At 37.3% G+C, this 144,179-nt stretch overlaps 7 protein-coding genes and 1 non-coding gene across 16 annotated transcripts in view; 5 read left to right on the top strand and 3 right to left on the bottom strand.

The window, feature by feature from the left end:
- The first annotated feature begins 23,386 nt into the window (after positions 1–23,386).
- Positions 23,387–29,692, top strand: LOC149839913 (NADPH-dependent aldo-keto reductase, chloroplastic-like). 2 transcript variants are annotated; one of them, XM_090002901.1, is made up of 8 exons: positions 23,387–23,626; positions 23,796–23,925; positions 26,112–26,162; positions 26,893–26,969; positions 27,058–27,145; positions 28,039–28,314; positions 28,415–28,663; positions 29,418–29,692. In XM_090002901.1, the coding sequence occupies exons 2-8, from the start codon at positions 23,806–23,808 to the stop codon at positions 29,499–29,501; spliced, it is 945 nt and encodes a 314-aa protein (XP_089859027.1). In that variant the 5' UTR covers positions 23,387–23,626; positions 23,796–23,805; the 3' UTR covers positions 29,502–29,692. The 2 variants fall into 2 exon arrangements, with proteins under 2 accessions (XP_089859027.1, XP_089859028.1); XM_090002902.1 differs by having other exon boundaries at positions 23,553–23,626; positions 23,806–23,925.
- Positions 29,693–31,655: 1,963 nt separating this feature from the next.
- On the top strand, positions 31,656–34,203 carry LOC149839912 (uncharacterized protein At2g39795, mitochondrial-like). The gene is made up of 3 exons (XM_090004274.1): positions 31,656–32,035; positions 33,364–33,713; positions 33,803–34,203. Exons 1-3 carry the CDS (start codon positions 31,772–31,774, stop codon positions 33,960–33,962), a joined length of 774 nt encoding a protein of 257 aa, XP_089860400.1. The 5' UTR covers positions 31,656–31,771; the 3' UTR covers positions 33,963–34,203.
- A 6,240-nt stretch (positions 34,204–40,443) lies between these two features.
- Positions 40,444–49,389, bottom strand: LOC149839911 (uncharacterized). 2 transcript variants are annotated; one of them, XM_090002897.1, is made up of 6 exons: positions 49,198–49,389; positions 45,178–45,217; positions 44,845–44,967; positions 42,479–42,641; positions 41,015–41,288; positions 40,444–40,925 (listed from the first exon to the last, which is right to left on the bottom strand). In XM_090002897.1, exons 1-6 carry the CDS (start codon positions 49,258–49,260, stop codon positions 40,734–40,736), a joined length of 855 nt encoding a protein of 284 aa, XP_089859023.1. In that variant the 5' UTR covers positions 49,261–49,389; the 3' UTR covers positions 40,444–40,733. The 2 variants fall into 2 exon arrangements, with proteins under 2 accessions (XP_089859023.1, XP_089859024.1); XM_090002898.1 differs by having other exon boundaries at positions 44,845–44,919.
- A 13,437-nt stretch (positions 49,390–62,826) lies between these two features.
- On the bottom strand, positions 62,827–68,891 carry LOC149839910 (PRA1 family protein A1-like). Its single transcript, XM_090002896.1, has 8 exons — positions 68,665–68,891; positions 65,516–65,556; positions 65,330–65,408; positions 64,714–64,800; positions 64,518–64,606; positions 64,342–64,413; positions 64,120–64,258; positions 62,827–63,114 (listed from the first exon to the last, which is right to left on the bottom strand). Exons 1-7 carry the CDS (start codon positions 68,820–68,822, stop codon positions 64,155–64,157), a joined length of 630 nt encoding a protein of 209 aa, XP_089859022.1. The 5' UTR covers positions 68,823–68,891; the 3' UTR covers positions 62,827–63,114; positions 64,120–64,154.
- A 2,724-nt stretch (positions 68,892–71,615) lies between these two features.
- Positions 71,616–71,689, bottom strand: TRNAV-CAC (transfer RNA valine (anticodon CAC)). The gene has a single exon. It is a non-coding gene; the product is annotated as a tRNA-Val (tRNA).
- A 3,876-nt stretch (positions 71,690–75,565) lies between these two features.
- LOC149839908 (subtilisin-like protease SBT4.3) lies at positions 75,566–84,070 on the top strand. Its single transcript, XM_090004950.1, has 8 exons — positions 75,566–75,627; positions 75,752–75,855; positions 75,952–76,198; positions 76,527–77,040; positions 78,071–78,168; positions 80,583–80,694; positions 81,979–82,192; positions 83,532–84,070. Exons 1-8 carry the CDS (start codon positions 75,566–75,568, stop codon positions 84,068–84,070), a joined length of 1,890 nt encoding a protein of 629 aa, XP_089861076.1.
- A 2,611-nt stretch (positions 84,071–86,681) lies between these two features.
- On the top strand, positions 86,682–127,454 carry DFB (DHFS-FPGS homolog B). 3 transcript variants are annotated; one of them, XM_090002895.1, is made up of 15 exons: positions 86,682–86,951; positions 87,039–87,104; positions 96,100–96,209; positions 96,552–96,612; positions 105,293–105,376; positions 108,657–108,713; positions 109,036–109,096; positions 110,345–110,391; positions 110,504–110,581; positions 110,712–110,876; positions 110,970–111,305; positions 111,442–111,520; positions 112,474–112,620; positions 112,835–112,989; positions 127,253–127,454. In XM_090002895.1, exons 1-15 carry the CDS (start codon positions 86,829–86,831, stop codon positions 127,256–127,258), a joined length of 1,575 nt encoding a protein of 524 aa, XP_089859021.1. In that variant the 5' UTR covers positions 86,682–86,828; the 3' UTR covers positions 127,259–127,454. The 3 variants fall into 3 exon arrangements, with proteins under 3 accessions (XP_089859021.1, XP_089859020.1, XP_089859019.1); XM_090002894.1 differs by lacking the exon at positions 127,253–127,454 and adding an exon at positions 126,917–127,110; XM_090002893.1 differs by lacking the exon at positions 127,253–127,454 and having other exon boundaries at positions 112,835–113,230.
- Positions 127,455–135,667: 8,213 nt separating this feature from the next.
- LOC149839906 (serine/threonine-protein kinase ATG1c-like) overlaps positions 135,668–144,179 on the top strand; it is a 12,616-nt gene continuing 4,104 nt past the window's right edge. For all 5 annotated transcript variants that reach the window (XM_090002891.1, XM_090002889.1, XM_090002890.1 and 2 more), the window contains exons 1-6: positions 135,668–136,104; positions 142,978–143,095; positions 143,213–143,271; positions 143,405–143,469; positions 143,974–144,067; positions 144,150–144,179. The exon at positions 144,150–144,179 is cut by the window's right edge and continues 51 nt beyond it. In XM_090002891.1, coding sequence (XP_089859017.1) covers positions 135,868–136,104; positions 142,978–143,095; positions 143,213–143,271; positions 143,405–143,469; positions 143,974–144,067; positions 144,150–144,179 — 603 coding nt within the window. In that variant the 5' untranslated portion in view covers positions 135,668–135,867. The remainder of the gene's footprint in view (positions 136,105–142,977; positions 143,096–143,212; positions 143,272–143,404; positions 143,470–143,973; positions 144,068–144,149) is intronic.

Below are 144,179 nucleotides of genomic sequence, written 5' to 3'. Positions count from 1 at the left end.
AGCTTTCGTGTATGGAGATCCCTTTGGATCTTGGATCGTGGATCAGCTCCAGTGCCAACTCCACCATCATTTTGGTATTAAAGCCTTCATTGTCGCTACACCATTTTGGTATCAGAGCGAGGTTTGCTAAATTTCTTAATCCGACACGGTTTAGGTTTTGGATTTATGTTGTTCACTGTCCTTAAATTTTTTTTTAGGAATTAGTCACCATGACTGGGCAAATGAGTTGGTGGGATCGTCATGAGAAGGAAATTGGGGATCTACAGTATCAACTTCTCGAAGCGCAGAACCAACTCCTTTGTTATAATATAAAACTTTGTGAAATAGAGTTAGAGGTAGAATGTCGGTCTAAGCCAGGTGTGCAGGGAAATCGAGGTCATGTAGGTGGTATGACTCAGATCTTAGGTCTGATCCGCATTGATTTTCATATTCGGGTAGAAAGATAAATCCACCCAAGAGATCCAATTGGGAGTCTCAAGCTCTAAAGATGAAGTCGAATTATGTGAATCCTTCGCATAGGGGTCCGAGGCAGAATACTTGTGCACCTGTCTCATTGTTTAGTCCCCGACCCAACCCCACCTCAGTTAAATATATAAATGCTAGGGTTAGGTGTGAGGATGCTTCGTATGTAAGTTGAGAGGTCGAACAAAATCTTATTTCTTATGACTTAGAACCTCAGAAAATCAAAGAAGTCATATTGGAGAATGAGGATTTAAAACTTGATTTGGATTGCGAAAAAGAGTCTCAATGCGAAGAAATTAGTCGCATTCATGTTACCTTCATAAAGGATCCTCTAGATGAGCCTTTTCGTGAATATTTTGGTGACCCCATATTCGATGAGAGTGATGAGGAAAATGAAGAGGAACTCATCCTTGATAGAGAGTCTGATGAGTTGATCGACATTTCTTTCATTTCTGACATAGAATATCGTGAAGAACTATCTCATCTCATTTTTGGCAACCCTTTGTTTGTTGAAAATCTCGAAGGTTGTCTATCATTGTTGGAGGACAAATTCATCTTTGATAATCTGATTTATAAAGATGTTGATGAAAACATTAAAAATAAAGAATCAGTTATTTGTGAGGATGTCGACAATGACCTCACACGTGTTTTTAATAATCCCATCTTCGAGAAAAATGTCTCCTCTCAAAGTATTAAAAATTCTATTGAAATGTGTGTCAATGAGCGCTTAGACATTGAACATTCTTCTGTTGAATCGTTTAAGAGTTTAGAGACTCATTCTAGTTTAAAAAATGAGTCAACCACATTAGGTTTAGTTAGCATTAAAGTCCCAAATCTTGTTTGTATCCATTAGGGGTTAACTGATAATCTTACCCATACTTCTTTGAATATTCATCATAGTAAGTTTGATTTGTTCCTACATTGTATTGCTTATGAGTTACCTTATGATTGTCAACATTGTAGTGCAAAATTCAAAATTTTGAGGTATATGATACACAATCAATTGTTATATGTTTCTGATCTATATTTGTTTACAATCAGTACAGCTCTAATGCAAGGTAAAGTTGTTAAATACAATGTTTTAGATGCTTTTGAGCTTCAATCATATTATTCTGCATTGCATTTTCCAAATAATGTTGAATTGCATTACTTAAATTATTATTCTCATTTTTATACAAAATTGACTGCCTTGCGTAATTTATTTCTTATTTCTGTGGGCAGATATTGCATTGATTTTATTCTAAATTTTTGCAGGGATTATGGAGTTGTGCATGAGAAGAATGATGCTCTAAGGAAAAAGCCTTTCGACTCAGGGGAGAATGATGCAGGGCATTTTGAAGATCCGAACATTGAAGACGAATTGGATCCCAAATCCAATTCACCAGACCCGATCTAGGATGCGACTAGTGGTAGATCCAATTGTGTAGGATCATGTGGGTCCAATTGGATCTCTGACACTATAAAATGCATTTGCTTATCATATTTCAAGTGTCCATATATAGTCCCATTTTGATGTTTTGTTTCAGTTTTGCATGTTTAGAACCATATTAGACTTTATCTAGTATTTTTTTATTTTTATTTTTTTAGGTGTCAGATTCTACAGATTCAAATAGTTTTAGTGCCCTGTAGGATTATTTTGTGGTACTAGAGGGTGTACAGGGTTCCATGATAGTTTTAATTTTTATCGCATTTTATTTTTATGCAATTTTGTTTGCGGGTCCAATTCATAGCATTCTTTGGATCTGAGCCAAGATCCAAACTCAAATAGGACCCCTAGTTAGTGCCATGTGGTCAAGTTTAGCCCTTGTTTGAATTTCCTTTTAACTTTGAAAGTCAAAAGAGTTGTTGAAAAGGCAATTCAAGGCTATATGCAAAAATAGTAAAAATTCAAAATAGCCTTGAAAATAGGATGCCTTGGAAGAGCCATTGCTTAGAGAAAGGGATTTCTCTCTTTAATAAGACCCCTTTTCCATATGTGTTAAAGAGAGGGGGTCAACCATGGTGGAGGAGGCTTTCTTTTGATTCTAGAAAAATCATCATTTTAAAAAAGGTGGTTCTTGTTGTGTGTTTTCGTCATTTTCGGTATTTTGGAATGTTAGACGCAGTCTCAGTATTTAGGTTGTATCTCTCAAGATACAAAGCCGATTGATGCAAGCTTTGGCTCATTGCAAAGCCAAGACACCAAGCTATAATATTAGTGTTGGAAGTTTGATCGGAATCCATGTCTGAGAGTGGTCAAAATTCCTTGTGTGCCAGTTTGAGGTTCTTGTTGTGTGAGGAAGAGAGACACTTATTTCTGAGGTGTGAGGATACATTTAGGGAAGAAAGGCTTGTGTGTCGGTTTGAGGTTCTCTCCAGTGAACATTCGTTGCTTGATTTTTCATTGGTGCTTTTGTTTGCCTTGGTGAAGGTTGCTTGACATCATCTTCATCGAGCTTGTTGTTGCAAACTAGATAACAACTTTCAACTTGTTACCTTTGGTTATTTCGTATATTGCATAGTTGTTGGTCTTCGTATGATAGATTGCTTGTTAAAGTTTATGAGAATATTAGTAAAATTGTTCTTGTGATTTTGTTACTCTAAATCTCATTTTTGGCTGATGCATGTTTGTATTTTGATTAAATCTTATTTCTATAAAAGAAACTCGTTTTTGCAAGAGAAACTCATTTCTACACTCGGGTCTGTCTGACACAGTCCCAGTGTTTGGGTTGTATCTCCCTAGATATTGGGCCAAATCGTGTGATATTTGGCTTGTTTAAGATAATACCCTACAACTTTGCAGTTTATGGTTTCTTGTGAATCGTCATTATATGCCTATGAAAATTACTGGCAAATCCCTGTCAGTTGGACAAGACTCGAGTATTGTCTTGTGCAACATATCTCTGTTATTGTTCCGTATTTTTAGCATATCATTTTGATTACTAGTTAAAAAAATTCAAATCATATCTTATTGGAAAGATAACACTTTGATCTACATCTTTCATGTTTATGATTTTTCCTAAAACGAATCTGCCGATAGCCTAAAATAGCCAACAATCTCTGCTATAATCATGTTTATTTGAATCTAGAATTGTGTTTTGTTTGCAACAAGTGTCTGATCTTTATGACATATTTTATCCAATATTGTGTATTTTGGTGATCCGATTTAGTTTCTAAAAAATAGACATCCTGCTTATGATTATTTCTGTTAAGAATTTTTCCTGAATCGATTTGTTGGTTGCTCAAGAAATCGCCTTTGTTAGTTGCATGTTTATTTTCCTGTTCTACAATTCAAAACTATTAGAATAGAAAATACACCAACTTCAAATAGATGTAGAAATCAATTTTCTGAATAAAAATTCATAAATTTTAGTTCTCTTGAAAATAGACAGGCTAAGCTACAGATTTTCTATTTGGAGTTTTCCCAAACTCCTTCATTTAAGGGCTTGAAAACCCTCTCAAAGATGACTGACTGTTTTCCAGTTAGCCTATCGATGACCAGTCCAACTGGTCCAGAGATTCGTTCATAAATTGAATACTCCATATCCAATTTATGTGATTTTACCTTTGTTGGAAACATGTGTCTGTCATGCATATTTTCTGTATTTGTCATTTTTGATAAAATAAAGGTCTTCTATCTCAAATCCCTTTTTGACTGAGTCCTATCCAGACTCAACTGTCATCTTTTTAGCTTTTGCGCGTGGAGATCTCTTTGGATCTCAGATTGTGGATCGGCTCCAGTGCTAACTCCGCCATCATTTTGGTATCAGAGCTTTCACATCGCTACACCACAAATGCTCATCTTTAATGTCGTTAGAGAAGACAATGATGGCCTCTCTCTCTCTAAAGTGCCCCTATTCACTAGTGTCTCTCCTGCTCACATTGATGTCGTTCAGTTCTTCTGATCGCCTGATTCATGTGGGCGATATGTTTGACTATCCATTAATTAATTCTTAAGCAACTTTGACAGCATTTTCAATATTTTATACTTTGCAAAACTTGTAGTGCTAAAGGACCTTTGAGCTATATGTTTAAATCTTTTTGCTTGATTGTCACACTGTTGGATCCTGAATTTAGATCCAGTATGGCCATAGGATTTTACATCAGAACCCCAAGAGCCATAAAGAATGGTGGACTCATTAAGATAATTCAATATGTTTTATAGATTGCATGTAACCTATAATATATGAGTTATGGAGAGGGATATAAAGTTCAATGGGGCATTCTCTATGTTAACGATGGAGTTAAGCCCAATCCTTCATGGATTTCTATATATAGATTCGTGTCCATAACAATAGGCATAGTAGATACATAAGCTCAATAGAGGATTCAGGATAAAACTCGTCATGTGGAGAGGGTTGAAATAACTTAACCAGTAAATAAAGGTTTAAGTTCTCTTTCTAGCGACATGCTCCATCAAATTTAGTGACCCATTCAAACTAGATTAAGGAACTCTAGAGTTTCAACATTGGTATCAGAGCGAGGTACTAGTGTACGAGGATGAAGAGTCTGTGGTGCAAGGCAGGGCCATGCATTATGCAATAGCAATGCAGGGGTTCGGCCACCACCAATAGAAAATAAAGGGGGAAAAAACAAAAGAAGAAAAACAAGGAGAGTGTGAAAGAAATAGAGGCAGAGGAAATCCCTCTGTCGGTTTGCAGTGCCCTGCGGTTTGTCGAATGGTTGTGTTAGGCAGCCCCTACTACCAAAAACAACAGCGGCAAAAGAAAAAAAAAACTTTCAGTACCTCACAGTCTCGTACCATATGGGGGAGCTCTTCAACAGCTACAATGAGCCCATGAACACCTCTATTTTCTTTCGAGACCACTCATCCCTCAAACTAAGTATCATGCTGAGTGGTAGTTTGACCCAGTTTTCGACTGATACTTGTGTCTAGGCTTTATCTGATTCTCCAGAATGAAGGAGAAGTACTGACAGAACCGCCTCACAGCATTTCGATGGGGGAATCCAATACATAAGAGGAACTCAAGCCAAGTGATGAGTTTCTCCTCAGCATCGCAAGAGAGGAGCACTGGGTGCTTTCTAATGTTGGTGATCCCCAAAGACTCCAGGAAGTAGTGTGTGGGGTGGTTGCACCAGTGCCAGCGACGATGACTGTGGTTGAACCTACGTAGAAGAGAGAGAGAGATCAGTGGGTGTCTTCTCCTCTTCAATAGAAAATCCTTTATTTTCTGCTAAAGATTGTAGTTGTGAGGTTGCGATATGCTCTTCCTTTGTGATGGGGCTCCTCAACCCCATATCTTTTTGCCGAAAAACCATGACCAAAATAAGGAGGAGAGGTGGTTGTGACTGCCGGCTATGTGCCTATTTGGTGTTGAGCAAGCCCAACCGAAGTGACGAGCTGATCTCACTCGAGGACTAAGTGAAGACAGAGACGGCGATCATAGCCTCCATCATCAGGGTTGGTGGCGGCGCTCATCGTGAGAGGTGGTGGAGCTACTAGAGATGGTGGAGACCCCTCCATTGGCTAGGCATAACTTGTGACTCGTCGGACGGTGGTGTCAGAATAACGTCAGTTGGCCGGACGTTGGTGCCAGAAGAGCAGCAACCGTGTAACTCAACCCTTTGTTTTAATATTCTGGCGATGTATTCACTGGCCATCGCCGACCATTGTTGTAACGCCCCAAATTTATAAGTCCCGAAAAGCATGATTTTTTTTATATAAAATTACAACGGGGTAAAATCAATCGGGAGTAAAACTTAGCACACAACTTTTCTTTCACATTTACATTTGGACATGCATTAAATCTTAGAATTTTAAACATCCATAATAGAAATAATGATTTCACATGTTCTTTATTAATAATAAAAATCAAGAATTTAATCAGAGTCCTAAACAAATAATATGCTCTTATTTATCAACTTTGGCAAGTTTGGGAAAGGTTTCACTTGACCCATGTTGCAACCTCTCGCTATCGCATGTAAATTCATTCACCTCCTGAAAAACATTGAATATCCATAGGGTTAGACAAATATGTCTCAGTAGAGTAAAGTTATACTAAGCAAGTAATCTAGAATTCACATGTACATATCTCTTCAAACTTTCATACACTTATATTTTAATTTTGGCAATATTTAATAAGTATTGCAAGTATATCGAATAAGCATCAAATCAGAACAGATAACCATTATTCATCATTCACTTGAGTAAAATGCATGAACAGTTAAATATGTATGAACTTACCAATACAGAGACTCTTTTTATGTATGAATAAATTCTTATCTTTGATTATTTTTTTTTCTTATATGATGCATATCATGCCCACATGATGCACATACAATTTAGGTTCCATTTGTTAGCCCTGTTGGTACCACACAGACAATAACCTGATGAAGGACCATGGCTCGGGCATAATTTCATGCAAGTGTAGCTTTAGCCTGGCCGAGTACACTTCACCAGTCTATGTGCTAGACGCCAAGAGCGAGAGAGACTCTAAACACAATAATAATATACCTGATGCATCAAATTTTTCTTATGACTTCTGTATTCTCTGTGTTGCAGACTATGCAGAGGCTTCTCCTCTCTTCGTGGGTGGGAAAAGGAGCAACCTTTCATGCTTAAACAATATTCACAAAGTCAATATGTACTGCTTACCCTCTCTTAATAAGCCAATGCTTTAGTGTTATGGTTTTATTTATTTGCATTAGAATTTTTCATGCAATACCATAACCAAATTTATGAAAGCTAATTTGTCCACTTTAGAACCCCAATTTGCAAGTTTGAATAGGCATTAAATTCTACATTCATACATCTTGCTTAGTAAGTATGTGAACATATCAATAAGTATCATGATAAGCTTTCATATTTTTGCATGCATAGCTACAATTTTAATACATATCAAAATTCATAGTTTTGGGATTCTGTTAGCCAGTTTTTAAAAAATTCACCAAAATTTATATATTATAAATTACATTTTCTTAATTTTTTTGTAAATACACGTGTTTCAAAAAAACAACCCAAGAAACATAACTAAAAAATTCTTCATAGATATATCAAGAAAATTCTGGGACTAAACCCTATTATGGACAAATATAAGACAGTCCCTGTTTCTGTAGAAGTAATTTTTCAGTTTGAGAAATTTTTGTAGACTTCCAGATAAATCTTTTCATAAAACCTTTTTTACAGGACCATCTTATATATGTTCAAATTCACCTAATTTTTTCTTGATTTATTTTGATCAGCCTTGAGTAGGTCTTTAAGGTTCTCAAAACTGTGGGTCAGAACTGTGTTGCAGACATATTAGAAAATTTATACTCTGTTGCAAGAAACGTTTCAGCCCCAATACACACACAAACAAAATAAATTAAAATTTTAAGTTCAAGCCATGGATGTGTAGAACATTTCAGTATTTTTATTTGAATTTATTCGACTTGTTATTGAATTAATATCAATTTATTTTTAAAATAGGTCAAGATTAAAAATGAGGATAAGAACAACAAGATTCCACGTCGTGCAAGATTCATCAAGAAAGAACAACCTCAAGGTAAATGTTTATATAAATCATGATTTTTTTTATAGTATAAACATGTTTTCATCATCATCAAATAAAGATTTGCTCATGTCCAAACTAAGCTTGCTAAAACATTAACAAACATCATCGAAGAATCGTAAAACTACCAAGAAATAACTTGAATAAGATTTTTGTTAAGCAAGAATCATAACAAACCATAAACAATCATGAAACATAAATTATTTACACAATAATGTAATGTTTAATCATGTTAAACATAAAATACTCTACCCTAGATGTTCAAATTATCTTTCTTTATCAAGAACAAGCATAAACCTGATATCAAGAGTCATTCTTGAATAAACTTTTAGTTTCTAAGAAAACCCCAACTCTGACTGACTGTTACAGATGTTGTAAAAAAATTTCTATACAGTAGACATACCTAAAATTTTCCCAAAACGTAGAAAACTTTTTCAGCTTTCTGATACCCTAAATCGTTCATAAAAACTTCTCTGTATGAGAAAAATATGAACATTTTGGTGCAAACTAGAACCCTCCTATTCCGAGTATCACAGATTCATGCTCATTTCGTGAACAAAGCCTAAAATTTCACAGTAGATTAAAAATTTTGTTATCTTTCCAACACAACAAACCTTTCATTAAAACTCTTCCAGACGAGTGAGATACAAATGATTTATCGGTCAGGTGTCAGGCCAGAAAATGAAAAATAAAACATTTTCTTAAGAACCCGAATTGAAAACCCCATATTTTCTCAAAAAAATGACCATAAAAATTCATAAAATTTTTACATAATATTAATATTATTATAATCTACCAACCCAAAATAAAATATTCAAAAAAACAATCAACTACCATGGATCTTTTACCATTTTTATAATTTTAGTTTTTGATGAAAAATGATTTTTCTTGTGGTTTTTTTTTTCGAAAACCCCTTCTAAATGCATGATCTGACAATCCTATATCAAACCCACACGTGGGAGACATGATTTAGGGTGCGTATTCATGAAAAATTGAAAGTATTCATTCCCAAAAATCATGGTTTACGTGTAGAGTATAGAAGTCCCTACCTTAATGACAAAAATTGATTATGAGAGAATAGATGGCTCTCCTCGCCAAATTGGCTGTTCTACACCAATGAAGGCCTCACTCAAGACCTTTTCAAGCTTTTTCAATGTGTGTGGAAGCCTCCTATGTTGAACTACGTTGAGAAGACTCAACGTTGAAGTGTAGGAAAGAAGAATAAGGTAGATAGGTTTTTCGGAAAGAAAGAAATAGAGATAAAAAAAATATGGCAATAATGGGGGCCGGGGGGGTGCAGCCGTCCTCTATATATAGGCATTTTCCTTTAGATTAAGGGTTGAAAATAATTTCAACCCCTTAATCTAAGGGTTAGAATAGAGTGATAATTTATTTCTTCCTTCCTTGCTTGCCAAATAAGCAAGTTGACTAGTCAAAAATAGAGTTTTATTTTTTGTTAAATAGCTTGTTGTCTTCTTAATTCAGCCCTCAACTCCATTTAGGACTCTCTAGAGGTTTGAATAATGTTGTAGAACTATAGGCGATTTGATCATACTTTCTCCAATCTCGCTCCAACAAATAGGGGATCTGCAGGGTAGTAAGTATAATGCCTCATAAGAGGTCATACCAATACTTGAATGATAGCTATTATTATATACAAGCTCAACTAACTTCAAGTGTTTACTCTAATCGCCTTTTCACTCTAGGGCACACGCTCAAAGCATATCTTCTAAGGTTTGAATAGTCCTTTCTGATTATCTGTCCGTCTGTGGGTGAAAGGCAGTGCTAAACTTAAGCTTTGTTTCCAAAGCTTTCTGAAGTTGTCCTCAAAATTTAGAAATAAAACTCAGATTTCTATCGAAGATGATCGAAACAGGTACTCCATATAACCTGATGATCACTTCAACGTATAAATCTGCTAGGCTCTCTAGTGTTTGATTCACCTTGATCAATAAAAAGTGTGTTGATTTAGTAAGTCGGTCCACAATCACCCATATTATATTGTATTGCTGGTGGGTCCTGAGTAAACCTACCACGAAGTCCACGGTGATATCTTCTCACTTCTACTATGGAATCTCAATTGTCTATAGCATTCTGCCAGGTCTCAAATACTCTATTTTGACATATTGGCAAATTAAGCATCTCGATACATATTCAGCAATGTCTCTTTTCATGTCGTGTCACCAATAAGATCTCTTAAGGTCCTTATACATTTTTGTGCTTCCTGCGTGTATGGTGAACTTAGATCTATGTGATTCATTGAGAAGTTCTTTTCTCAACTGAAGATCCTCTGATACTTAAAGTCTATGGCCATACCATATGCTTTCATCTTCCTCCAGATAAAGATTTGACTCATCCTACTTGCAGGCTACAACCGTCTTCGTAAATTCTGGGTCATTCTTCTGCAGAGAAATGATTTGATTTGTAAGTTTTGTCCAAACTGCCAAACTGGTCATCTGTATGTGGCCTGAGTCAGGGATGAAAGGCTTCTAATCAATCAAATCTTTTAGTAATCGCCACTCTCTACTAATAAGGCTTGCAAGGCTCTCCCCTTTTCTACTCAAAGCATCTGCTACTACGTTGGCCTTTCCTGGGTGGTAAGATATAGAAAAATCATAATCTTTTAAAAACTCCAACCACCGCCTCTGCCTTATGTTGATATCCTTTTGCGAAAAGATATATTTGAGGCTCTTATGATCAGAGAAAACCTCAAATTATTTCCTATAAAGGTAATATTGTCACACTTTAAGTGCAAAGACCACTGTTGTAAGTTCTAGGTCATAAGTGGAATAATTTGGCTCATGCACTTTTACTTGACATGACACATATGCTATCACTTTGTCATATTGCATCAACATGCATCACAATTTTGTGCCTGATGCATCACTGTACACCACAAAACCTCTATATCCAATCAACAAAGTGAGAATTGGAGCAGAAGTAGGCCTCTTCTTCAACTTCTGAAAGCTCTCTTCACACTACTGAGTTCATACAAATTTAATGCTCTTACGAAGTAGCTTTGTCATCGATGTAGCTATCTTCGAGAAATCTTGTATCAACCTTCGATAATACCCTGCCAGACCAAGGAAGCTACGAATATCTGATACGCTCTTAGGTTGTTTTCAGTCTAAGACTGCTTTCACCTAGTTCTATAATAAGATTTACAAATCAAAACATAATTTCAAACAATATTGGATGCCACACAATTGGCGAGATAAGTTACCTTAACAGGGTCTACTAACACCCCATCTTTGGAGATCATGTGATCCAAGAACATAACTTGATTTAGCCAAAACTTGCACTTCGAGAACTTAGCATACAACTGATGTTGTCAAACTATCTCGAGGACAATTCTCAAATGCTCTTTGTGAGCTTCCTCACTCTCTGAGTAAATCAAGATATCATCAATAAACATGATCACAAAAAGATCCACGTATGGCCAAAAGATCTGATTCATCAGATCCATAAATGTTGCAGGAGCATTTGTTAGCCCGAAAAGCATCACCAGAAACTCATAGTGGTTGTACAGTGTTTTGAAAGTCATCTTATGCACATTTGTCTCTTTGATCCTCAATTGATGGTAGTTTGATCATAGGTCTATCTTCGAGAAGACCTTGGCCTCATGAAGTTGTTTGAACAAATCATTAATCCTCAGGAGCGGGTACTTGTTCTTGATCGTCACCTGATTCAACATGTGATAGTCAATGAATAGGCGCATTGACCCATCCTTCTTCTTAACGAACAAGACTGGAGCTCTCCAAGGTGAAATGCTGGTCCGAATAAAGCCCTTTTTCATCAATTCTTGAAGCTACTTCTTCAGTTCCTCCAACTCTGTTGGGGGTCATACGATAGGGTGCTTTGGATATTAGGGTTGTTTCAAGCACTAACTCGATTGTGAAGTTTACCTTCTTAGCAGGTGGTATGTCTGGCAGGTCATCTGGGAAGATGTCTACATAATCACGAACCATGTCTAAATCCTCTATTCGAGTCGTACCAGAGTCTATCAAAGACACACAAGCCAAAAATGCCTCACAACCCTTATTTATACAACGTTGCACCTTCAATACCGAAATCATCCGTCCCTTTCCTTTTTACTCATTTTATACTCACATACATGTTGGTCTAGGCGAGTAAACCGGATATGTCGCTTATGACATATCATATAAGCATAGTGCTTATACATCCAATCCATGCCAAGGATAGCATCATAACCCACCATATCCAGCAATATAAGATTGACAGAGAGATTCTACCCTGATATTAATACTTCTATATTAGAAAAAAAGGTACACGCAATAGAACTATTGTTCGATGATGTGATCACCTCTAATACATATCCCAGTAAAACTGGTGTGATGTCAAGTAACTTAGCAAAGTGCATAGACACAAACGAATGCGTAGCATCGATATCAAATAAAACCTTAGCATCAAACTTTGTAGTAGAAATAGTACCTTCAATGACGTTCGCGTCCTCTTGCAACTCTTCCACAGAGGTCGCATATACGCATCCAATGGCCCCTTTTGTCCTAAGGTCTGAGGCTGTTGCGGCTGCTGAGAAGGCCCTCTAGGTGTAGAGGTCGCTCCCTTCTGAATTGGCTCCTTAAGGCGGTCTTTGGTAAAATACCTAATATCTTTGCATCTTATGCATGCTCTCGTTAACCTGCGACAAACTTCTGAGTGATTCTTGCCATAATGCTGACAAATTATGGCTAATTGTTGTGGTCGACCACTCCCTTGTGACCCTTTGGCTTTCTTTGCAGGCGGCACCTTCCTGAACTCGGTAGTAGGTCTAGGGTTTTTGTTTATGTTGCCCTTCAACCTGTCTAATCCCTTGGGCTGAGCCTTTCTAGAAGACTCCCAGTCATCCTGTGACACGATAATTATTGTTACTATTTCTTTAGAAGCGAGCTAAGAACTTAAGGAGTTCAAGGATTTTAATTATTTTCCCCACCCAAAGCATTGTGGCCATCTCAATGGCCTGGTTAAGGTTCTAGGGACGACTCATGAGCACTCAGGTCCTTAATTCATCGCGTAGTGCATGGATGTGTTTTCTTGCATGTGCCTCATCAGTAGTGTACATGTGCCGAAATTGTGTGGTATACATTGTCACTCCCCTGGAACCCTGTTTGAGATCCAAGAATTCTTACATCTTTTGGTCTCGAGCAAACTAGGAAAAGTAGATGTCCATAAATACTGTTGTGAACTCCCCCTATGTGAGGGCTTGTCTCTCATCTGACATGTAGCGTACCTCACGCGTCGTTTCCCACCAGCTCTTTGTGTCACCCTCAAGCTGGTAAGTGGCAAATGACACTTGCCTCTTAGTGAAAACCTCAAGAATCTTGAAGATCTCGCCAATCGCGCGGACCCACTCTTCTATCACATCAGGATCCGCCTTATCGGTGAAAGCAAGAGGGCTCAATTCTATGAAGCATTTATAAGATGCTCCATGAATTGCGACAGCAGGTGGTGCTGCAGGTGCATCAGGATGGTGGCCAGTGCCATTACCATTACTCACATTGCCAGCAAGGTTTTGGCAAGTGGCTGTCAGAGTCGCGAGGGTCTAAAAAATGAAGTCCTTTTAGGCAGTCCAACCTACAGGTTGTCGGCTGGCTATCTACAAACACATATATGGATTTTAATTACTTTTAGGTTCAACATAAATAAAAAATTCTTGTTCATATGACCCTATAACATCTATATTCTCATTTTGCAATAATTAACAAAGGAAAACAGTTTTTAAGCATAACATATCATCAAACTAAACTAAAATAGAGCATACTTACAACAATGGTGGTCGGCTGGACAGGTTTGAGTCATACTTTCCCTTGGCTCTGATACCAACTTTCTAATGCCCCAAATTTTTAAGACCCAAAAAGTGTTGTTCTAATGGTGGTATCAAAATAATGTTAGTTGGTCGGACGTTGGTGCCGGAAGAGCAGTAGCCGTGTGACTCAACCTTTTGTTTCAACATTCTGGCGACGTGTTCACTGGCCATCGTCGACCATTGTTGTAATGTCCCAAATTTTTAAGTCCCAAAAAGCGTGATTTTTTTATTTTATAAAATTACAGTGGGGTAAAATCAATCGGGAGTAAAACTTGGCACACTACTTTTCCTTCGTATTCATATTTAGACAGACATTAAATCTTAAAATTTTGAACATTCATAATAGAAATAATGATTTCACATGTTCTTTATTAATAATAAAAATCAAGAATTTAATCGGAGTCCTGAGCAAATAATATGCCCTTATTCATCAACTTTGGTGAGTTTGGAAAATGTTTTACTTGACCCATGTCGCAACCTCCTGTTATCGCATGTAAATTCAATCACCTCCTAAAAAATATTGAATATTCATAGCGTCAGAAAAACATGTCTCAGTAGAGTAGAGTTACACTAAGCAAGTAATCTAGAATTCACAAGTAGGAATCTCTTCAAACTTTTACGCACTTATATTTCAATTTTGACAATATTCAACAAGTATTGCAAGTATATTGAATAAGCATCAAATCATAATAGATAATCAATATTCATCGATCACTTGAGTAAAATGCATGAACAGTTAAATATGTATGAACTTACCAATATAGAGACCATTTTTATGCACGAATAAATTCTTATCTTTGATTATATTTCTTTCTTATATGATGCATGTCATGCCCACATGATGCACATACAATTAGGTTCCACTTGTTAGCCCTGTTGGTGCCACACAAGCAATAACCTGATGAAGGACCATGACTCATGGCATAATTTCATGCAAGGGTGGCTTTGGCCTGACCGGGTACACTTCACCATTCTATGTGCTAGACGCCAAGAGCGAGAAAGACTTCAAACACAATAATAATATACCTGATGCATCAGATTTTTCTCATGAGTTCTGTATTCTCTGTGTTGCAGACTATGTAGAGGTTTCCTCTTTCTTCGTGGGTGAGAAAAAAAGCAACCTTTCGTGCTCAAACAATATCTACAAAGCCAATATATACCGCTTACCCTCTCTTAATAAGCCAATGCTTTAGTGTTATGGTTTTATTTATTTGCATTAGTATTTTTTATGTAATACCATAACTAAATTTTTGAAAGTTAATTTGGCCACTTTAGGACCCCAATTTGCAAGTTTGAATAGGCATTAAATCATCCATTCATACATCTTGCTCAGTAAGTATGTGCACATATCAATAACTATCATGATAAGCTTTCATATTTTTGCATGCATAGCAACAATTTTAATACATATCAAAATTCACAGTTTTGGGAATCTGTCAGCCCAAATTTGTAAAATTCATCAAAATTTACAGATTATAAATTATATTTTTAAAAATTTTCTACAAATACACGTGTTTCAAAAAAACAACCCAAGAAACAGAACTGAAAATTTTATCATAGATAGATAAAAAAAATCTGGGACTAAACCCTATTTTGGACAAATATAAGACAAACCCTGTTTCTGCAGAAGTAATTTTTGGCTTTGGAAAATTTCTCGAGACTTTCAGATAAATCTTTTCATAAAACCCTTTTACAAGACCATCTTATATATGTTAGAATTCACCTAGATTTTTCTTGATTTATTTTGATCAGCCTTGAGTAGGTCTTTAAGGTCCTGCGGAATTGTGGGTTAGAATAGTTCTGCAGATAAAGCAGAAAATCTATACTCCGTTCCAAGGAATATTTCAGCTCCAATACAGACCCAAACAAAAATAAAATAAAATTTCAAGTTCAAGCCCTGGATGTGTAAAACACTCCAATATTTTTATTTGAATTTATTAGACTCATTATTGAAGAGATATCAATTTATTTCTAAAATAGGTCAAGATTAAAAACAAGGACAAGAATAACAAGATTCAACGTCATGCAAGATTCATCAAGAAAGAATAACCTCAAGGTAAAAGTCTATATAAATCATGATTTTTCTTATAGTCTAAACATGTTTTCATCATCATCAAATAAAGATTTGTTCATGTTCAGGCTTAGCTTGCTAAAACATTAACAGACATCATCGAAGAATCGTAAAATTACCGAGAAATAACTCGAATAAGATTTTTGTTAAGCAAGAATTATAACAAACCATAAACAATCATGGAACATGAATTATTTACATAACAACGTAATATTTCATCATGTTAAACACAAAATACTCTATCCTAGATGTTCAAATTATCTTTCTTTATCAAGAACAAGCATAAACCCGATATCATGAGCCCTTCTTGAACAAACTCTTAGATTCTGAGAAAATTCCAACTCTGTCAGATTGTTATAAAGGCTGTAAAAAAACATTTGTACAGTGAACAAACTTGAAATTTTCCCAAAACGTAGAAAACTTCATCAGCTTTTTTATTCCCTAAACCGTTCATAAAAACTCCTTCATATGAGATAAATACGAATGTTTTAGTATAGACCTAAGCTCTTCTATTCAGACATATTCGTGCTCATTCCATAAACAGAGCCAAAAATTTTACAGTAGATGCAAAATTTGGTTAGCTTTCCAACGCAATAAACCTTTTATTAAAACTCTTTTAGATGAGTGAGATACGAATGATTTACCGGTCGGGTGTCAGGCCAGAAAATGAAAAATAAAATATTTTCTTAAGAAACTAAATTGAAAAACCCATATTTTCTTAGAAAAACGACCATAAAAATTCATAACTTTTTTACAAAATATTAATATTATTGTAATCTACCAACCCAAAAAAAATATTCAAAAAAACAATCAGCTACCATAGATCTTTTACCGTTTTTATAATTTTAGTTTTGAAGAAATTGGTTTAATGAAAAATAATTTTTCTTATGGGTTTTCTTTTAAAAACCTTTTCCAAATACATGATCCGACAGTCCTATATCAAACCCACACATGGAAGGCATGATCTAGGGTCCATACTCATAAAAAATCAAAGGTATTCATACCCATAAATCTCGATTTACATATAGAGTATAGAAGTCCCTACCTTAATGATGAAAACCGATTATGAGAGAATAGATGGCTCTTCTCATGCAAACCGGCCATTTTATGCCAATGAAGTGCTCACTCAAGACCTTTCCAAGCTTCCTCAATATACGTGAAAGCTTCCTATGTTGGACTACGTTGAGAAGTAGGGATGGCAGTGGACCGAGGGAAAGCGGGGCCCCACCCCGCCTCGCCCTGTTTGGACTGGGGATGAAGGGTATGAAACGAGGATGGAGGCGGGGACGAAGGTTAAAATCCATCCCCGTTCGGGGATGGAGGCGGGGATGGATGTACACTTTTCCCCGCCCCGCCCCTTCCCCACCTCATCCACGCACCGCCCTGCCCCGCCCCCATCACTTTTCCCCGCAATATCTCCACCCCGCCTCATCCCCGTTTGAACCGGGGATGGAGGACATGAAACGGGGATGAAGGCAGGGGTGGAGGTTAAAATTCATCTCCATCGGGGATGGAGGTTTTAATCTTGAGGCGTGGCGGGGGTGGAGACCTTGTCCTCCGCCCTGCTCCGCCCCACTACCATCCCTATTGAGAAGACCTAGCGTTGAAGTGTAGGGAAGAAGAATAAGAGAGATAGGTTGTTGTGATAGAGAAAGAGAGCTAAAAAATATAGTAATAATGGGGGGCGTGCAGCCCTCCTCTATATATAGGCATTGCCTTTTAGTACAAGGGTTGAAAATAATTTTAACCCTTTAATCTACAGGTTAAAATAGAGTGCTAATTTTTTTTCTTCCTTGCTTGCCAAATAAGCAAGTTGACTAGTCAACAATAGAGTTTTAATTTTTGTTAAATAGCTTGTTGTCTTCTTAATTCAACCCTCAACTCCATTTAAGACTCTCTAGAAGTAACATGACCCCTATGGAGTCCTCTAAAAAATTGTCTTCCTCTCAGAAGTTAAAAAAAATAATAAACTTTTAATTGCACCAAATAACTAGTTGTTTATTTTAACATTTTCACTTGGATTTTGGTATCATATTTTAAATCTTTGTTTTGGAGTGCCATATAGGATGGGATGACCCACCTATGGACTTCTACCATTATTAATTTTAGATAAATTTTTTATTTTATTCTAGTAAAAAATTCTCAAAAAAATTTATGGGTGTTACAATTGCACCATGGACTCGCGAATGGGCCGAGGTACCTGGCGTTGAGCAAAGGCGACCGTCCGACGAATGGGGATACACTCGGCTGAGAGGCAGTGGCTTCGCATTGAGCCTCAACGACGGTGCTTGTGCTCAGTAGAGGAGGCAGTGGTGGCACCTCCACTAGACGGGTGGGCTTGCATAAACCCGTGAAGAAGGCGACAGGTTGAAAACTTGGTGCATAGTAAACTGTTGATTTTTCAACCTCCCAAAAATTTGACATACTCGTTGAAAAAACATGATCCAAAAATATGTTTTTTATTCAAACAAACATGTGGATCACATAGCATTGCTGCTTGGTAGGCATGTAGTGACCTGCCTGGCAACCATCCATCTTGGCATTTCTCGAAATGAGTGTTATCCATCTAAAAAATATTGAGACGAATGGTCAGCAGTGGGTCTGCATGCTAAGCAAGCAGGGCTGCTGCATAACCTCAAAAAGGAAAAGTTTTTTACTCTGAAATTTGAAACCCCACATGGGTAGCAAACCTTTTCCCTAATTTTATTGAGTTACACGCATAGCTGCCTACCACTCACTTGACTAGACGGCGGTGGACGTGCGCTTACCGTTAAACATGCCTTTAGCAGCGTTTCAAAAGCATAGCTAAAAGTATATATTTTTTTTAAATGCAACAAGCCAACGATCAATGACAAGGAAGTCGACGAACTTTGTACTCCGGCCAGCCGATCGGGTCAGAACAGACATTTTCAACTTTGGATCTGCAAGGGCCAGGGCGCAACGTGTCTGTAAAGCAAATTCTAAAGCAAAATATCATAAATTGGGAGTCGGTGGATATATGTTACATCATGGTTGGACTGACACTTGTCCTCAAATTTGTTGTCAAATTGGCCACTGGCTCCACACACGGATCCAAACAAGTCCAAGTTTGTTGTCAAATTGGCCACTGGCTCCACACACGGATCGAAACAAGTCCAAGTACATCTCTCTCTCTCTCTCTCTCTCTCTCTATATATATATATATATATATTACACATTCAGCTGGCAAAAAAAAGAGAATCCAGTTTCTGACCATAGGCAGAAAAAAGACCTTTGCCAGCGGTCGCAACTGCCGTTAAAAGTCTTTTTTTATCTTTAATACGCAGGCCGCTGATTGATCATGCAATCATCGACGTGCACGCATGTCCACCCTACTATATATATATATATATATATATATATATATATATATATATATATATATATATATATATATATATATATATATATATATATATATATATATATATTATCCATACATTTGAGGGAGACTCCCAAAGCCACAAGGTAAAAAAGCAAGCATCTAATAAAACTTGAATGTCAGAAAAGAATTCATTACTGGTGCCCCTTACACACATAACAGTTTTTCTTTTAGCAGATAACTATAATACATTGTCAAAATTAATAAAATACATTATGGTTAATATTTGGTGCTATATATCGAAGGCAAGGAACTCATAAGCATAAATTTCCTTTTTTCATATTTATTAGATTTTTTTATAGACCTTATGGATGTGATTTTAGTAGAAAATGGGTTTGAATAATGTGATTGTGACATGTAGGCAGGTCATTTAGGGGCTTCAAAAATCAACAGTCAACAACGCACTAAAATTTCACTACTACAAATATCATATCGTAAAATGACCCAAGGTTTGATCTTTGCAAAGAAATCATGTTGAACACAGCTATATCTAAAGCTTCAACCTATAATTTCTTGCTCAATAGTTTCATAACTTCAATAGCACCAAATATTAACCTAGTAGATCTTATCTAGGGTGCATTTGCCAGTCATGGATGCGTGCTTAGCGGCATGAAATGCTAAGGAGAGTGCATCCATGGAAAGCAAATTAGAACGCACAATGAGAAACATTTTAACTTAAGGTTACGTTTGAAAGTGAGAAAATAATAAGAAAAGTGAAAGTACAAAAAAAAAAATCTAACTTTTTCCAACCATTCCAAATGAGAGATTTTTTTTGAAAGAAAAGTTTTTCAAAAAAGTATGATTTTTTATGAAAAAAATTCCTCCACTTTAGGAGTGGAAGAATTTTTCCTATTTCTTTTTTTATTAGGGCAACCATTCACCCATAACACTTTTCATTTTACAGAAAATGACCGTATTTTACAACAAATTTGACACAATTCTCAAAAACCCCACAATTTGCCAAAATATGTCCGATGATCAATTTCATAGGTTCTCAAATTTTTAAGACCTTTTTAGCCTTAGAACTCGTGAAACTCTTTGATTTTCGCGTGTTACATATCGCAACATTGTCCTGTTCTCGCTAAATCTAAATAAAAACATAATTCGCATGATATTTCTGCATGCACAAATAATACAAAAATCAGAACACTTTTTGTGAAAATCGACTCTTGCTTGTGAATTTCATCAAGAGTTTTGCGTTGGTGGTCGTGAAAGTCTGCATGTCGATGATGAATTCATCTTTTACAGAATTCATAGATTTTCGCATGCAAAATTCTGTTTTAGCATGCAGATTTATTTGTATATATAGGAGATTAGAGTGCAATTTCATCAAGAGTTTCATGTTGGTTGTTGCGAAAGTCTACTTTCGATATGAAATTCATAAAAAAAATTATGAAATTCATGAACTTTCTTATGTTGTCGATTTTAAACAATGCGGGATTTTATTTTAGTGTGTGAATTTACCTATATATATATAGGCAATTAGAGGTTATACAAAATTAATTATCCAAAAGAAACAAAAAAAAACTAAGGAAGTCGATGAGTGTCAGCATGGAGCAAAAAAACTTTTACAAAAATTGCCATAAGGGCACTGGAAAAGGGGTTCAAGTTATAGAGGGAAAAGAGTTACTGGTCTTTCCACGTACAAACAAAAAAAAAAGTGTGCATTTTTCCGGAATGTATTATAGTTATCTGCTAAAAGAAAAATGTTACATGTGTGTAGGGGGGGGGCACCAATAGTGAATTATTTTATGACATATTCAGATTTTATTAGATGCTTGCCTTTTTACCTTGTGGATTGGGGAGTCTCCCCCAAATGTGTGGGTAATATATATATATATATATATATATAGTAGGCTGGAGTTCGACGTTACATCGGACGTGTGCACATGATCGTGTGAGCAATAGCGGCACACACGTTTAAAGAATAAAAAAAATCTTTAGCAGCAGTTGTGATGGCCACTAAGGGTCTTTTTTCACCTAGACAATTATATATATGTCAGAAACTGCCACTCCTTTTTCTGCGATGAACGTGCAGTGTGCATTCGATGATACCCCTTTCTCATATATATATATATATATATATATATATATATATATATATATATATATATAGAGAGAGAGAGAGAGAGAGAGAGAGAGAGATGAACTTGGATTTGTTTGGATACGTGTGTGGAGCAGTGACCAATTTGGACCACAAGTGTCGGTCCAACCATGATGAAACATATATCAACCACTCCTTGTTGAGATATTTTGCTTTGCAAACACGCCTTTATTTGAGGTGGCAATTGCGTCTTGGCCCTTGTAGATCCAAAGTAGAAAATGTCTGTTCTGATCAGATCGGCCGGCCGGAGTACAAAGTTGTTCCTCGACTTCCTGATCATTGAACGTTTGATTGAATCCGGATTTGGGCCTGGGTGTCTATGCGTGTAACGGAAAAGTGGTAGCTGCCTACCACTGTTTTGGCTAGACGCAATCCATCGCATGCACAATGAATGGCTTGCACATTAAAAACAAAAACTTTTAGCATTGCTTTTGAAACGCTGCTAAAGGCATGCTTAACGCTAAGCGGGCATCCGTCTAGCCAATTTGGTGGTAGGCAGCTATGCGTGTAACTAGATAAAAGTAGGGGAAAGGTTCCAAATTTCATAGTAAAAAAACTTTTTTATTTTTAAGTTAAATTTTATGCATCGGCCCAGATTTCTTAGCATGCAGCCCCGCTACTGCTGACCATTGGTCTCAACATTTTTTTTAGATGGACACCACACTCATCTCAAGAAATGCCAAGATGGATGGTTGTCAGGCAGGTCACTACATGCCTACCATGCAGCAATGCTACATACAATATGTTTTTTTCTTTTGTATATCCTACTCTCTAAATGTAATATACATGTTTAGTTGAATAAAAACCACTTTTTTGAATCATGTTTTTTTCAACGAGTATGTCAAATTTTTAGGAGAAAAATCAACAATTCACAATGTATCAAGTTTTCAACCCTAAAAAAATCAAAATTTTGCATCCAAAAAGTACCATTCAATAGTCAAATTCTACCATTTTGATCATGTGAACGCATTCATGTGATTGAATTTGTCCAAAATGACTTCTCCTGCATGTTCCAACTAGGAGGCTTGAAATCCATGAGAGCAGCCACTAATTTTCCATAATTTCCAAAATGTGGCATCCAAAACAGTGACAGATCAAATAATTTTTGTCTCATAGCTTTGGGTCCGCCAATGTGGACTCCACTCTAAAGTGAAAAAAGGTTAAGGTGCAATGTGATTCCCCACTTTTAGTGTGCCCCTGCCCATCACCTTTCATCTTAAGGATAAAACTAGGGATGGCAGTGGACTAAGGGAGAAGGCACCGCCTCACCCCGTTTGGATCGGGCATGGAGGACATGAAACATGGATGAAGGAAAGCATGGAGATTAAAATCAAAACCCGTGTGAGGATGAAGGTAGGTATGAACTCAAGCTTTTTTCGCCCCATCCTCATCCCTGATCCGAATGGAAATGGACTGAAGAGAAACACCCCCACCACCACCACCACCACCACAACCACCACCACCACCAACAACAACAACAACAACAACAACAACAACAACAACAACAACAACAACAACAACAACACACTCTGCTAGGTTTGAACAGGGGATAGAGGATATGAAACAGGGATGGTGGGTAGGATTTTGAGACAGGTAGGGTGGAGAGCTTGTCCCATGCCCCAGTCCACTGCCAACCCTAAATAGAACTTACCTCACTCAAAATGATGAAAGGCGATCAAGTACAGCGACAAATTAAAAGTGTTCCAACACGTTCCACCCGATCTTACCTCACTCAAAATGGTTCAATTGATTGATCATTGTGACACAAGCAAGGAGCTGTCAGTACACGTCACTTCAAACCCAAGTGATACGTTGAATAATAAATGGTGGGGTCTGCCTAACCCCAGCTTGCCAAAAAAATAAAAAAAAATTGGCCGACAAGATATTTTTCTAATAATTTAGATCTAAAAAAATGCCGATAAAAATTGCAAGAAACATGAAAATTCATTTTCTGGGGAGAAATTAACAGCCGTTAAATTTCCGTTTTGTTCGTTTGTCGTATTTTCTTTGTTCATGAAAGTGACACTGGGCCATAATTTCCCGCGTAAACTCAACCGGCGGCCAATCGAGAAGGATCTAGATTAATCTAGAATCTTACTGAAACACTGCAGAACGGAAAGGGATCGGAGAACGAACGAAGACCAAGAATTTTGGATTTCTGACCAACAAGAGAACCCGAAAAGAGCCAACTCCGATTATAAAAGGGGGTGTTTCTCCTCTTCTTCCTTCCGAATTTGCGGTTCACTTTGATCCAAGAAACTCTCTTTCTTGCTCGGTATGAAGGGAAAATCGTGTTATTCTTTCGTGTATTTTCTTTTCTGATGTGTATGCTTTTGTTAGGAAAAGATTATTGGGGTGCCAGATTATTGGGTTGCTGTAATTCTGGTTTTCTGTCTTCTTGGTTTTACGTCTTGGAGAATTGAGGAGGTTTGTGTGCATTTTAGGGTTTCTCAGATGGCGAAGGGGCATCTCTTCTTCGAATTGAACACCGGAGCGAGAATTCCGTCGATCGGCCTCGGGACGTGGCAGTCCGAGCCCGGCGCCGTCGCCCACGCTCTGGAAATTGCCGTCAAGGTAATTTTTTTCTTCTTCTATATAATTGGAATTTTCTTTTGATTTTAATTGTTTTTAGATTTTTGTTGTTTTAATTTTTTTATTTCTTCTTCTCTTTTTTTGTATTCGTTTGTCGTCGATCAGAAACCTAATTCCTCCGTATTGGATTGAAAAAAAGAAAGGTTTAGTCATTATACAAGGAATTCAAGTATCATTGCTCAATTAATTGGAAAGATGGAAAGAATTTCATTTCTGTTGGATGTAAAGAAACAATTGGCATCTTAATTTGATTGCGGTGTTGGTTCTTTTTGCAGAGATGACGAACTATGATCTTAGTAAAAATACCATATATGTTGCTTCTAATTGATATTTTGATTTCTGATGCATGGAACGCATATTCAGCCATTGATTTTCTTTTCTTTTTCTTTTTTTTTTTTTATAGATATCTTAGGTTACTTGAAGTATGGGTATTATGGTTATTTCTTCTAGTAGATGTTCAAAACAAATTTTTATCTATAGTTATATCGGTTAATGAATTTTGTGATGAGATTTTATGAAACTTTGTTTTTGAAATACGTACGACTTCCATAGCTGTCTGACCATACTGTCTTCATCATTGATAAACGGAAAAATTGTGACAAAAAGGTATTTTATTGGCCATGAATTGTTTACCGTGCGTTGATTACCTCGGACCTCGGAGGAGATCCTCGGACACATGGATCAAGGTGTGGGACTCACACCTTCATTCAAACTTCATGCAAAAGGAGGATCTGAGATCTTAGTTTTAGGCCAAACCTCCCTCCCACCTCCCTAGGGATGGCAGTGGACCGGGGTAAAAACCGTTTGGACTGGAGATGGAGGACATGAAATGGAGATGGAGGCGGGGATGAAGCTTAAAATCAAAACCCGTGTGTGGATGGACTTATGCTTTTCCCCGCCTGCCCCATCCCCAATACCTGTTAGTAAAATAACTAAAATACCTTTAGGGACCTCACCCCATTTGGACCTGGGATGGAGGACATGAAATGGGGATGGAGGCAGACAGGGGCGTAGCTAGGATTCATGCGAGGGGGGGGCAAATAGGGGTGTAGAAAAAAAAAATTGTGTGATAGTCGGGGGTTCGGAGGCAGCGCCCCCGAAAAAAAAAATTGAGATAAAATAAAAAATGGCTACAATTATTAATAAAAATCTATTTCATATGGACAACCCCCCTAGCTACGCCTTTGGAGGCGGAGATGGATGTTAAAATCAAAACCTATGCGGGGATGAAGGCAGGGATGGAGGGCAGAATTTTGAGACGGGGCAGGGGTGCAGACCTTGTCCCCTGCCTCCGCCCCGGTCCACTGCCATCCCTACTCCTCTCCCCCCCCCCCCCCCCCTGAATCCATGGATTTTAATTCCAATGGTATGGGGTCAGACTAGATCTCTAGTCTAAATCACTCGGATCGATCCAAGGGATTCAAATGCACCCTTAAGGATTCTCTGAATTTCCATTTTTCTTGTTTTTATCAGAAAAAGCTTGTAATAGAGGTAAACTAAATCATAAAAAACAGAGGAGAAAAGGAATGAGAATTAATCGCATAATAAATAAACAACATAAAACATAGTTATTTTCATGAATATTGCTGATAAAATCCAATGTTTTGCAATCTTCAATCATAGGTGATGTGATAAAATCATGATATGTTCATTTTTCAAGAAATTCAACATTACCTATATATCGCTATTTTATTATAGTTTGTAGCTTCTGTGACAAGTTGTATTTTTTGAGATATTTTGGAATGTATCATGATATTTTCCACTGCAGAAGGAAAGTTAAAGTTCCTCTCCATGCCATGTTATACTTTTCTCTGTGGTCTAAACCTCTTGTAGGTTTCCGCATATCTCCTTTCTTGAGATTGGAAAGCAATTAGCCTCAGGAAACTTAAAAATTTGTTTTCTAGAGTATGGTGAGAGGAAAAAACATGAAAGAAAAATGGGTACCCTTCCTTTCTGTGGTACTTGCTCTGAATATTGGTACCCCTTTCACTTCTTGAGATCTAACTGTATTGAGCGTTTATCCAAGTACATGATCAAACTGTCATGGGATCTCCATTTCAATGTGCTATATGTATTTCTTTTTTACCTGCTTGTATCTTCCAGTTTGCTAGAATTGATAAAAGGAGTATTTATACTTTCCCACTGACAATTACTTTCTATTGTTGCAGGCTGGATATAGGCATATTGATTGTGCTCGACTCTATGAAAATGAGAAAGAGGTACCCGCCAATTTATAACTACTCTGTCTCTTTGCTTTCGCTAGCTAAATTTATAATGAAGAGATTTGCATGCATAGTGGCTTCATATGGTTCATAACTTCATTTGCATGCCATATGGCTAACTGATATGCCTTGTACAAAGGTATTGTCATAATATAGTGCACTTTTAGTCAATTAAAGGGATTCTTTTCTGTTTACAAGTAATGTATTTATAATTAGACCAAGAAGTATGGTTTCAGAAAGCATTCTTTTGTCAAATGGATGCCACAAAAACTTTCTTTGATTGCTTTTAGTTAAATATCATAAAATTAGGAGAAAATGTTATGTGGCATATGTGAAAGTTCAAAGTTATTGTTTATTGTTCAATTCCTTTAGAATGGGGAAAATCATGATTAAATATGGAAGAAAGTTAAAAAATAAAACTGAAAATGTCACAACCATATCATGATAATATTGTGATAATATTGCCATGTTTCCAGACTGTTGATATAATGAAAATATCATATTATCATAAGTTTTTTTGGTTATATTGCAAAAATATTGCTATATTTTGAAAATATAATTGAGATCTGTGACAGTGCTTTAAATTAATAAACAATGGTATCATTCTTCTTGCTAAAATTAATAAATGATTTCATGGACTCAAAATTTTGGTGAAAGAGTTAGTTCTTTGTGAAATTAAAATAACATTTGAGTTGATTAAGGTCCTTGTGCATGTGAACTGGTGCAGATTGGCACTGCCTTAAAGAAGTTGTTTGAGGAAGGTGTAGTAAAGCGTGAAGATCTGTGGATTACCTCCAAACTTTGGTTGGTTATTGTGTTTTTCCATTTAGAATTCTTTCTTTATCATTTTGAAGCATTTAACTTCTCTTAACATATCATGATGGCACTACAGGAATACTGATCATGCACCTGAGGATGTACCTGTGGCACTGGATAAAACCTTAGAAGATTTGCAGCTGGACTATGTTGACCTTTATCTTGTATGGTTTCTATGCCTTTTACTTCATCTTCGTTCACTTCTCAATGTAGTGTAACAGTTTACTTTTGGAAGCAATCTGCATTCTGTGGCTATTATTTGATGCAATAGAGAGTTGATTTTATTGACTTAGCAATTGGATGTGGGTATGTGCTGCACTTCTTGTTTTTTAAACATTTGTTCTTGGATGAAAATTTTACTTAAATTTGAAGTTTCCTGTTTTCTGTGGAAGAAATTTTGCAGTGAAAGTTGCCTTCTGCATTATGACAGCATGTCTCTTAGTTGTTACTTGACAATGGTTATCTTTTCCTCTTACGGTGTGCACCACCACAGTGACTCATTGTCACATGATTTATTTTCTAGATTCTCACCCCTTTTTGGTGGGGAGGAATGTGGTGCTTGGTTAATTGGTGCCTTCAGCTCTCTTGCAGATGATGGACAACACATGGCTGGTTTTATTTGTCGGAGTTATTGCAATGATGTGAAGCTAGCATTGCAATGTCTATAATTAACATTTATTTTCTTATACGTACATAATGAGTGCTGCATACAAATGTTCATTGCCTCATGATATTGGATCCTTTTGGTTCCATTTGGAGATCATACATCTTCCTATGAACATTCCCTGTTTGAGATTAGGATGTTTCTCTAGTGAATCTCTGTATGTCACGAGAACAAACAAACACTAAAATCTAGACAATCCATTCAATAAGTGTGATGGTATATATGTTTGTTCTCTTGCTCTATGCTTTGTGAACCAATAGAATCCTTTTATATCCTTGCATGTATCATTTTTTAGTCCAGATTGCCACAGTCAGCACTATGGCATCAAAACTCTTTGATGCAAGGTGTACATTGTCATATCCCGGAACTAAGTTGTCCTATTTATCCTGCAAGGTCCATTGGCCACTACGGTTCAAGGATGCTGCTGCTGGCCTCAAGCCTGAAAATTTCTCTGCTTCTGAATTTCCTAGTACATGGAAGGCCATGGAGGGGTTATATGATTCTGGCAAGGCACGTGCGATTGGCGTGGCAAATTTTTCTTCAAAGAAACTTGCGGATTTGCTGGCATATGCAAGAGTCCCCCCTGCTGTTGTCCAAGTGGAATGCCATCCTGGCTGGCAACAAGCACGTCTTCGAGCATTCTGTCAATCAAAGGGTGTTCACTTTTCTGTAAGTTGGGAAATCTATTTTAGTTCATCAGGTCTAATGCTTTCTCGTTTTATGTCATAGTATTCAAATTTTAATTAAATATTATAATTTGTTTATGCAGGCCTATTCTCCATTAGGTTCACCGGGAACAACATGGATGAACAGTGATGTCCTAAAGAACCCAATCCTGAATATGGTTGCAGAGAAACTGGGCAAGTCACCTGGACAAGTGGCCCTGCGGTGGGGACTACAGAATGGGCAAAGTGTGCTGCCTAAAAGCACCAAGGAAGCTAGGATCAAGGAAAATTTTGATGTATTGGATTGGTCTATCCCCGATGACTTGTTTTCCAAATTCTCTGAGATAGAGCAGGTTAGCAATCTTCTCTGATTTCAATCATAGTGATTAATAGCCTGCTGAATTTATCGTCTGAGTTGAAAAAAAGGCTTTCTGTAGAATTAGCCTTTTAAATGAAGACATTTTTTCCTCTTTTGAATGGTAGCTCTATGGTGGCTTTAGAGGCTACCATGCAATCTTAATAGCTTTACCTCTTTCAGTATTAGGCAGACACTGCCAATCTCATTCTTATGGGTTTGATATCATTTACATTGCTGAGTATTTGACATGGCACAACAAGTGTTCATGTGTACAGTAGTGCACAAACATATTTTCTTGGATCTTATAGTCTTGTAGATTGGACTGGATATATGGTGAAATATCTGTTCTTCAGTGCGTGGATCGGTTAACATGCATCAGAGTCTGCCATAATGAGCACCTGTTATGCATATGGTTTAACCTTAGTGCATCCATTGGTTCTTACCCATAACATTCATTGTATAACAGAGTGTTCTCTCATCTTCTTGAGGCAGATATTATCAATTTCTTAATTTGAAATGCGTTATGAGCACCTGGTGTTCATGATCAACAACCCAAATCCTTGTTGATGACCAACTTTAATACTATTCCCAACTCAATTACATTAAAGCTTGAGGTAGCTGCTTGAAATTTTTTGTTCTGCTCGGAAGCCACGGATGGTGCCATCTTTTGGTGCTTCAAGTACTGCTTTTTGTAACAAAGTTTATTTTCATTCGATGCATCTACTTACTACTCTTTTGATTATATACAGAGGCGGCTGCTTCGAGCTGAATTTCTTGTTCATGAGCTGGGCCCTTACAAAAGCGTGGAGGAACTGTGGGATGGGGAGATATGAGCTGCTTGTACCCAGCATTGCTGTATCTTTTACTGAACTTGTAATGAACTTTGCATGATGTATCACCTGTTGGTAAACTGTCTTTTTTATGAGTTGGATAGTTTAAATAGTTTTTCCAATGTTGTGCTTTATGCTCTTGAAAATAAAGAGGGGATCTGTCTTGCTCAATAAAAATCTTTGGTTTTGGACAAGTGTTGCTCAATAAAAATCCTGATGACAGTATCCATGAAAGTTGAGCTTTGGAAGGTCAAAACCTGACCTAGGTCCAAACTAGAATTGGCCATGCGAGGGCACGCCATGCGGGTTGACTTGCAAGTTCGAAGTTTTTTTCCAAAATAGGACAGGAGAACACTGATTTATTTAATTTTAATCAATAAAAATTTATTTATGATATTTTAATATTTTAAAATGTATTTTTGTTGAAATGTTACTAAAAAGGACAAATTTATTAAAATATGAAAATAATTCCCATATGTGCCATGCCGGAATCAGCGCGTGTGTGGGTCTGTCCGCCATCGGGAACATGTGGGCTTTTGTATACTTAGATCTGCACCTCAAACAGCCATATTTGGCCCGGGTCAGCTTGGAAGTTCTTGGACGGGTCATGCGATTCTACCAATAAGTATGTGAACCTTTCATGTAAAGAGATAAATGAATAAATAGCTCCTTAATTTCAATATATATCATAACAATTCGATATCATATGAATATTCAGCATATGCTATATAAAATCATAAACAGATATTTGCAAAACCACATTTTCATAGTGGTTACCGGTCCAGCAGATTTACGCTAAACTATCTAACCAAACCCTGACCCAAAATCTAAACAAGTATATGGTCACAACACAACCTCTTTCTGACCTTATATCTATGTAACAAATATAGGCGATATTTTGAACATACCGTGATTTTAACATGATATTTCAAAAGCTGCTACATTCTTGAAAAGGTACGTTATTCTTTAAATGCCATCTATTTTGAAAAAGAAATTTATAAAAAGCTACCTAATGTATTTTCTATTTACAAAAAGTCACCCAATCTTTAGGTTATTATATTCAAGTTCATACCTTTTGAAAGCTTATCACGATTAAGCAGGTTATCCAGTTAAGAAGTAGTGATTTCTCTATAAAAAAGATGAAAAACTAGGGAGAGTTGAGTTTCAGATTAATTGTCTTGTGAGGTGTGATCAAACCCCACCAGGGCATTGTGTCCATAACTTTCAGAGGTGGGTCACGTAAGGCAGGGTGGTCATGGGGCCCCACCCAGGGTTTTCTTCGCTTTGGCCAGGGCTTCTTATCATCAAAAAATTTATAGATAAAAAATATTTTATAGCTTTTATATTTTCTTTTTCAACTTTTTATGTATGCTGATATTTTTCAGAGATTTTCCTGCAAAGACAGCTTTTAACTTTACCCCCTGGCCAAGATTTTCGCTATAAACAAAATATTAAGTAATATGGCAAAAGGGCAGAGTAATTTTGACGCCTTAAACCCTAAAAACATTTCACCTGGTTCTATAAACGCGGTTTTGACTAGGGGTGGGCAGTAGGTCGGGTGGCTCAGAAAGCCAAGCCTACCATGAGTCGGGTTTGAGTCAAGGTTTTAGGTTCTGACCCAATAGTTACCTAATCAAAACCCAGCCCGTTATATACATGAGTTAGACTCGAGTGGAATCGAGGGCTACCAGACCGACCCAGTGTATAGATAGATAGGTGGTAATTCATGGACACCGATCTTCTTAGTTGTTTATTGCATAATAACATGGTAATTATTACTATTTAACTAATTAGTTGCATTAATTATATAAAAAATAAATAATAATTAGATAGGTGCATTAATCTTTCATTTAACTCATTGCTTTTGGTATTATAAAAATTAATTTATGAATTTCATTCGAAAATAACCTACGAATGAGTTTAGACCGGGTTGGATCCATTGAATATTGACCCATTGGACCAATGAACCACTCTTGGGCAGCACCAACTCTGAGCCAGGACGCACTTAAAACCCGATGGGTCGAAGCTCTAAACGGGCCTGGGCCGGCCCGATGCCCAGCCCAAGTTTTGACGCCTTAAACCCTAAAAACTAACTGTGACGCCAAAGGTCGTGAGTTTGAGTGTTTGACGCTTTAAACCTCATAAGTTTTAACCCTTTGTCTTTTAATTCATCGTTTCCTGACGCCCAAAACCCTAGCGTCCGTCTCCTCTCGCACGCCTCTTCTTCTTCCTCTCCGAGACAGAGGGTTGCAGAGAAATCCTAATCTCATCTAATGGCGGTCGCCAGCATCCTTCGCCGAGCGTCTTCCACCGTCGCCCCTCTAGCTCTGAGGGCTCTGAGCACTCAGAGAAGCTTCTACCACTCGGGCCTAGTTGCTCCTTCGAGTTCTGCTCGATTGACGCAGGAATTTCGCCGAAGAGTCCCTTCTTTCCCGCCGTGCTTTTCTTCGGTCGCCAAGAAGCAGGAGGACGGTGACCTTCTTCAGGTCATCGAGTCGGAGATCAAGTGTGCCGAGGAGTCTGATTATCATGATATGGTAAACCCTCATGTAGTTTTCGATATCTGATTGTTGCTATTCCTCTCTTCGATTCTTTGATCGTATGTAGATAAGTGAGGTGTGGATTCTATTTGTTTGCCTTTTGTCCCTTCTCAGAAGGAAATGGCGCCCTAATTCCCGTGGCACTTGATCGTGCTTTCACTCATTAGTTTGGTTGATCGTAATGACCCTAATTTTATTTCGTATTTCGGTTGAATGCTATCGGGAAAAAGGACGTCGAGTTTTTGCGAGAAAATGAGTTTGCTGATCTTTGCTAACACCTTAATGGAACCAAGGCTTTTCTTCTACAGTGCTCTCTAGTATAAGCCACCTGTTTTTTAACATTTTCTTGGATCTTTTGTGAACCACGCCCCTGTAGAGATCAATTTACATGGTTTATCTAGTGAAACAAATGTTTTAGATTGCCTGTTTCCGTTGTGTAATCGGTTTTTTCAAGAGATTAAAAAATCAACGGCCCACAACACTAAAACTTTTTAACATTTGAAAGATTATTTTTCTACATCAAAGAAACACGATAAAAAAATGCAATCCTTAACAAACGACCATGTTGAAGACATCTGTGGGGTCAGATTGATCAGATAAAACTCACACCTATGTCTTTCAGATAGAGGTATGGTGGAATCGAGGGTGTTATGATGTGTTCATTATTTACAGAATTATTTTGCTTAGATTTTCAAGTTCATCCTAGGTGTTTCATGATATGGTTGGCATTTATCATTTGTACATGTACTATGAGTAGTTAGTTATATGGTTTCTGATTCTATCAATCAGAATCCAACTGGCTCAGTGGTTGATTTGTTAGAATAGATGCTTCTTGCTAGTAGATGAACTGTTCTGTTGTTTTACCATTCGACCAAATGATGATACCCAGCTTGAAAATATGCAAAGGGAGAGGCAGAGAGGGATTTGAACCTTCGACAGTTATTTGTTTGTAACTATGTGGATTTACATGACCAGAGCTATCAACCACAGAGCCGTCTCTCCTAGAGACAAGCCCCATTTTGTTCCCCAGAATAGGAACATGGCCATACAAGTTGATACCACAATTCCTGTAGAAACACCCGAGGTGCGATGATTTCCTTTTGACTGGTTCTAGGAATTTCCTTTTCTTTTTCAGTTTTGGAATTGAAGAAACCAGAGTAATAAACTTTTGATCATGTAGCATGCAATGTTCATTTTCCCTGCATCTGCTCTTTTCATCTTTTAAATGCTTAAATTCATTTCTTTCTTACAGTTGTTGGTGCAATGATTCTAGTGATTATGTTAGATGTTGCAATAAATTTCTTTATTTTTTCTTCTTTTGATAGAAAGATGAGATTCCAGATGGATTTCCTTTTGAAATCCAAGATAATCCTGGTGAACAAACCATTTCATTAAAAAGACAATATGCTGAAGAGCTTATCACTGTGGAAGTTCATATGCCTGATCTTGTGACTGGAGAAGAAAGGGATAATGATGACGATGACAACGACAACGATGATAGTGAAAGATCTGGTCAATCTAGTCTCACTCTAGTCGTGAATGTCTCTAAAGGAGATGGTCCTTGTTTGGAGTTTTGTTGTTCCGCGTATCCAGATGAGGTCACTATAGATAGCATGTCCGTTAAGGAAAAGGAGGCATCTGAAGAGCAGCTTGCTTATGAAGGACCAGATTTTTCGTATGTGTTTATTTAGTTTATTTTTAATTCTTAATGTTTATTGAGAACTCATTGTTTGATTATATTGTTCATCTTTCTGGTTGGTTTAGGGATTTGGATGAGAATCTGCAGAAAGCTTTCCACAAGTATCTGGAACTCCGAGGGATTAAGGGCAGCACAACTAATTTCTTGCATGAGTACATGATAAACAAGGATAGCAAAGAGTACCTGCAGTGGCTGACGAATTTGAAGAAATTCATTGAGAAATAGAAGCATTTGAAGCAATCATTTGATCTGATGGTGCTTCTTTTTGCTCTAAATGATAATCATCATTTCCCTTCTGTCTTTGTATTTCATGGAGTTTTTGCATGAATAAATAGATTTGAAAATTTTGTAGACGGAGCCCTATGTTGATGATAGGGTTCCAAGCATTTATATGGATCATGACCAAGTAATTGTGTTAACTTCGGCTCCGGATGAATCTATATGATGAGATAATTTCTTACTTTGGTAATAGGTTCTGCATAATGTACTCTGTGGCTGACTTTATCTGATCAAATGATTGTTTTTTTACTTTTATACTGATAGTTAATGGTAATGGGCATGTTGAAAGCTGGTTGTATATGGTGAACTTTGTAATTATTTTCGTTTGAGAACAATATTTTTTTCTTTGGCATTTGCAACTTCACACAAGGTCTTCAATTTCATGCTTTTTTTTCGATTACTTGCATTTCATGCTATGTGACTGTTTTGTGCCAACACGTTTTCTTTTCCCTCTTTGATATGGATGAGCCTTTATATTAATATTTGATGGTGATTAATATTTTGAAATATATGCCATATTACTGTTTTTGTTTAACCACAAAGTTGTCCTTTTGGGCATTTGTTAAAAGGACTTGTACATATCGTATTTAAATGAAACATGATTTAAAAAATGCTTGAAACTATCAGTTGCCTATTATCTTCTACTATGCACTCATTTTAAATGAATTCTGCGTTTTATCCATACTGGAGTTTCTCATGAAGTGCCTCTTTTTTTTTCTATGCCATGTAAATATTTTCTTCCTAAATTTCAAAGTTTTGATTGCATCATTTCGTTTGGTAAGTCTTATCTTGGAGTTTGAAGAAACTTCTGATGATTGGAAGTTGTACTTCCATTTTACTCTATTTTACATTCTGTCACTTTAAGGCAATTTGCCTTTTTCTTTTCCATCTTGTACACATGAGCAGATGCATTTCCTAGTGTTTTGGCGGATATCTTGCATCTTCCATCATGTATGTGCTTCTACCAGAGGCAATAGGAGAACTAGACATAAACAGTAAAATGCATGGTCAGTTTTTAGAAACTTGGACTGCATGTATGCATCATGTACCATGTCTGTGTCAACCTTTTTTTGGGGTAACCTGAAAGTATCATATCTAGAACCAGATGCCTGTGAGAAATTACTGGTCCATCTTAATGGATCTGATTTTTTTAGGTAATGCTGTGTGGCTGCTGTTTAGCTGATTCATAGTTGGATGTGCATATGTTATTAGGCTTGTACCTAGCATTTTCATCTGTTCCACAATTATACGGTGTTAGTATGTATTTGTCGTGTTAGTATGTATTTGTCTTTAACTATTCTGAACCTTTTGAATGGACTGCAGAGTCAAAATAATAAACATGTTGTTGCCACCTCCCCCCAACACACACACACACACACACAGAGAGAGAGAGAGAGAGAGAGAGAGAGAGATTGGCTTGTTCTGACTAATTGGTAAAAAGCACATTGCATCTCAAGTGATTCCAAATCAAGGGTATGTCTGGTTGCATTCGAATGTGATTTGGAATCTCATGCATTTGCATAGCCAACCGAACGTGATTTGAAATCTCATGCCAATGAGAATGAATCTCATTTGCACAAATAACCAAACATGTGATTTGAAATCTCATGCAAATTACAAGGGGTATGTTTGGTTGCATCTCATGTGATTTGGAATCACATGAGTCACTTCAAATGTGATTTCAAATCACATAATGCAAATGCGATTTAAATTTACATTTGAAGAGACTCATGTGATTTCAGATAACATGGTGGAATATGTTATTTGAAATCATAATCACATTTGATTCCAAATCACATGAGATGCAAACTAACATTCCCAAATGTGGTTTGAAGTCATGATTTCAAATAACATATTCTGCCATGTGATTTGGAATCACATAAGATTCACTTCAAATGTGAAAATCACATTCTATTTCTTTTTTTTGAAATGCCACATTCTATTTCTCATTTGCATGAGATTTCAAATTACATGTTTGGTTAACTGTGCAAATGAAATTCATCCACTCATTCCCATGAGATCTTAAATGACATGTTTGGTTAGCTGTGCAATGAGATTCATTCTCATTTGCATGAGATTCAAAATCACATTTTTATGCAACCAAACATACCTCCTTTCCTTTTGCCTAATCTGTCAATAAGACATTAGGAAAAGTTCCGAGACAATAACATTCATGGTAAGATGTCCTATGTGAACTGATATGCAGGTCTCATTGGACCTGAATGTATCTAAGTACACATTTTTTCCTCTTCAAACATTGCAGCGTACTTCATAGGAAAGTTTTTGCTTTCTAGATTCATTGGCCATTCGGATGAAAGCAGCAACTCATGGATGACATCTGAATCAACTCACCCCCTAGTCTTCTTGAAACTTGGCAATCCAAGGAAGGCTTGTTCATGAGCGAGCAGACCTGAGATATTGTATGTTACCAATTTTACAAATAAGAAGCTGCGGGACTGTTTGCATATGGTAAAGCCAGCCATTAATCTTCGCAGTTTTTGTCAAACCAGAGGCATTCATTTGTAGGTAAGCATAACTAGGGGTGGGCAACAGGCCAGGTGGACTGATGGGCCAAGCCGACTCGGCCCGCCATGGGCTGGGTTTGGGCCAAGATTTTAGGCCCGGGCCGAAATCCAGCTCGTTATATATGTGGGTTGTGCTCGGGCCGGCCTGCGGGCTACCGGGCCAGCCGGATGGGCTTGAGTTATTTATTATTTTTTAATAATATAAATTTTTTAAAAATTAACTATTGCATAGTAACTTGGTAACTATTCCTAATTACCTAATTAATTACATTAATTTTATGAAAACTAGAAAGATAATTAATTGGGTACATGGGAAGTTGGAAACTTGTTAATTATTACTATTTACAAATGGATTTGGGTCGGGCCTGATCCGCTTCACATTGACCCGTTGGGCCAATGGGCTAGGCCATAGGCTGCTCTTCAAACCCGTACCCGTTAAGAACCGGGCCGGGCCACACTTAAAGCCCAGCGGGCCAAACTCTAAACAGGCCCAGGCTAGCCCGATGCCCACTCTTAAGCATAAGGTGAAATCTTTGAAATAGCATCATCATCATCAAACCTTATCCTAACTACATGGGGTCAGATCTTTGAAATAGCAAAGATGTGCAAAAACAATGGTGCAGCAAGATGAGAACCAATGGTTGATACTGTATTAGGTTGCTCTCATCTGGCTGAGCTCTTACTAAAGCTACCCAGCATGCAAGAAAGCATATGTTTAAGAGCATTTCAACAGTATGTAAAAGGGAATTACTAGTTCTCCAAAATGAAGACTGTTTAACAATCCAATGGTGCCTAACAAGTATACAAATTTTATAGGCATATTTTTCTCTGGGTTCTTGGGTCGTGGGCAGAGGGTGAGATCGTTAAAGAACCTATTCTCCAACTAATTGCCAAAAAACTAGGCAGAACTCTTGATACAAGTAATAAGGGGTGGCCAGAATGACACAAAGTGTGCTTCCTAAAAGCACCAACTAGTCCAAAGTGAAGGAAAATTGATATATTTGATTGGTCCATCCCCAATAACTCCCCAAAGTTATCAGAAATCCATCTGGTCAGTTTCTCTTTTTTGAAGAAAAGGTAAACTTGATTTTAATTAAAACAGGAAACATAATCAGCTTAGGCAGATGAGAAATCGACCCCTAGCTGTACAAACAGATCGGGACAGACAGCGAAGATGGGTCGCAACCAACCCAAATCTGCCGGCCATTTCAGGGCAACCATGTGAAAATACTTCAGACAGAATATTTGTGAGTAATGAGGAGGCAAGCCTAGCTCGACCCTCGAAGGTCCTCGTGCTTCGCTCTCGCCAAACCGCCCACCAAGCTGTGAATAACCAACATCGACAAGCAAAATACCACCTACTGCCCCTAGACGGCAGACTTTGGTTGAGAAGCAGGTCCCTAGTGAAAGATTCTCAGCGAACTGAAATATGAAGCTGCTGCAAAGTAGTCGAGAACAGGATCTGAAAAAAAATGGTAGAACCATAGCAACTGCGGGGTCGATTCTGCATCTTCACCGCATAGGCAGCACACACTGCGTAAGTAGAAACCCCTCCGTGAAAGGTCAAAACTTCATCGTTGGTACATCGCCAAGCAAAATACCACCTACTGCCCCTAGACGGCAGACTTTGGTTGAGCAGGTCCCCTAGCGAAAGATTCTTGGCGAACTGAAATGCGAAGCTGCTGCCAAGTAGTCGAGAACATGATCTGAAAAAAATTTAACCATAGCAACTGCAGGGTCGATTCTGCATCCTCACCGCATAGGCAGCACACACTGGGTAAGTAGAAACCCCTCTGTGAAAGGTTCTCGTGAGTCAAAACTTCATCGCTGATCACTAGCCATGCAAAGAACTTCGATCTAGGAGAAGTCCCTCAGGGCCACACGCTCTCCACTGGAAATGGGTCAGCCCCAACTTTGCCAAAAGAGAGGCAAAAAGAAGCCACTGAAAACTCCCCAGATGGGATCAACGACATGTTGTCACTGAATTACAAATTAATATGACATGCATGTGTATATGCCAATTACTATTTCTGTATTAGGGTGCAGCTGCAGTTCATGTTCTGTGAGAATTAATTATGGTCTGAAAAGTGAAAACTGTTGATCCCATAGAATAGTGACTGTAGATGATAAGTCTCACTATGGAAATCGCTTTGTGAATCGAACTCGTTAAGACTTTGCATTAAGGAAGTGCCACCAATCACCTGGATTATTTTTTGGAATAACCATAATTTATATTAATGGATTCTGGCTTATCCATATGCCTACATCTTACTGTGGGGCTGATTCCTTTTTTCTTTTTTTTTGAAAGGCAAGCTGGGGTTAGGCAGACCCTTACCAGTTATACAACTATACCATTGGGTTTTGAACCTGCAGCGTCCCAACACAAGGTGACCTGCCCTAGCTGCTCCTACCAGACAAGCGGAGCTCCCGTTGGTCTGTGGTGCTGATTTTTATTAACCAATTGTGTTATATATTTTTCAGAAGAGGTCGCTACGAAGAGATTTTGCAGTTCATGAAAAATGCAGCCTCCACTAAAACATGGACGGGTTTAGGGATGGGGAAATACGGCCAACACTAAATCAATGGAAACTAATTGATTCGAGAAATGAAACTTTGGTGTTTAAATATTACTCAAAAAATTCGAGAACTGAAACGAATTGATTCGAGAAATACGAAATTCGAGAAATGAAACTTTTTTCCAAGCAAAAATTTAAATGAATAAAAGAACTCATGGTGGGTCCGATTAGACTCCTGTCCGGACCTGATACCATACCCAAAAATTGGGGTCACTCCGAAACCAAACCCCACCCATTGACACCCCTAATTATACTCTTCATGAATTAGGAGTCGATTAAGAAATAATGCAGCCAAACTGAAATATTAAAAATGAACTTACCACCAAACTGAATGCAATTAACAAAAAAATGGTGAACTTATGAAGGTGAACATATCAGTGCCCATCATCTACTGCAGATCTGTAATTCAATCATTTGATGCAGTGGCCAATATGAGTAGACTAGAGAGGAAGCTGTTTGTGAGTGTAGACCACCCCCTTATCACCATCTACCACTTGACCTCTCCCTCTTAAAAGCTTACATCCAAACATGCCAGAAAAATTAACAATTGAAAATAATTGACAGCTTGGAACACCATATGCTCTAGCTCTTCCCACCTAAAATTAGATGCCACGTATATGAATTTATTAATTTGAATAAATCAGCACGAACGTGCCAAACGATAACTTAAAAAGTTTCCAAGGAAGCAGAAAGATGAATAGAATCGGCTAGTAAAATCCTGTTTACTGATATAACCAAGTATAGCTGATGCTTCATAATGGTGAAAGAAAAGAAACCACTTTAAAGAAAAAAATTCTCAATCAAAGCTTTCATCTTGAAAATATCATGTCAATGCACATAGAAGCCGTTGCAAATCACCAGCCACCACAGCGGAGGTTGCTTGCATGGCCAGCGGGGGTGGTCACGAGGGCGTTTAGATGAAGACACCGGGTCAAACCCTGCTGGCGCACAAATGTGTCCATAGCTTTCAGCGGTAGGCTACATAAGGCAGGGTGGTCATGGAGCCCCATCCACGGTTTTCTTCGCTTCGAAGAGGGCTACTCGTCATAAAAAAAATCACCAGCCACCCACCACATGCAAGCGCTTGGCTGCAGTGGAGGACCTGCCATTGGCCTATGAAGGCCAACAGCATGTCAGAAAATTCAAATGCAGTATAAATTAAACGACATGCAAATCCAAGATTGACACAGTGCACTGAGAAACAATTGGCCTGTATTCATTTTAAAGTTTTATGAAAATTTAGATACAGACGAGTTAATTTTAATTTGTTTAATTGCACAAGAAACCCAGAGATTCCTTGGGTACCACATCCTAATTCACATGTTATTTGAAAACACGAATCACGAAACATGTTTGTGCTGTTGTAAGTATATTACAAGGATGTACAGGCATTTCCAAGCTGTAGAGCATATGGTCACTGTTCATCGTGGAGTACAGGAGTAAAAAAAACTAAAGATATCAAAAAGTTTCATAGCATGCACGGAAATATCAAGATACATATCCATGCCTGGGAGTGATTTTTCACCATTCAAAACTACAAATCACAGACCATCATACAACAATCCAAAAGACCAACACCAAGGGAAGTACTCAAAAGATATCCTGATCTTTCTGTGTCATGCAAAGAAGTAGATTTTGATAAACAGGGCCAACGCAAATTGCAGCACCAAGGAGCTTATAACCAGCAAAGTCAAATCGTTTCCTTCTATATAAGACTTTATATTCAGAGCAACAAAGCAAGCTGACATTGCACCAGCTAGAATGATAATGATCCATCGCAAAAACTCGACAGGAATAACCAACAGAATCTGAAAGTTGATCAAGAAGAGAAATTATCAGAAGATTATTCAGGCAGTGGCTCAGATATACAGAAGAAATTTAGAAAGATTTCACTTACACAAGCTGGTAAAAAGATGAAGAGGGAGTAGCCCCACATACACCAAAGGCGTATCAAGCTTGAATTCAATCCAAAGTACTGAAGCAAGAAATAGAATCCAAGTGGGAGCAAGATCACATATCCATAAACAGCACATGCTGCCCAATTAATGTAGCTTACATCAAAGCTCCATGACGTTGAAGAATCCTCTCTTTTGTGCATCAGATACATGGCACAATTTCCAACTGCAGCTAGTACGAAAACCAAGGTAGTGGATATCCAGACAGGCCCATACCTGATTCATGCAGCATTGGATTTTGCTTTAGAAAAATAATTATCATGACTTTCACCCTTTTTTTTCTCAAAGGCGTCACTTTTACCCAATCAACTACACCTAAATAAGATTAGAAAGGGAAAAACATTTCAGGGCTTAGCAGAGTATGTGCATGAAGGTCTCTGCATCTTTAATTGCCAGAAATATATGCTAGTCAGTTATATTTGTGCATGACCACTACAGAAGCACCTGGGTTTTCATTGTACCTACAAGTGTATGAGTACCACTTAGCTTACAATTCAGAGTATCTATCTTATAGATGCCTTGCACACATTAGGAGTAATAACCTGTAGGGAACTGTTGCTTTTGGCTGGCACTTGTCACACTAATCACCTTTAACATCTGCTATTTCTGACACTTTCTCACCCAAAATTAGCACAGGAAACAAGCTGTGTACACATCCACTGGTTGCTTTCATAAATATAATAGCAACTTAAATAGATAAACAAAAAAATCAACTATTTAAGATTATTAATAGGACTAATGTCTCATAGACCAAACAATTTTATTTGTGACAATGCAAGCAAACAGTAAAGCTTGCACAATAATATCATGACTTCAAATGCATGCCAACTGCCTAGTGCAGCTTGTTAATGGTTACTATTATAGTTGATGATTTCTTTTTTCCCAAAATCAGATGCTAGATGACGATATTTTAATATTGCTTAGTATCCAAGCAAGACTACAAAATACACAGGTTCATTTATCCCACAGATGTCATTAAAGTTCAAAGCACACGCTCACACAACAACTGAACCCTGTGGAACTTGTTCAAGGAATGCAGTGGCATCCTTTCGACTTGGAAATAAAATTTCCAGCAACATCATATTAGAAAAAAATAGACCTACAAAACATAAAAGAAATCGTGAAACTTATATACTGTATGCTGCACATGAATGAAAGTCACACACCAAACATCGAGGAAGTATTTACAACATAAATGCTGCAAAAAATATATCTAGTGAAATTTCATTTATAGAAGTTATCATTCTTATGGACAATTGACATATGGAACCTCCTTCTGAAGAAGAATCAGCATTGAGGAGGCTAACTTCCAATAAATAAGACAGGTAAATGTGTATCCTGAAAAGTTCATACTTTAAGCATGCATATTAAATTTGGAAAGAAACCGTTTAAGAAAATGAACTCACAGATCAGGAATGGTTTCAATTCTGCTAAAGAAGTTTCCGCGAAGTGGATACACTGAATTTGCAATTCTATCAAGGACAATATCAGTGTCCACATCAAAGTAGGGGCTGTAAGTTGAAATGCTGAAGACTCCCTTCCATTTGCTTTCAGGAGCTTCACCTCCACCTGCATAAATATCACTAACACAAAAATATGAACAATTTTGGAAAAGAATAGAATGCATCTCTTCTCATCCAACAGTATTTCAAGGTCAACATTAGTGTGGACCAATATTGGCCAAGTACCTGATGGCCTTTTTGGGTTCCCAGCACAGGATGAGCACCCAGATGGAGGGAGGCAACATGTAACTGGGTGAAGTATGAGCAAAGGTGATTCCATAAGTCCAGCACTGCCTGGCCCCAGCCCATATTGATTATACAGTTGAGCCAATAAGAACCATGGCTAGTCGCAAGTTCATGCCACAAATATAAAACTAAAACCCACCCCGTCTTAGATGCTATATAGCATTTGCAACTAAAACTCCATAGTCTTACAATCTCAAAATTTTCAAGCGTCCTAGACCCAAGTCTGGGTGCCATTGGGACATGAGCATGTTGGGTACAACAAAAGGGATAGTAAATGAGTTCATGACAATGCTACTTAAGATAGTGTCACCGCTAACTCAGAAATTGAATATCACCTAGGAAACAAAGCATATAAATCGGCTACACCCTTCACCAATTCCTGCTGGAAAAAGCACAAGTTAACTCTGATAGTTGAATGATGGCTAAAAGATCTAAGGGATTGAAATTGACACAGACTATCAATTGGCTCAGTTTCCAAATCCAGGCTTTCTTTCAAGATAGCACATTAACCTTCTGGGTTCTGCAAGCCATGGACACCACAGATCCATTAAGTTTCTGCTTTCCATTTACAAAAGCTCATCATAGTTCAAACCTGACATTCCAAGTTTTAGGCTTCCAGTTTACCTTACTGGGGAGAAAAGTAGATGCGATAATTCATGTTTCTTGCATAAAAGTGAGTCCAGACATATTTCCCAAACCTCAAGCACTTTTACAGACTTCCTAGCTTTCAGCACCCTTCAATGTTGGGTCAAAAGGATTATTTGGCTCCTATCAGCTAGTTGTGTCTATGACTGCCACTTCAATTTTAAGTTCATTATGTAAGGTCAGCACTGTAGTTTCCAAAATTACAAGCATCCTGATGGCTTCATATTGAAACCATATATTCACATTTTTATTTGAATAACCAAAGATTTGAGGTTTTCAACTTTTATTTTCCTCTTCCTCTAAAAAAAAGGAATCACCAAAGAAAATATGGAATAAAATACCAGTATGTTATTAACTTTTTGCCTCTTACATTATATTACTAGTTTTATATTCATTCCATTTTGCAATTCAACATTCAAACATGACTTGCTTGAGTTAGAGAAAGTGTGCATGTGCACACAGAATCATCAAAGAAAAAAATTATGGAATCAAATACAAGCATCTTATTTACTTTTAGTTTCTTAGATTAGACATTATTAGGACCAACTTTACAAGGACCATCACAATATTAATTGCTATACCACCATCACATTATTAAATAAACATCCACATTTTGTACTTCCAGTGTTTGAAACATGTTTGAATGAGAGAGTGGCAGAACACATGCATCTGTTTGCACGAGAGAACACATGCACGTGCATGCATGTGTGTGCATGTCTCCATAAGAGTCTTTGTGTCTGTAAATGGCTGACAAGTGTAGGTCCTTCCCTTGCTTTACCTTTGTAGTTCAGTGCTAAAGCGTGTTCAAGAGAGACCTCATCTTTTGCACTAAAATAAAGCAGTCACAAATCAAAACTGGAAAAAGATAATCTTTTAGGAAACTAACACCCATGAGAAATAGTAACGAAAAACTTCCACTGAATAGTATATCTCCACCATATGTTGCATTTATTCATGAGCTAATACATGATGAAACATCAATGTTCTGAGTCTTCTGACAGGCCATACTTTTAAATTGACTACACCATCACCATCTCCACAAAGCTAACTAGAGAAGAATTAAAGAGACTAATTTTCTGTACCCAATACCAACCCAAAAAAGGATAATCTGCAAGCTGAACTTCGTGAAAATGGATGAGATCAAGTACTGCTTATTCAATACTGGTAAATGAAGCACGACTCTTTGATTACACATGAAGGAAAGAATCATAAATTTTTTGGCACATATGACGAACATACATCAACAAAATTGAAACTATATAACATATGTGCATTACTGCAAACCAGTGCTCTGACTTGAAATGCATATTAAACAACTGCTAATCTACATAATCTAATATGTATACCAAAAGAATAGGAAATAAGGCATATACTCATACCATATGAAGTTCCAGGATCATTTCCTTGGTGGCCTCCATTAGCAGGTGGAAATATCTGCAAGTTTGCTTCCGGAACTGTATTGGTGTCCAACGATGAAAATGAATTGTACGAATTAGCTACGACTGAAGGCATAATCACAAAATCACCACAACAATTAGAAGTACTCAATTACAAGAGCAACTTAATTCATGACAAAGAATTGTACAACAATATATCATGATGAAAACCAGAACAAAGGATGTTGTCTGGAAGCAATTATGAATAAATCTAGAAAAATAACAGAAATGGCATTTAACACATCAAAATGTTGAAACTTGATAAAACAAATCTACCTTCATAATTTGCAGCTTTGTGTTCTGGTGAAACTGCAGCCTGTAAATAAGTTGAGGACAAAAGGTAATAAATAAAGAGCTTTCACAAAGCAGAATGTTGAGAATGCTAAGAAAATGCATTCGGCCAAAAACATGAAACAGATTTTTTTGAGAAAAAAAATATGAAACAGAATTTAAGCTTAAACGATAATCAAAAGTATCTGGTCTGTGATGATATCAGCTAAGGTTTCTTGGGTGAATTCATAAGGTATATATGGGTTTTATTGAGAAAATCCTGGCATGTTACAAGGCAGGTCCAGACAAGATTTCTTGGAAATACAACTATCCACCAACAATTCCAACAATCTCCTTGTTTGCTACAGCTTAGAACAAAATGTGGATAAAAGGTGCACAATTTATATTACTTGTTATTTTTTCAGTGTGCATGCAAATCAAGGCAGATAAAGATCTATAACAATCTTTTTTTGATACCTTGGGGATCTCAACATTTTCTAGTAACTCATCAATCCAACATTTTTATCCACTCCACTGAAGCTGCCAGCTGGATGTTGCAACTGCTTGTTTCGTAAATCTAAATAATAAGAAGAAGAAGAGGGAGAAAAAAGAATGCACAGGGATCCAGGTCATTGGATTTGTGTTATGAACCCTAAAATGGAAAACCTACCCTCTTCATCTTATACATACACATGTCAAAGAACAGACCTCATTAAATAAATAAATAAATAAATACAATATTTATATTCATATTTATATTCATATTTATATTTAGCATAATCAATTCTTAGATTAACCTCTATGATTCCATATAGTTTCCAATCATATAGTCAAAAGTATACTACAGGACGAATGTTGCGCATGTCTGATACTCTAGTCGCTACATACCTAATATTCTTCTGTTTCTTCCAAAGTTATTGGGCAGTGTACTTTGGGTCACAGCCTGCAAGCCACAGCATCCCAGGTCTCAGGCATCTACTGACCCTTGACCTGCAATTAACTACCCTATTGAGTATTTATTCAACCTTTTAATACTCAGCTCGTGGTGTTCTTTTTCATCTTAATCCCTCCAGGATCTGAATCTCTATGCATATAGAAGGACCTCTTGTAATTTTGATTCAAAGAGTCCAACAGATAAACCAAAGCAGTACAGTAATTTCAAAAACTACATAGGAAATTATAAAATTTCATCAAGGTGACAACTTAAGTATGCATAAGAACAACGTTCATTGGCCTCATTTTGGCTAAAATTTGTGAAAAGTAAATCTAAATATCACGATTACAGGGTTCTTTATTTTGAGTAACAAACCAAAATCTGCAGGATAGCATATCCTAGCATAGAGGGTCCTTTATAGTTCAAAGTTATAGTTACCACATTCTCTACTTTGGTGTGACATTGTGTTTAAAGCCCTGATTCCTTTTTATGCAACTTACCCCAGCACTCCACAGCCTTTGGACCCTGGTGGGCCCACAGCCCATGACACTGATCATTACGATTCAAATAACCCCACTATAGGGTATAGGGACTTCTGGGAACCAAGCAGCCAACTCGCTATGGTTTTCTTTCAGGTTCACCATCTCAACACGCTTCGGAAACGAAAATATAGCACCAATAAAAGAAACACTTAGAGAACAGAGTTAGTTTAGGCACATACGAGATCTAGAAGAGCAATATGAGATATTCCTTATTTGACTGATAGAGATGAATAGGGAATAGGGCTGACAAACAAGCCAAGCCGCTTGTGGTTTGGATCAGTTTGGCTTGCCATGAACTCGTTTGTGTTCTGTTCATGTAGTTGGCGAGCCGAGCCATGAGCAGCTCGTTAACCAAAAGTGATCCGAGCACGAAAAAAAGGTGCTTGGCTCAGTTCAGATCGTGTAAGATCGTAAGATTATAATATATACAATTTTAGTGCAATATCTGTCATAAAAAGGTAGTGTTGTGCTGTTGATAATGATTTAAGACATGTAAGAGTGTGGTCTACATTCCAAATCTCAATGTTGTCATTGTAAAATACATAGTTTTTTTTCTAACAAACCAGATTGTGACTCGGCTCAGTTGACTTAAGTTCGGCTCGTCTAGTTACGAACACGAGCCGAGCTCGAGTTGACTTAAATGGTAAATGAGTCGAGCCTGCTCATTCAGCTCGTTTACCAGCCTAGGGAGTGTGAGATCAAAATATTTAGACTCTATCTATGCAATATATACTAACAAGCACAGCCCCAGTTTTGTAAGTTATCATATGCAGCATGCCATAAGCTGCAAGCGATGCAGAGATCCAAGTCCCAAAAGGAGGGCCAGCAGCTTTCATGACTAACAGAGGCATTTTTAGTGGTTTTATCACATCATAAATATGTGCAATGTAGATGATGGTTTATGGCATTTTAGGCATTTCTTCAGATAGTGCTGTAGTTTCATAACTGTTGTAACATAACTAAGATATTAAAATTTACACAGCTTGCCCATCTTTTTCCAATGTTGGCATTCAGATATATCCTATGGAAAATGATGAAAATAAATAAAATAAGGGATTATATAACACAAGATACGTTAGAACGTCTGAAAGATCCCCCATGAGAACAACAATATCTGCCATAATAGCAGCCAGTTATCACGAACTTCAATCCCCAGAAGATGGTGAAAGAACACATGATAAGGATCTGGCAAGGTCTAGGTCTATTCTATACAGCTTTTGCCCATGGCACTAAACAGGACTAGGTTTTTGAGGTTTGCAACACCTGTGTGGTGCCTCATTCTAGATAAAGAAAAAAATGCACATATGGTTGACTCCAGCACTTGAATAACAGGGAAGGATCGTGTTGGATACAGGATTATGAATCCTTCTATTTCATCAAACAATATATAAACTTAGCAAATACATAAACCATGCCCATGTTCAGATAAGAAGATAAATGTTTTCTTTTTTCATAACCCAGATCCATTTGAAAAATCATGTTGACAATAAGCATCATCTCCAAATGTCACATACAATCATATGGTAGGTCAATTTAATGGCATGTAGGCCAACACCTTGCAAGAATAACTAAAAAATATTTGTATCCCTTGCTACTAGAAACAGTAAAATGGTTTTATATAAAATGCTTTTGCATTTCTGACTCAAAGTAAAATTGATCCTACGTACAAGCAATGCAAAAGAACTTCTCAATTTTCTATTCTTTGTAGTTCCCCATTGTCACCATCTAATTTTACATTCCTCAAGAAAAAAGTGACTCATTTTTTCAGAATCAATCTAGTTCCATTGTTCTCCAAGTGTAAAACTTAAAAGCTCGAAAAGAACAGCATGTTTAGTCTTCACTTCATACTTGCACAACAGATTACATTAGAATGATTAAACCATAGATCAGACAGTATATAGTGCCACTATCAATCGCAAATCATCAATTTTCTGTTTTTCCCATCCGTCCTTTCTTCGTCTGCTTTATCTTGCTTCTACCTCTTCCGACCCCTACACTACCCTATTTCCCCCTTCCCTTCCCTATTCTCCACATCGTTCCTCCTCCAAGACGATTCCCTCCTCGAATTCAACCCTAAGAGAAAGTTACAAACAAACCCTAATCCTCTTAAATAGAAGCACACGATTCTTCCTATTTCGCTCTCTCCACAACTCACTATCAACCGATCGAAACACGACCGCAAACCGAATTTCAAAAAAAAACTAAGCCATATTTAAACTTCACGGCATCAAATCCTATCCCTACACAACAAGAAGCAATTAAAAAAATTAATCGAAATCGTTCTACCTAGTTCCTTATTTCTACGACTCACTGTGATAAGCAACAGCGATCGAAAACCGACCGCAAGCCGAATTCCAGAATCAACAAAACTAGGCCATATTTAAACTTCACCGCATCAAATCCTATCCCTACACAAAAAGAATCAAGCAAAAAATCCATCGAGCTCTTCCACGCAACACACAACAATCACAAAACCTAATTCGCGCATCCCGCCGATCGATCGACGAAGAACTTCCGTTCGGAGTGAGCAAAGAAAGAGAAGGAGCTTACCGGCACGGAGCCGAGCAAATGGCTGGTGGGGAGGCTCGTGTACGGATCTTCCATGGAGCGCATTCTGCAGAAAAACGAGCACGAAGAAGAATGCAGAGAAGACGACCTCTTCTGCAACAAAATCTCCTCTTTAGACCTCCGATTTCCGATCAAGGGAAGTTTTCTTTACTTTCTTCTTTGGCCTTTACAGAGGCAACTGGACCCAGTTGAGTACTTCCCCCAGCACGATGTTAGAGCCACGCAAGCCCCTCGGGGCGCTCGTCCCCCACCCATGCTACAATGACAGGTCATTTAAGGGCAATGCCATAAGTGACACGAGTCTGATACTATATGCTACGATTATGATTTGATTTAATTTAATTTAATTTTTTAAATATTATTTGATTACTTTTTTGAAAAACTGAAATATGTAAACCAGCAAAATATGTAAACAATATTAAATAAGATTTTCAAAGAGTTTTTTTTCAAATAGATGCATTCTACATAGTGCACTTGCTTGGAATCGACTATTGAATCATCTTAATCCGACCAAGATATGTGATTTTGTATGCTTGAATACTTATGAAAATTTTGAGCTATTTATTTTCGAGTCTTAAATGATCTTTGTATATATTGTAAATGTATGATCTAAGAGTTTGTTTCAGTAAAACCAAGCTTCTAGATCGCATCTTTATGGTGAAATTTTAGAAAAAAAATTATGAAAATCACATTGCATACCAGTTTACATCTTTTGTTGATTTAAATATTTCAGTTATTCGCTTTTCTACAACACTTTATTAAAACTATATTTTATATTTAAAATATCAACAAATAAATTTTTATTAATTAAAATAAGCAAAAAAATTGATATCGATGTACCTTATTTTTTATTTTTTTTTTAAACATGCATGTCGAACTGCAGTTTGTGTCCTTGTGACCTCACCCATCACTATATGGCAAGGTTGTAAATGGGTTAGAAGTTAAGAGATAGATGGACATTATGTCTATAGGTTGTTCCACGTATTGATAAAGTAATTTGATATCCATTTGACGAAAGCGTAAACCAATCCTATTAACATTTCTCTTTACAAAGTGCATATGAATTTAAAAAATTTACTTTAAATGTTAATGTCTTATATTTTTTGCCTAAAATCTTGTTTTTGTCTTTGTCTTTTGCAAACATATAATCATCTTTTGTGTGATTCCAAGCGACGGGACATTTGTTTCATTTTTTTTATCTAATCTCACTCAGCCTCCAACTCACAGTTATTGAGTTAAAAGAAAAAACTCTGATGTGAAACAAGGTACTAACTTAGTCTTTGGTCCAACCTCGTTTGGTGAGACCTCTCGGTCTATATAGACATGCATCACAAATAGACCCTATGTCTTTGTGTTTAACTATGTAGGAGCTTTTAGTTGTTATCTTGCACAGTCAACCGTCTAGGTCTTTGTCTTTTTAAGGGACTTTTTCGAAAAGTATAATGTCAGAGTTAATCCTTGGGTCTTTTCAAAACCAGTGTTATTTCTTTGTTATCGACCAAGCTTCAAGTGATCATCAACAAAGAAGAGCATTTGTAGACACCTCAATTTTAACCGAGTCATTTCATGTTAGGATTCATGCAACAAAATTTAGTGTTTTCGGCTCATGTCAAAGTTCTATTAACTTCACCTTCATTTTTAGCCTCTAAAATGACATCTTCAATTTTTTTCTACAAAATATCAATAACACTAGAGGATCTTGCATTTTCAACAAGCTAAAAATCAAGTATCGAAAGAGAAAGTTATAACCAAAACAAGGTGACTTGTTTCGTGAAAAAACTGCTTTTTAGGTAGTGCATACTCTAAGCGCATTTTTTACCACAAAAATAATCAAATTTAATTTTTTACTTAAAATATGAATTAAAGTAGATTATGTTAGCTTTTCAACTCATCAAAAATCACCTAAAAAATATCAAGATAGATAGCTATGGCCAAAAGAAAATTAACATGTTGGGTATGTTTTATACGAAAGTGTTGACGACACATGATGTGTCAATAGCAGTTGTCCAAAAAAATGTTGACGACAAATGGGCAATTTGTAAATGTCGTTAGCATTTTTTTCTATGTGTCGTCAGCATTATGTGTCATTAACACTTTGGGTTTGTCGTTGGCATTTTTCTGACAACAAACTATGTTTGTCGTCAATCACTTTTTTCGCGTGTCATTTGAAGAAAATCGCCCATAACTTATCCTACACTCCTTCGAAACTAGAAACAAAATATTTCAAGTTTGAAGCCTCTTTATAAAACTCCACCCTTATATTTGAGGCAATCCACTTTAGATCAATCATAATCCTTTATTCAAAAATTGCCCAATAAGAGTCGTTCATCTCAATCTGGGCGAGATATGGGAAAGATGGATCTCAAATATGCGAGAAAACATGTTTGGATCCACTAAATAAAATATAAATAAGTGGCCACCCCTTATTTTGACATCTGGAGTTCAAGTCCCTTGCTATAACCCTACTCTGTCAAAATTTTGACACAATTAGACCTAACCTAGCCTATGACTTAGATCACTTCTTTCACCTCTTTTGGGAGCCTGCATCTAGCTGAAGTGTCGTTTATGCTCCACTGTGCTCGTCATCAATGTAGAAAAGGCTACCTAAGCTTGAGGTGAGATTTAATTCATTTTGATATGTATTTTATTCATTTATTGTATTTTTTCTAAATATTAAATTCCCTAACATTGGTATATTTTGCTTGTTTCATCTTTTTTCGAGTCTTGGTGGTTCAAGCTATCGAGCTTGCTTTACTTAAAATATGCATATGAGGTACGTATACTCGCAAGCCGTAACCCCAAAAATGAAGATTTTGAGCTCCTAGTGCAGTTGATCCCTGATCAACAGAGGAGGAAAAGTACAACCTTGAAGAATAGACCCCACAACTCTCAAATTTGGATCCAGTTTTCAAACCCATTTTCTAAAAATTTTATCATGAAAACCCTTCTTTTTTTTCAAAAATTTGGGGATCCACAATACCAAACCTGGATTCAACAAGAGTTTTGACTAAGATCCAAAAATTTTCAATGTAAAAAACTTAAAAATATTATTTTACTGACTATAGGTCGAGACTGGTTTGCAAAATCCTTATCAAATCAGGGTATGGTTTTTCTTGTGAAAGATCCAGCTGAACTAGAATCTGGACCCAATACCAACAGCTCTTAGTCTGATCCATGTTTGAATATACTCATTTTGTTGGGGGTTCAACCCGTTGTCAACCCTACCACAAACAATGCATACACACAAGGATGCAAATAGATCGGGACTCCAACTTAGCTCAAACCAAATATGACCTATATGGTTGGATGCAAACAGTGTATATCCAAACACAAAGTGTTGGAGTATGTGGCTCATATCCAATGAGTATGCAGCGGCAGATGGTGGAACGAGTGACGACATCTGCAATGGTTTATCCTAGTTGGGACACTAATAGTTGGGGATTTGCGGGAGAACTGAGTTTTTGCTGGTCTGGTACAAGAGGGTTTTTTATTTTTGTAAAACTCTTGTAGTTTCTTTATTCTCGGTACATCTTGGGTTAGTATAAGTATGTATGTTGTAACCTCACATTAGAGCGAGAGAAGAATAATGACAGTCACTCGTTCTCATGGACGTAGGCATATTGCCGAACCACGTAAATCCCTATATTTTTTTTTCGTTGATTATTTTTCACAGATTCATCGCATTGCTACACTCTCCTTTTTTTCCAATTGGTATCAAAGCTCATTTGATGATGTCCGGGGTTTCATGTGTGAGATTCGATCTGGTTAAGTTTGATGAAACCGCAATTTCAGATTATGGCACAAAAGAGTGAAGAACCTTTTGGTGCAGCAGGGCATGGTGAAGGCATTATGCAAAAAAAAAATCGGAAGGCATGGAGAAGTCAGATTGGAAAGATCTGGAAGCGAAGGCTATGGGAACTATCAAGCTTTGTTTAGCAGATGACGTGATGTATCATGTCATGGATGAAGAATCACCGATGGTAGTTTGGCTGAAACTGGAAAGTTGGTACATGTCCAAGTCTTTGACGAACAAGCTTTATCTTAAGTAGAAGTTGTTTGGTCTTAAGATGTCAGAGGGCTTGGATCTGAGCCAACATATCAACATGTTCAATCAAATCATCAGTGATTTGAAACGAGTTATGTGAAGTTCGAAGACAAAGACAAGGCATTGATGTTGCTAAATTCTCTACGGGCATCTCCTGCATATGAGAATCTGGTTACGAATCTGATGTGGGAAAAAGAAAGTCTTGAGCTGGAAGACGCCATAGGTGCCCTATTAGGCTTTCATCAACGAAAAAAAGCTAGTGATGAGATTTCATAAGGTGAAGGGCTTATGGTGAGAGGTAACCAGGAATGTAAAAGAAAGTCTAGTAATGATTCAGGAAATAATAAGGCCCGGTCCAAATCAAGGAAGAAGGACTTCGCGTGCTACAAGTGCTAAAAAAGGGGGATATTAAACGAGATTTCTTAGAGAAAAAGAAAGGCAATGCAGAGAACAAAGAGGGTCTATCAAAGTCGGCAAACGTAGTGGAAGAAGAAGACTTAGAGAGCAACGACAGTGGTATGCTTTCTATTTCATTTGTCTCAAAACATCTGGCAGATTCATGGATCATGGATTCAACATGCTCCTATCACATGACTCCAAATAAGGCTTGGTTTGACACCTATAGGTTAGTCAATTCTAGTTTTGTTCTGATGGACAATGATGCATCTTGTAAAGTAGCTGGAATAGGGAATATCAGAATCAAGATGTTTGATGGTGTGATTAAAATGTCGTGTAATGTTGGACATGTGTCAGATTTAAAGAAGAATCTAATTTTATTGGGCACTTTCGATTGTAATGGTTGTAGTTACAAATCTAAAAGTGGTGGTGTGCTCACAGTAATGAAGGGACAAAAACTAGTAGAAAATATCTATAAACTGCTAGGTACCACAATTGAAGGTGGAGTTGTTGTTGAAGAGTCCGAGTTAGATAGTATTGTCCTATGATATATGCGGCTAGGACATGTGGGCGAGTGTGGGATGATTGAGCTTCATAAGATAAATCTTTTGAAGGGTGTCAAGACATGCAAGCTCGAGTTCTGTAAGTATTGTGTTCTTGGAAAACAGAACAGGGTAAAGTTCAGGACAGCCACATACAAGACAAAGGGGATTCTCGATTATGTTCACACATATCTTTGCGTCCGATCAGCGTAGCATCACGAGGAGGATATATGTACTTCATGAGTTTCATTGATGATTACTCGCGAAAGGTTTGGGTGTACTTCATACGGCATAAATCAGAAACGTTAGCCAAGTTTAAGTTGTGAAAAGTTGAAGTAGAGACTCAAACAGGGAGGAAGATTAAATGTCTCAGGTCAGATAATGGCATTGAGTACACAGATTCAAAGTTTCAGGAGTTGTGTGAGCAACAAGGGATTAAGAGACACTTCTCAGTTCGTAAGATACCACAACAAAATGGTGTAGCAGAAAGGATGAATAGATCGATAGCTGAGAGTGCTTGTTGTCTCAGGTTGAATGCAGGGCTTCAAAAGAGCTTCTGGGAAGAGGCTGTGAATATGGTGTGTTTCTTGATTAACAGGTCACTAAGGGCAGCACTAGATGGAAAAGTGGAAGAGGAGGTGTGGACGGGTTGTGTGGTAGACTACTCTGAATTGAGAATATTCGGATGTCCAACATGTGTACATGTATCTAGTGAGGATAGATCAAAGCTTGATGCAAAGTCTAGACAATGTATTTTTCTGGGTTATCAGAAAAAAGTGAAAGGCTTCAAGATATGGGATCCAAAGGCAAACAAGGTGGTGATAAGTAGAGATGTGGTTTTTGATGAAAAAACTATGTCACAGTGTACTCAGAAGGAAGAGAAATAGATGTCAGAAAATTGTGGCAGCAAAGAGCATATGGTATAGGTGAAGTTAGGAACACATGTTTCAGAGAACTCTACCTCAGAGAGTCAGCAACAACACACTACAACCATCGACAGGCACAAGCGCACCATCAGACCTATGGTGTGGCCCTTTTCCTAGGATCCGATGGTCTATGGCTGCGTTTTGGGAAATTTTCGTTTTGTCGGGCAGCAGAATGATACTCAAGCTCAATGCCGATCAAGTCTCGCAACTCACGGTGTTGGGCTCATGTAGTCGGTGCCAACGTGAGTGTGTGCAATGGCCAAACTACAACGCATAAAATAAACTCATGCAAGAAGAGGAAAAAAACTTGTTGAACGGGCTTCATCTAGCTGAAGCTAAGGTTACAAGTTAAATACACAGGCACGCAGGCCCGGATTACAAGCTCTTAAGAGCCACCCGAAAGCACACGCAGGTGCCCACTCAAAGAATGCACGAATGCTTGTCGAGGGCGGCTAGGAGGATGGGAGGTTGCAGCTGCAGTTGGCAGGAGCCAATGCAATACGCGAGGTGCAGTGCACAGCTGCCGTGCTGCAAGTGTTGTTGCAGGTGCAGCGCTGCAAGGTGCAGGCGTGTGGTGCAGGAGGCAGCTCAAGAGGGGCACACAGGGGGTGCGACCGTAGGTGCCGCGGGCGCAGGTGGCTGCTGACGCAGGTGGCTGCGGAACACAGTGTGGCAGTGTGGGATGCAACCGCAACAAGTGGCTAACGTGCACGAGGCAGGGCATGGGCAACAGCTGCAACATAGCCGTGTGGCACGCTGTGGGATGCAGGCTTGCTTGGGCAATGCCGCAGTCCACCAAAAATGTAGGCACCCTGTGGGCGACCGTACTGTAAACACCTCAAATTTTTACTCACCTCCCCGACATTTCCACCAAACATCGTAAATCATCCCCTGAGATCATTGGAGGGCAAAATAGTCATTTTCTGAGCCTAGAACTTGCAAAAGTCCAAATTTCATCTGCAACTCTCAAAATTTCTCTGTTTTAGCTCAGATTTTCAAAGTTTTACTCCTGACAGGAGACTGAAATCTCCAATTCCTGGTTCAGGATTGTATTTCATAAGACATGTCTTTGTATCTCATCGCATGAGCATTTCATATCATTTCACTGCACAACATGTCATTTCGAGGTCCAGAACTTTCGATTTTAAAATTTTCAATCCAGATTCGAATTTCAACTCTTTTCAAAATTGATTTCAAAACTCTGGGTCTTCAAAATTGCCAATTTCTCTCATTTAAACCCCCGGACCTTAGATTGTGAAAAAAATTTCTCAGGAAAACGATCTGGATAGTTTTAATATCAATTTCCAATTTTTCTCAATTGGACCGGCTCTGCCTGAAGAAGAGGACAAAGCTTCGAATTTAGCAATTTTATCCCAGATTTTACCCTTTTATCAGCAATTTCAAAAAATCATTGTTTTACAAAATCTACCCATAGGGGCCACCTCTTTTCAAAATTTCTGTAATTAGGCCAGGTATTTCTTGTTTCCCAGTTAGTCTAGGTTTTTATGAAAATTCCTAAAAGAGGTTTTACTTTCTTGCTTTTATTTCAATAAAGAAGCAATGTGGGGTCCACCTTGAGGCGGCGCCACATAGGCCTTCATTTTGTAAAACTTGAATTTCGAAAAACCCAAAAATGTATTAGCCTTGTCTCTGAATTGGCGGCACTTGTCACTTTCTCTCTCCTTTCATTTCTCTGCTATGTGTTAGTGTGGAGTTCACCCAGAGGCAGCGCCACTTGTCACTTTCTCTCACCTTCAATTTCTTTGCCATGTGTCAGTGTAATGTCACCCTGAGGTGATGCCATGTGTCCTCCTCCCTACATCTTTCTCTTTTTACATCCTGACATGTGTCAAAGTGGGGCCTTTTTGAGGTGGCGCCATATGTCCTCAGTCTCCTTTTTTATTTTCATGACACGTGTCAGTGTGGGATCTCCCTGAGGTGGCGCCACATGTCATTCTCTTTCTCTCTTATTCACTTGACACTTGTCAATGTGGGACCACCCTGAGGTGGCGCCATCTGAGGTACTTTCTCCTGCAGCTGACATGTGTCAGTGTGGAGCCACCATGAGGTGGCGCCACATGTTCAGCCCTCCCTTCTTCAAAAAAAGTAGAATCACCCCCCTCTGAGGTGGCGTCATCTCTGAAAAAGGCTTTCCTCACAAATAGCTCTTCAGCTTAATTTTAGGAAATACAAATTCAAAAATTTTCAAAGGCTTTTGAGGTGGCGCCATATCCTTCCTCTGCTCCTTCCCTCTGACACATGTCAGTGTAGAGCCACCCAGAGATAATGCCACATGTCAATCTCTACTTCCTCCAGAAAAAGCAAATCCCAAAGAGGGCCCACACGTAAGTGGTGCCACATGAGAAGCTCCTGCAGAGAAAATCAAGCCAACCTCATTTCAAAAAAATTCAAATTCTGCTGAGGTGTCTTATTTACAAAATTTGCATTTTATTTATTTCAAAAATTCCAAAGTGGCATCCTCTGAGATGGCACCACATGGAGGGTCCAGATTCATTCTGCTTGAATTTCAAAATCCTCCCAAAAATCTATAAATACCCTAGCCCACGCCCAGGCCAAGAGGGACTTCTTCTTTATGGATCTGGAACCCTGGATAGCTCCCTCTCTCATCTCACGCCCCCTAGAGAACCCCTCATTTCATTTTTTTCATATTCATTCTCTGACTTCCTCTGCACCTCTCTGGAGTCCATCCTCAAGGAGCCATCCCGTAGCCACCCGTCTCTGAATCTTCAAAACAGCAAAAGAACACAAGGTACTCTCCCATTCGAGTTGATTCTATTAAAATAATGCTCTTGTTTCAATTTGCATACTGAATCCCACAGATTTTTCGTTTTAAAGAAAGGGTTCGTCCGAATGATGGATTGAACCATTCCCATAAAATAATATATATTAAGTAGGATCATGCTTTCTTGATGATTTTCTAGCATTCATGCATTACTTAGGTTTAGTTCATATTTTATTTTGTTAATTTAGCATATTTCATGAGTTAATTAGATTTTTTTTAGTGTTTATATCAAGCCTACTTAAAATTCGTATGTCTTTGTTTTTGTCAGTCAGTCCATGCATCATTTCATGTTTTTATTTTTCTTATAAAATTCCAAAAAAATCATATTATGTGCCCATAGCTGTCCCTGATATTCTGAAAAAAAATCGGAGTTATTTGAGTGCATTTGCTTTGTTCGAAATTCGAAATGCCAAGTCGGGTTTTATGACCCAGGAAACGCTCAGGACATTGAATCCCAAATTGTAAAATCGAGATCTCCCTCATGAAAGATCCGATTCCCAATCCAAAAAATGGCCTAACTGAGGATTGAGTCTATTATTTAATCTGATTTTATCATATTTTTATGAAGTTTTTTGCTACCTAACAAAAATCTGAAAGTTAGGGACACGTGTCAGAGCCTAATTTGAGCCTCTGAGACTCAGGATCGATTTGAGTCAACTGGTTCTCTCCGAATATAGCTACAAATCCATATCTGTAAAAAGAGAACTTCGTGTTATAAATGTCCTCTATTTGATTCCAAAATTTTGTAGTTTTTAGGACAGTATGCATCCCCTTTTCATATTTTTTATTTCAATCTACTGTTTTGGTACTTACACCTGCTCTTCTGATTTATGCATGCATCATCATATTTTTATTTCTCAGTCAGTTAGTCAAATGTTGAATTCATACAAATGAAAGTTGTTCATATTCATGTCATAAGTTCCCCATTTAATTTTCGGAAGTTTTGGTAGTCAATTATCATTTTTTATCTATTTTTACAGCAAATCCTATTGATTTCAGTCCCGTCAGAACTAAATCTCTGCTATCGAACTCACCGTAGGTCAAATCCTGGGGCTTTAAAAACCAAATCTGTTCATTTTCATGTCCTTTAGCAGCCTGCAAAATTTCAGATATTTCTATGGTGGATTTATGCATTATTGAGTTAAATCTTATGTTTGGTTCATACCCGTAGGCGAAATTTGCTTATTTTAGAGTTTTCTTTGAAATTTTGCATTTAAGCCATGTCATTCCATGCATTTTATCATTCTATGTTGTTTCTAAAGGCAGAGGGATGCTCTCTATCGAATTTGGCATGATTTGAGAACAGTTTGATGATCGGTTTAGCCATATCATCAAATTAGGGTTCCAGCGAAACCCTGATCCGGGCGAAAAACAAGCGAAATTCATTATTTTGGCCAAATTTCAAATGTCAATTCTGATTTTTACAGTCCCATCATATTTATTAGCATGTCATTATGCCCCATCATGCATTTCATCATCGTTTGATTTCATTTGCATTTTAAAATCCCTAAATTTTGTCAAAACTCCTTCAAAAACCCTAATTTTAAAAGTATAATCTCAATATTAGGGGTATTTTGGTCATTTTGACCACAATTTCGAATTTCAAACTATTTATTACCTGATTTTCATGCATTTGAATCATTCAAATATCAAGGAAGTATGAAAATCAGGTTTATATCCAACTCAATCCAATAATCTCAGGATATTATTGAAAAATCTTGGAAAAACCCACATATTCGAGCTAACCCCATTTCAAGTTTGGCAGGTACACTCAAAGGAAGGAGCCGGAATCTATAATTTTCTTTCTTTCATTTTATTTAGTGATGTAATAATGTAAATTTTAGAATAAGAGATTTACTTTTCCTTTTAGATTAAGATGCATATCATATAATTTAAATTTCTGCAATATCTTGATTATGTGATTCATGCATTTTATTTAAAAAAAATCACTGTGGATGAACACGAATGACATGCGCACCAACTCTTAGGGAGTTGATGAACTCGGTGAAGTCCATATTTACGGCCCTAGTCGGAATATGGACAAGACCCAGATTCAGCATCTTTCTACTAGTCACACCGAGCCTACATTCTTAGGCTATCTTCCAAAATCCACTGCATATCTTCAATTTTACAAAATATTTTAGAATTAACTAAGTAAATTACAAGCATATTTACGGCCATAGTCGGAATATGTGGTAATCTTACCTTAGTTTAATTTTAAAATTGCATATTTTCCTGAAAAGATATTTTCATAAAAAGACATTCATTCATTCATGATAGTTTGCATCATGAAATCATATGTTTTTCCTTCTGATAAAATCAAAAAGATTCTTTTCCAAGAAAATCGATTTCTCAAAGATATCCTGCAACCTCTTCAAAATATGGTTTTCTCAAAGATTTGAATGTTCCATTCCTAAAAGAGTTTTCTAAGAATTCTCAGCTACTTTCCAAAGTCCAAAATCGCTTTCAAGTCCTTAAGGCTATATTTCTCCGAATTTCAATTTCCTAAGGCATGATTCCCTTTCTCAAAAGGAGTTTTCCTATGAATCTTCAATCATTTTTCGAAGATGATTTTCAAAGCTGGAGTTTTGTTGACAAATATTTTCTTCAAGAGTTGTCTTTTCTCAAGAATTCTTTCTACTTTCCAAGGATTTCCATCCATTCATGATTTTCCCACATCTTCAAAGGCTTAAGATTTTAAATCCTTTCATCAGGATTTTTCTTGAGAAATCGATTTCCATCTTTTGCCTTAGAAACCTTTTTCAACTCCAAAACATTTTCCAAGCATACATCATGTTTTCCAACTTGCATTTTATAAAATTTCATAGCACATGCCTAAGCATTTAGGATAAAACACGATTTTGATAATTTGGTTAAGTCAAGCACACATTTGGTCCTTGGTTCGATTACCCTTGATAAAGGCGCCAAGAACAGTCGAACCTCGTACCGACAGGTCAAGTCCCATTCCACGAAATATTTCCCGCTATTTTCAAAACGGAGGCGAGTATTTCAAAATAATTTTCAAACTTTGGTCAAGTTTGACTCACATAAATGTTTTCCCCTCTCTCCCGCAGGGAATGGAAAAATTTTGCGACGATAACATATACGCAATTTAAGATAGAGTGCAAAGCAACTATAAATGTTGAGTTACTTGCGATGAACTGAGCAAGATGTGCAAACCCAATGGACAGAAATGCTTACTGAAGCCAAGCACTCGAGCACAGTTGAATGATGAGCTTCAAAAGTTCAACCGCATAGATGATCAACTCGTTGATGTAAACCTCCTTTGGTGAAGGGGGAAGGAGAACACCCCTAGACCGCTGGTAGATTTCTTGGCTCGTCGGGCGTGCGCCTACTCCACCAACATCGCCGATCATGCGTCGTCGATGGCCCAAGCAGACCCAAGTGTTTTGCAACACTTGCGTGAGTCGAAATGGCACAGTGAAAAGGATCTCACGGCCAGAAACCTCGCTTCAGCAGAGGAAAAGAAGAAGAAGTCTCGCAAGACTAAAGCCAAAGGCTAAATTCATATATTTGTCAAAAGATAGATAACACACTACAATCATGGCCTAAATAAGCCTTAGGGAATTCCAAATGCAGAAAATAGAGAAAAGGCGCCAATGGGAGAGAGGCACGGCCTGCTGATGTGGCAACTGTCGTCGCATGCTGCAGGGGCGCATGCTGCAAACAGTAGAGGCACATGTGGTCGTGCAGCGCCATTGCTATACCATGCGTGGCGCGTGGTGCATGGCAGCGTGCAAAATGCATGCTGCGTTTGAAATTTGAAATGTCGCGGCTGCCACGCATGGCCTGTGTGCGCAACGGTGTAACCGCTGCCGCGCACAGCCATCATGCACTGCGGCGCCTTTGAAATTCAAATGCACGTCACTGCCGTGCGAGGCCCGCGTGCGCAATGCGGAAACGGTTGCCGCATGTGGCTCGCGCATACAACGCACAGTAATCGTTGTTGTGCACGGCCTGTGCACATGGCACAACTGTTGCGCGTCGCATGTTCATGGTAGTGCAACTGCAAGTCAAGTTTGCTTGCACGTGAGAAATGAGGCGAGTGGGAATCAAAATCTCATCATTGCAGGAGAACGACTTAATCCCACCAAATGATAAAAATACCATAAATGCTCCAAGTGATGCAGGTTGGTGAATCGAACATAAAGATCACAATCCACATCGCCAACCTGTTTCTACCAACAGAAAGAGGAAAATGATGGATGCCACACATCACATCATCTGCAGATGAAGCCACACTGAACACATTAGGTTGCGGCAATGCTAGTGCACATGCTTAACAGGGTAAGCAATTTGGATGGTTTGGACAAGTTTTCATGGCAGCACAATTTTCTTCAGAAAAAATCTAATTGCTAACGCGGGTTTTCACAGTGATGCACCTATTTCCGTTCTACAGCAGACCAGCAAAATGACCTCCCATCAAAAGCTTAAGATCTCAAACAAAACAAACACCTAAGTTCCAAAATAAATCTCAACTGAAACGCAGCGGTTAGGATTGAAGTAATTGAAAAAGCCAGAACCATCTTAATGACGAGAACTATTCATCTTGCTATGAACAAAAACAGATGCATTCCTCAGAGTGACTCTGTCCAACACTCAAGAGAGTTGCTTCCAAACAAGGTTTCGTGTAGCCCCACCATGTACAACAGCCATTGCAATCAACAATCCAACTCAAACATGGTTAAATTAGATAAACTATAAAGATCTCTAAAGATTTTTTTTATAGCATTTCTTTAGATCCGTGGAATGAAGAAATCATTTCCACACCATTCAGGTTTAGAATACCCAAGAAGAAGAACCACACTACACTAAACCACTTACAAACAGTTTTTGTGTGCCAACCCAGAGCATCTACTGGCAGTAGCAAAGGACAACATGCACTGGATAGATGGCCATATCATTAATTAAGAGAAGCAATTAATTTTGGTTAATAATTGACAAATTGAGGAAACACAACCAAGTACGATAGATCATGTTGCTCATTAATCAAACCAATCTTACAGAATTATCCTACCAAGACATGACCATGACTTACAGACCCTCTGTACATATTTTGCAGGCTTCATCACCTTCTGTAGTGATTCATGGTGATCACAGGAGAAGCATTGAAGATTACTGCAGATTCGAACAAGTGTGATTGTCATGACTCATGACTTAAGGAGCCTGAAAAAGAATAAAGTGAAATAAATTAAATAGAAAGGTGAAAAATAGACAATAATGAAAGGCATGCAAGCACAGCGATGAAGTCTTTTTTTTATGGTGACTGAGATGCGTGCCTCTTCCAATTGATGATGAACTTCCACCTACCTAACTAATCGAATTACAAAATTTTAAATAAAAAAAAAGAAATGAAAAGCCAACAATATATGTATGGTCTTCAAAACCCATGATTAAAATTCAAATCACTTCCCATCATTTTGGAGTCACAATCACTCTCAGAGAAACCAAATCCTTACAGAACAAGGCATTGCCAGCAAACTTCATGTTAGGCTTAGTAGCTCCAGTGTAGAAACCCTTCATCTGATGGGTGAAGAAGAACAGGCTGTTTTTTCTAGAATAAGTAGCCAAAATTACTGTATCCATAGCCCGCAGGTAAGACCCATGCTTGTGGCAGTATGTGACATGATCAAGTGTCTGAGAGTAAACGTTTGAAGTGGATAATATTGGAGGAAAAAGATGAGAGAAAAAAAAGCCCAAAATAAGTGAAACAAAAGTTTTCACCATGAGAGATTGTTAAATATCTGGCAATCAAAATCGCAAGTGATTGTTAAGTGTATTATCACCAAATATAAAAATATCTTTCTAATGTCAAAAATAGCATTTATCAATGAATTGTTTGAAATTTAAAACTAGAACTCAGTACATTTTACATGCATATGTTTTATTCTAACCCTGTCGAACAGTAGACAATAATGATAAATATTTGCATCTGAAAAAGTGTAATGCCAGATGGCCAGCAAAATGATGTGTCATCATCATTCTAAAATGATAAAATTTTTGTACCACACGAACAGCCAACATTATGTATAACACTGATACATGGATAAAATAATATTTTACATGCATCCTAGCTAAAGCTCTTAATGAAATCCAAGAAAGAAATGTACAATAACTCTTTTAACCAATTTCCATGCTAATGCAAACTAACATGGTCAAGAAGTGACTTACATCAATATATAAGCCACTGAGTGTGTATTTTCACATTACAACTCACTATAATTCCGCCACACCGCCCTGAATTCTTCACGGAATGTATTCAGACGAGCTTTCAAGTTAGGTGTTCTGAAGCTTGCATGGAGAAAAGGCACTGTTCAAATGTAAAGAGTTATAAGAGATTGCAATACAAAAAGGATCGTCAGTCAAAAAACACAAAGGATACAAAAGCATTACCTAGAAGGCCTATAAGAAATGCCCATAGCACAGTGATGATACCACAAGAAACAAACCACAGGATACTACTTGCTGCAAAAAGAACAATACATCTCCAATAGTTATTAATGTTTTCTTCAACTTGCTCCAACAAATAAATCTTCATCTAACCACAGCACAGTTCATAATTTACATACCAGCTGATAGAATCAGAACAAACATCCAACGAGGTCGACCACAGATATGTATTGCTCTCCTCACAGATGGACGTCCACGGATAACAGGGCTGCAGCAGCCATAAAGAGTTGATGACCTTGTTCATGCATTAGAACAACCAACTTCTGAACTCAAATGGAAGAAAGTGCAAATAAGAAACCAGACAAGAAGGCTTACGTGATTGGGGGTCGCATCTTTGCAGCCAAATGTGGAGAGAATCGTCTCACAGTTCTTGTCACCTTCTCATTGAAACTAACTGCAAAGCTGTAAATTTAATGCTTCAGTGACACCCAGGAAATCAGCAGCCTAAATGAATTGCTACCCACAAAATGAAATGAAACAAACAGAATAAGAAAATCCTTGACATTTTCAACATGTAACACAATAAATGCAAAATAATAACTCAATATCCAAAGGTATAAAAGAAATTGCTTGTTCTGGTATTTTGCTACTATAAACAATTTGGCCAAAATGGCTTCTCAGAGACAACTCGATAGCTTGCGTGATAAGTAGGATAAAATCTGATCCTAAATTACGCTAATACCATATTCCAACAGATGAATATTAGATTCACTCAAAAGAATGGCCAAAAGGAGATTTAGATGAAAACCTTAGAAGGTGAGAAAAGACCAAACTCATACAACATTAAAAGGGATTAACTGGATCAACCCTTGAAACCAACATATCTGACAAAAAGAAACGCTAGACCAATACAAACAAGTATGTCAAGTTCATTTTGTGTCAAGGTGCAAAGCGGAAACAGAAGGAAACCTCTAAGAGAGATGAATGTTACCTATCGTTCAAGAAGGCAATAGCTAAACCTGCAAAAATAGCAGCCACAAGAGCAATTGGTTTCCTAAGAAACCCCATCCCTACAGTCAAATGGAAAACAGAAAAACAAGAGTTACTAGGAGTTCATATCAAACAAAGCATCTAAGTTACAGAGAGAGAGAGAGAGAGAGTATTATGCTGATCTTACCAAGTATAAATGTTATCACAATGAAGTAGTTAGTCCGATAGCTGCAAAGCATGCAATATCAGAAACCAGAAGTCAACCAACCATAATGATTAAAGCATCAGTCATAAAGTATGAACTCAAGATAAGAAAAAGTAAATATATCATCACAAAGCAAAAGCATGCTGATTGAATGAAAAAATCACGCAGATCATAAAATAAATAGTGCAAAAACAAGTCAGAAGACACAAGGCGTTACCTACCAAACGGCATGTCTTACCATGCCTGTGGCATAAAAAAGAATGGCGAGAAATAAAAAGTTCATTCGACCAGAAAAAAAAAACTACCAGCTAAACAACAAATTGACTGTAAGCCTAACCTAGTACATACTAGTATATGTAGAAAGAGATTTTATAGCCAAAATGAAGGTAAACCATATTTGAATTTGAAACCACTTTTTCTAAAATAAAAAACATTTGAATTGCTTGAACTTGCTGGTTTGGCCTCAAAACCACAAAAGAGGCAGGAGCTGCAGGACAAGGATAACGGCAAACTGAGTTTATCAAGGAGTTCTCTAAAAATCAGGGGCTTCCATAAGTTGGAGTAAGAAAGTATGGAAGACTGGAGGGCCACACATTGAGTTAAGTATGAAAGCAAAGTAGAGCTAGGGTTTATCAAATAAAAAGAATGAGAAAGCCTAATTGGTTTGAGCAAATTGAAGACAAAAGACTCTCTCTCTCTCTCATGCACACACACACACACAACTAGGTAAACGCTGGTTTTGAGTGAATAACTTCAGGACAAATTAGCCTCCTTATGCAAATTTGGTGTTCTATGTTATATAAGACCATAAGTCATTACATGCAACCTCCTGGTGGATCTTGATATTATTATACATACAATTTCTGAATTTGGCTAACGTGTTTATAACCATATTCACAAATATCGGTCTAAGCTATATCTCGGCAAGGCAATTTTTCGCAATAATATAGGTTTAGTTGATAAATCTTGGAAAAAAAATTGGTGCTTTAAAAAAAATTAAAATATAAAAATAGTAGAAATAGGTAAGAAAAATAACATGTTAAGTAAAAAAATACACGAAATAAAAGAAATGAGTAAAACATGTAAAAGAAAGAAAAAAAATGTAGTTAAGATATAGAAAAGAAGTAAAAAGTTAAAAGGTAACTCATAATATTATGATATTATCGCAATATATATATATATATATATTAATTTCTAAGATTTTCAAAATGTCGTCATATTTTTTCTTTAATATCATTTTATGCATTTACAGCTATATTATCACTATATTTTCAAAATATTGCCTATATCTGCGACTATGTTTATAACAACATGACACTGATCAATTTGAACCAACTATTAAAACCAGACATTCACCATACAGGTTTGGTGCCTGATTTTCCAAAACCTTGTTTTTCTTTTGCAAATGAAAAGCTTGATTTAAACAGCTATATCCTCAACAAATCTCTGTCTATAATAACAAGCCTAAAGGAAACAAAAGGTCCCATTAAGGAAGGCTATGTCACATAGGTGCGGGTGCGGGTGCGGGTACGGGTACGGGTACGGGTACGGGTGCAGATGCGACACTTTAAAAAAACTTGGGTGCAGGAAGGGTATATATATAACAGTTTTAAGTTAACACTATGTGTATGTGTGTGCATTTATATATATATATATATATATATATATATATATATATATATATATATAATATTAGATAAAAATGGACTTGATTAGGGTTAACTGAATCTACTTTTAGATAGAAATGGACCTCAATGTGGTTAACTTCACCTAACACAAAGGAAGTTGTGTCCAAGTGTCGCACCCGCTTGGGTGCGGTGCCCTGTTAGAAGAGTCCGTGTTACACAGAAGGAAGGTGTTTCCTTGTAATTTTAAGCTTAGAATTTGCAATCTTACAACAGAGTAGTATGTGACTTGTAGCAACTGCTCATTGAAACACTACAGTAGATAGAGTGTTGCTACTTCCTACTGTGGTAGATCAAGACAAATTGGACATAGAGAGCCTGTGTATATCGTGCAACCATATTCGCGTCTATAAAAGTTGGAGAGGCACTGATTCAAAGTGCAATGCCTCTTTACTATCACCATAATGACAAACATGGGTGATATTTTGAAAATATCATGAGAAAAGATATTTTAGTTCTCATTTTAAACGTCCAAAATATTGCAATATTATCATTTAAAACTAAACCTCACGTGGCTATTTCTCTGGGAAAGGTATATTGTATCTTTTATGATTTTTTATTTTTTTATTCTTTTTGCATTTTCCTAATCTTTTAATTAATCTATCAATATTTTGTCGATAAAAACACAAGAAAAAAGTTCCAATTTCTCATGGGAATTCGACTGCTATTATCTTTCTATTTTGAACTTTGTCACTATGAGTAGACCGCATCATTAACTCTTGAGAGAAAATCAGCCGATGAAACTCAATAAATCAAAGCAATCCACATCGCTGAAAAGAAATTAGAAGAAGATAAAAGGCCTAGCGGACATGTACAAATCCAAGGTCCGTAAACCCGATCATTTATCAGCAAACTTAATAGCAAATTAGAAACGCTCATAAGAAGAAACCCATTCCACAACATTTCCACACTTCCTAATTAAACGACTCCCACAGTAAACGTCAATTCGCAGATCCTCTACAAAATAATCCATAAAACACAACGCTAGAGAAGCGAAAAACACAACCAAGATTACGCAAATTGTCGATGTCGACCACATATAAATTCTCTACATAGCAAATTCCCCTTGTTTGTGTCATCACCCATCAAAACCCAAACTTCCACAACACCACCAAAAACCAAAAACAAGAAACCCACATAGAATCGTGATAACACAGTGGGAATTTCTATACAACAAACAGCCAAAAAAAAAACTTAATTCTACTAAGCTCAATAACATTAAAGAAACCAAGAAGCATTACAACCCAACAATTACGGATTCCCCGGGATTCAAAACCAAGAGAGATTATATAACCCCAAAATTTACCATTCCACACGGATGTGAATTGCGCAACAAACGTCGGAAACAATAATTTCACTAAGCTCGACATCATTAAAGAAATTATCAACACAACTATTACGAATCCCCACGAACTTGGACAGAGAGAGGGCAGGGGGGTTGCTTACTAGTAGAGATTGCACTTGAGGCGGCTGTTCCACTTGGCGTAGGATCTTGGTATCGTGAACCTAGAGAAGAATTCGGTGAGCGGCCGCGGCGGCGACGACCAATCCACCTCCCTCAGCGCCTCCACCAGATCCCCCGCCGTCACGTTCCCCCAATCCATCTCCCCAATTCCCCCCCCAAAAAAAATTAGCCGATCCTCCAACAGCAGGGAGGAAAAACCCAAAAAACCCTAGCCGATCCTCTAACAGAAGAGAGAAAAAAACCTAACCCTAGATTGGCCTTTCCTGCTCTGTCTTTCCCTTAAGAAACCCTACTCGATCGATCGATCGATCTTCCCACAGGGAAGGAGATGAAACGATCGGAATCCGAAATTCCAAACCCTAGAAGGTGGGGAAAAGACGAACGGAGCAGCTTTTTTTCTTTTGTTTTTTTTATGGCTTTTAAAATTCTTCTTTTTCGCTTTCTTGCCTTCGTCGTCGAAGCGAGGGAGCCTCCCCGCTGGTTCGATCTCGGGCGGATCAGACGGATGCTTTCATTTTGTAAGCGCCGACCTCAAACGGGTTGTGGTTGTACCGGATCTCTGCCAGCCACAGATTTTTTTTCTGGACTCGGATCTGGACCTGAATGTCTGAATCATCTGGAACATTGTCTCGGGGACACGTCATTTTGGCATCGTGTCTATGACGACCCGTGTGGACACGAACGGACGCTTGGACACAAGACGCGCGTTGTCATATTTTTAATATTATTTTGTTTTTTAATGATTTTAAGTATTAATTCAATAAAAAAGCATTTTTATATTAAAATATCAAAAATTACTTTTTTGTTGATTAAAAATTAAAACAATCCGTGCCGTGTCCTGTTTTTGAAAAAAAGAACATGCAAGTCAACCCGGTCAGTGCGTCACTCGCCCTTGTGTCGACGTGTCTTTGTGACATAGAACTGCAAAGGGTTCAAAAGTTAGGGGTGAAAACTAGGGGTGGCAAAACCTGACACGACCCGCCAACCCGCCTCTTAGGCGGGTTCGGGTTGGGCTTAAGCCAACCCGTTTAATAAACGGGTCAACCCGCCTAACCCGTTTATTAAACGGGTCGGGTTTGGGTTGGGGGTATGCCAACCCGGCTGACCCGTTTAATAAACGGGTTAGTCGGGCGGGTCAACCCGCCAACTCGTCTGCCAACCCACCAACCCGACCGCCAATCCGACCCGTCAACCTGACCCGCGAACCTGAGAACACGTTTACCCGACCCAACCCATTTATTAAATGGGTTGGCGGGTCGTGTCGGGTTACCCGTTTATTAAACAGACCGGGTTCGTGTTTGCCACAGCCGACCCGTTTAATAAACGGGTCGGGTTCGGGTTGAGGTATGCTGACCCGCCAACCCGTTGGGTCGACCTGTCAACCCGTCGGGTCGACCCGCCAACCCGACACGATTGCCACCCCTAATGAAAACGGGTAGGACAGTATCTGGATTATATAAATTCATATTTAGACAAGAATCAAGTACGGACCTGGATCAGATCCAATGTAGTAGAGTTGATCTATATCCGAAAATAATCTAACCAAATCCAACCCACTTGACCAGAATGGATGCCTATCAGTCAAGCACAAAACTGTCTGCTGCCACGTCAGAATGTATGATAAAAAGAACAGAACATGAAGGGTATTGTGGGGGAAATTAATAGGAACTTACACGTGGCAAATGGAAAGGCACGCCTTTTTTCCCTGCATGCTCATAAAATTATGCATTCGTTTGACCCAATCAAACCACCAAATCCAAATTGAACCAAGTCCGCTCCAAATTTGGTCCATCCTAATTGCTTCCTGAAAGCTTATCAAAATGGGTCTGGTGGAGTAGGAAAGCAAACGGATCAGATATCCAATATGAGTCCGACATAGTTACTTCTGGATTTGGATCTTTTGAGCAAACTCCGAATGTGCATTTGGATCGGATTCTGATCTGTTCAATCAGATTACTTTCGGATTCGTACTTGTACGTTAAGTCAGATATGAAATTGATCCGAATCAAAATATGACCCAATTGCTTTTTTTCAAATTGTAAATTGATTGTCTTTCTTTTGTTTGTTTTTTCAGATTCAGTATCATCACATGTATTTCGGATTTGGATTCAACCCTACCTCATGGGATCTGGATTCAGATCTACTGTTTAAATTTCTGATTTCAATTCAGCTCTGGCCAGATCCGACCCGAATCTGACCAGTTTGCACCCCTAGGGTGGAGCTAGCCAAGTCTTGGTTGCACCTCATTCCAACTCAGATTCGCATTTTACATAAAATATGTGCATATATAATAAACAATTACATTGAGCATATAATGAATTGGATAGATTTTTCCGGATATGGATTCAAATCATACTAGAAGGAACATATATAGATATTGGGTAGTTAATATTTGGTACTAATGAGGGTACCAAACTGTTGAGCTGGACATCATAGGTGCATGTGTCAAATCAAATCACATGACCAACGGGGGACTCAGCTTGTGTCAAATCAAATCCCTACCAGATATCTCTAAAGCCCCATGTGGCAGAGGGATTCGAACCTGGGCCTTCATCTTGGCACAGGACCAATCTTACTACATGGGATACCACCTCCGTGGTTTTACTACGTACAAAATGTTCTTCTCTCTTTGAGAGGAGAAAGAAAATTGAAGAAATTGATTGGGTTAATCTCTTATTTAGATAAAAAAAGAGGTATTTATTGTCTTACTTATTTTTTTGTTATTTCATTACTATTGTAATAAAAAATTTAATATCATCCTACTCATGCACTTGTAACTTTTTTTATAATGATAATTTTTTTAATAAATGTATTCATGTAACGAAGCCCTGCCGTATGGACTGGCTGCTAGGTTAACCCAGAATCTTATTAAAAAGAATTGTTTTCGATGTGTTAAGTCATTAAATAATTGTTTAAAAAGAAAAATTAAAGATGTCTGAGCCCGGGTTCGAACCGGGGACCTCTAGTGTGTGAGACTAGCGTGATGACCAACTACACCACCCAGACGAGTTGTTATGAATTCTTTTGTAATTTTTTTTAAGTAGTAAACAGCCTACTTCGACCAACCACCAAGCTCGCCAGGACGGTGATTTTATAACTCAAAACTTAGTTTCAATCTTTTAGCTCGTCATTATCCGATCATTAATAAAAAGAATTCTTTGCTTTAATCTTCAACAATCAAATGACAATGAACAATTGGTATTTCTTGCAAGTAGAAAAATAAATTTGTAGACCCAAAGGGTTTGGGGGTAGTGGGATGGAGCCTAGACCGTTTAACGGGCAGTCTAGGTTCAAATCTCATGGTTGTCACCCCTGAGGGGTAAGCCCTCAGAATTTTACGCTGACATGGACAGAGACCGAGACCGTAAGTATAGCAGGCTAAGCCAGCGCAGCTAGGTCTCAGCGCCTGAAGCGGTTTCTCTGAGTAAAAAAAGGAAAAATAAATTTGTACTGAACATAAAGGTTGAGGATGAGGAGAAGTACACAATGCAAGTTGTGATAATTGAAAATAAGCCTAAGAGAAAACTGATATAGTTAATTTATATAGAAAAGTTTTGGCAGGTATACGCTGAATTATGATAGCTATTACTCACATTAACCTCAACACTTATTTGGGATACGTTAAAATTTTGGATCCATGTTAAAACATATATATTGATGCACAATAGTAGCCAGCCGGGCTACCTCTGTTCTTCAACAATGGTGAAAAAAGCTTTCCTTCCTTCCTTCTCATTATTCTCGTGCTGCTGTTGAACCATTCTTGTGCTGATGAAATAGGAAGGAAGGTGCCTCTCTCTCTCTCTTTCTCTCCTTTTTGTTGGCGCTAGGAGGCAATTTAGCTTTCTCTTTTTCTTTTTCTCTTTCTCTTTTTATTGACGTTAGGAAGCAATTTAGCTCTCTCTCTCTCCTTTTTGTTGGCGTTAGAAAGCAATTTGGTTTCACTCATCCCTTATGTCATCCCCCAACTTCATACCCCTCATATCTTATTGATGCAAGTCATTTTGATCAAGATCATACCATCATAGATGGATTCATCATGGTTGATTTAATAAGAATAAACTGTTTGGGATACGTTAAAATTTTGGATCCATGTTAAAACATATATATTGATGCACAATAGTCTCTCTCTCTCTCTCTCCTTTTTGTTGGCACTAGGAGGCTATTTAGCTCTCTTTCTCTTTCTCTCTCTCATTTTGTTGGTGTTAGGAAGCAATTTAGTTTCTCTCCCTCCTTTTTGTTGGCGTTAGGAAGCAATTTGGTTTCACTCATCCCTTATGTCATCCCCCAACTTCATACCCCTCATATCTTATTGATGCAAGTTATTTTGATCAAAATCAGACCATCATAAATGGATTCATCATGGTTGATTTAATAAGAATAAACTGTTTGGGATACGTTAAAATTTTGGATCCATGTTAAAACATATATATTGATGCACAATAGTAGCCAGCCGGGCTGCCTCTGTTCTTCAACAATGGCGAAAAAAGCTTTCCTTCCTTCTCATTATTCTCGTGTTGCTGTTGAATCATTCTTGTGCTCATGAAATAGGAAAGAAGGTCTCTCTCTCTCTCTCTCTCTCTCTCTCTCCTTTTTGTTGGAGTTAGGAAGCAATTTGGTTTCACTCATCCCTTATTTCATCCCCCAACTTCATACCCCTCATATCTTATTGATGCAAGTTATTTTGATCAAAATCAGACCATCATAGATGGATTCGTCATGGTTGATTTAATATGAATAAACTTTTGGATGATACCTTCTTTATGGAAAAAATATGATTTTTGAAGTTATAAATTATATTTTGTCAGCCATTGATTTTTTAATTGCCCAAAAATTCTGCACACAAACTCGGATTCTAAGCCTGTTCAACGTTGATCTTACTAAACGGTTGATATCTATGGAATCCGATTCGATAAAAAATAATTTGCATCAATGAAATCCCAAAGAGGTGTGTGAAGACAAGGATTATTGGCCCACATCAGTGGGTCGTGGCCATGGCCCCACCCAGTGTTTGCCTGTGGACGGGTCCATTAAGCGGCCCGGCTCTGGGTGAGGGTTCGTCGTCCTCCGAAAAAAAAAAGTCATAATTTGGTTGAAGTTGAACTTGACAGATCTTTGTCTTTATGACGAGGAAAATGTTCAGTTAGGGGTTTGTGAAATTAGATAGGACTTGAATGGATTCACATTCCTACCTTGTTTTTTTTTTTACTTTTAAAAGAAAAAGAGCATTCCTTGGTTTATTTGTAGAGTCCCGATTGGGTGCAATATGATTGCACAAAAAATGTGCATTAAGCACCCAATCGCCTTCCATCAGGTCTTGGATACCACACCTGACAGGCCCTGTCCCAAGATGGAGGGTAATCAGGTGCTTAATGCACAAATATTTGTGCAATCATATTGCACCTGATCTTTTCACTTATTTGTGAGGCTGGATCAGGTATAATTGGATTGCACTAAAAAAAATGTATTGCATCGTCGGGTTCAACCAAGAATGCACAAGGTTTTTAAAGGCGAGAGGGGCATTGAGGCGTTTTTTTCGAAAACATGAAAGAGGCATAATTAAGCTTCCATGTTTCTCAAGGTTTAATTAACCTAAAAAATATATTATAAAATTGAGTACTTATTCTTTAATTATAAAGTAAAAAACAAATAATAATTAGTGAAAATGCAAAAAAAAAAATCATTATTGCAAGACATGACTAAATAAAAAAACATTTACTGAATCCCTGAAGGCCCAGCTTCGAATCCCATGTGGTAAGCAGGGTCCTGTGCCAAGCTGAAGGCCCAGGTTCGAATCCCTCTTCCGCATGGGGCTTAAGAGATATCTGGTAGGGGTCTGCCTAACCCCAGATTGCCTTTCAATAAAAAAAAAACATTAGTTAGCAACCATTTAGCTATTCCACTTTGTTTTTTTGGTTTTCAGCTCCTCCTCCTGTAGTAGGCAACTAATGCTATTAGAAACGTAATTAGAGACTTGGAGGCTTCTAATGGATTTTTTTTAGAGAAACAATCTAACAGCTAGTTAGGTAACTTGCATAACAAAAAAAAGTTCAAAGTTACTTATCCAAAATAAAAAAAACTGATTATAAAAAAAAAGCAAAAAAGGTACAAATAAATTTATCCTAAAAGACAAAATAGGTAAATGTTAAAATAAAGGGGTAACCTTTTTTGTGCCTATCACAGTAAAAAAAAAAGTTTAATTTCCATTAAAAAAAGTAAAAAACTAAAGAGGCCTTACCTTAGGAAATATCAAAAGAGTAGGCTCCTTATTTTGCCTACCACAGTAAAAAAAAGAAAAAAAAAACTTTCCTTAAGTTGTAGGCAACCTCTTTTGTGCTTACCACAGTGAAAACCCAAAAAGAGGCGTGGGCCTCACATAGAGGCCTCATGCATAATGCTAAGCCTCTGATGGTAAGCCTCACCACCCAACAAAGAGGCTTAAGCCCAATGTTATGAAAAGTGTTGAGGCTTAGCGAAGTGCTCATCAAAATATGAATCGAGGCTCAAGCCTACGTAAAGCATAAGCCTCACAATTAAATTTTTAAAAACTTAAAAAAACTTTAAAAAAAATATTTAAATATATAACAAATAAAAAATGTCTTATTGATGAAACAACAACCAATAAGAAACATGAAATCTCAAATAAATACCAAAAAATATCATATAATTTTTTACTTTCTATGATGTAACAATCTAAGTACATGTACATACACAGTCACTTGTATATTTGCAAATAATAATATGAACTCAAAGTAACAATAAACAAATTGAAATATACTAAAGAAGAAGATGATGATGATGAAGGAGGAGATGAGGTGCAGCGGCACATTGCATTTTGGTTCAAGAATAACATAAAGATTGTGCGAACAGGTCTACATAATTTACATGGGAGAGAAACTACAAGACGAGAACCACGCGACGTCTCTTCATCTCTCGACGCTCCAGAAAGCCGCCTCGCTTGACAGGTTGGGAGCTCCCTAACCACTTAATTTCATCCTTCAAATACTTTGAAAAAAAAAAATTTAAGAGTGGTTACCACTGATTATCCTGATCACATCATTCTTTGCAAATTGTGTTTGGCAGAGAAGCCAGAGACTTGTTAGTTCATAGTTACAAAAGAAGCTTCAATGGTTTTGCTGCCAATCTCACCGGCCAAGAAGCAGAAAAGTTAGCTGGTACCACTCATCAAGAAACTGCTATATTCTTAGTCTACATGTTCATCAGGAGATGAATGACGCTATCTAATCACAAAAAGAAAATTGTGTACGCAGGCATGGAAGGAATCGTCTCTGTTTTTCCAAGCAAAACTCAGAAGTTGCATACAACAAGATCGTGGGATTTCATGGGCCTAACTCAAAGTGCAAGAAGAAGGAAGTCGATCGAAAGTGATATCATAATCGGGGTAATTGACACCGGAATATGGCCGGAATCCGAGAGCTTCAGCGATGAAGGGCTTGGTCCTCCCCCAAAGAAGTGGAAGGGAATTTGTCAATCCTCCATGAATTTTTCCTGTAACAAGTAAGCACTTTGCCAATTTGTTCTTGCAACATACACGTCACCTTTTCTCATTTATTCTACGTGAAAAGCAATGTGACGAATATCGACAATTTTTTTAAAACTTGCAAAAGAATTAAGAATTTTGCAAAACATATTAAATGGCAAATTCTCGTAGAATTTCTAAATATCAAATTTTTTTCATGATCAGTAAATATCGTGATAACACCATATATGATAACTAGAAATGTGGGCATTTATTTTTGCATATTTTAAATTTAATTCCCTCATAGTTTTGGCCACATGATTGATCGTACCGCGACGGTAACTCTTTACGTGGTGGACGTGACAGTAAGATCATCGGAGCTCGGTACTACAACTCCCAGAAAAAGCTGGGGCCAGATGATGAGTTGTCTCCAAGAGACATAGTTGGACATGGGACGTACACTGCATCTATTGCCGCCGGCCGGGGAGTCGCCGGCGTTGGCCTCTACGGCTTCGCCAACGGAACGGCAAGGGGTGGAGTCCCTTCTGCTAGGATAGCCGTGTACAAGGCCTGCTGGGCTGGTGTAGGGTGCGATGACCACGACAGATTGGCAGCCTTCGACGATGCGATCGCAGATGGACTCGACCTGATCTCCCTGTCCTTCTCTGACAATCCCACCGAATATTTCAATAACGTGAACGCCATCGGAACATTCCATGCGATGAAGAAGGGCATCTTGACCTGCAGTTCTGCAGGAAACGAGGGTCCAGGTATGCGCAACGTGAACAACGGCTCGCCGTGGACTATGACTGTGGGAGCCAGCAGCATCGATCGAGACTTTGTCAACAAGATTATTTTGGGCAACGGGAAAACCATCACGGTGAGTAGGAGGTGTCAACCGGTCATGTTTACCCAAACCCGACGCGAACCAAACCCTATAAGGGTTAAGGTATGGTGATAAATAAGAAGACCCGATTAAGACCCCTAAGACCCAGGTCCAGACCGAAAGGTTTGATTAATACATGGAAACGGGTATAGTTTGTAAAATTTTATCAGGTATGGTCCGGGTCTAGTTCATGTAGTTCTTATCGCGTCTGGGTAGGTTTTTCTTATAGTGGATCTAATTAGACCTGGGTCTAGACCCGATACCATACCTGAAAAATGGGTCCAAGTCTGGTACCGCTAGAGTCCGAACCAAACCCAACCCGTTGACACTGTGAGAAGCTTGGCTCATCGGACACGAATTGAGATCAAATGCAATGTGATTGCACATTTTTTGTGTGCTGCTGCACCTAATCACGTACCATGGAGGGTGATCAGGTGAAGCGGTACATTGCATTTGTGCAATGTGATTGCACCTGATCCGTTAAGGTTTTTGGGTCTGCCGTTCGTTTTGAGGATGGATCTAATCAGCTCTCATCACGGTGGATTGTGTTTTTTCAATATATAATTTTAAACTATAAAACTTTAGGGTGCATTTGTATGGCCCGAACCTCAGATCTGAGGATCTGATTTAGCGCAGGCATGCGAGGATTAGAATTTGGATCGGACCCGAAGCATCCGATTAATATATAAATCTGGGTACAGTTTGTGAAATTTCATACCAGACCCGGGCTTGACCCAAGTTCCGACTAAGAACCACAAATTTTCAATGTAAAACAATAAATAAATTATTTACTGGGTATGGTCCGGATCTAGTTTACGTAATCCTTATAGGATTCGGGTATGGTTTCTCTTATGGTGGGTCTGATTGAACCAAACCCATCATTTCAAATCAGATCTAGATCTGGTTTCACCTGGGTCTGAACCAAACCCGACCTCTTGACACCCCTAGTTATTGGGAACCCTAGAATATGGGAAAGATTTGGACAAGTTCAACCTTGGTGATGTGGTGCATGTATATGGTGCAGGGAAGAACTATCAACACATTCGGATCAAGCGTGCACTCACTGCCACTGGTGCATTCATATGATGTATCTAAAAACATGACCCCCGACTTTACTAGGAGGTGAGTTTGTCCAAGAAGCTCCATGAACAATTCACCAAATTTAGTTAGTTACTTTAACTAAAGAACTTTCAACTAAATGCTTTTAATTTCATTGTGGAACTTAAATAATGAAAGCAGGTCGTATAATGCAATTTTGTGAATGTTGGGTGGCTTCTGTAAATAGTTGATGACTTGGGCTGCGTTTTGTAAATTACTCCAATGATTTTATTTATGGATTTATTTATTTTTAACAATTGTCCCTCCCTTATAAGGCAAACCCAAAATTGATGATCCTTCCCTTATTTGATTTTCCACAATTGTTCTCAAAATGTTAGGACAAATGCTTTCCTTTTTTTCTTAGATAGGCAAGAGAGTCAGGTGCAATCACATGGTACAAAATTTGTGCATTAGGCAAGATCGATAGTGATCAGGTGCTTAATGCACAAATATTTGTGCAATCATATTGCACCTGATCTTTTCACTAGGCATGCTAGGGTTAGGCAGACCAATGTTGACAAAATAGTATCGGCTGTCAAATCGTTTGGCAAATGATCTAGGTGTATCCGCGATTCTCATGTGAATCGTTCTGAATTGGTTAAAAAATAATTAAATAATATTTTTTGTCATTTATTAAAAAATAGCCAATTCAGGTTAAATAATAATTAAATAATATTTTTAAATCATTAAAATAATATAAAAATATTAGTTTTAAGTTTTTTTATATTTATTAAAAAATAGCCGATTCAGGTTAATATTGTATTGATTTTTTGTCAATACTATTAAGAATCGGGCCATTCTAACTGATACTGACAACATTGAGGCAGACCCCTACCAGTTCATTAATCAAAGAGTCTAAATTACTAAAGATGAAACACTTATTGGATATCAAAGAATGACTGCTGCACATAAATAAGAAACAATGCCGAACCTATACATCATGTCATACTATAAAAAAAAAACTAATTATCCAGTTTTTGGAATAATTCTGGATCTTAGATTAATTAAACCCAGATCCGGGACAAAATTCCTTAAGATGTCATCCCTAGAAAATTTGATTTTTTTCTAGGCCGACCAACTTCATTAAAAGGAGATAAGAATCTCATCTTTAACAAGAGAAGGAATATTGTAGAAAAAACACTTTATATCGTCATTCACCTGTAGTTTTTTCTTTTCATTTAGCTGAACTGGTGCTCTCTCTCTCTCATGGTCACTAGCTCATGCGAAGAAGGTAGCCTCAACCCACAACTGGTGAAGGGAAAGGTGGTCTTATGTGATCAGAACGGCGATGGTGGAGGACCCCTAGTGGCGGGTGCTGCGGGTGCCATCTTCTTCGATTCCTATAATGGCGATCGGGCCACAACGTATCCCCTCCCTGCCTCCATGGTGACAACTGATGATGACTTCAATCTAATTCTCAATTATTATATAAAAAGCCATGGGTATGTTCCATTATATTTTCATTGGGTTTCTCTCTCTGGCTTTATATATATATATATATATATATATATATATATATATATATATATATAGAGAGAGAGAGAGAGAGAGAGAGAGAGAGAGAGAGAGAGAGAGAGAGAGAAAAAGAGAGTAATGCCTTGATGCTGCCCTCTTTTTCTTGTTCTCCTGTTAGGCCCTTTCAAAAATCATAGGTTTTTGCATTTTTTTCTCACATCTAACACCATGGATGTGATCTACCGGCTCCCAGAATCTAACCTGTATATAGGGTTTTTCGGTGTTCCAAAATCAATGGCTATTAAGGCCTCAAAATTTTTTTGTCACAAAAATACATTTTTTTCGTTAAAAAACATGATTCAAGAGTCAATTCTCATTAAATTGAACATGATAATCATATCTAACCATTCAGATCTATGGGGCAGAATAAGAAAAGTGAGCCTAATATGTTCGGTTCTCATATATATATATATATATATATATATATTTACATATATGGGTGTCACCCCTTGTGCAAGCCTAAGTGTGGCGACTCCTTGAGACAAGAGGTAAGCTCATAAAATTTTATGCTGCCAAGACAGTGATCATAAGTATAATGACAGCGGGGCTAAGTGTAGGTGGTTTCTCGATGTAAATATTATATATATAAAATTAGTTACAATCCAAGTCCCACCTGTGTAAAGGTTTTCTGATGCAAAAATCAACAGCTATAAAAACAACAATTTTTCATAACTCAAAAAACAATTTTTTTCATTGAAAAAACATTATTCAAGGATTGATTCCCACTAAATCGAGGATGCTGAATACATCTATGCGTTTAGATTGATTCAAAACAACTTCAACCATGAGATTCTAGCTAGGTTATGGGTACAATGGACTCTATATGTACATGTCTGTTTCTAAAGATGTATAACGTATTCATAGTGATATTCTCGACAGATTTAAAAGCTCATCTCTGTCTTGGTCTTTTTCATTTTTATTAGGCATGCCAATGCCAAGATACTCATGAGCGAGGAGATTCACAAATCACCAGCTCCGGTGGTAGCTTCCTTCTCATCGAGAGGACCAAGCAATGTGGAACCAGACCTTCTAAAGGTAGAACATACAGATGCACTTCATCGAAGTAATGTCTCTTTTTTATATAGCATTTCTTTCCTTACATTTATTCTTAATATTTTGAAGATATTGTCATTTTATTGCTATATTTAAAAAGTCTTCTATTCTCTAAAAATTTGGCACTATACTTTCAAAACATTGCCTATTCTTGACTTCAAAGAAAATATTGCCTATTCTAAAGACACGGTATTGTTAACCTAACATTCATAAGATAATTTTTTTCATTAATTTATGGTTTTATATAAATTTTTCATTAATTTATGTTTTTATATTTCCTTCATTATTATCTATATTATATATTTGTTTAATATGTGATTTAAAAAAAAAAACACATGTTTTATCCATGTGGAACAAAGAAACCATCTCCAGAATCAATGACCTAATCGTGCTGGACTCTGCCACTAAAGTCACTGTCCTAGTGAGTAAAACCATGGTGCCTCCCTCGACCCTAACAACTATCGCGAGAGATTACCTAAAAGTTTAAAATGGCAATTTCTTGCGAGATTTTCAAATGGTGACAAATATCATGAGATTTTTATTTTTAAATGTATTTTATTTATATTTTTTATAAAAAATATTTGTTTCTATTTTTAAATTTACTTTTTATTGTCAAGATTTTGCTGAAAAAACAAGAGACTTATGAAAAAATTCAAAATCTCCTGAGTTTTTGACTCCCGAGATTTTGCCGTTTTTAACTTTTGTCACATGCCCCAAGGAGCAAAACACATACACTTTAACCATAATGAAAAGCACTTACCAACCGGGCCTCCGCATGGTTGGTAGCAGTTGTCAGTGCACGTCTTCTTGTGGTGGGACGTTGCAGGTTCAAAACCCACAGATACGATTGAATAATAACTGGTGGAGGTCTGCCTAACCCAAGCTTGCCTTAAAAAAAATTTTGAAAAACACTTAGATTATGGGAAAGTGTTAAAACCATACCTAAGTTTTCTCCGTGTAAATCAAAACAAATTTCCATGAACTAACTTTGGTTATCTTTAACTCAAATTGGGTTAACACCTCTAAATAACTTAGGGGAACATATCAGGTCCAAGGAGCCTTGGGCGGGGGCACCCGGATGCCATCCATCATGTTTGGTGTTTGATGGCACAGACAAAAGGTTCGATTGGTAGGTGTTTGGTGTCGTTCATTTCCATAATGAACTCATCCAAGCGTCTTGGTTTTTTTTGTCCAAGGCTCCTGGGACCTCTCTCTCTCTATTATCACAGCCGCCACCATGCCTAACATGTTTACCTGCTTGTCCAGCCGGACGTAATAGCTCCAGGCCTGGACATAATAGCTGCCATTTCACCAAAGGCTCCCTTGTCCGAGTTCTCTCAAGATAAGAGATGGGTGAGATACAATATCAGGTCTGGAACCTCAGTGGCATGCCCTCATGTTACTGCCTCAGCTGCTTATGTCAAATCCTTTCACCCACGTTGGTCACCTGCTGCCATAAAGTCTGCTCTCATGACAACAGGTACTTTTCTTTTTCTTTTTCTTTTCTTTTCTTTTATGGATAAAAAAAAACTCTGACATACCTATTTCGCAAAATTGGTACCTTCTAAGGTACCCACCTAGGAATTGGTGCCTAGTCGGGGATTTTGACTACATAGTATGCAATTATGTTCTCTTATAAATTAAGAACTATGATTTCTTAAAAAAAATTATTGGGGGTGAGACTCTCAATGAATATTGTATTTGAAAATTTAATGACTTTTTTAGAAAATGATATTGAAATTTTTTCTTACTATTAAAAGATTTTAAAAATTGTTAAATTATCTTATTAAATATATATTGTATTTTTTGAGTGCTTGGCCATCCTCTCTCTCCATAATATATAGCTAAATTTGAAATCTTTTTTTTTATAGTTTATGATATATATATAATGCTTTCAAGTTGATCATTCTGAATCGGCCAAAAAATAATTTAAAGATATTACGTGTCAAAACGTGACTTGTTAAAAACCATTAAAATTTTAATTTTAAATATTTTTTTACATTTATTAAAAAATAGTCTATTGCTTTTCTACCGATATGATATGTATCGGCCGATGCAGGCTGATACGCACTGATACTGACAACATTGCTCTTATGTATGGCCTACCCATGGCTGTTAAGAACCCTCGGTTACCCCCTTGCCCCCTAAGGGCTCCATAGGTGGGTCAACTTGAGGCATTCAAGTTGAAGGATGTCACAAGTTCAATACTCAGGTTGTGCATCCCTTGCCTTGTGGCATATTTCTTGAAGTTGTTTTAGGGAACATCTTGTAATATTTTCAAATTTTTTATTTTTTCCAAGTAAATCTTAAGAAAAAAGGGCATATATAAAATATATTTAAAGCATAAAAATAAGGAAATTTTCATTAAGGGTCTCACCTTTTGTCTGGTGTTGCAAAGATTCCCATGTTTTCTTAGGAGACATTTCAGGACCCTAAACTGAATTCCTGGGTATGGGCATGAAAATTGAAAAGTGTCGACCCGGATAATATTTGGGTTGACCCGAACCCGCCCAGAACAACATTCGAGCTGGGTTTGAGTTACGATTTTTGCCAGGTACCCGACCGACCCAGCTTTTTTGCAGGGTACCCGATCTGACCCGAGTATTTTAATTATATGTATTTTTAGTAAAAATAAGATTTTGAAAATATCCTGGTTTGGGATTCAATTTTTGTGAGCTGGTAAAACCCGAATCCGGTCATTAATTATATAGGCGGGTCTGGGTCGACCCTGACACATCCCTGTTGACAGTAGGATGATCCCTGTGGGCTTATTATATTGGAACTACTAGCAAGGTTTTCTTTTTCTCCCAATGGTGCAGCTTTCCCTCCTCATTCGACAAGTGTCTACGGTGCTGAATTCGCATACGGGTCGGGCCTTATTAACCCGGTAAAGGCGATACACCCAGGTCTGGTATATGATGCCCATGAAAAAGATTACGTAAAGATGCTCTGCAGTAAAGGCTACACCAACTCCAAACTGCGGTTAGTCACGGGAGACAACAGCACATGCCCTAAACATGTTAATGGAACAGTTTGGGAACTCAATTATCCTTCTATCTCATTCTCACTTACTTCTAAAAGGTCATTTTTGAATGCAACTTTCCCTAGAACCGTGACCAATGTGGGTTGCCCTAACTCTACGTACCAAGTGAAAGTGAGTAATCCTCACTTGCAGATCAAGATCAATGTGAGGCCCAAAGCTCTCTCATTCAAATCCCTTTATGAGAAGAAATCTTTTGTGGTGAAGATCCAAGTTGTTGGTAAAATACAAGGTGTAACATCTGCTTCAATGGTGTGGTCAGATGGCATTCACCATGTAAGAAGCCCAATTGTAGTGTATGATGCCAATTTGATCTAAGATATGTCAAAGTTTTGAAGTTTTATGAACTTGGTACCTTTGGTTATCAAGTAAATAATCCCTCTTAATTGTTGACATTTTTCCTTTTAGTGTGGCTTTACATTGTGTGAAATAATGATTCCTCCAATAGACCCGAGGGGATGGGGCCTAGACCATCGGGCAGTCTAGGCTCAAATCCCATGGGTGTCATCCCCTTGTGTAAGCCGAAGCTTGTCTACTCCCTGTGGTTGAGGCCCTGCAAGTTTTACGCCGAGACTGTTAGTACTGCATGCTCAGCCAGCACGGCTAGGTCTATGTCCCTGAGATGGTTTCTCCGAGTAAAAAAAATTATTGTTTGTACCCAATAATAAGGCTTTGTTTCGGGGGGGCTTGCTTTGAGATCAAAACACCATTTCCAAGTGCTGCCAAACTATGGATTTATTGAAACATGGTGTTGATGCTTACACCATATTGTAAGCTGTTTTTTCAATTTTATGAGCTGAGAAAATATCACATATTGTAAGCTGTTTTTTCAAAGCTCATAAAATCATGCTTACATGTCATAATTGGACAATTTAAAAGCTGATCCCCACTAATCAAAACATGTAGATCACATCTGTAAGGTTATTTTTATGAAAAAGCGACATAAAAAAATGAATGGAGGGTGATCAGGAGCACCAGCACACTAAAAAGTGATCCATCCTTGTTTTTCTGCAGACCCTACCATAACAACAGCCGCTCCATGTGGCAGAGGGATTCGATCATGGGCCTTCAGCTTGACACAAGACCCTGCTTACCACATGGGATACCACCTCAGTGTTACGGGGAGTCTTGCTATTAAGAACATCTTGCAATATTTTCAAATTTTTATTTCTTCCAATTAAATCTTGAGAAAAAAGAAGCAATGAGTCCACCTAACCCCAGCTTGCCTTCCAAAAAAAAAAGAAAAACACCACTACGGTTAGGGATTTAACCCGAGTTTTTTTTGATATTTTAACAACATTGGCTGTTCATGCTCGGGATGGAGGGCATTGTAATGGTCTAAAATGAACAACTTACAATGAGCCTTCTGTTTGATGGGTTATTTTTAAGATGAACATCATACCATTCTCCTGTTCTTAAAAGGATCTTTAAAACATTTCTCAACATTTTCATATTGGTACCTATGACAAGTGGATGAAGGGGTTCCAACTTCTATTCAATGCAGGGCTGGTAAACCAATCGAGCAGCTCGTGATTTGGCTCGGCTAAGCCTGTAACAAACTTGTCTATAGTTGTTGAGCTTAGCCACGACATATATATATATATATATATATATATATATATATATATATATATATATATAGAGAGAGAGAGAGAGAGAGAGAGAGAGAGAGAGAGAGAAAATGGGTCCGTGCTAAACAACATGCTAAATGGGTTTTTTGGGCTTCTAGGTTCGCTGGATGCTCAAGTTAGAAGGATGGAGAAATGGAAAAATATATTAGTTAAAAGAGGTCGGGGTAGGCCTAGGAAGACATGGATGGAGGTGATAAGAAAGGATATGAATGCTTTGAACCTCACCGAGGACATGGCATTGGATAGAAATGAATGGAGGAGAAGGATTCATGTGGAAGACCCATAATGATTTTCTTTGTTGGTTCATATCGCCGACCTCAATTGTTTTAGGATGAAGGCGTAGTTGTTGTTGTAGGTTCGTTGGTGCTTTTGGCCTCATAAATGTGTTGGGCATGATCGATTTACTAAAAATCCACACTTGGATCATGTGTTATAGATAAAAAAAATGATGTTTAGAGCTTCAAAAATTTACAAAGATTTTGGACCGTTGATTTTTGAATTTTATAAAAACCCACCCATGTGTTGGAATCAAACGCTTTAAGAACTGATCCCTATAAAATCAAGTACATAAATCACATCTTTACTGTCAGAATTTAAAAATACAATGAAAAAAGCTTGAAAACCTATTTACCATGCAGTTTAGCATCAAATAGGAAACCCATAACAATGGACGGGCTAAGCATCGAACCACAAACCACACTTCCGAAAGACCTGTTTTTTTCTCAGATCTTTAGCGGCGGTCTAAAAAGTGTTTTCTATGTAAAAAAATTTGTGCCACTGATGGCACGCATGCAAAAGCGTCCTTGAACGATTTTAGTGTTCACAATATATGTTTATATATTATAGTGTGTCTAATATATTAACAAAAAAATACCTAAAATATAAATTCAAAGAGAATGATACATGATATATATATATATAACTATGAAGTGTAAAATATATTGATGGAGGGTGCACCCACCCCTATCAACTCCTGTATAATTCCAACTGCTTTCTCATACCCATGGGATGAACGGCATCGGACCACCATGGTTGGAAGCTTTTTGTGCCCCCAGACGGGCCCAACAATAAATTGCAACATCGTTGATGCTTTAGATGAACGGCAGCTGAAGCATTTGCAGCTGAAAGCGAAGGCTCCAGCCACGGTGGTCGGTTGCCGTTCATCTGCTGGATGAACGGCATCCAAGGGACCCCTGACGGCTACCGCTTCCTCCCTTATTCACAGATCCACTCCCTTGTTCTTGCCAGTTTCTCGAAATTTCTAATCTGTTTCTTGGTCTAATTTGCAATTTCCCTCTTTTTCTGGATAAGTCGGTGCATCCAAAACCCCACCAACTAGTGAATTTTGAAGCCATCTCTGTGAACGTCTTCTGCTCGCTGCGTTAGTTTCACGGTCTCCATGGCATTCCATTGAGTTGGGTTTCTGGTTCGAGGTGGGTGCAGCCATGCCCGAGCCATCTTCGTACGAGGAGGCACTGAACGCGGTCTCCTCTCTGATTAGGCGACGCACCCGCGTGGATGCGACCGATAACGGTGACCGGTTCGAGCTTATGTACGAGTATCTGAAGGTGGGTGCTCTTGTTTCTGTTGCAATTTGGCTCCCACGGCAACTTTCTTGTAGCTTTGGTTTCATTTTTGTGGAATGGTCTTTGCAGATACTCAATTTGGAAGGAGGCATTTCTCGGCTGAACGTCATCCATGTCGCCGGTACCAAAGGAAAGGTAGGAATTTGTAGATTCATTGGTGTACATGATATGATTTAAACAATGGATTGAATTAGGTGTCTGATATTGTGATTTGGGTTCTGCTTAGATGTTGTTATTTGCTGTTAATTTCTGCTGATTTTGTTTCTCTATTGTATATGGAATTTATGGTTTCCATTGGTGCCAATCCAATCGCCGTGGTTGGAATTTGGGATGAAAAGCGATTCCTCATTGGTAGCGAATGGTTATCCATCAAACGAGGAGATAGTATTCAAGAATCAGAAAGATTATCGGTGCTCTTATTGTTGTAAGAACGGACTGATAGGGTCAGCTACCTAGCCAACCTTCATAATTAAATACCGTCACTGTATGCATAGATCTCGTTGTGAAAAGACCTATTACCAGCTAATGTTGGATTAACCACCACGATTGGCGTGGTGGTTATCCACGATGTGGATACATCCCCACATCAGGGATGATCCATCCGATAAATGTGCATGCGATTAGGGGGAACGGTTACTCAAACCGTTCCCACCGTATGCTTTATAAAGACGGGGTATCATGAGCGACCCAGGTCAAGCAAAGACAGAAGGGAAATACAGGTCTACTCACCGACTGCATACGGAAGCCTGGGCTCGTGGAGGGCAGCAGTCCCGCTGAGCAGAAATTCCGGCGACTAACTCCGGCGACCTCCGACCTCTGTAAATGGCAGCGTCAGGTACGCTGTCTACTGCTTTTCTGTTTTGTTTTTTGCAGGGTCACTGCTACAGTGACGCCGTCAGTTTTGCCGCCTCGCCGGAATATCTTCGCCGGAACACGACATTGGGTTATGGGCCCACACCCCGCTTCCGCTGCGCGGGGTGTGCTCCGGTTTTGACCAGAAACGCAGGTCACCGTGGGGTGACCCTGCTGCTGGTCACCGGCGCCTGTCGCCGGCACCGGCGACTGTCGCCGTTGGGCGACAGTATAATAATAAAAAAAAAATACTTACCTCTGTTTTTTGAGGGGGGGTTTTCCTGTCGGCGTGGATCCCGCCATCGTCTTCTTCTTCATCCGCCATTAGGAGGCTGCAGGAGCAGTCGCCGGCGACTATTGAGTCGTCGAATTTCAGAAAACTTCTGCGGCAACCATTTTGGCCGGCGGATGGTTGCTTTCGCCGGAGTTGGAGCACCATCTGATGGCGGCGTTGGTCGCCGGCGGATGACGGCGTTGGTCGCCGGCGGATGGCGGCGTTGGTCGCCGGTAGGCGCCGGCGCTGGTTGCCGGCAGGCGGCGGCAACACCCTGCAAATTTTGAAAAAGGGGCGAAATGGGGTTCTGTAAACCCTAACTCGACCCTTAATTTTTGTTTTTTCGGGTCGGGTTCATTTTCTGAACCGGACCCGACCACCTAAAATCGATCCATAAAGTGATTCGGATCAGATCAGGGATTCGGGTGGGGACCCGCTCGGGTCCGACCCGGATAAGGAAAACCCCGGGTCAGACCCGGATCCAACGGTAACCGGGCCCGACCCGGATCCGGTCTTAACCGGGTCCGACCCGGATCCGGTCTTTACCGGGTCTGGCCCGGATCCAGTAATACCGTGTCTGACCCAGATCCGGTTAGTACCGGGTCCGACCCAGATCCGGTCAGTACCGGGTCTGACCCAGATCCAGTTGTAACCGGGTCCGACCCGGACAAGGACTGTACCGGGTCCGACCCGGATCCGGATAACCCTGGGTCTGATCTGGATCCAGTTAGCAGTCGGGTCTGACCCGGATCCAGAAGGGTCCAGGCACTATTTGGCCTGAACCGGATCAGGGACTGACTCAGTCCCCTTCCGGGACCGGTTCAGAGCCATTTTTGGCCGGTTCCTTCCAATTTCTCACCGGTTCTGAGATGCTAAGACCCTGTTTTCTTAAATATAAGAAAATATAGGGGTTTTGGCATACGGTTATAGGGTTTTAATGAACTTTTGTTCATATTTGACCCGGTTCATAAGGTTCAGAACCGGTTTGGACCCTTGGATGACCGGTTCGGGGCTGTTTCAGACCGGTTCAGAGTGCTTTAAGACCGGTTCGTGATACATATGACTGGTTCATTCAGTTTAAGAACCATTTCGAGGGTCATATGTCTAGTCCATTCGGTTTACGGACTATTTTAAGATATAATTTTGCATATTAGCATTAAGGATAGTTAAATGAATCAGTGTTTTCATGTCACCAAAGTGACTGAATACACGTGAGTCATGAATGAATTTTATACTACCATACAGTTCCTAAGCCGATATGCACATTGTACTTATATTCATGAAACGATAGACGACCCAAAGGTAGTTTTATCGTGTTTGGAATTTAAGTAGGGTAGAATAAGGTAAATGTGTCGAGATACATCACACATGTGTATCCAAAGATACCTTGTGTTGATGGTCTATCTTCACAAGAACCTTAGTTTTACCGAATATGGTCGGTAGGCGAAGTGGTTTCGCGTGTCGGAGCTCTTACCAAAGTAGGACTCTGATGACCCCCTTCACTCGCCTGGAAAGAAGCATATCAAGGGCCTTTATTATTTTGCTTTTTCCACTAAAGTTTTAGTCTCGTATGAATGTTTCCTGATACGTGTCTTTTGTCATGCAGTTTCTAGTTCTGTGATTTTAGATGGCTCTAGCTCAATTCCTTTTCTTGATGAATCCAATTTTAGTGATTGGAAAGAAACTGTTTTATTTGCATTAGGGTATATTGATCTAGATCTGGCCCTAAGGATAGATGAACCCGCTGCCCTCACTGATCAGAGTACTGCTGATCAAAAGATTGCTTTTGAGAAGTGGGAGCGCTCGAATGGGCTTAGCTTATTACTTTTGCAATCTAAAGTAGCTAAGAACATTCGAACTGCTATCCCACAATGCAGAACAGTGAGGGAATTCATGAATGCCATTGAGGCACAGTTTGTGAGTTCAAACAAGGCCAGAGTCAGTACCCTGATGTCAAAACTGATATCTATGAAATATACTGGAGGGGGAAACATTCGCCAGCACATTTTGGAGATGAGAAACATAGCGTCTCAGCTGAATGACATGAAGCTCACCATCTCTGATTCTTTCCTAGTGCATTTAGTTTTAACGTCCTTACCCTTGGAATACGGACCTTTCAAAATCTCGTACAACACACATAATGATGAATTGACATTTAATGAACTTATGTCCAAGTGTGTTGAAGAAGAAGAGAGGATGAAAGGTGAGAAGGTGTAAAGTGCACATATGGCTTCTCATACGTCAAAGGTAGGACCAAGGAAGAATGCATTTAAGAGAAATGCTAGGAAGAAGCCAACTGGGGATAAGTCATCCCAAGACAAGCAATCTAACTCTACTCCCATAAAGTGCTTCTTTTGCAAGAAGAAGGGACATATAAAGGCAGATTGCATAAAGTACAAGAAGTGGTTGGAAAAGAGAGGTAATTTGTCATTTGTTTCTCATGAATGTAATTTATTACAAATTCCTGAAAATAGCTGGTGGATTGATTCTGGTGCTACTGTTCATATTTCCAACTGTCTACAACTGTTCCTGAGCAGAAGGGAACCAACAATGCATGAGAAAAGCATCTATTCGGGAAACAAGATGCGTTCACATGTGAAGGGTGTTGGAACCTGCAGGATTACTCTAGATACGGGCGTAGTTTTAGATCTTCATGATGTCTTTTATATTCCATCGTATAGTAGAAACTTAATTTCAATTTCAAAGTTGGATAAATTTGGATATTGTTTTAAGTTTGAAAATTCCAAATTGTTCATATTCAGAAATTCAATTGAAATTGGTTTTGCATCAGTTTATGATGGTTTATATAGATTGAATGTGAAGATCCAAACTCAGGAGTCTTTGACTTCTGAATACGCATTGGTTGGAAATAAACGTAGCATGACAGATGATAAATGTTACATGCTTTGGCATCGAAGGTTGGGTCATATCTCTGAAAAGAGAATAAAGAGACTGGTAAATGAAGGGATCTTGCAATCTCTAGATTTTTCTGACAATGACCCATGTGTTGATTGCGTAAAGGCTAAGCATACAAACACATATAAAGAGGGTGCCAAACGCAGTAGTAAGATATTAGAAATAGTCCATACGGATGTATGTGGACCGTTTTCCCCATGTTACACAGGCGAAAAATATTTCGTTACCTTTATTGATGACTATTCTCGGTATATGTATCTCTACTTGATTTTCGAAAAATCTGATGTTTTTTTTTCAGATGTTTAAAGAATTTAAGAAAGAAGTAGAGAAACAAACCGATAAGGTTATTAAAATAGTCAGGTCTGATAGAGGTGGCGAATATTATGGTAGGTTTACTGAGATGGGGCAAAGGGAAGGACCATTAGCGCGATTTCTTAAAGAGGAAGGCATTGTGCCTCAATATACCATGCCTGGTAGTGCCTATCAGAATGGTGTAGCTGAAAAGAGAAATCGTACGCTTAAAGAAATGGTCAGGGCTATGTTGAATTATTCAACACTTCCCATAAAGTTGTGGGGTGAAGCCTTAAGAACTGCTGTGCATATTTTGAATAAGGTTCCTACGAAATCTGTGCCTAAAACTCCTTACGAGTTGTGGACAGGTAGGAAACCATCACTGTCTTATATGCACATATGGGGATGTCCTGCAGAGGCTAAACTATATAACCCCCATATTAAAGCCTTTGATCCAAGAACAATCAGTGGATATTTCATTGGTTATCCAGAAAGATCAAAAGGGTACAGGTTTTATTGCCCATCTCACTCACCACAGATTGTTGAAACAGATAAGGCTAAATTTCTAGAAGATGGTTCAGTAGGATTAAGTGCACTTCAAATCATTGGTTTTGAGGAAATACAGGATCCAGTTTCATCACCTGTTAAGGAAAACATCGAAAGATACCACATTGTTATTTCTAATGATAGTGTGGTTGATCATTCGATTGTTAATGCACAAATCCAAAGTGAACCTATTGTGGACAATGCGGAAGAGCACGAACAGGATGATCAGGTTCAATCTGAGCCTGAGGAACGACCTGTTTGGAGATCCACAAGGATTAGGAGATCTGCCATACATCCTGATTATGTGGTGTACCTTCAGGAGCCTTGTGATTTCATAGATATGGATGATGACCCGTTGAATTTTATGGAAGCTGTTGAGAGCAAACAATCTTCGCACTGGATTGAAGCCATGAAAGAAGAGTTAGACTCTATGGCTAAAAATCAAGTGTGAGATCTTGTCACGTTACCTAAAGGAGTAAAGCCCGTAGGGTGTAAATGGGTCTTTAAGACCAAGAAGGACTCCAAAGGTAACATAGAGAGACATAAAGCAAGATTGGTTGCTAAAGGATTCACCCAGATGGAGGGCATTGACTATAATGAGACATTTTCTCCTGTCTCAACTAAGGAGTCAATGAGGATTATTGTGGCCCTCGTAGCTCATTATGACTTAGAGCTACATCAGATGGATGTGAAAACAGCGTTCCTCAACGGGGATCTGAATGAAGAGGTATACATGGAACAACCTCTTGGTTTCTCTGAAAATGATCGTTTGGTTTGTAAGCTTAACAAATCAATATATGGACTTAAACAGGCCTCCCGACAATGGTATATTAAATTTTCCCAAGTCATTGTGACTTTCGGGTTTACAGAAAACATTATTGATCAATGTATATACCTTAAGGAAAGTGGGAGTAAGTTCATTATATTGATGTTGTATGTGGATGACATCTTACTTGCAATCAACGATATTAAGTTACTTTCAGAGACAAAACAGTTTCTTGCATCACATTTTGATATGAAAGATATGGGTGAGGCTGCTTATGTTCTTGGCATTGAGATTCGTCGAGACCGAGCAAAAGGGTTTCTAGGCCTCTCCCAAAGATCCTATATAGAAAAGGTGTTAAAGAGATATGGGATGGAGAATTGTTCTCCTACTTCTACACCCATATCAAAAGGTGACAAGCTGAGCCTAAAGGATTGTCTACAGAACGATATTGACAAAGCACAAATGAGTGCTTATCCATATGCATCAGTTGTTGGCAGCTTGCAGTACGCGCAGACATGTTCTCGACCAGATATTTATTTTGCAGTAGGGGTACTTGGCAGATTTCAGTCTAATCCAGGTTTACCCCATTGGAAGGCTGCCAAGAAAGTCTTGCGGTACTTGCAAGGGACAAAAGACTATATGTTAACGTATCATAAAGTTGATCACCTCGAGGTCATTGGCTACTCAGATGCGGATTTAGGAGGATGCCTTGATAGTAGAAAGTCTACTACTGGGTACGTCTTCTTACTTGCTGGGGGAGCGATCTCTTGGAGGAGTGGAAAGCAGACGACCACTGCTGCCCACACCATGGAGGCAGAATTCATTGCATTGTACGAGACTACTTCGCAAGCTATATGGTTAAAGAACTTCATATCACAGTTAAAGGTGGTCGATTCCATTGGGAAGCCACTGAAGGTCTACTGTGATAATGAAGCTGCAGTGTCCTTTTCGAACAACAACAAAAGTACTACGTCATGCAAGCATATGGAATTGAAGTATTTTGTTGTTAAAGAAAGGACGGAGAATCATTTAGTGCATATTGTCAATATTGGTACAAAAGAGATGATCGCTGATCCTCTTACTAAAGGGCTAGCACCGGGATTATATTCCGAACATGTAATGAGGATGGGATTGTTAAACTCTTTTTGACATATGCATATAAATAAAGTGATCACTTTCAGTCTTTTGATTCTCATTTTGGTTGTTGTTAATCTCCTAAGGATTAGAGATTCAACTAAGGACCTTTAGAATAGAATATAAAGGTCATTTTATTCATCAAGTTATTCCCATAAGGTTTTCTGGTTAAAGAATTTATCGTCGGATCAAGTGGGAGAATGTTGGATTAACCACCACGATTGGCGTGGTGGTTATCCACGATGTGGATACATCCCCACATCAGGGATGATCCATCCGATAAATGTGCATGCGATTAGGGGGAACGGTTACGCAAACCGTTCCCACCGTATGCTTTATAAAGACTGGGTATCATGAGCGACCCAGGTCAAGCAAAGACAGAAGGGAAATATAGGTCTACTCACCGACTGCATACGGAAGCCTGGGCTCGTGGAGGGCAGCAGTCCGGCTGAGCAGAAATTCCGGCGACCTCCGACCTCCGTAAATGGCAGCATCAGGTACGCTGTCTACTGCTTTTCTGTTTTGTTTTTTGCAGGGTCACTGCTACAGTGACGCCGTCAGTTTTGCCGCCTCGCCGGAATATCCTCGCCGGAACACGACAGCTAATTCATGGGTTCAGCCAAACGGTGTGAACTGTCCAAGTTACCAGTAACATTGATTAAATGAGGGAAAGGGCGTGTATAAATAGGATCTCCCCGTTTAAGAAGTGACCGTAGAAACAATGAAACCCAACTAGGTACACCCAGCTTTTGGTGGTAACCATCTCTTCCAAATTAGTTTCTGCTGAATAGTATGAAACAAGTCCTATACGAGATTCTGATATGATGGGAATAAATAATGAATATGGTTCATAAACCCAATGAATTGTAGATGAAATTAGTTTCGATGGCGAGAAAAGTGTCCATTTATTTTATTTATGATGAAAATTTTATGGGAAGGTGTATTACATTGAGCTTCATTGATGACATTGTTTATGATCATATGCCCACCGATGAATAAACCATGCTTGGATTGGTCTTCCAACATGGGATGATTGGTACCGGTGTGTTCGTATTCTTATGTCAAGGTTCGTGGTTCCTTTTGAGTGAATCTGTAGCGAAAATACACTTGTTATGTGCACACATAAACTCTTCTAATCATTAAATAGTCACTTTCAGTAACAAGGTGCTGCCTCGCCCGGTGCCGGTGACGACTGGTGCCTGCTCACCCCCGTCGGCCTCTGCCTGGCTGCAAGACAGAGAGAATCGGGGGACCCCTCAATTTTTTTTTTTTTAATATTTCGTTCTGCCCGTCTCCGTTCTCACCATAACAGGGGGTGGATCGAAAATTACATTGAAATAAGGACGCGGCGGATGGGTTCTGCACGTCTGCCACATCCAATGTTTCTTGAAAACTCTGTCCCCAGCGTGATTTTTGTCCGGGGACAGTGCACCAAACAAGCCCTAATGGGCTTGTCTCCCTTCTCACGAGTAAGATATTTAGTATAAAATCAGTTTTACATTTTACTTTCCCATAAGTTTTACCCCGAAAGTCATGCAACGAATACAAAATACACAGGAACATGTGATACTGACACTCTGGCACAGTTAACAGATTAATACAAGATGTGCAAGGAGTGTACGACTCAAAAGGGATTTGATTATTATTTTCACTTCTAATTTATAAGTTCAGGGCAATTAGGGTGCCTTTTAAAAGAAATATACAGAGAGGATGTTAAAGTTTAGTATCCAGTTGCACACATTAGTTGCATTCTTGCAGCTTGCCAAAGAAACCATATCATTTTGATATACCCACAAGTCTGAGATGGTTTCCATTTTTGTTATGTCTATTTTATTGTTTGCACTGGATTAGGTGCTTCCTGCTTTTGAGTTGAAATTATCATGTGATCTGCCTGATCTACTGCCCTAACTTTGTCCTATATAAAGCAGGGATGAGTGTGTTCATGTTCATATGCAAGTTTGTGTGTTTTATGTAGTCGCTTAAGTATGTACTATGGACATTATGGTTATGCAAGATTACACATAATCATAATGCATATTTGGACATCAATACGTCAGGATGCATGTATAGAACGCTCAACATCACCAGGCCTGTGTTTCAAGGTTTATCACTTTTATTTTTGCTTTAGCTATCTAAGGTTGTTCTGATATAGAGGTTGGATATTAGTAGTTATATATTTATAGGGTCTGCCAATGACATGGATTGTGTGAGATTCCTAGAAGCCCTTATTAAACAACCATGAAGGTTCACTTTTCTTGAGGAATCCTAAATTGCAAATGCAGTACCTTTATTTTTCTTCGTTCTGTTTAACTTAATATTATTCAGCTGAGTTCTTTTCTGAATTGTTTTAGGGATCAACATGCACATTCACAGAGTCTATCCTACGGAAATGTGGGTTCCGCACTGGGCTCTTCACAAGTCCTCACCTAATTGATTTTCGGGAAAGATTTAAAATAGATGGGTGAGTTTCATGTAGACGATTCTTTGTTGTTCTGCAATTTTATTAGAACCTTGTAGTTCAGAAAACACCTATAATGCTGTGATCTGGACCCAAACATAACTATTAGAGATTATAATATACAAATTTGCAGACACTTCTACCAGTGTTGGGATCTATCTTTTAGTTCAAATTGGTTACTGTTCTTTACTAGCCGGCTCAAACAATGGATTGATGTGGCTTTTTCTGAATATATGCATGTAAATGTTTGTTTATTCCAAGTATGGTAAGATGTTTATATCCTGGTATATTTTTGGTGCCAAAATGTGTTGACCCATAATTTAACAATTCTTCTCGACCCTGTAGAGTTGAGATAACAGAAGACAAGTTCTTGTCATACTTCTGGTGGTGCTGGAATCAATTGAAGGTACATGCCTCTGTGATTTTGCTGGTTGTTGTGTATGTGATCAGTGTGAAGTTTGTTGTATTGCATTTCTTTTGCTTTATGAACTTGGTTGCTTGCATTGTATTTGTGACATTGATTGGCCACCTATTTTTTGCAGAAAATAGAAATCATGTGATTGGAAACCTATGTCACATAGATGAGGGCAGGGGTTAGTGACATGACACAACATTTTGTATAACTAGGGCATGTGGAAACTGCATGCACCATACATACATACATATAGGGAGAGAGAGTAATGTGTAGGTTTCAGACCATTTATCTCCTAGACGGTCTCAGACCCCTTTAGAAAGCATATTTGGTTGTGTTTCTTACTTAATCTAAACCCATAGATGTGATATCTATGCTTTATTTAGTAGAAAACATGTATTAGTTTCTATATAATCAAAAGCCCCGACTAGGCACTGACTAGTCCGCCTAGTCGGTCTAGTCGGTCTAGTCGTAAGTAAAACACCTAGGCTTTGCAATTCCTAGGTGGGTACCTTAAAAGGTACCAATTTTTCCTTCTAATCGGCGACTAAGCTGCCTCTGCCTAGGGATGGCAGTGGGGTGGGGCGGGGCGGGGGACAAGGTCTCCACCCCCACCCCGCCTCAAGATTAGAACCTCCATCCCTGCATCCATGCCCGACGGGGATGGATTTTAACCTCCACCCCCGCCTTCATCCCCGTTTCATGTCCTTCATCCCCGGTTCAAACGGGGATGAGGCGGGGAAAAGTGGCAGGGGCGGGGGGGGAAGGGTACGCCCATCCCCGGACGGGGATGGATTTTAACCTTCGTCCCCGCCTCCATCCTCGTTTCATACCCTTCATCCTCGGTCCAAACGGGGTGAGGCGGGGCCCCGCTTTCCCCCGGTCCACTGCCATCCCTACCTCCGCCTAGGCAAGAGGGCAGTTTTGCCATTTATTATTCTTATATATATTGTTATTTTTTGTATATATATATAATTATATATATGTGCATGTGTTTGTGTGATTTGTTTTGTGACATCATGAAAACATGCTTAGTTATTATATATATATGTGTGTGTGTGTGTGTGTGTGTGTGTGTGTGTGTGTGTGTGTGTGTGTGTGTGTGTGTGTGTGCACTGCTTTGCTTTTGGGATTTTTTTAGTGAAACATTGAAAGCATGCACAGTTAATTTTAATTGATTATGTTTTTTATATATGTATGTGTTACTTTGTTTATGATGAATTTTTCTATAAAAGTCTGAAATCATGTTTAGTATTATGAATTATATAATATATTATTTATATGTGTATGTATTATTATGCTTCAGTGAAAGGTGTAAAGCATATTTTGTTGATTATACTGAATATGTTATGAATAATTGAAGAATATATATATATATATATATTTGTGTGTGTACAATTATATATATATATATATATATATATATATATATTCTGGTTATGTATATTAAATATTAATATATTTTGTGAAAGCATGTATAATGAAAACATCTTATTAGTAAAAGAATTAAACATATTTTTATGTATATTTTGTGTACTTTTTTATATTTTAATTAGGGTACCGACTAGTCCTCAACTAGTCTTTTTAGGGGTCTACCGACTAGGCACCGCCTAACACTTTTGACTACATAGATTAGTTTAAACATTTTTCATGTTTAGATGTGTTTTTTAACTCAACAAAAGAAACAACGGTTCATATTGCACCAAAAACTTGATTAACTAAAAATCATGAATTCTTATTGAATTGATTCGATCCAAAGCATGGTTTTTAATGAATAAACAATGATAAATACATCTACAGTTTGGATTAAGCAAAAAACACATAGAAGTATGTTTTTTAAAGGTTTTTAATGAATAAACAATGATAAATACATCTACAGTTTGGATTAAGCAAAAAACACATAGAAGTATGTTTTTTAAAGGGGTGGGAAATAAATGGTATGGAAGCTACACATTTCTCTCTATATATCTATGTATATATAAAATAAAAATGATTTATCTAAAGCAATAAAACATGATCTTCAGTGCAAATTCTTGAGCAACAAATTTAAATCATTATGGTTGAAATCATTAAATAATAAATCTAGCTTGAAAATTTAAATGCAGTGTAACCAATGGAAATTTTAAAACAAAAACATACAAGTAAATATGAAATAAACAACCAAGTTCACAAAAGAAACAAATGAATCTAAGACACGGATTTGACCATGTTTGACATAGACTTAACTATGTCCATGAAGTATTGTGGTGTATCTGGTGTTATCTTGTGTTGACATGGGATGCACGTGCTAAGTGAAGTGTCTATGTGTGACAGTTGAAAACATATGGACCGTTATTGTATGCCAACTTGCAAATTCTTCAAGTAAGGAATGCTTTCAATACTTTGGTAAAAAAGGAAACCTTAAGCGGCTCATTTGCTGCCATAGGAAAACGCGTATCTATTGTAATGAAATAGCAAAAAATACAAAAACAATGTCAATAAGGGCTTTACAAGATCACGATCACAAAAGTGCATAAGCACAAACCAATGCTACTAAGGGCTTACAAGATCACAATCACAATGTGCACAAGCACAAGTCCACTATAGGACAAAACAATAGCCAACAAGGGGCAACACAAACACTAAGTGTATATAAGACATTAATGAACTAAATAAAAAAATACAAAATATAAAAATATTCATCTTTATTGAGCATAAATGCTTAAGAGAAGCATTGAGAAAAATGAGCATGAGTAGTGCCATTGTATACAAAAGGACCCAAGCCATTGGGAGCTCCCAATGGTCATAAATGTGACCATTGGGGCTCCCAACGATTCTATGGTCCCAACGACCATAAAGCTTCTACAATGCAATAGGGGAAAATAAAAAAGCAAAATTGTCCCTAGTGGAAATCATCTATTACAAAAAAAAACAAAAATACCCCTAGAGGGTATTACCTATTACATCAATATAAATAACATATATATATATATACAACTTAACAATTTAACACTCTCCCTTAAACTTACACTTACAGTGTGATATACCGAAAGTTTGGAAATAACAAAGATTTAATGGGAATGATTCAAGTCTTCAAGTGACTTTAAGGAAAATCTCCATTTTTATCACGTAAAGAATTTTGCAAATACAAGTCTTCAAATGTCTTTATTGGTGATCATCCCTAAACGCCTTCTTCGGCTATTTCCATCTTTATAACATGGTGCATCGAAGATATCCTTTCTCAATCAATTGCATCTTGAAGAGCCTGTAGAGAACAAACAAAAAAGTTCTAACTACACGAGGAAGATATTCTAGCCCAATAGTTATAAAAATTTTAAAACCAATATATTTTAAAAATAGGAATAAAATTTTCAAACAAAGTAGGAATATTTTTTAGAAATGTTAGATAATCATTAAGAAAGATAAGAGGAGTATTTCTCGAGGATCAATTTTTATGAATTCAGACTATAATCTTAAAATCAACATATTTTCAAGAAAAACATAACATTGATCATAAAAAAATTTAATCATTAAAGGACATATAAATCATCAAGAAGAGATAGACAATTATGCATAAATAATATCCTAAGCATTTCAAATAACATGTATATAAAATATAACAAGTCAAAAGGTGACCTCAAGAAAAGAAGAGCTAATTGAGTTCATGTATACAACAATGTGAACAAGATAATTAATATAAAACACATATATATCCAACATGTAATTAAAACATATTTGATGCACATGAGATGACAATAAAAATAACTATTTTTATTAACATGCACATAAAATGCATGATTTTAAAGTAAAAAATCAAATAGCCTTCAATTACGAATAAAAGTGTCTACCAATATCAAGTGGACAACACACAAGTGTTTTCGTAAGGAACACACTCTCAACACCCACAAAGGGGCACACACAAGAAGACTCACAATATAAAAAATAAGATTTTATTAAACATCACAAGTATGCAAAAAAAATGCTTGAATTTTTTTATCTATAAACATCTTTCATACAAGAAAAAATTAGTAAAAGTTTAGAAATTTCATGGAGAGATTTTAAAAAATTCCACATAACAAATATAATGATATTTGCAAATCAACACTAATTTGTAAAAAATATGAAGAGATTTAAATTCTCACAATTATCAAGAAGTGATATTTTGCAAACTTCAACAATAGTTTGACCACCACAAGCAATCACTTCACTAGACCTCCAAACCTAATAAATCAAGTGTATCAGCGACCAGAACAAGAGCATAATCACACACGGAGGTGTGTATAAACATCTACTGTCTATATATATAATGACAATCAAAATAAGTGTATCAACGACTAGAACAAGAGCATAATCACAATGCCAACGATGAGCTAAAATCATACACGAAAGTGTGAATAAACATTTTTTTGTCTACATATAATGACACTAAAATATCAAGTGTATCAACAACTAGATCAATAGTGTAATCATAATGCCAACAATGGGCTAAAAACACGGTGTGAACACACATCTCTTGTCAACATATAATGATACTCAAAAATCAAGTGTATCAACGATTAGATCAAAAGTATAATCACAATGCCAACAATGAGCTAAAAACACGCGCGAACGTGTGAACAAATATCTCTTGTCTCCATATAATGACACTTAGATAAGAGGCATAATAGAAAATAACACCCGAGATAAGAAAGCTTGTAATGAAAACAAGCTAATGCCATCAATTTGTACAATCTTTCGGAACACCAAGGTTTCAAAAAAAGATAGCCATCACAAATAACCATAATTATGAGCATCCAACATAATAATGGTCAAATAAACAAATAAGTGATATAACACACTCATAAAACCCAAGATCAAACAACCGTCAGTTGAAGCCAAAGTTCCAAACTATAAGTTGGCAATCTAAACTGACATAACCGAGGTGCACACAACTCACCCTCACAAACAAACTCTGATTCAACAATAACAAAGTCAAGAGAAATGATGTATCATATAAAATTCTGTGATGAACACAACAAATGCCATACGAAAGTAATAAATACTCACGAAAATCATTTTTTAAATAAGTGAGTTCAAATATAAGAACCGATTTGAAAAAAATAAAGTTTCAAATCAAATCCGATAATAGTAGATTGAAAACTTAGACTGAATATAGTGCTCAATTGATGCAATCATAAGCATTGTTAATACAAGCAAACTATATAGAGAGATAGTTCAATCTCGATTACAAGTCTACTATGAGACAATCAATGTCATATAACATTAAAGAGGACCAAAACATATATAAAGATTCTCAAAAAACCATATAGAAAACCAAGTGCATGCACAAGTATAACTAATAATAGATACTTACAAAGAGATTAAAAGAACTTGTGTATATGCAATAATCTAAATAACTTAAAGTTACATATCTTATACAAAAGACATGCATAGAAACAAATTTAAGCATATATGCAAGCGATAGATTTAAGGCACTAAGGGCACAATATAAAAATTTATATTTTATAAATAACAAGTATGCAATGAATCAAGAACACACTTGTCCACTAAAGATCCAAGTGGACAAGCACGTCCATCAATAATGGGCAAGTACTAAAGTGAACCACGAGGAAACACTTAAAACACCTACTAAGAAAAAACACAAATAAGTTTCTCATGATTCTCAACTTAATATTTTATTAAAAACTAAGTGTGCAACATAAGTATAATATTTAAATCTCATGCAAAACATGTAAGATAATGTTCATTAAAGAGCCATGAGACTAAAAAAATAACATAATCATAAGGACCACAAAAAGGACCAACAAGAGAATCACCCAATATCATAACTTTTGTCCCACAAAAGGACCATAAAAGGCATTTATTAAAGTGAATGACTTCCCATAAGAAATTATGTGCAATACCTTATGCACGAATAAACAATTTTATTCATCATGTAAGGCAATTATAAGTGCATAAGGATAAAAAATCAATATAAAAGTTATTATTTTTCTTTTTATAAGCTAGATCATAATTTGTAACACTTCATATAATACTTTTAATACACCAAGAGTAAAGAGAAGGATTAAACACAAGTTTAAGCAAAATTTCATAAGATCATACTTATGAAATACACACAACACCATTATTTTAAAATTTCTCAAATCATTTTAAAATATATGATAATTTTTCAAGAAAGAACAAAACAAAGTTCAATAATAGAACAAAAGTCAACAAATGCTCAAGCATACAAAATTGTATACATATATATCAAATAAAGCAAGTTTTTTGAAAAATTAGAATTCAAACATGATTTCAAAAAACATACATATATCTAATTTTACAAGATTAAACAAATAAACCTTATAAGAACAAGTCCACCAATAATAAAAAACATTCAAAGTTTTTTTTGTTTTAATAAAACAAAAGCAAACATATATATATATATATTTAAATATTTAAGAAAATAAGTGTTTCCTCATGCATAATGCATGAAAAGGATAATACAAGAAATATTTAAAGATATGAGATATATACCGGAACTAGTTTTTCCTTGAATCCAAGCCACACAACGATCATGAATCATTCACGAAGCACAAACTCGAACCAAAGAATTTCAAGACCCAAAAGAGACAAAATGCCAAAAATAAATTCCTCTGATACCATTTAATGAAATAGAGAAAAATACAAAAACAATGCCACTAAGGGCTTTACAAGATCACGATCACAAAAATACATAAGCACAAACCAATGCCACTAAGCGCTTACATGATCACAATCACAATGTGCATAAGCACAAGTCTACTATAGGACAAAACAATAGCCAACAAGGGGTAACAACACAAGCAAGTGCATATAAGACATTAAAGAACTAAATAGAAAAACACAAAATATAAAAGTATTCATCTTTATTGAGCATAAATGCTTAAGAGAAGCATTGAGAAAAATGGGAACAAGTAGTTCCATTATATACAGAAGGACCCAAGGCATAAAGCCATTGGGAGCTCCCATAGAAGTCATTGGGAGGTCCCGGACGGTCATAAATGTGACCGTTGGGGCTCCCAACAACTCTGTGATCCCAATGACCATAAAGCCCCTACAATGCAATAAAGGGGAAAATAAAAATAAAATAAGAAAAATAAAAACGCAAAATTATCCCTAGCATCTATTACAAAAAAATGAAAATACCCCTAGAGGGTATTATCTATTACATCAATATAAATAACATATATATACACATACATATATATGAATATATATATATATATGTATATGTATATAAACAAATATATATATATATATATATATATATATATATACAACTTAACATCTATGTCTATTGCATAATTGTTAAAAGGAAATTCTCAAAGAATTTGTAAGTATCCAAATATGTATTTATCTTTTTATAGGAAACTCTATGCTTTCTAAAAGTTAATACTTCTAGTTATTTCATATTATTAAGGTTCAGGTTTTTTTTTTCTGTTTCTTTTGCTTTGTTTCTAAACAAAATTAAGGTGGAGTTATGAAATGTTAGTGTAAGTCTTCTTCTTTTCTCAAAAGTAAGCTATTGGAACAAGTGTTTTTATCTTCCCCTTTTAGCAATTTTACATGCCAAAAGCATATGTTTTGGTTAGAAAAGAATATAAGAAATTTATTGAAAACTTTGAAGGGATTAGATAAAAAAAATTATCTTTATTTTTGGCAGTAGCATTGTGAGAACCATGTGCTCAAACCATTCTCAAATTGGTTGTGGTCCTTTTGAACTCATAATCATTGCTAGGTAATGAAATTGTTAGGAAGACACCTTTTATCCATTCTTTTCCAGATAATTGAGTTCCATTTAGGGATTAACAGGGCACTTGCATCAGCTATTATATATTGCATTCCAATGCCCCTAATTAACTTCATTAACAGTTATTAAATCTGTGTATCATGGCCTCCTGGAAATCATACGACTGCTCTCGTCTCAGGAAAGTTCATTGCAGTTCGGATATCCCTGTGGCTTCCTAATAATAGCATAGGGATCTAACAAATGTTAATTTCTTTAGGCTGCATGATGATTTGTTTACCATAAATTAATAAATAGTTTGTGAGTATGCTTGAGAAGAGTCAAAGTTTAGCTCTGAGCTCAGGACTGATATTATGTGGCCACTGGCATGACAGTTTTATCATAACTGCAACATACTAGTGTTTATATATTTTTTATGTATTGATAATTACAAGGTGCTATCTCAAAGTTCGAGACCATAAAAGAGACATAAGTAAAGTGATAGCCATAATGTTGACTATGTCCAACAAAATTTTAGGTGTGTTCAAGAAGTGTCATGGCATTTTGGTGTTTGTATCAGTCTCATGTCATGTTGACACAAGGTACATAGGCTAAGTGCCATGTTCATGAAACAAACAATTCATGTTCTGTTTAGTTTAAAATTCTCAAAACCCACTTATGTACATTTCATGGGTTGAACGGTTCTGATTAGCTTGGTTTGTCTTGTCATTGTCATATTTGTACTATCTTATATCGGCTCGTTATAGATGTTGCTGTGAATGTGGATCTTTCGGAGCTTTTTCTTTTCCAACTATTGATAACAAAGCATGAGAAATTTGGGAAATGTAGTCTTCTTTAAGTTAATTTCAACCCATCATATGGCAGCAGCAAAAAGTATTTATGCTCATTCACTACTGAGATTTTCGTATTATGATTTGAAATTTGTAGGAGAAAATTACTGAAGATGTTCCAATGCCAAACTACTTCCGCTTCATAACTTTGCTTTCCTTGATGATGTTTATAGAAGAAAAGGTAATTTAATTGTTGATATTCCTTTTTTCACTGATTTAACCTTCCTCATACGGTCATTAATCCAGTTTGATGATTGAATTATGGGAGTATAAAGTGTAGGGCTTAGTATCTCTTGCGAAATTGAACTGAATGTCACAATTATTCTAATGGTGAATGAGAATTGTGCTCATTGCGCAATTGAAAAAGTAGTTAAGAAGAAAAAGAATGATTCTTCTTCTTCTAATATGCTTAGAAATAGGAGGTTCATTTCCCTCAGATTTGTATGCATACGTGGTTTTCCTTCTCATCCTTTATTCTGAATCAATTATTCCTGTTATTCATGGTGTCATTGTTGGACTCCTTTTAACTGACTATTTGCTTATATGCAGTTGCTTTCGGATATAGCTGTAGTTATATTCTGTGTTTTCTTGAAGAATGAAAAAGTTTTATATACCTCGGCAATCTGGTTCAAATTGAGTTCTGCTTGTTCAGAAATTTTTATGGATACATGATGCTGTTTAATTTTTTTATAGCTGTTGTGCACTTTATTCTTTATTTCAAGATACGTAATTACAAAATGAGTCATCTGATCATAGCATATGACGGTTAATGAGTAAAGTAGAGAATTAGCAGCACTATAGGCATGAGGCAAGATGTTCTGATAAGTTGCAGATTGTGGTTTGAGAGTGCAAGAAGTTAATGTCAGATCAAATTGAAGCCTCGTCTTTCTGCACTCCAAGGCAGAGTTTGCACCTGATTGGAGAGTTGAGACAAATGCATAGGATAACAACTTAACAGAAAAGGGAAAAGGTAAAGGAGGATTGGGGAGGGTGTCAAGGTGGAAGAAAATTCAACTCACCTTGTATAGGGTCGTAACTACCCCAAAGAAAAAAAAATATATCCTCTTTATTTTGATCCTTCAGTCTTTCTCAAAACATGTACAGAAAATTGAAGTCCTCAAATTATCTGCATAGTCTTTTGGCAGTATTGCATGAAAGACCCAGATTTCTTATTTCAAATTTAGTTACATATTTTGTTCTCTTGTTTATTATCTGTTTTATCATTTCTTAGAATTAGTCTAGTGTTGTACATTCTACATCTTATGGTGACATATATTCATGGCCCATATGCGAAGTTGCATGGCCATTTTTTTCATTTTACTTGGTCTCTGCATGGTAAATTTGACTCTCGTGTGCTTTTTAATATATCATGATACTGTAGATTCATAGTAAGCTATGTCTTATGGAATCAGAATGAATTTCTCGGCACTAGATTTCCTACAGAAGATGCATCACTCAATTTCCTTTATGTACTTGGTGTGATTTTCTTGCCTCCACTTATATGCTTTTTATTGCCTCCACTTATTGTGAAAATATCTCAAAAAAGAGATAAAGTGTGCTATAAGCACACCACCACCAAGAGATATATGCACAAAGGCACAAGAACACTTAGAACAAATGTACACAAAGGTACAATAGAGAAACGCAAATGCACAAAGGCATATAAAATATAAAGAATCTTTATTGAGAAGAATGGAGAACAAAAGCTCCAAGAAGTAAGTTTTACAAAGGGGGAACTCCCCTATTTATAAGCTAGCAAGAAGCCTTGGAGGGGCTCCACTAGCTGTTGGAGCCCCTCCAACGGTTAGAATTTTAACCGTTGGAGGGGCCCAACAGCTAGTGTTGAGCCCCCTCCAAGTTGACTTTAGTCAAGAAACAATAAAAGAAAAAAGAAAAAGAAAAAAAGAAAAGGTAAAATAAAAATACAGAAAAACATTACAGCATATTCATAATTATGAATATGCGCAAAAGAGGGGAAATGACTATAATACCCTTGCGGGTTTTACAAGAAGAGAGAGAAACATATATATTTACATATATATTTACATATATATAAAGATAGATACTTATACATATATATATCATATATATATATATATGTATATGTATCTCTCTTTATATATATGTAAATATATATACATAAGAGAGATACAGTTTAACACTTATATGTTTTTTATTGTCACATTCAATGGCATAGATTTTCTTAGGACTCATATTCATAGGATGTGGTAAGAGTTTCGTGGTTGTTTGCCACTGATGCCAACCCTTCTTTATCCAGGCTTGGGACTAGGACTAGTAATGTCATAACCAAGCTCAGAGAAAAGTTTAGAGGAAAAATATATAGTTTTTATAGATTTAAAGAAAGTTAACAGAGTTTGAAGGAAACCAATACCAAAGAAGAAAGGATCCATATAGATATATTGTATGAGAGAGTTGTAACGACTATTAGGGCTACATGTTGAGAGACAATTATTTTTCAATTAGGGTTGGATTACACCAGGGATCCACTTTAAGCTTATATATCTTTGCATTAGACTATCCTGGAAAAGGTCCCATCATATATGCTCTTTGCAGATGATATAATAGTTAGAAAACATAGAGAAGATGTGCAAGAAACTAGAACTTTGGAGGAGTATAGGATAAATAGTTTATGAATTAGTAGAACAAAAACAGAGTACATGGCAGTGAAAGTTTAGTGCAAAAGTTAATGAAAATTTGTCATGAAAATACAAGATCTTGCAATTCAACAGCATCATAAGTTTCAATATTTAGGATATTTCATGCAACAAGATGGTGGATTCGAAGAAGATATCACTAGTAGGATTGTTGTTGTTTAAGATGGTTTGAGATGTTGCATGGAGACCTATTATGACACCAGTCAAAAAAATTGACACAATGCAAATGAAAGGAATTAGGAAAAGAGGAAGACCATTGAAGATTGGAGAAGAGTCAGTGAGGGGTGATATGAAGGATTGTAGAGCGGCCAAAGTTGTAACTGTACACAGGAAGGAATAGAGAAACAGGACTCTTAAAGCTGACCCCATGCAGTGGTGATAAGGCATGATGATGATGATAACTTTCAATGATGCTTTGAAAATTTCTGATGTGCATGATAAATAGTTGATTTTGTTGTCATTTATTATACTGTAAGTACTCTACATTGATCAAGTGTTTCAAGGCACAATTGAAATAAAATTTCATTATATGTTCCCTTTTGGAGAAGAAGACAGTGCATGAATGAGGATCACTTAGCATTTCTATTGTGTCTTCTAGATGTTAACAATGCATTTCAAATTTGATGTGAATGAAATTTTAATTGGTTATGTTGAGATCTCGGATCATGATTGACACATGTTGCATATTTTATCTATTGTGGCATGCTCGTGTGGATGCATGGATGTCATTCGTAACTTGGAACCAGACCCTGAGTTTATGATGGTGTTGCATGTTTCCTCAATCAGGTTGATGTTGCAATTTTAGAGGTTGGCATAGGTGGAAAGTTCGACGCAACAAATGTGGTATGCATATTTGTTTTATGAGATATTCTTTTATGCTAGCAAAAAGCATTGTTATGTTTTTGTTGGTTGTACCTTATCTTCAGTGGAAGATAGATGCCTTGATCAACTCTCTCATTTGGATGAGTTGATCATTTGCATGCCAGATGTTGCTCAGCAAAAAAACAGTTTCATTTAGTAGACCAAGTTTACATTTGGGAATGGTGCTACAACTTTCTTCTGAATGACATAATTATGACTAATTGGTGAATTACTTATAGATGTGGTCACATATTGTCTAAGGAAGTTCTATGGTGTTCTTTTTATTGAGAAATTACTTTTGCAGGTGGAGACACCTATTGTCTGTGGAATATGCTCTCTAGGCTATGACCATACCGAAATGCTTGGTTAGTGTTTTCCTCTTTGTGCTTCTGTAGCTGCCTAGCACCAATGTGAACACAAATGTGTTGTCTGAATCTGATCTTTAAACAGCTGCTAGTTCCACATGCATCCTTATGCTTTTATTATAACATAGTTTTTTCACTCTTTAATAGTGGGAGCTCGTTTTGTCAAATGCACACTGGCATCTGTTTAGTTTTTATGCCAAAATACCAAAATGATGAAATATTGTATTGGTAAAATTTCTAGCATTATGAATCAGTGCATTCTTATAGAAGCTTCTTACTAAAATATGTTATTAGTTTTTCCACTCTTTAACAGTGGGACCTCTTCTATCATATGCATATGGGAATGTATTTAGTTTTGGTGCCAGAATACCAAATGATGAGATATTATATTGGTGAAATCTCTAGTATTATGAATTAATGCATTCTTATAGAAGCTTCTTATTAAAATTTATTGAGTTGTGGAAGCTGGTTACGGTACAATATATTGACATTCAGATTTACTGATGTGGTTGTGCATGAATGATGCCGATCCATGCAAAGATGAGTAGTGGTGGGCTAGTAGCTGATGACAGTCCTTCCAAGGCAAATTCTACCCACTGGAGGGCTTCATGTCACTTGGCATCCCATCGGAGATCCTTGTTAAATGCTCTGTTCTATGACCTTAATTAATGGGTTCTCTATTTTAGGTAACAACTTGCAATCCACAGCTTCCAACAATTTCAAGTGATTCTGCTGGAGCATATACAGGCTGCCAGGCATAAAAAGACCCACGAACCCCCAATCCATGAAGGTCACTGTGGTGTAAACACTATCATTGTGGTGCTTACTGCATGAACCCATATAATGCTGAAAAGCTGAGGATTGATCAACTCAGCATCTAGGTGCATTATTCTGTTTAATAACCAGCTCTTTGTAGATCCAGTTTTAACTTTGGATATTATATGTGAGAAAAAAAGTTATATCATAATTTCAATATACAAGTATTAAACATAATCAATGATTTGTTGTAGTCTTTGTTACAGAATGGTATACCTAAATATGTTGCTCTCTGAAATGGGGCTTGTTTAATTCTTAAAGGCTAAGATGGATACAGCTAAGATGAATACTTATCTAGTATCTACTACTAAGGATTCTAGCTGCCATCTGTATCTTCTGATGTCAACTTTGTTTGTGTTTTATGTTCTGTGCGGTTTCTAAAATAATTGATGTTCAAGTATTTGCGGAAACTAATTTGAGAGCTGTGAACAGGAAATACTCTTGGGGAAATTGCTGACGAGAAAGCTGGTATCTTTAAGGTGTTATCTTCTCGTCCTTATGCAAATATATTTCATTTGCACATTTTGAGTTTTTCTCCATTGGTGACAACCTGCTTTAAAAGATTCATTTTCCACTGCCTTTCTGGTGCAGTATGGTATTCCAGCTTATACTGTAAGTCAACCTGAGGAAGCAATGTCTGTTCTTGAAAGCAAAGCTTCACAATTAGATGTAAGTAACCTATGTTTAGGAAATTCCTTTGGAGAAAAGTGAAGATTTATGTCATAATTTGTTGCTTTCTTGACAAAAACTAAGAGTGTTTAGGTAATATCATGAGTTATTTATTTCATGTGGGGTGCAGGTGCCCCTTAGAGTAGCAACATCTTTGGATATCAGCATGTTGGATGGTCAACAACTGGAACTTGCAGGTGAGCATCAGTTGATCAATGCAGGCTTGGCAGTTGCCTTGTGTCGCACTTGGCTTCAGAAGATGGGGCATGGAGGGCAATTTGATCTAAGTCACTCTGTATGTATTTATTTATGAATTTGCTGTCTCATTTAGTAGTCTTCTCAGAGACTAATTCTTTCTTTCCTTTTTTTCTTTTTTAATTTAAATCAGAGCCGCATGCCTAAGCAGTTTGTAGAAGGGCTAGTATCAGCCAGGATGCAAGGTCGGGCACAAATTGTCCCTGATTTGTGGGTGAAGATGAAGAATGAAGGAAAATCTGGAGAAACAATTGTCAACTCTGGAGAGTTAAGCTTCTATCTAGATGGTGCGCATAGTCCTGAAAGCATGGAGGTATGTGGAAGGTGGTTCTCTGATGCCATCAAAGCGGATACTTCAAGACAGAAATTTTTGGAGCAACAGTTAAGTAGCAACCAGTGCATAGCTCGTTCATCACAAACACATATAGTTGCTGAACATTCAAATTCTTCCAGTAAATCATCAGTACAGGCAAGTTCTTTTGATGTCACTGTCATATTATCTTTATAACTAATGCTATATAGCATGCGGGTTTTCCTTATTCGTTATGTTGTTTTTGAAATACCAACCAGCTAGCATCAATATTATTTCAAAATGTGTATTGCAGATTCTGCTATTCAATTGCATGTCTGTTCGTGATCCTAAGCGGCTACTTCCCATCCTTGTAAATACTTGTGCTCAACATGGTAATTTAGTACAATGTTTCTTTAGTTTTATTTTTGCAGTTCTTTTTAGATATGCAGGAATCAAGGCATATTCTATCTTTTGTGTCTTCATCATGCTTCTAATCTCGACATTAGCTCCAGTTTGGACCTGTCATCTCTTTTGTTACTTCTCTGAAACTTTCATCTAAATGCCAAACCTTCTCTTCACTTTTATTGACACAAAATAGTCATGTTAATGCTGTCCATGTTTCATATTTCTTCTTTTGTGGTAATCCTCAACTATAAAATCCTGTTTACCAGTACTCTTTCATCTTGTTCTTGTTTGTATTTATTTTTTTCTTTCACTGTCACAAGAAAAAAATCATGTTATTTGTGAATTTCACATCTACTGTACCCCACACTCACAAACCAGAAGAGGATTCAAATAAAGCAATTCATGCCAGCCATTCCAGCTCCTCTGGCACATAGGAAAGAGTCAAGGAATAGGACCCAAACTGGAAGTATTGTCTACTTTCGAGTGAGGCAATGGAGGCTGCCTATCTCTGCACCTCTGAACTCCAAACCTTCCTATGGGTTGCCGTACCCACTGCCTGCAGGCAGATCAACTGTTTGAGTCGAGGATTCCTTTTTCTTTGTCCTCTTCCATGAATTCTCCCTTCTTTGTTCATTCCAGAGGGAAAAGAGAAATAAACTGATTCTGACATATATCTATGTAAAGTGCAACCTATGGCACTGAATTGGATCATTGTATATGTCTAAGAGTGCTGTTAGCAGGTCAGGTTTCTCTGTTTCCATCACCTTCATTAGCCAATAACTATTTATATGTTTAGTTCATTCTAATATTGTCTGATAAACAGTCTTTTGTTTTTAGTTGTCAGAGACTGGTGCTAATGCTAGAAACTAAAAGGCAAGACTTTGGTGGCTGTATATATCATTTGGATAAGATGGTTATTATTCTTAATTTGGCATTTCAGGTGTGCACTTCCAAAAGGCTCTCTTTGTGCCTAATCAGTCGGTCTCCAATAAGGGGGGCACAAGTGCATTACTAGAAACTGATCCTTCTCAAATTGACCTTTCTTGGCAGCTGACACTTCAGAAAGTGTGGAAAAGCCTCATCCATGGTATCATAAGCTTTACTTTATCATTTTTATACATAGATGATCCATTCGATTGTTTTCACTGAAAGCTCTTTTGTTTGCCATTTCTTTTGTTGTTGATCCTAATATCCAAAACTTCAAATGAATGATTGTGTTCTTTTTATGACATGAATGGCATTGCACCCTTTTTTCTTTCGAGTTTATGCCATATAAATATATGGTTTGACTTATTCTACAGGAACCAATGATGATGAAACAGTGTCTCCTATATATAAGGAGAGTGACATAGACCTCGTTCTAAGTGGTCAGAGCAGTGCAGTCTTATCTTCCCTTCCACTAGCGATCAAGTGGTTAAGAGACATAACTCAGTTGAATGGGTTAGGCCATGTTCAGGTATGCTTTTGCCAAGTGCATTTATATAAACACAAGTTTATGTGCTTTTTAAGTTTGGTTATATTTAGAAAAGATATTCCTTATATTGTTCCGAGAGATTTTTGAGCAGGAATAGTACTTTTACCATTCTCCTTTTATTCTTAGTCAATCTTACTCCGCATAGGCGCTCTCTTCCTTTTTTTTCAATTTTTTGCTAATGGGTACCAATGCTTTATTGTGAAGAAAAGCATGGCACCTAGACGGATCAATTATGTGCTCCCTAAATGGAAGGTTCAGAAAGCACCATTCATATTGGCTGGTGTTCTCTTAACTGGATATCTATTATTGCTTAATCCCAATTTTCAAAAACCAACAAAATTGTGGAATCGTGATGCTCAGGATCTTGGAGACTTGTCCATTCCTTTTCATGAGATGAATCGTGACTTCATGCATAAGATTCAAAAGAAAGAAATTGCATAGGCTTTGAAGAAAATGAAATCAAGAAGGGCAGTTGGCCCAGATGGTACACCTATCGAGGCTTGAAAATGCTTGGGAGAGAAAGGTTTAGAATGGTTGACAAATCTTTTTAACAAGATTTGGCGGACAAATAAGATCCCTAATGAGTGGAGGAAGAGTACTTTGGTGCCTCTATATAAGAATAAGGGTGATATACAAGATTGCACAAACTATTGTGGTATAAAACTCATGAGTCATACTATGAAACTTTGGGAGAGGGTGATTGAGTCTAGGCTGAGGAAGGTTGTCATGATATCGGAGAATCAATTTGGTTTTATGCCTGAAAGATCAACTATGGAAGCTATACATCTTCTTAGACAACTTATTGAGAGAAATAGAGAGAGGAACAAAGTTTTGCATATGGTTTTTATTGAATTGGAGAATGCATACGATAGAGTACCTAGGGACGTTCTCTGGTGGACAATGATGAAGAAAGGTGTTTCTCTCAAGTACATTAGTATAATTAAAGATATGTATGAAGGAGTAGTAACCAATGTCCGCACTTGTGGAGGGGTGACAACCAATTTTCCTATAACGGTTGGGTTACATCAAGGATCTGCTTTAAGCCCTTTCCTATTTGCTATAGTGGTGGATGAGCTTACAAGATCAATTCAAGAAAATGTGCCGTGGTGTATGTTGTTTGCTGATGATATTGTTTTGATTGATGAGTCTAGAGCTGGGGTTAATGCTAAGTTAGAATTATGGAGACAAACATTGGAAGCAAGAGGTTTTAAGTTGAGTAAGAGTAAGACAGAATACATGGAATGTCGGTTTAGTAAGCAACGAAGTAGTGATGGGAGTGTAGTGAAGCTTGGTGAGCAAGAAATACCGGTGGATGATTGTTTCAAATATTTGGGATCTATCATTCAAAAGTATGAAGAAATTGATGGAGATGTAAATCATAGGATAAAGGTTGGGTGGATGAAATGGAAAAGTGCAATTGGAGTGTTGTGCGATCGTAGAATGCCATTGCGGTTGAAGAGAAAGTTTTATAGGACGACTATTAGGCCCGCTTTACTATATGGTACGGAATGTTGGGCTGCCAAGAGACATCATATTCAAAAAATGAGTGTAGCTGAGATGCGTATGCTTAGATGGATGTGTGGAAATACAATAAAAGATAAGATTCGGAACGAGGAGATACGTAAGAAGGTAGGCGTTGCACTCATTGAAAATAAGATGAGTGAGAATCGTTTACAGTGGTTTGGACATATTCGGCGAAGGCCTAATGATGCTTCAGTTAGAAGGATGGAGAAATGGGAAAATATATTAGTTAAAAGAGGTCGGGGTAGGCCTAGGAAGACATGGATGGAGGTGATAGAGAAGGATATGAATGCTTTGAACCTCACCGAGGACATGGCATTGGATAGAAATGATTGGAGGAGAAGGATTCATGTGGAAGACCCAGAATGATTTTCTTTTTTGGTTCATATCGCCGACCCCAATTGTTTTGGGATGAAGGCGTAGTTGTTGTTGTTGTTGTAACAAAATTGTGGAATATTTATGTACCTCCATCTAGTTGTTCTTAATTATTGTTCAGAATGATAAAAACAAGATGAGACCTATGGTACCTGGACACTCCATTTTGCCCTCCATACCCATGTCGACATGCGTTGACACTCGGACACGCCATTTTACCCTCCCCATGTCGACAGGTTTGTATTTATTTTATAATTTATAATTATATTTTCAGTATATAATATATATTTTAGATAACATATATATTTAGATTATATTCAATTTATTTTGAATTTATTTAGTATTTATGTGATATTATATATATATATATATATAGCTGTGTCCCCATACCCACATTTTTTGGAATTGCCATGTCGTACCCTCCGTACCCATACCCGTTGAAAAGAAGTCGTATATGGGTTTTGGATCCAAGTCGGGTCTGCGCAGGACCAGACCCAAATACGTTATTATAACCTCTTAATATGTATTGCTGAATACAATCTGGCACGTTGAATCAGTTCCAGGCGTGACTTTCTATAGCCTCTTCTCTCTATTGTTCTTCTTCCCTGCGTAGGTGAATCTGGAGTTCATATTTTAACATGGTATCATAGCAGTGAGTGTTAAAGCTGGGCCTGGGATTGCATTTTCAAAAGGTATGTCTAAGGAGATGATCTGAGATTCCAAGTCAAGAACATATGTGCCCTATTCAGCCCCACAACTTTGCGTCTTCTTCTTCTTCCTCTTGTCGGTTCTGGTGATATCTCAAGATCTACTTCTTTTGTTTTTCAGATCCGCTCCTTTCTTCTCTAAAAAATCTGTTAAAGCCATGTTTTATTCAGAATCGTCTTTCCTTCCTGTCAATCTGAAACTTCTTTTCATATTAAGATATAGTTTCTTCCTCTGATTTCTTGTCGGCAATATGAAAATCTTTGTTTTGTCTTGAAATAACGTCGATCTGATTTTCTGCTGCTAAACTGATGTTTATCTAAAAATTTTGGTCTCTATATTCATATCTTTGTTGTTTCAAACTACAAAGCTTCTTGACGCCTTTATCTTCTTGACCTGACGCCATTTTCTCTGTTCAACAATGGATTTTATCAATTTGGGCTGATTTTGCGTCGATATGATCATACCTCTCGTGTTCTTTGATCACGTCTGCATATAATATATTTGTCATAAATTTTTGAAAAAAAAAGGAAAGGCAGAATATTAAAGTGTTTGATTCCCTCGGTGAACTGAATTTGGTTCAGAAATCACTTTTTTTTTCTTGTTTCCCTTATTCAACGTCATTTCTTTCTTTGTGTCATTTCAAATGGATTCATCTTTTCCTCAGACGGGTCTTTCTTTTAACTTTCTTAGTCAACTAGTATCTAAAAAGTTAAATAACTCAAATTTCTTGACTTGGAAAAGATAAATTGTTCCTTTTATAAGGAGCCAATATCTCTCTAGACATCTGGATGGATCAATCCCAACCCCTCCAGAGTTCATTTCGCAGGAAAAGAAGGATGATAAAGGGGCATCCTCTACTGTGCTTCTCAGAAATCTGGATTATGTTGCTTGGATGAAAAGGGACCAAGCATTGGTGGCATACATCACCTCTACGCTCTCACAAGAAGTTCTTTTTGATGATTGTTTAGCGAAAGAGTTGTGAGACAAGCTAGTTCAGACATATTTGCAGATCTTCGAGGCAAGAGTTGTGTTTCTCAAGTGAGAATTTTAGATGTTAAAGAAAGATTCGACGTCTATCATGAAATACTTGAATAAAATGAAAAGCATCACGGATCAGCTGGCTATTGTGGGATGTGTGGTCAGTGATAAAGATAAAGTGCAACAGACTTTAAGCGGGTTGGGGCCAGATTATCATGTTCTGGCAACGTCCTTGTTGTGTCTCCCAGAGCTTCCAAAGTTCGAAGATCTATGTGCAAAGTTGTTGCAGTATGAGATGACCCTTAAGGGATTTTTTGAGGAGACTTATGTGCAATCAGTGACTCAAGATGTGCTTGCTACAAAGCTGACTTATAGAAGAGAAAGAGGAGGAAGTAACTTTCGAGGTAGGGGAGGACAAGGAAGAAATGGCTTTGGGGGTTGTGGATTGCTTCCAACGCCCAATATGCCCCTCAATCAACAAGGTCAAAGGTCCATTCCTACTTGTTTTCTGTGTAACAGAAAAGGACATATCAAAGCAAATTACTGGTTTAATCCTCAAAATAAAGGAAAATCTTCGTAGACAGAGGCTAAGAAAGACGCAAAAAATTCAAAAGTTGGGGGAGAAGTGAAGGAGTTGCTATTGGCAGCCTTGGCATGACTGAATATGAAGCAGAATGATAAAGTCATTCGGTACGTTGACTCTGGGGCAACAACCCATATTTCAGGTGATGCGGGTAAGCTGCTAAACCTTACTCCTTATGTTGGTAAAAATAGTATCCTCAATTAAATTTACTCCCTCCTCTGTTTATGTCAAGGATCTTCGCACGAGGGAGACATTCGCTGAGGGAAAGAGACGAGGCAACATGTACATCTTTCAAGAAGATCCCTCCTCCTCAGTCCATTCCACTTGCTTATCCTTAAAGCTTCATCAACATCCATCATTGGTCTCTTCTGAGTGTGTTTGTTATTTCTGAATGTAATAAGCCAACTCTTTGGCACAATCGTCTGGGTCATTGTGGTCATCACTTCATTGAAAAACTTGTCTCAAATAATTTTATTCCTAAGTCTAGTATGAGTCTAGAAGCAAATGATATAAAATGTCCTAGTTGTCACTTATGTAAGAGTCATGTTTTACCTTTCAATTCAATCAATAAAAGAGCTTCAAGGCCCTGCTCCAATTGCCTCTGTTTTTTATAGTAGATATTATCTTATTTTCGTTGACACTTATTGACGTTACACTTGGATATTCTTCATGAAGCACAAGTTAGAAGTCTTTGGATTGTTTCGAAGATTTCATTCTTTTGTCAAAAACCATTTCTCTGAAAATATTCTACATTTTCAATGTGACGGAAGGAGAGAGTTCTCCTCTAGTGATTTTATTGATTTTCTTCAACATAATGGAATAAGGAGAAGAGTGTCTTGCCCACACACACCTCAACAAAATGGGCTTACTGAGAGGAAGCATAGACATATTGTTGATAGTGCAATGAGCATGATGCACGATAGTAATCTCCCTATTACCTTATGGACAAAGGCTTTTCACTCTACAGTGTATGTGATAAACCGGCTACCCATGGCCATTTTAGAAAACAGATCGTCATATTTTTCTCTTTTTGGCACTCATTCCGATTATCATGAATTACATGTTTTTTGATTTGTTTGTTATGTGCATATTGACAACTCATTAAGACATAAGTTTCAGGATAAAGCCTTGAAGTGCAGGTTTGTGGGATATGCTGAGGACTACAAGGGGTATAGGTGTTATGATCCTTCGAGCAAACACATTAAAATATTGAGAAATGTTGTTTTCGATGAGATGAACTTTGATAACCAGTCAGCTAACCCCTTCAGTTCAGGTTCTAATGTTGAGGTGTACTACCCATGGCTAAGCTTCGAACTCTTCTCCAACATTAATGATGGTTGTCCTTCAGATTGTAGCCAGAAGGAAACATGCGGAGAATCAGCAGATGCATCACAACCAGAAGAAGTTGTTGCACACCCCTTAGAAACAGGAAAGTATAAGGGTGTTGTCTACGCCCGACGAGAGAAGGAGCCTCCATCCGTCTCCTGTTCAGATATTGATACTCCTACTACCTCTTCACAGGCGTTGGATGTTAGGAGATCTACTCGGCCTCAACACCGACTAGACAAATGGGTCAGCTATAAAAAAAAATCGATGAATTTTCAATTGTTTTTAACGTCCATAAACAAAGAGGATGAGCCTCTCACATTGGATTGAAGCAATGAATGAGGAGATGAAAGCCTTACATGAATGCAGTACTTGGGAGGTTGTCCCCAGACCACTCAACAGAAATGTGGTTGGGTCGAAATGGGTCTACAAGATCAAATATAAACCAGATCAGAATATTGAAAGGTATAAGGCTAGACTTGTTGCCAAAGGGTTCACACATGAACAAGGGCAGGATTTTGATAAAACATTCAGTTCGATTGTAAAAATGGGGACCATTCGAATCAGTGTTGTGAAAAGCATTGAGGCATAGCGAGGCGCTCCACCAAAATCTGAGGCGAGGTGTAAAGCGTAAGCCTAAAAAAAAATTTAACTTAAAAAAATGATAAAAAATATCTAAAAATATAAATAAATAAAAAATGCTTTATTAATGAAGCAACAACCAACAAGAAATAAAAAATCTCAAATAAATACTGAAAAAAATATGAGATTAACATGTAAAAGTAACATTAATACAACAACTTGATCTATGTAAGTATCTAAGAAATAAAATATGAGCATTCATTCAATAAAAAAATAATATTAACAACAAAATGCATATTAGCATTAACAACATCATATCATAATTAGAAAATGAATGTTAGCATTAAAAACCAAATGTTAATATATTTGTCCAAAACTCTTCAAAATGAGAGTGTTAACATTCACAATTACAAATGAAAGACCCAAAAAAACATATAAATAGCCATATCTCTATGATATGAATTAGGGCTTAGGCTCTTCTTGTGTCTCGTCATTATCAATATTTAAGTCTTCAATGTCATCATATGAGGAATCCATATAAATAGGTTTTCCTTCATCTTCATTCTCTGATTCTTCATCGTCTGCACTTGCTTCCTCCACATCCTCGATCACTTCTTTTGCTTTTCTTTTTCCTTCAATAAAAAATCATGTATTAAATACTTATTTTATGTAATTAAAAAAATATATTTATATTCATAGCAAGGTAAAAGGAATATAGCTTTACCTCGATCTCTTGAAGACCTGTCTTGCCTAGAACCACTTTGTGAATCGTGAGGTGAAGTAACTTTTTCAATAGGCACATGCTCAATAGCATTTATGTCGAAGTTCGAATCCAACCATGAATTCTCCAACCAATTGGGATCACTAGGCAACACTGGATCTTTCTTCTCCACAATCCACTTATCGTCCGAGTTTATATGATCTAGACATATAGGGTCTTTGGTAGCCCTCCTCCTCATATTTCTCTCTCTTAATTTCATATTGTACATTACAAAAACCAATGCATTCATCTTCCCTTGTTCAAGTCTATTTCTCCGTTTTGTATGCACCTATAATTTCAAATCATTGATAATCAATTATAAGATAATTACACTTATAAAAATGTATTTCAAAAATAAAATACAAAGTCACAAACCAATGAGAAAGTACTCTGATTCCTCTCACAGCCCGATGCACTGCACGTCAAACTTAGAATTCGAATTGCAAAATTCATCTAATTCAGGATTTTCGTGCCCAAATGAACTCCATCAGTCAACTGCATTCAAATAAAATAATAAAAATTTGATAAAAACATTAAGAATGTCATAATCAACAAAAGCATAAAAAATATTAACAAATAACAATATAATTTCAAACTTACCAGGACTTTTTAATTTTCTTGTTGTAACAATTGTCTCTCTACCAAACAACTCCTTTGCCTTTTTTAAATGCATCGATTTGTGTTGTAATTTTCAACCGAACATTTGCATCAGAAACCAATTTTTCAATACAATCATAAAAGTCACTCATAACTTCTCCATCCGGATTGAAGTTGTCAGCATAATGAAAATGAGGATTTAAATAATAGGCAGCTGCATGCAAAGGCTTATGAAGTTGCAAGTCCCATCGTCTATTAATGATATCCCAAATAGGTTTATATTTTTTTTTCAACCTTGTCAAGGTTTGAAGCAATTTCCTTCTTTGCTCTATCTATTGCCTCGTACAAAAATCCCATAGAAGGCTCATTTGCATCCACTATGTGCAGCACTTTCACGAGCGGCAGTATAACTTTAAATGCATAGGATATGGTAGCCCAAAACTTATGATCATTAAGAACAATATAAGAAATGTTCTTAGCATCAGATTTCTTATATTAATTAAATGATCTAAAATTTGAAGACAAGAACATCGACTTTAACTCTTTCTTATAACATCCAATACTATGAAGCGTGAGATATGTTGTAGCAAAATGAGTGGCGTCTGGATGTAGAAGTTATTTTTTCTTTGTGAACTTTCTCATCAAATTTAATACTCATGCATGACTATAGGTATATCTTGTAATTTTTTTTGCCTTTTTCACTATATCTTTAAAAATTGATATCTTTTCAATATCTTCTAACATAAGATCCAAGCAATGCGCCACACATGGTGTCCAAAAACATATTTTTCTTGCTGTTAACATATTCCCAGCTGCCACATAATTTGGTGCATTATCTGTAATGAATTGCGCCACATTACTTTCACCAACTTCTTTAACAACTTAAACAAATTTGCACCAGTTTTTTTATGTCGATGATGTCAACGGACTTCAAAAATACTGTCCCAAATAAATTATTCACAAGAAAATTAATTAAGTTTCTTCATTTTTCATCTGTCCAACCATCTGCCATAATGCTGCAACCAACCTTTGGCCATTCCGTTTTGAACTCTTTTAAAATTTCGTGAGTACAATCTACCTCGTCCTTCAACATCCATGTTCTGATTTTGTGATAAGAAGGCAGTTTGAACCCTCGCCTATAATTTGCAATAGCTTCTATCATTGCACCAAAATATGGACTGTTGCAAAGATTAAATGATAAGGCATTTGCATAAAAAAATCTACCTATAGCACGACATATATTTTTTCTTTCATCCCTTTTGAAAACAATGTTTATTGTAGTTTGTTGTGCTTCTTTGTTCATAAAGAGGTCCATAGGACCACCTGTGCTTGTTTTTGCATCACTACATGATTCATTGGTTTCTTTGTGCACATTATCGCATGTTGATGATCCAAAATAAACACTCCTCCCGATATCCAACTTGTTTTGTTCTTCCTCTTGTTTCTTTTGCTTCTGATCCTTTAGATAATTTTGAAAAAATCTTTTCACATCAGGTGGAACCGCTTCGCATATGCTTACACCATGTTTTGTGCCAGCTAAGTGATGCTTTAACCTATAAATGCCTCATGTAGTATGTTTATGACAGTAATTGCAAATTACATGTCCTACGAGTTTGGGATCTTTAGTAAGGTTTGAAACTTTAATTCCATGATCCCATCCTACATCTTTTTCCATTGTTCAACTGCAAAAATACATATAAGAAAATATATATTAACACAAAAAATTAAATTACAAGTACCATTCTTTGATAAAAGACATTCAAAATAACAGAAAAAGATTTTTGCTGCAATTTATGATTCAATAATTCAATAGTCAACAAATGCACAAACAAACAATAAACTAATAGCAGTTGCAATCTGAATATTGAATACATACATGTGTGTGTATATGAGAAACCAATAAGTGCACAAGATCTTCTTTAACCAAAAAATGTGAACTAAGCCAAGCCAAAAGAGTTAAATGGAACAAGGCTAAATGATTCAAACTTTTTCTACAACGGGTTTTAGCTGGACATTCATCACACACAAAACAAAAAGGAAAAGGTTGGCCATTTTAGCCACTCGTCAGTTGTAAAATGGCTGAATGTTCCTGTAAAAAAAGGCTAGTGACTGCTGGAACATGGAAGATGATGATGGTAGAAAGGGGAGGGTAGGTGTTCAGGGGTCTTGACTGACAAACCTGGTTCACCCAAACACTGCACACTCCAGCTTTGCCCCCAAACCTGGTTTTAATAAGGCTGGGCTTAATAGGGGAAAGACTTTTTGACAACACTTGGCAATAATGTGAATGTCAATCCAAGAATTCCCCAGCATCAAGAAACCTTTTTGTGCTTATATAAACCTTCTATGGAAAAGTATAGGGTTAGGATCCTGCTGGGATGAGTTGAAGATATTTCCAACAAGAAGGTGCAGCATCAACCTATCTCTAACGGGTTTATTGGCACTCATCATGTCTTTGCAATTATATCATGAGACTGGAGAAATTATAGGAAGTGCAACCGCACACTCAACAAAGTCTTAAAATTTGACATAGCCAATTAATCTGTATATTGTGCATTATGCTTCTGCCATCAGCAAGTTATCCACAAGCTACATGGATTAGTTAAATTATTTTTAGACTCCTGGTTTTGCTGGAAATATATTCTTTGTGCATTCTGTCTCTGCCTACAAATGTTTGCAGTGTTTGGCCTGATACTATGTTTGCTTTTACCCTGGACAAAAAGATTTTTTTTGGTAAGGACTCTAGTAGGATATAACAGCAACTCGGAGCTAGATGAGCATTTGGAAATGAGTGATAAAGGTAGCCTGAGACTTACGTGCACAAGCTACCTTGAGGAAGACGTGTAAATGGGCTGAGAATGAGAAGAGATAAGAAGAAGAGGAGAACGAGAGCGAAAGAGAAAAAACTAGAAAAGAGAGAGAGAGAGCGTACCTGTTTCGGGGCTCCACCACGAGAGAGAGAGAGAGAGAGAGAGACTGCTGTGAGAAAAAAAACAAAGAGAGAGTGGGGTGAGAAAAAAATGAGGGGCTTAAACATAAAGGGCCCCCGACCCCTTTATGTTTAAGCCCTAATTTTTGGTCAAATGAGGGTTTTGACCCTCATTTGACCAAAATTAACGAGGCATATGCGCCTCATCCTGAGGCGCGCCTCGCCTCAAGGCGTATGAGGCGCACACCTCGGTGCTTTTACGCTTTACCCATACGCCTCAAGGCACAAAGCCCCTCGCTTTGAGGCGAGGCACGCTTTTTGCGCCTTGAGGCACATTTTTAATAACACTGATTCGAATTGTGTTGGGTCTAGCCATTGAACATGGATGGACATTAAGCTAGCTAGATGTTAAAAACGCCTTCCTGCATGGGGATCTAAAGGAGGAAGTTTATATGGAACAACCCGCTGGATATGCAGAGCGAGATTCTAATCAGTATGTGTGCAAGTTAAAAAGAGTTATCTATGACTTGAAGCAAGCATCTCGTTCTTGATTGGAGAGTTTTTCGATTGAGACACAGAGGCATGGTTTCTCTCGGTCTCTCCTAGATTACTCATTATTCATCTACAAAGAATAGAATGCAACCTCTCCTATTGATATATGTAGATATTATTATTATAGGAAACTACATAACTCATATTGAGAAAGTAAAGAAATTATTGAATCAGAGATTTAAATTGAAAGATCTGGGAGATCTATGATATTTTCTTGAGGTGGAAGTTGACAAGACATATGGCACTCTTACTCACACTCAACACAAGTGCACGATGGACACGTAGAACAGGCATGAAGGATTGTAAACCCTTGGCAACCCCAAGTATCATCCATCAGAAACCGAGCTCTAAAGAAGGGGACTTATACGAAGATCCCATATCGTAGCATAGTAGGTATGTTGCAATACCTAACTTTTACTCGGCACGATATAGTGTATTCAGTCAATCAGGTATCTTAATTCATACATGAACCTCATACACCGTATATGGAGGTTGTTAAGAGAATACTACGGTATTTAAAAGGTACGGTTGGTGATTGACTGGTATACAGGAAAAGTGAACTAAATCAAGGTGCACATAAGATCATTGTTTATGTTGATGTTGATTGGGCGGGGGACTCTGATGAACGGGAGTCAGTATCTGGTTATTGTAGTTTCATTGGGTCTAACATGGTTTCTTGGAGTAGTAGAAAACAAAAGGCTATTGTTAGGTCGAGCACAAAGGCTGAATACAGGTCGATGACTGATGCGACTGCTGAGGCTACGTGGATAAGACATCTCCTAACGGAGATAAGAGAACCGATTGCTCGATCGCTTCTGCTATGTGACAATCAAAGTGCCATCAATATGTCCTTCAATACCATTTATCATAGTTGAGCAAAACACATTGAGATAGGCCAACACTTTGTCAGACAAAAGGTTAAAGAAAAGGAGATTGAATATATTTTTGTGCGAACTGAAGAGCAAGTTGCAGATATATTCACCACAGGACTGACGAAGGACAGGTTCTAGATTTTGAAAGGCAAGTTGTTCATGGTTCAGGACCATGTACAACTTAAGGGAGGGTGAAAAGAAGTCGTATATGGGTTTTGGATCTAAGTTGGGTCTGCGCAGGACCAGACCCAAATACGTTATGTTGTAATTCTGTTCTTTATTAGAGGGTATTTCCGTACCCTAATTATTGTAACCTCTTAATATGTATTGCTAAATACAATCTGTCATGTTGAATCAGTTCTAGACATGACTTTCTGCCTCTTCTCTCTATTGTTCTTCTGCACAGGTGAATCTTGAGTTCATATTAACACCCGTATCCGCACCCACACCTGTACCCAGGTGACATAGGATCAGACTGTTGCAGCATTCTAGGGAACAAATATCATGCCCTGACTGCTGTTTTTCATACCGTTCTGACTATTATCTAGACAAGAACAGATTTTTTATATTCTTGCTCAAAATTTTACTGACGATAATTTACAAGCCTAACTACAGTGAGACAAACAATATTGCAAATCCCTTTTTATATTTTTCTTTTTTGAGGAAAGCAGTGCTTCAAAGGCTTATTTATGAGAAACATCGAGTACTGGTTGAAGACTATTATTATTTAATAGGGATCACCATGAAAGGATCATTCTTGTCAAGATTAGAACCTGCAATGGATAGTTACTTCTTTTACCATCAGGTGCCATCTAATTACTGCAGAGGACAGATGGTTAAGAGACCAATGCTAAGCTAATGAAGTTGATGAAATAAGAAAACTTGTTCCTAAGATCGTAAATAAGAAAAATCTGATCAGTTGCTGAAGATTTCAGATACTTGGGGCTGATGGAGGCAATATGCAGAAAAGGGGCCATAACCATTGCAGTTACATACTCTAGGGTGCTGGTGCATAGCAGACTGAAGACAGGCCTAATTTTTTTACTTTTTCATGTAAGGCAGCTCTCAGGACTAGAACCATGTTTGCATGTTGACAACCCTTAACACTTCACCAATTACCACTACATCAAGTTATGGCTCCCAAGCAGAATGCCCTGCACATATGAAACTTTGGGCCTTGATCCTTTTTGGTGTTTAAAAAAACAGTCAAGTTGTCTCGTACGGCTTTAGGTAGACAGCGGTTCTCTCCTTCGGACTGGGTGCTCTGCGTCACGGAATTAATGGCCCTCACCCTCTACATATTTTCTGAAAAGTTTCAATTGTATATCCAAGAACTCTAAGGAGCAACTGATGCAATCATGTAATAAGAGATAAAATATTCAGTAATCTGGGGTCTTAAAGATAGTTAATCAATGCTATATGCTTCATTGGAATATGATTAGAAAACATTGTTTTCCAAATGTTGGGCTTGCCTCAAGATCTGTTAAGAATGGCCATGCACTAAGGGACAGGCACGAACATCAAGGACTTGTTTTGGTACTACATCCATATCACAAGTTTGTTGGAAAACATAAACTCACAATTCTGTCTCACTCAATGATTTGGGTTGTATCAGTCTTTAAGTTTTTTTTTATTAAAGTATCACCTTTTAAACTCAAATTCACAAAATGGAAAAGGACCGAAAGTTTAAAATGCCTCCACTTATAATCCCACTAAGGTTTATCATCTAATAAGTGTTTCATTCTAATTAATTGCGATGTTGCAAGTATCCTTAGTCTAAGAAATCTTTGGAAATGATGCTTAAATATCAAAAGATACATGAACAAAAATCCCCTAGTATTCCTTGTGAATTCATTTGGTCTATATTTTTGTGAGGGGCCAATTTGGCTCGAGCTGTTTGAGAGTTGAGACTGGATTAGATGGCTGGGCAGTGTGGATGAGCCATGTTAACGGAGTATTCTGGGAATTCAAAGTCGTGTTGAGCTAACCACCAACTTGACTATCAAGAAAAGAAATGCTTTATTGCTTTTTGGTGCATGCATGTTTGCTCTCTCTCTCTCTCTCTCTGCATGTTGGAAGTGCCTTCTAAACCTACTGTTTAACATTTTTTTCTGTTCCATAAGCAGGTTCTGGTGACCGGCACCTTGTATTTGGTTGGTGATGTTTTGAGATTGATTAACGCATAGAATCTTCCCACTGCTTGAGCCACACGTTCCTTCTCTTCCCAGCCTTGGTGGATACTTGATAGATAAATAGGTGGATTCTTCCTACTTGAGATCTTTGTGTTAAAAATTGTGCTTTCTTCCTTCCTACTTATCTTTGTGCAAAAAGTTGTTCTTTCTGCAACAATCTTGTGTGTGTGCACCCATCTGTGTGCCTAAAGCGACTTTTCAGATTATATAATTTGACTCTCTCTCTCTCTCTCTCTCTCTCTCTCTCTCTCTCTCTCTCTCCAAGCTCAGGGATGAGCTATAAGGTTTGGCAAATGGTCTCCTGATTCATTTCAGAAGCTCGCTTGGGGTTTGTGAATCTGCACAATTTGAAGTTTTCGGAGAAGCGTGCTTCCATAGAATGGGAAAGCTAAGTTCAGTTTCCATATCAACCGTGTAAGCATAAATCTACTACTTTTGAAGTTTTGGGAGAAGCATGCTTCCAGACAGTGTTGTGAAAAGCGTTGAGGCGTAGCGAGGCGCTCCACCAAAATATGAGGCGAGGCGTAAGCCTCGAGGCGCAAAGCGTAAGCCTCAAATTTTTTTTTATTAAAACTTAAAAAAAAATAAAAATTATCTAAAATTATAAATAAATAAGAAATGCTTTATTGATGAAGCAATAACCAACAAAAAATAAAAAATCTCAAATAAATACAGAAAAAATATGAGATTAACATGTAAAAGTAACATTAATGCAACAACAAAAAATAAAAAATCCCATCCTACATATTTTATTGTTGGTCAACTTTACCACATGAAAAATAAGCACATAACACATAATGTACTGCTAGAATGATTCAAATAACGTGCCATTTTGCATCTGGTTACATGCCTTCTAAATCAATAGACAGAGAAAAGAAAACATAGTTCAATGGCACATATATAAAGCAGCACATGTAGGTGCAAGCGTTAGTTTGTTACCACTAGCTAGCTAGCAACTAATGCTGTTGACCCGAGTCATGATGCAAGTGGGGAACCCAGAAACAGATTCATACTTCAACTCAAAGGGGTTGGTAGAATATGCATCGAGTCATGCAGTCATACCAGACAACATGTATCTCCTCATATCTCACGTATGTGATTTCAAGTTTCTCAACTGGACAAATGAATGTGAAGCTGCGAGTTGAAAAAGTTTCTCAAGTTTCTCACGTGATACAACATTAAACTGTACAAAGATGGGTAAAAACAGATACAGGGTTGAGAAAAAAGCAAAAATGAAAAAGAGAGGGCCGACTGTATCACGCGTGAGAGAGAGAGAATGTTGTATCACGTGAGAGAGGAGAGAAGAGATAAGAAGAAGAAGAAGAAGAGGAGAACGAGAGAGAAAAGAAAACCCGTACCTGTTTCTGGTCTCCACCACAAGAGAGAAGGCTGCCGTGAGGGAGAGAAGGTCGTGAGAAAAAAAAACAGCGATAGGGTGAGAAAAAAAGTAAAGGAATAACATAAAAGAGTCGGTAGGGCTTTGTTTAAGCCCTAGTTTTTGGTCGAATGAGGGTTTTGACCCTCATTTGACCAAATCAATTGAGGCGTGTACGCCTCATTCTGAGGCGCGCCTCGCCTCGAGGCGTGCGCCTCAAGGCTTATGAGGCGCACGCCTCATAGGTTTTGCGCTTTACCCATGGGCCTCAAGGCATGAAGCCCCTCGCCTTTTGGCGAGGCGCGCTTTTTGAGCCTTGAGGCGCGTTTTTAATAACACTGCTTCCAGACTGCAACGTGATTCTTGTTTTCCTCTATATGAAAACTGGGCTTTCTTGACAGTGAAGTTACAATTTTCTTGCATGTTTTCTTTATAAACTTAAATATGTGATGGGCCATGCTTGTTTTCTTTATAAAAATGTGGTCAGCTTTTTTTTTGGCAAAAAGTTGAGAAAATGCATTTAAAGAAAACACACGCTTAGCTATTTTCCAAGCCACTTTTTGGTCACTTCTGCTTCATATTCAACTTCTCTATTGCTTTCTATAGGGCATCTTATAAACTCACTACTTTCTGCTTTGTGTATTGTTTTTGACATCCAGTTTTTTTTCATTTATTTTTTGATAGGCAAGGGGGGGAATGTCCCTCTGGGATTCGAACCAGAGACCTCTCTCTTATGATAGTGCGACATTAACCATCCAGTTATCTCATTCCACTTCATCATCCATTTCTTACTTTGGGAACTATAGCTATACCACTTTGCCTTCAAATGTCAAATGCCTGAGGATGGACTAGCAATTGTCCTGCTAAACTTAAACAAATGGTGAGAAGAGAGACGAAACTCATTCTTGATATTGGTTACTGAATGATTGGATGGTTAGATGGTTGGTAGTTGTTCTACCTAAAGAGTCTAAGTTCCAACCTTAGTGGGGGCTACTCCCCGGCTGCCTATCGAGAAAAAGAAAAAGCTGTCCAAATTCAGATTTTGATTGTGACTTGGACCTTGGCCCTATTTGAATCCCAGGGGTGGTTGTTGGGACCTTGGAATATGGAAATATTGAATATAGAAATACCATAATATACCGAAGTCACAAGCGGAAGCCAAAAGCATTCAGAAGTAGGTATTTACTATTTACCCAATCATAAGCCCACTTCCCTTATAATTGTTGAATATGATAATGATATTGACATCACAAGGGAAACTCTGATCCTATCATTGAGAATGACATCAGTGGCAAAAATCAGAGGTAGGTTTATGTCTCCAATCACGTCACAGTGTCCGTGTGCATGAGAGAGAGAGAGAGAGAGAGTTGGGATGTGTTTGTGTGCACTTATTTTATCTTGAAAAATAGGATAAGTTAGAAATGTATGATCGACTAAAGTGCAAGTTCCTAGCTTATCCCTCTTATCTGGATGAGTGGCTGTCGATTAGAAACATGGACATGGCTAAAACATGTCAGTAAGTTGTGATGTGGGTCTTGATTTTCTCTGATTTATATAATCTCTTTTTCTTAATCAACACTTGTCCAAGATTCATGACTAGGAGATATAAAATCCATAACAAGAAAAGGTGAAAAACAGCAATTTAATTGGCTCGTGGCACGTGAAGTTGTAATTAAAAAAAGAAGGGAACATGATAAACCTCATCAAAGCTAACTTGTTGACGAGATCCACAAACCAACTCTTTGTTGAATCCAATTAGCCTAGGTCTGATATGGCTTGACTATAGTGACAAATCTCGTTATCAGGAAAATATGAGCAAGGAAAATCTTGTGATATTATGAAAAAATAGCTTTTTCTGAAGAAAATGTTGGTATTATAAATATAACTATAAAAACATATAATATAAATGATAATATAGAAAAACTAGGCATAAAGTTCTATTGCAACAGTATCAAGTTAAAATGCAAGATATTTTAAAAAAATAACAGGTTTTCTGATATAATGTTATAATTTGAAAATATTGCAATAAAATAATCATATTTTCAAAATATTAGCGATATTTTTTTGCCTATGGGTTGGACTATAGTTAGATGCAAATTAATCCTGACCCATTTACATCCACATGGATATCCATGATGAATCTTGGTGGGTGCACTTTGTGGGCAAGTGTCCTCGCCCAGGGTTTATTGTCCAAGCAGAGGACCCCATGTGTTCCAGCCCAAGTCTATATTTGCTTAGAAAATTGGCTATGATGCATCTCCACCCTCATCTCCAGATATGCCAATAACTACTTTTGTTAAATTAATAATCTGAGTACTCACACCTGCCCGGCCGCCCATGTGGCAGCGGGCTTGAGGAGAAGGTGCTAACCCCTTCATCTCAGGTTTGACTTTAACCAGGTGTGTAGTCTTTCACTGGTGGGCTCCATAAGGGCTTGGCTTGGGTGTCGGTGCCTGCTTTGGTGGGGGAACTTCATCATAAAAAAATAAACCAAGTGCTCATAGAGTTTTACACACCACATACACCGAAATAGGGTGACGGCCAGCATGGCACTTTGGGCCTATAATAGGATGTCTGACCTATAATGGTAGAGGGAGGATCAGGTGCAATGTAATTGTACAATTTTTGTGTGCTGCAGCTGACCACCCTCCATCTTTGAGATACAACCTGTCACCTGTGGTGCCCAAGCAATGTTGGAGGGTGATCAGGTGCAGCAGTACACTAAAAGTGTCCAATTAAATTGCACCTTATCCTCCCTCATAACGGTGGCCTCTCTCTCTCTCTCTCTCTCTCTCTCTCTCTCTCTCTCTCTATATATATATATATATATATATATATATATATATATGAGTAATGGGTGTGCTAAATGGGTTTTTTTTGCTCTTTCGGTAATTTTTTCACAGTTTCGATCCTATAAATGTGTTGGGCATGGTCAATTTAGGAAGAATCCACACTTGGATCATGTGTTTTGGATGAAAAAATTGATATTTGAAGCCAAAAAAAATTACAAGGATTTTTTACCGTTATTTTTTGAACGCTATAAAAACCCACCCATGTAGAACGCTTCAAGAAGCTGATCCCTATCAAATAAAGTACACAGATCACATCTGTACGGTCATAATTTAAAAAAAAAAACAAAAAAAAAACTTGAAAAACTCATTTAGCACGTTTAATTTAACATATTTCATTTAGCACTGACCCATTTCTTCATATATATATATATATATATATATATATAGAGAGAGAGAGAGAGAGAGAGAGAGAGACTTATGCTTAATAGGTCAGAAGCATAAGAAATTAATTAGGTGCATCGAGTGTGGTCATTTTTATTCATATAATATATTGGGCTTCATTTAAGAAACCAAATTAGCTGTTGGCTGTAGTTAATGAATGAGATGTTTGATAATCTTGCCTATCAAAAAGAGATGTTTGGTAATCTTTGACTTCTGATATTTTGCCATCTTCAGAAGTTCGTTGGTGCCTATTTCCAAGCCCATATCTTTCACGTTCTTCACACGTGCCACGTTTTGCCTTACTGCTATGTCTGGCATTAAATTATGCAATTATTTTGCTGCACTTGTGCTCATATCTAGACCGTTAGTTATATTAAATCCAACGGCTCGAAACTGCATTACCATATCCAATAGGTAGATATGGGGGTGGGCAACGGACCGCTGACCCCCGGCCCGTCATGAGTCGAGTTTGGGTCAAGGCATTAAGTTCCAACCCGTTAGTTACTGGGCCGAAACTCGAGCTCAGATCGGCCCATGGGACTGAGATATTTATTAATTTTTTAATAATATAAAAATTATATAAATTAATTAATTGTATAGTAATTTGGTAATTATTATTTACCTAATTAGTTGCATTAATTTTATGAAACTAGAAAGATAATTAGTTGGGTACATGGGAATTTGTTGATTATTATAATTAATTGTACTAATTTTATAATAATTAATTTATTAATTTTATTAAAAAATAACCTACAAATGGGTTTGGGCTGGACCTGGGCTGCTTCACATTGGCCCAATCTCATTGGGTCAATGGACCGAGTCATAGGCTACTCTTGAAACCCGAGCCCATTAAGAACCGGGTCAAAACCCCACCCATTAGTAAATGGGTCGAACCATCTCCATGCCGGTCAGCACTTAAAACCTGGTGGGCTGAGCTCTAAACGGGCCTGGGTCGGCCTGGCCTGATGCCCACCCCTAGGTAGATATATTTAACTGACCAATAGGGTTGGTAGAAATTGGCTTCTTGGCCATATTTTTTACTTAAGCCATGTTTGGATGATCATAAAGTTTACGGAAGATTGTGTTTGTTATCTTGATATTCGATGTTTCTGGTGCAGCTAGATGCTGAAATTTGTTCAAGTTTGTGAATTGTAATCTTTGGCCATGTCCATAATACACACCCTTAGTATTCATGATGAATCTTTACCTTATAGTGGGCCTTGACCCAGTCCTCAAAAATCACTCTTTGTTTGGCTTTGAGTTGGTCCTTTGAACAATGACTCCTTAGCCTCAGCACGGACTCAGTCTTGGCTCGGTATGGCTCTTTCTGGATCAACAAACTCAGTTGTCACAGCTATACAGTTAAACCATGTAGCTTGATCTAGTTGACTAGGTACCAATAGGTACGGTTTTAGATTCACTCGAGCCAGCGAGCCAGCCGGCCCACACCCAACTTGATCTCGTTTCAAATTGACTTTCTCTCGAGCTCTCTCGCCCGAGTCAGACCCATGAAACATGAGATGACTCGGGGCATCTCCACGAACCAATCCGGATTAGGGCTATCAATGGGTTGTTTCTGTCTTGATATCTGACCCGCTTCAAACCTGAATATTCGGGTATAGGAAAAAAAATGCTGACCTGAATATTATTTGGGTTGACCAGAACCAAAACCAAAACCAAGTAACAAGCGGGTCGGATTTGAGGTATGATTTTGTCGATTTCAACCTGGTTTGCCTGGGTATTTTATATATATATATTTATAAAAATGTATTTTTAGACACTGTAAGTGTTGAAGATAACAAAAAAAAAAACTGTCTTGCTCACCGAGTTCATTAGTATAATAACTAGGGTATCAACGGGTCGTGTTTGGTTGGGATTCAAGTGAAATCAAACCCATACCTGATTTGAGATGATGATACCGGGTCCGGACCTGGGTCTAATCGGACTCACCATAAAAGAAACAATACACAGATCTTATAAGAATTCCATGAACCAGACCCGGACTATACCCGCTAAAATAATAATTTTTTATCTTTTTTACATTGAAAATTTGCTGAACTTGGTTGGTATGAAATTTCACAAACCATACCCGGCTTCATATATTAATGGGGCACCCCTAATAAAAAACCAATGGCGCCTTTGCCCACCGAAAAGTGCACCCAGCTTCTGCCTCATATGACAAAGGACAAGTACTTGTAGGTTTCGAACTCATGACGTCCCATCAACTTGGTTACGTTAATGAGCTGCCCTACCAGATGAACGAAGCCCTGTGTGCATGCATTTTCATGACTGAGTTTGATGGATATCCAAATATGATGACATCTATTTTTTTGGATTTTATATTATCTTTTTCCTATTCAAATTTGAATTCAAATCCAAGTCCAAATAGCCTATATCTGATGAGTCGAATTTGGTATTGACTACATCCAACCCGAATCCAAACCATTTACATCCATCCATACATGACTCACTAAGATCCGACTAATTATTTCAGATCTTAGTGAGTCACACTGCCATGACTCTAGGGATATCAACGGGTTGGATATATCTGATATCCGGCCTGATACCGAATCTGATTAGTCGGATTCAGTTAAGAAAACTAAATCCAATTAGTAATCGGAATTGGATTCTGTATATGGATTTCATGACTGAGTTTGATGGATATCAAATTTTGATATGTATTTTTTTTGGATTCCATATTAGCTTTTTCCTATTCAAAATTGAATTCAAATCCAAGTCCAAATATCCTATATCTGATTAGTAGAATTTGGTATTGACTACATCTAACCCGAATCCAAACCATTTACATCCCTAGATGACTCACTAAGATCCGATGCACCCATCTTTAGGATCCCAGTCAACCAAGTCTATCTTTTCTTGACCATCCAAGGGATCCTGACCGTGGGTTTTCAAATTAGGCGGCTGAGATGGGTTCTTGGGGGTACTCTCATCAAATGATAATCTCTTGAATCGAAGGACATTTAGGTCATTACGGATCTCTTGTTTTTCGCTTTCTTACCCGATTCTCCTTCCTCCCCTTCTGTCGGCTTCGTGCCTTCTTCCTTACCCACAACTCCTCCATTAAATTAACCGATTAAAACTTTAAAAAATTCCGTTAAATATTGAAAAAATATCTGAGTAGTTTATAGAAAAAACACCTAACTTATTAATAATTTACAAAAAAACTACCAACATTTAGATTATTACGTTACATATATCAAGGCCATGCAATATCGAAAAAAAAAAATCTCCTGTTTTAAAATGTTGCCTATTTTGAAAATGCCACATTTTTACATTAATGCAATAAAAAACAGTTTTTATATTTCTTATATTTTTAATTATACTGGTGTATATCATATATATATATATATATATATATATATATATATATATATATATATATATATACTTTTTTTTACTCCGAGAAACTGCGCAAAGACCTAGCCATGCTGCACTACAATCTCTGTCCATGTCAGCGTAAAACTATGAGGGCTTACCCCTTGACCCCGAGCTTCGGCTTAAGCCCATGAGATTTAAACCTAGACTGCCCGTCAGAGGGTCTAGGCCCCATCCCCCTAAGCCAAACCCCTTGGGTATACTTATTCTATGTATCGATAAGTTTTTAAGATTTTCCAAAAATAGATATCACCATATTTTTCTTGCCTATATTTTTCAAAAGCAAGATTTGTGACATTGCTTATTACATTCAATCGCCTAAGTTTAACTTAATGCATTTCAAGCCCAAGGTATAAAATGATATCTTACCCTAATACATTTACGGCCTTAGGAATAAAATAATATTTTTGTTTTTTTTTTTTAATATAACCACTCAACTTATCTCATCTTACGTTTTTTATTAAACAAAATAAGAAAGAGGAAATTTTAATCAGTTTGGTTGGCTAAACAAAAGCAAATTGAATGCTTTTATCACTAGGTGTACTGTTAAAAATAAAATTGAAAATCAAACGGGTAAATGTAATAACAAGAACTTTAGGTGTCTTTCTGTAAATAGTATTAAAATGAAAATAAAATAAATTAATAAACCCGTCCGTCCTCCTCACCTCCTCCTCCGCTTCTCCTCCTCCAAATCTTTTCCTGAAATTCCATCCTTGTCCCATTCGATCCGTGCCTCTCAGATTTTTTTCTGAAATATCATCCTTGTCCCCTTCCCTTCCCTTCGCTCTCTCTCTCTCTCTCTCTCTCTCTCTCTCTCTCTCTCTCCTCTGCATTTGGGGAGGAAAAATTAAGGATTTTTGGGGGGTGGAGGAAGGGGAAGGATGGGGAGCAACAAGGGTAGGGTTATTGGCGACTACAGAGTGTGCGAGCAGGTGGGTTCCGGGTCTTTCTCGGTGGTGTGGCGAGCGATGCACAGGATCAGCGGCGCGGAGTTCGCCATCAAGGAGATCCAGATGCAGAGGCTCGCCAGGAAGCTCCAGGAAAGCCTCCGCTCCGAGATCGTCATCCTCCGCAAGATCAACCACCCGAACATCATCCGCCTCCACGACATCATCGAGGTGAATTTCGAAACAACCAACTCTTCCCCGCTCTTCTCTCCCTTTCTCCGATCGACCATCTTTTTCTTTCTTTATTTTCTATTCGTGGGTGCTGAATTTTGTGGGTTATGATGATTTTGGGAATTAGTGTTCGGTTTTTCCTTGTTGATGGTTTGAATTGGGGAAGATGGGTGTCCCTTCTTTGCGCTTAAATTTTGTATTTTTGTGTGTATGTGTGATCTTATGAACTGTTTGCTCGCAAACATGCGGGAATGTTATTCTTGAAGAATATGAATTTGGCGGATTGAGCTGGATTTTACTTAAGGCTATGCTGACAAAAATAAGATTATTGCATATTTTGGGTTCCGTCTGCTGTCATGTTGAGGAGAGTCCTCAGTTTGGATTGGTTTATGGTTGTGTCTTTCTTGAAGCTTTTTTTGAAGGATGTATCGCATTGGAATCTTTTTTCAAGTTTTTTTTGGTGTGGTGGGATGCATGAAACTTTGAATTAGAAAAGTTTAGCTATTGACAGGGTTTTATTTTCCTCTTCATTGAAATTTACCCATGCATTTTGCATGGTATTGGATGTTTTCGTGTTGTTGAAAAATATCCTTAGAAAAAAAATGTTCATTCTGATCCTGTTGCTCAACTTTTTTTTTCTGTTTTCCTGTTTGCTTAATTCTGCTATTAACTTATTTACATTTTTTCGGATATTCCCATCTTTTTCTAGGAATGCTATTTAAAAAAAATAGAAATTTCAGGCTCATTAACCCTTACACGTTAGTTGGAAACTGTTGCTAACAGTTGCTTCCATGGGTTAAAAACATATTTTAATATGTCGTGTCATATCTTAATTATTGGCTATGTAGTCAAAAAGCGCTAGGCCGTGCCTAGTCGGTAAACCCCTAAAAAGACTAGTTGAGGATTAGGTAGGACTAGGTGGTACCCCAATTAAAATATAAAAAATACATAAAACATACATAAAAATATGTTTAATTCTTTTACTAATAAGATGCTTTCATTATACAAGTACAAAATTACACATGCTTTCACAAAATATATTAATATACATAACCAGAATATGCATATATATAATTGTACATGCACATATATATATATATATATATATATATATATATATATATATATATTCAATTATTCATAACATATTCAGCATAATCAACAAAATATGCTTTCAACCTTTCACATAAACACAATAACACATACATATATAAATAATATATTACATAATTCATAATACTAAACATGCTTTAAGGCTTTTATAGAAAAAGTCATCATAAACAAAGTAACACACACATGTATAAAAAACATAATCAATTAAAATTAATTGTGCATGCTTTCAATGTTTCACAAAAAAAATCCCAAAAGCAAAGTTGCACACACACACACATATATAAATATAATAACTAAGCATGTTTTCATGTTTTCACAAAACAAATCACACATATACATATATATAATTATATATACAAAATAACAATATATATAAGAATAATAAATGACTAAATTGCTCTTATGCCTTTGAATTTGCCTTACACACAATCAAGTTTCGAATAACTTGATACTTTAAATACTCAAAATATATGACAGCACAAAATAGCATTCAAATGCTTTACACCACAGAAAGAAGAGAAGTGCTTCAAATGCACTATAGTGATAAGCATAAGGGGACAAAACCCCCTTCAACTATTACATGCAACAATGGGTTTAAAACACCCTTATTTATACAGTAAAGCAGCTAATGAAGAGACGTTGGGTTGTTCCCAATGGTTCTTATTAGAGCCGTTGGGCTTCAGCCCAACGACTCTGACTGTTGTACAATGTACACAGTCAACTACTGACTGTGTACAGAAAAAGTACAAAAAGAAGAAAAAAAAAATTACACAAGATAAAAACAAAAATACAAGAATATATGTATATACTTTAAATATGTATTTATATACATATATATACTCTTGTATTACGAAGAGTATGTATATGTAATATATGTATATATTCAAGTATATACATATATGTATTATTTTCTAACAGTCTCCCTCAAACTTATGGTGAAATTACCGAAAGTTTGTTTAGTAAAAAATTGAATCTTGGTGAGCACAATGCCTTGGTGAAGAAATCCGCAAGTTGATATTTTGATGTCACGTAGGGAAGATCAATAGTCTTCTTTAAATATTCTTCATGTAGAAAATGACAATCCATCTCTATATGCTTAGTTCTTTCATGAAACGTATGATTTCGAGCAATGTATATGGAGCTCTTGTTGTCACAGCATAATCTTGTAGGATTTTGAAGATGAATTCACATATCTGAAATGAGTTGTTTAAGCCACCCGATCTCCATGGTAGTAGTCGTCATTGCTCTATATTCAGCTTTTGTGGATGATAGTTACACCTTTTGTTGTTTCTTGCACCTCCATGAAATCAAAGATTCACCTAGAAATACACAAAAACCAGTTGTTGAGCGCCTATTATTTGGATTCCCTCCCCAATCAACATCAGAGTATGCAATAAGATCTAAGGAGGAAGAAGAGGATACAAAAACTCCCTTATTTATTGTGCCTCTAATGTATTTGATAATTCTCATGATTGCACTCATATGAGCTGATGTTGGAGCGTGTTGAAATTGACTGACCATATGTACAGCATGAGCTATGTCTGGTCTTGTAATACTTAAATACATAAGAGATCCCACGAGCTGTCTGGAGGAAGTTGGATTGTCCAAAGGAACTCCATCATCGGCTCGTATCTTCATTCCAGCAATCTCTGGGGTGTCAACAATTTTATCATCTGATAGTCTTGACCTGTCAATAATATCTGAAGCAAACTTGGTTTGTGACAATATGTACCCTCTATTAGAGTAGGATACTTCTATATCAAGAAAGTATGTTAGGAACCCAAGATCTATCATTTCAAAAAAAAAAATCAAAAATTGTTTGACTTTCTTGATTTCTTCTTTGTCACTACCTGTAATCAACATATAAAAGTAAGATTATAATACCTGCAGAAGAATTCTTGATAAATAATGTTGTATCAGTATAGCATGGTTTAAAACCATATCTTGTAATAACATTGTTAAACGTATCAAACCAAGCTTTAGGTGCTTGTTTGAGGTCATACAGTGCATTTTTTAATTTAATTACTTTACCTAAAGGAATTATCAGTCCAGGTGGAACATCCATGTATACTTCTTCATTAAGATTCTCATTCAAAAAAACATTTTTAACATCTATTTGAAATATATTTCAATTTTTAATAGCTGAAATAAATATAAGCATTCGAACAGTGGTCATCTTGGCAACATGAGCAAAAGTTTCTTCGTAATCCACTCCATATTCTTGAGAATATCCTTTGGCAACTAGTCTGGTTTTATGCCTTTCCAATGATCCATCACTTTTGGTTTTTACTTTAAAAACCCATCTACATCCTATGGTCTTCTTTACAAGGGGTAAATTTAGAATTTCCCAAGTGTTAGCTTCTTTAAAAGCATCTAATTCTATATGCATAGATTTTATCCATTCAGGTAAATTTTTTGCTTCATTGTAACATGGGGATTCAAAATATGAATGAATAGCTATAAGACATGCTCTATGCTTAGGAGAAAATGAGTCACAAGACACAAATTTGTTTGGAATTCTTGATATTCGTTCAGATCTACGAATGGTAGTTTGTTCTGAAGGAGTTTCTAATGCTTCATGGTTACTTTGATTTACACTTTCATTGGTTGCATTTTGATTTCTTCTAGTGTATGCTATTGGTTCAACTGTTGTTCTATCTTTAATAGGAGATTCTACATAACTATTTTCATCATTAGACAACAGTTTAAACAAGAAAGAATAATCAGAATTTATGTCTTGTGACATGTTTCTTTCAAATCCACTTTCATTTTCAACAAAATTAACATTTCTTGAGACAAGAAGCTTATCATTTTTTATATCATAGCATTTAAATCTTTTTTGTGTTTCAGAGTAACCAATGAACGCACAGGGGATAGCTTTAGAAGATAGTTTATCTCCTTTATCATTTAAAACATAACATTTACAACCAAAGATCCTCACTCTTTGATAGTCGGGTTGATATTTGAATAATTTTTCAAAGGGAATTTCATTGGACAATGTTTTTGAGGGCATCCTATTTATAAGATATACTGAAGTTAATGCAACTTCAGCCCAAAGATTTTTTGAAACATTTTTAGCAATAAGAAGAGTCCTTGTAGTTTCCATAATGTGTCTGTGTTTTCTTTCTGAAATTTCGTTTTGTTGTGAAGTTCTAGGACACCATCTTTGATGTAAGACTCTCTCATTTTCTAAAAATTGTTTAAATTCATTTGAAAAATATTCTCCTTCAGAGTCAGTTCTGAGGATTTTGAGTTTGCTTTCAAATTAATTTTTAATCATGTTATAAAATGTTTTGAAAATTGCGAACGGATTTAAGCTTCAGAAAGTAAATTCAACAATATCTAGTGAAATCATTGATAAACACAACGTAGTAGGAGAATCCTCCTTTAGAGGCAACAGGGGCAGGACCCCATACATCCGAATGAACTAATTCAAAAGGCATTGAAGAATAAAAAGTTTTTTAACCATAAGGCAAGGCTGTCATTTTACTGATTAAACATTCTTTACATTCAAAATTATCTTTACAAAGATTCTTGGTAACAGGTACAAAATTTAATTTCCCTATATTTAGATGCCCAAGTCTATGATGCCAAGTCCATATATCTTTTGTTTGGGCAGTGTTACAAAAAGATTCATTTGGAATACAAAGGAAATCTATATAATAGAGATCTCCTTGTCTAGAATCTTCCCCAATCAATTTCCCGAACTGCCGATCATGCACCCAACATTTACTTGATGAGAAAATGACATCCCATCCATGATCCGAGATTTGAGAAACTGAAAGTAGGTTAAGATGAATTTTGGTATAAGTCTTATTTTTTGAATATAAAATTTGTTATGTTTTGTCAAATCATTTTTAAAAATTTCAACACCCTCTATTTCTAAGGCAGTGCTATCGACAGTGGAAACAAATGATGCATTTGAATTAGGTTGACATTCGGATAATATAGACTTATGTGGGGTCATATGAAAAAAAGCTCCTGAATCAAGAAGTTAAGAGCACATACCAGGAGTAGAAGATGATGCAATGACCGCTCCTGAGGTAGATCCTTTGAGTAATAGTTGCAATGCATTCGTTAGTTGAGATAATGATTTGGTGAGGTCTTTGAGATTCAGAGTATCCTCATCTTGTTTTGATGGTGCAGCGGCAACACGTTTTTTTTGAAACCTATATTTGTATCTAGGGCATTGAGGCCTAATATGACCAGGTTCATTACAGTTATGGCAAATGATTTTTTATTCTCCTCTATTCTTACTAAAATAAGGAGGTTTGTATGACTTGATGTAATGTCCTGGTTTAGATGCGGCAAGTGCGCAATCCTCTTCTAGGCCATTGCTAGAAGTAACAAGCACACTAACATTTTTACTCATATTTAGCCTAGTTTCTTCTCCACTAAGCTTAGTGAGAATCTCATGAATAGGAGGAAGTGACGAAGATGATAGTAAGGCGGTCTTTGTTTGTTCAAACTCGGGTCTCAAACCATAGAGAAAAGCAAAGAGTCTATCTTCTTCAACTTGAACTTTTTGCATTTCTATACACTTACCTTCCCATTTGGGTTCAAATTGGGCAAGTTGGGTCCATATGGAAGATAACTCCATAAAGTAATCTCCTACATTTTTATCTTCTTGTTTGATATTTCTAACCTTTTCTTGGATATAATACTTGTGAGCCATATCTTTTTCGGTAAACATACCTCTAAGATATTCTCATACTTCATTAGCCTTTTTGTAACACAATAGGTTTGAGGCAATTTTTTTTTCACTCCACTTAGCATCCATGAAAGAATTTTTACGTTTTTCATTTCCCATTCATTCAATTTCTTATAGTATTCTTCCATGGCTTTGTCTCTTTCGTCAAGACTAGTATTAATCCCATTTTCACCTAATGTAATTTTGGGAGTATGTTCAAGAATAGTACCTCTCACGAATCCCTACAAACCTTGACCCTTGATGAATGTCTTCAAGTGTCCCGCCCAAATGTTGTAGTTGCTTCATTCGAGTTTGAATGGCGGAATAAAGTTGGACTTGCTTGTATTGTGTGGGAAAAATTCACCCATGGTGAATTAGAAGAGAAAGAAAAATCACCACCACTACGGAGAATAAACACACTTTTCGAGGCAGCCCACCAATGCACGTTTGATCATGCACCAAGCTTTGATACCATGTGAATTTGCCTTGCACAATCAAGTTTAGGGGACAAAAACCCCTTCAACTATTACATACAACAATGGGTTCAAAACACCCTTATTTAAACAGTAAAGCAGCTAATGAAGAGACGTTGGGCTGTTCCCAACGGCTCTTATTAGAGCCGTTGGGGTTCAGCCCAACGACTCTTTGTGTACAAAATCAGACTGTGTACAACAGTCAGCTACTGACTGTGTACAGAAAAAGTACAAAAAGAAGAAAAAAAAGAAAATTACATAAGATAAAAACAAAAATACATGAATATACGTATATACTTTAAATATGTATTTATATACATATATGTATTATTTTCTAACAATGCCTAGGTGGAGACAGCTTAGTCGTCGACTAGGTGCCTTAGTCGGCAAAATTGGCACCTTTTAAGGTACTCACCTTAGAATTGCAAAGCCTAGGCATTTTACTTGCGCCTAGACGGTGCCCAATTGGGGCTTTTGACTACATAGATTATTGGTATCTGAATTGAATTTTTTAAGATGTCATGGTTCAAATACATTTGTGGACATCAAGTTTTCTTTATTTTGAGTGCATGTTTTGACCCTTTTTTTCTTTTGAAGGCCCCAGGAAAAATACACCTAGTATTGGAATACTGCAGAGGAGGAGATCTTTCAATGTATATACAGAATCATGGAAAAGTTCCAGAGGCAACCGCAAAGCACTTCATGCGGCAACTTGGTATGTTTAGCTGGTAAATGAAGTTACAAAAATCTAGCTGGTTTTTTTTATCTCCATCTCATGGCTATGATTTTCACTCAGTTGAGTTCTACTTGATATTGTGCTTTTGTTTTACAGCTGCTGGGTTGAATATCCTCCGTGAAAACAATATTCTTCATCGTGATCTGAAGCCCCAGGTTGGTTGTGATGTTTTACTTATTCTATGACTCGTGACTTGATCAATCATGTGCATTATGTTACAAAAACGCTTTTTCAAGTATAATTATTTGTTAATTTGTAGTTGTTGAAACTTGAAACAATTGTATGCAGAATCTTCTCCTCTCTTCTAATGATAATCATGCTGTTTTGAAGATAGCTGATTTTGGATTTGCAAGGTGAGTTTTAATATATTTATAGTTTTTTTTCTTTGTTCAATATGCAAATCAGACATGGTGGAACTTCTCGCAAGAACTATGAAGAATTCTTGATTGGGTTTTGCTAGTGACAGTTGTATTAGCTATTCTTAGCTGATCTAGCAATGCTGTTGATATTTCTAAATCCTGTTTGTACTATTCTCATGGACATATCTACCTTGTGCTCTCATGATTTTTGGTGTGCCATTTTCAATTTGACTATAGTGAACATGTGTTATTGAGAAAGCTACTATTTGGCTTAAAATTACCTGTTTAAAATTCCATTTTTGGCTGCATCCTTTTCATTGGTTGTGATTTGATTTTGAATAGTTCCTTAAGCTCAATATATTTTGCCACAACAAATTTAACTGGTATTTCTTTTGAAATAGTCCATGATTCACATAATTTTATTCTTATGAATAAAATGGTTCTTGGTGCCCACTATATACATCATCTAGTGTAAACTTGTTGTGATAAATTTGGCAGGCCTTTACAACCTCGAGATCTGGCTGAAACTTTATGTGGTTCCCCCCTTTACATGGCTCCAGAAATAATGCAACTCCACAAGTATGACGCAAAGGTGCTAGTTGCCTCTCGCTGTAGAGAATACTAATGTGTACCATCTTCTAAAGTCTGTTTCTTATGTCTTGATGGCTGTGCAGGCAGATCTTTGGAGTGTCGGCACTATTCTG

This window comes from Nuphar pumila, chromosome 4, assembly GCF_984573655.1.
Source record: "Nuphar pumila chromosome 4, dmNupPumi1.hap1.1, whole genome shotgun sequence".
NCBI classification, from domain to species: domain Eukaryota; kingdom Viridiplantae; phylum Streptophyta; class Magnoliopsida; order Nymphaeales; family Nymphaeaceae; genus Nuphar; species Nuphar pumila.
Note: the sequence above shows the minus strand (reverse complement) of the source record. Positions and strands in the feature narration are given on the sequence as shown.

Bases quoted from the DNA above. Each gene is read 5' to 3' on its own strand.
- LOC149839913 (XM_090002901.1), top strand. From the start codon at position 23,806: ATGGCGAAGGGGCATCTCTTCTTCGAATTGAACACCGGAGCGAGAATT. The intron at 26,163-26,892 runs GTACCCGCCAAT...GAACTGGTGCAG, and splicing joins TCTATGAAAATGAGAAAGAG to ATTGGCACTGCCTTAAAGAA. The intron at 28,664-29,417 runs GTTAGCAATCTT...GATTATATACAG, and splicing joins AATTCTCTGAGATAGAGCAG to AGGCGGCTGCTTCGAGCTGA.
- LOC149839912 (XM_090004274.1), top strand. From the start codon at position 31,772: ATGGCGGTCGCCAGCATCCTTCGCCGAGCGTCTTCCACCGTCGCCCCT. The intron at 32,036-33,363 runs GTAAACCCTCAT...TTCTTTTGATAG, and splicing joins AGTCTGATTATCATGATATG to AAAGATGAGATTCCAGATGG. The intron at 33,714-33,802 runs GTATGTGTTTAT...TGGTTGGTTTAG, and splicing joins TATGAAGGACCAGATTTTTC to GGATTTGGATGAGAATCTGC.
- LOC149839911 (XM_090002897.1), bottom strand. From the start codon at position 49,260: ATGCGCTCCATGGAAGATCCGTACACGAGCCTCCCCACCAGCCATTTG. The intron at 42,642-44,844 runs GTATGAGTATAT...ATATTTATGCAG, and splicing joins TGATCCTGGAACTTCATATG to GTGGAGGTGAAGCTCCTGAA. The intron at 41,289-42,478 runs GTGAGTTCATTT...TGCATGAATCAG, and splicing joins ATTGAAACCATTCCTGATCT to GTATGGGCCTGTCTGGATAT.
- LOC149839910 (XM_090002896.1), bottom strand. From the start codon at position 68,822: ATGGATTGGGGGAACGTGACGGCGGGGGATCTGGTGGAGGCGCTGAGG. The intron at 64,801-65,329 runs GTAACATTCATC...TTAAATTTACAG, and splicing joins ATTGCCTTCTTGAACGATAG to CTTTGCAGTTAGTTTCAATG. The intron at 64,414-64,517 runs GTATGTAAATTA...TTCTTTTTGCAG, and splicing joins TGTTCTGATTCTATCAGCTG to CAAGTAGTATCCTGTGGTTT.
- LOC149839908 (XM_090004950.1), top strand. From the start codon at position 75,566: ATGGGAGAGAAACTACAAGACGAGAACCACGCGACGTCTCTTCATCTC. The intron at 75,628-75,751 runs AGCCGCCTCGCT...TTCTTTGCAAAT, and splicing joins CATCTCTCGACGCTCCAGAA to TGTGTTTGGCAGAGAAGCCA. The intron at 80,695-81,978 runs GTAGAACATACA...CTGCTTGTCCAG, and splicing joins TGGAACCAGACCTTCTAAAG to CCGGACGTAATAGCTCCAGG.
- DFB (XM_090002893.1), top strand. From the start codon at position 86,829: ATGCCCGAGCCATCTTCGTACGAGGAGGCACTGAACGCGGTCTCCTCT. The intron at 105,377-108,656 runs GTAATTTAATTG...TTCCTCAATCAG, and splicing joins TGATGTTTATAGAAGAAAAG to GTTGATGTTGCAATTTTAGA. The intron at 111,306-111,441 runs GCAAGTTCTTTT...TGTGTATTGCAG, and splicing joins CCAGTAAATCATCAGTACAG to ATTCTGCTATTCAATTGCAT.